The sequence below is a fragment of the Ochlerotatus camptorhynchus genome, unplaced genomic scaffold (assembly GCF_037179485.1).
Source record: "Ochlerotatus camptorhynchus isolate MF236.1 unplaced genomic scaffold, CSIRO-AGI_Acam_v1.1 ptg000171l, whole genome shotgun sequence".
Lineage (NCBI taxonomy): Eukaryota > Metazoa > Arthropoda > Insecta > Diptera > Culicidae > Ochlerotatus > Ochlerotatus camptorhynchus.
The window spans coordinates 1,067,359-1,208,350 of NW_027040661.1; the positions used below are offsets into that span (position 1 = coordinate 1,067,359).

Genomic DNA, 140,992 nt, shown 5'->3' on the forward strand with positions numbered 1-140,992 from the left:
TTATATCCGATATATTGGTTTCCATCGCTTAGTTTTCATTCGACATTCATACTCGCATTCATAACAACTTTCACATTAAAGCTCTCCTGAGACTCCAACCATAAGCAACACGATAGTTTATCCAAGATCGTCCAATACTATATATTCGCAGTAAGCTGTGTGAGAAGCGATAAACGTCAGTTTGTTTATTTGCTTCTGTTTTGATCTGTACCAGATCAAAATATTCAGTTTCGGTCATTGCGTCATGCAATAAATCAATCCTCAATTGGTGAGTTATTTTGTTCATTATAATTTTATTCTTTTTATTTATAGGTATCATCTACATTACTACATTGTTCTGGATTCCTTCACACTTAATTTTTTTCCCCCAATATTCCAAGTAGTTCTCCTATTTATACTGCTGAGATTCAGTAAAACAATTGCCAGGACTCAGCTAACAAATCAGGCGTAACATTTGATAATAACACAAAAGCTTTTGAAAATAAACTTTGTAAAGCCCTTTGCACGCGAACTGAAGTACGCCCATGCAAACCAACAATGTCGTCGGGTAGGAGCAACTCTCACCTTTCCGAAAGTGGTATTGGTTTGCGTGAGCGTACTTTGGTTCACGTGCAAAGTAAAGTCGGTGTATAATGAGTCAGGCCAAGAGTGAAGCCGAGTCTACCTATCGAACTGTCAAACCAGCTACCTATCGTGCAAAGTTAACAAACATTACGATGCTATGAAAAGTCCACGAAAGGTATTGCAATAAATTATAAAATATAATCGAAGAACTGATAATAAACACGCAGTGAGCATTCAATTGTCATGGGATACGTTTGGTAATGATCAGTAATGCGAATTTCTACTATTTTTTTGTTAAGATAACTTGACAAAATCACTGATATAATGATTTACTACAGCCGCTATTATTTTTTCTCGCTAGAAGTCATTTGAAGTAGATGTAGAAGTCCTCTGTTGCCAAGTTAAATGAAAGGGAATCTTTCGAAAACCGTGATGGGAGTTCAACTGTTTTTCTCTTGGCGTGACTGATTATACACCGACTCTAGTGCAAAGGACCTTACAACCTGGCTTACAAAGTTTGTTTTCAAAAGCTTTTGTCCCGTTATCAAATGTTACGCCTGAAATAACATTTTGCTGATATCTCGGCTGAGATATCTGCTAACAAACAGATATTTTGCAGAGGTCTCAAAAAAGTGAATGCCGAGGTAATCCGAGGGGGACGACTCTATCTACGATGCAGAAAAAATTGTTTTATGCTGTGGCTAGCTGCGACCATGCTGAGTAGATAGAAAGAAGATTGATGACGATTCTAAAGATTTCCTGCAAAAAGATGATGCGCGATGCAAGTAGATGCGACAAATGAAAGAAGATTTTTCGAAGATTGATTCGCTAGTGTGAGATTTGTTGAGCATCTAAACTTGAGATTTAGATGTGTCGCCCCCCTCGAGGTAATCGGATGTTGGAGATTTTACCAAGCTGTGTTGAAACCTGATTTTTAACCAGATTCCATGTGTGGTGAGTATTATTACCACCGGCGGTGTCGGTGTTATTACAACCGATGATCAGGAAGCTTGGAATTGGGATAAAGAAATACCGGCTTAAACTCTATACACAAACAGCGATACATCTCTGTATATATTTATCAGGTGATATTTTTCTGCTACTTAAATACTTAGTTAAAATCACACAATAGAAATGAGTTTGCTTTAACGATTCCTTTCCTAGTAAAAAAAATATAGCATACCTGTACGATTACTCAAATAATAGAATTATTCCACAAATGGTTTGGGTAGATACCCTGTTAAGCAAAATAATCATACAAATTGTATTGCTGATTGCATCTGAAACTGGACTGTCCCAAAAATGCAAAAAGTGTGATAGAAGTGCACATTTCCGTCAAATCGGTTTGATGTCTTGGGAGCACTTATTGCTTGCATCATACACACTTAGATTTTTTCGCTGAGATGGGCACCACCCAACAAACATTGAAAGCTGAATAAGAACTTGTTCGTGCAAAATGTAGCTTCTTCAGCAATTTTTTAGCTTATTCAGCTTTTAATCAGTTCAAATTGTTTGTTGGGCACCGAGCAGTTCGGCATTTTATTTTGCTGGATCTCAGTGAAAAACTTGCCGAGATTCAGCTAACAAACGGGAATTTTGCCGAGATCTGAGCTAACAAACATATTTTTTGCTTAATTTCCAGCAAAATAAAATGCCGAGCTGCTCGGTGGTGCCCATCTCGGCAAAAAAATCTTATTGTGTAAGGAATAAGCAACCGGTGAACACTCGTGTTTATTTCAGTTACCGTGGGGACGTAATTTGTGATTAGACCCGGTCCCTTTCAAATTGTATCATTATTTATGTACGGTCCTTATATTTAAAATGAAGTTTCACATTCATCTAGTGATGGCCGATTTTCATTCGGATAATCGATTAGTCGATTAACGAACCGAACAGTAAAATATTTGTAATCGGTTATATCAACAATCAATACGAAACTAACGATTTTAAATTGGCTCACCACTTTAGTAGCCTATTGGTCCCAAGCAAACGATTAACGTACCCTATTCTAGTTGAAATTCTATTACTACACTATGTTTGTTTTGATTCGCTATGAAAGTTTGACAGATAACATCAGGGGTGTGTGGATACATGCAGAACATGCAGGGGTGAGTGAAATAGCTTGGGACTGCTTGGGACCGTTGTTCTGGTACTGAGTGAGCCAAAAATAATAATGATTTTCTTCGGGACCCAGTGGTCTTAGAGTTACCTCTATGGTTATATCATGCCGATATAAGCATTAACTTCTGCAGAGGATCATCACCGATCGTTTCAAACAAGTTTTGCACTCTCATTGATGAAAAAATGACAGCTTAGCGAACAAAAAATAATCGATTAGTTGTTAATCGAGTAATTAAAAAATGGGACATCTCTGATTTTGGTGTGATTATTTTGATAAAAAAGCGCGCAAAATTTCATCTCTACCGAGGGGGCAGCAACACCATAAAATTACCTTGCATACTGGGGGTATTCATTGGATGAAAGGGACCGTTAAAAAGGACACTAAAATTGAAAGTCTTTCTTCCGACAGTTTCATCTTAGCATTCATCTTTGGAATAGGTGCTCCGAAAACACCAAGACGATTAGATGTAAACCTCGATGTAAACTTGCAATTTTATCACACTTTTTAATAAGTGAAAACGCGCTTATTAGTCCAATTTGGTGTGAAATGCAGAATATTATAGGGTTATGGGCGCTGCACAGCAAAAAAAAAATGTAATATCGATCAATGTAATTCAAGCTGATGTATGAAATAATGATGTAATAGCAAAAAGTAAATACAATATTACATCAATGGATGTAATTTTGTTCGCAAAATCAATGTACATCGTACAACGTTATATTACACAACCGATGGATTGACCTGGTTGCAGCATTTTGGATGTAATATTCAACAACTTTTTGTCTGTGTGGAGAGTTAAAAAAGAGACTCATGTCGTTTTCGTTTTTGCGGTGTAGCACTGATGTAGTGTAAGCAGGAATAAGCGCGAGTCTTTAACAGCTCAACATCATATGTTTGTAAACAAAGGTGCATCCTATATCTACGCCCTAAAATATTTCGGTGTACGGCAGTGTTAGCACCGGTGTAGCTACACCGCAAAAACGAAAACGACATCAGTTTCTTTATAGAGATTGCTAAAGTATGATTGTGTCAGTGATTTGTTTTCATCGGGAAAATTTTCTGCTATGAAGTTTTTTTTTCCCGATGAAAACATTTTGCGTATACGTATACGTGACGTAGTGTGCGTACGATAAACGTCAGCAATCTCTATTGTGCGTGGAGACTTTTTTTTCCGTGTGAAAAAGCTTGAAACAATCGCTTTTTTGCACGCAGCCTTTTCAGCTTTTTCCGGCATCGTACTCAGGAGGGCAGCTTCTGTCTCTTTTCCTCTACAGTAGAATTGTTGCCGCTGCACCTCGGCTTCAACTTCGAGAGCATTGCAAAAGTTTAAATGTTTCTGTCCGAAAGTGAGCGTAGTCGAGTGAAGATGGTCGTCGCCGTCGCGCTGTAAAATTTGTGCCGTGTGTGTGAAGAAAAATATTTGAAAACCAGCAAGTGGAAATTTATGTGCAGAAAATTGTAGGAAAAACTGCATTTCCCGAACGAAATTGTGTCGTAAAAGGTGAAACGGTAGTGCGAGTACAGTTTGCGATCGCGTAGACGAACGAAAAGTACAGTTTAATTCACGAAATCGATTGATTGGGATGTGAGTAATTTTTTCTTCCCTTTGCGCCTGGCTGATGAAAAAAGTTTTCTCCTTCATTCACACTCGCTCTATTCTTGTTGGATATTGAAAAGAGGCGAATGGGAAAAAAATTGGATCTCGACCTCTACTGTAATTTGAGTGTGGCAGAGGAGCCGCCGTAGCAGTACTGGCAGTGTAGCATCAGCATAATATTTAGGGGAAAAGTGAGTGCGGTGCAGAGAAAAAGCGGCGACGACAACGCCCATAGCGCAGATAATTTGGACATGGGAGCAAAACGAGGATAGCGTATTCGAAAGGAATGAGAGAGAAACATTTTAATTGAATCGATGACATCATCGGCCATCATTTTTTATTTTTCATAAAGTCATCGAAGTCAGCGAAACCGATGCATCTTTCGTTACTTTAATCTAGTTATTTTACTATTTTCAGTAATATGCTTTGCACGTTGCAAAATACTACAATGTTCATATAAAAGATTAAATTAAATGTTCCGTTTTTTTCGGCATAGGGCGAGTGTTTTTATTAGTTTGACCTCGCAACCGCTTGCCGAGCTAAAGAAAGAAAGAGATGGGTAGAGGAGAACGTGAAATTTTTGGCTTTCTACAGTTGCAGAGAGAGTGCTATTGAACACGTCACACACACAGTCCTTTCTGTCATACACACGCGTGCCCTCGCTCCCGTTCAATGTTGGAACGAAACACATAATGTTGTAAGTTTATGCTTAAGCGTGCACACGCATACTGGCACATAGGGGAGCATAAACTGCTTTCCTCTGCAAAAGCTGACACCGTGATGTCTTTGCTTTTGGCCTTTTGGATTTTGGTCTTTCTCTTTGTATTATGTTTTCTCTGTAAGTATATCGCCGGACAGGGTAGAAAGATAAGTGATCCAGCAAAACGTAAGTAGTAAAATTGTTTTTCCTTGTGCCTAAATTGAATTGTGTTTGTTATGTACTACATTATTCAATGTAAGAAAAGCATGTTATCATGTTTTATAACTTGTTTTTTTTATCAGCACAATCGTACTATTTGTTGAATCTAATGTCGTTTGCGTTTTTGCGGTGTAGCTATACCGGTGCTACACTGCCGTACACCGAAATAATTTAAGGTGTAGATATAGGATGCACCTTTGTTTACAAACAAATGATGTTGAGCTGTCAAAGACTCACGCTTATTCCTGCTTACGCTACACCGTTGCTACACCGCAAAAACGATTTACGATTTTTAAATCAATGTTGTATTACAGTTATCTATCCAAACCTAGACCCCATCGTCATCGTCGGTACCGGGTTTCAATGGTTAATGGATTCTTCTCACTACATCGTGAAAGGGACGAACGGGAAAGGATTTGCCTTGGTATGGCTCGATTGCCTTAGAAAAATTGTTTTTGCTTACTAAGTAGAACATCATGTGTTCAATCTCCCTTTCACATTCAATATTCGTTAATCGCTTTCTTTATCAATTTAAACCCATGACTTTAACTTTAATTCAGCGTATCGGATGCCAAAACCAGATATTTATGAGGATTTCTCGGCTTCCAACAAAGCGAGTATCACGTCCACAAATTCGTAGCCATTCCTTGATTGACCTGGACGTGGTTGGAGCTGGTTTTGCCTATTATAAAGTTTGAGATCTCATAGCTAGTCCCAAGCGTCATCTGTGCTTTTCTGTGTAATTACAGGTGATGTAGCAATAACAGAGTAGCAACCGCGGACGGCCAATCATGCTAATGCTAGTATCATGTTGTGTAACACTTAACTTTCGTTAGATAAAAGTAAGAAGTCTATTTCCACGAAAAAAAAAACAGGAATATCAAGAATAAATTACTGTATAACTTGCATACGATTATTATATAGGGTAATTCTTGAGAGCTTTTTGAATAGGTAAAAAAAATGAGATTTTAAATCCGATTGCAGTAACTCTGCCTACACGTAAATTTGGGCCCGCTACCTTATTTCTGTTTAATTTGCTCATCAAAATACTACTTGTCGTATGTCCCAACCGAGCACAATGTTATATACGACACCTAATGTCGATTCGATAGATGCGTAACAATTGTACGTACAACCTGTTGATTTTTTTTTCCCAAGAATAGTGCAAATTTTGTAAATCATCAATGTAAAACTGCTGTAGGTTGTCTATAAAATGATAACTTCGCTGTCCGTGATAGCACATTTTTTTAAACCGCTAAAATGCAGGAAAAAGGGCTTATATCTGTTCAATACTTTACTCAAACGATAGCAGCACTCCTGAGATGCTAATAGTTGGTTTATTTTGGTGAGCATAACATTATTTTTATTTTCAATGATCCTTGATTTTCTTCTAGAACACTTTGAGAAAACTGGATCTTATTTATGCTAGCATCAAAAATCTTGAATTGATTGCATCATTTTCTTAAAATCGCTGGTAGGAGGTCGTCGTAAAGCTGCTCAACTATATGATTAATATATGTCGGCCCAAATGTCCCCAATTTGGGCCCATACATTAATTCAGCAATCGACTCAATTTTCAATAGTGACCAAAAATATTCATTAGTACTGTCTCAATGACGCGTTCATCTAGATAAAATTGATAAATAGCAGCTTTTTAGCGATGGGCCCAATATTAGATCCAAAGGCCAACATTAGAACCATTTCCCCTTTGAATTTTGAAAAATCTTTAAAGCTCGGTAGCTTTAGTATTCGTCCAAACATCAAGCAAAAATCATGTCGCAGAATCGTGAATTATTTTCTTAGTCCATTAAATTGTTTTGTTTTTTGCTGGACTTGTTACATGCAATATAAAAAAAAAACCAAGACCAGATTTTAGAAAAATATCTATGTCCAAGATCATAAAATGTCATTTATGTTTCAAAAGCATTTACATTTTTCTAGGACTGTGAACTTACTTTAATTACTTTCAATATATAATAATTGTTCCAAGCCGCACAATTGTCTTAATTTGTTTGTCTTAGAGATCTAGAATGTTTAAGTCCCAGCATTGATTAATTGGTTTAAAATCTCTAAAATTTGTCCCAGATCGATATTTTTAGTCCTAGAAACATGCAATTTTCTATGTCCGCGATCTTTCCATGTTGGCAAATTTTCCTTGTTCTAAATTTGGTCTTAGACTGCTATCTAGAAAAGTTGCGTAGGTCCCATAGTTATGCTTTAAAATTTAATGAAAATAGTCCGTGACTTTGAACATTTTTCTATGTGCCTATTTTTTCGCCAATTTGACCGATCTGACGCGAATTATCTGAATCTAAAATCATCTTAATAAATTGTTTGTTGTTCGAGTCAGAAAAATGAATATAGAGTGAGGAAATGGGCAATGCATTAATGCAATTAATTATTATATGATTACCTAATAATAATTATACAAATAATAACCAAATTTATAAGATCATTAAACAATTATTTGTTTTATTTTGAAGGAGCATGAACAATGCTCATATGGGTTGTGATTGTGAGTTTGTAAAAATTCTGGAAGTGGGTCGCAGTCAACGAAAGATTGGAACAATAATTCTTTTCGTTCAATAAAAGACACTATTAGTCACTTGTTATTGTTTTAAAGTCACTATTTTCATTAATTCAGTCACTTAAGTCACTACCATTATATTTATATATATTTTCATAAGCTTTCAGAGAAAAATATCCATCCAAACACAGAGTAACCAACAATAAATACAAAAGGCTTGCGACGACTTTCACGACAAATTTTCTGCGTTTATTATCTCCTGCGTATGTTGCGAATAAGCTTGTAAACAACTTTTCCTGCCACCGTTCCTATCAATCCCTACTGGAAAGGGAGTTTTTCATGAAAAAAGGCACGTGGATTTTGTCGTTATTACTATACTTGCCGTTACTGACAATGCATTATCATTTGGATCGTTGGTCGCATGTCATTTTGAGATATTTTTGATTCTCTGGTTAGAAGAAATCAATCAGTTTTAACTTGTTAAAACAATAGCAAAAAAGGTTATCTTCCATTTAATTCCACTTAATTAATTTTGGTATTCATGACAGATACGTATTTCGACTACTTAATGCTTAATAAAGTGGAATTAAATGGAAGATAACTTTTTTGCTGTTTTATTTAAAGTATTCCGCTAGCAATCCAATTTCATTACTTCATTGCTAAACAAGCTTGTCTACCGACTCGACAAACATTCAAATCCAAAAATTGAATTAACAATCACATCAATGACATGACATGTGACATGACCAATAAAAAAAAAAGAACTAAATACTATTTAGTAAATAGTGAAAAAGTGATTTTGGTTTGGATCTTGAAGAGTTATGAATGGGAGGTGAAGAAAGCGGTCCTATCTGTTGGATACTCAGTAAGTTTGATTAGCATGAAATAAATAATGTGAAATGCAGGTGCAGGTGCTTTTGAACATTCTGTGTTAATTTTACCAAAGGAGAGAATTAAATCGGGTAAAAAGATAATGCAGCACAACTTGATCAGATCATTCTTATTTTGTAGTGTTCGAATTAAACGAAAGCATAAAACGTTGAAACGCTATCTACAGAGCAGAACAGCAAAGTGTCAGGTGTCACTGACATTTTTCAAACACCATCTAGAAAATGCTATATGCTGATAATCTTATCGTATTTTCATATTTCTATTTAATCAATTTCTTTCCATCCATCCGTTCGTCGTCAGCAAGCACCATATAGTGCAAGATTCACAAGACGGCTCACTGGAGCCTAGCATTTTTGGATTGTTGCCACCGTTTCGTGCCAGTAAAGATTTCCTCGCTGTCAAAGTATGCGCTTCTCCTGTTACGTTACGGATGTTGATTACGCGAGAGCGAGAGCTATTCGTCACACCAGAACGCGATCTCCTCATAATAATAATAACAACAACAACCACAACTGAGCAGAAAAGTCAAAATACAGCGAGAAGTGCGAGAGCATCCGTCTATCAGTCCATGTTAGTTCGGTAGCTTTATGCCTAGCGTGGAGGCGACGAAGCAGCGATTGCGCAATCGCAGCCCGTGGTCACTCTTGAATCTACCTACTGCTGTTTGTGAGCGTGTGTACATCTATAACGTACATGCAGTGTAGCAGAGTTCTGTATGCTTCCATGTCACACGGTCACAGGAACGCGAGAGAAGTGGCGATTTTCGTACAGGCAAAAAGAGTCACTTTGCTAATATCGAGCGAGTGTGCTGAAAATGGTAAAAGATTTTTCTTCCTCATGTGAAGGCATCGTTTGATCGGAAAATTTGTCTGCTCTACTCACGGAAAACTGTCGCAAAAGTTTAGGTTTATTGGAAATTTAAGCCTACGGATTACTTGTGATATTTCCTGGAAACACGTAACGTCCGGGTGAGTAACATATTTTTGGTGTTAAACTGTGTCGTCCGACCTAGTGACAAACATGAACCGAAAAAACAGCAAGGAAGAGACAGTGTAACGGTGCCTAAAATAAAGTTTGCTTGTGGTTTTTCTTGATTTGTTCACGGCCTCGAGTCATTAATTTATAACTGGATGTCGTCATCGATCACATTGGAAAATGTAAAAATGCTGAAATAATGTATTCAGGTCGAAATAAGAAGGTCAGAATTGCACTGATTTAGTTATTTGATGGAAACATCTACATTGACATTAACAGATTAGCATTAATGTAGGCTGATTCCATGTGCCATAAAATCGACAGTAAGCTAAGAGTGGAAAGATCTATTTTTGGACATATGTAATCGGTATCTTTCGCTCACCAAGAATTCCATTTTTACGCTATACCGACGACCAAGGCGACTGAGATCTGTAGCTTTGTTCGATACACTGGCTGGCTTACTCGCTTGCTTCCTTCTGTCATCCCTAGACAGGCAAGAAATTTTCACATATACCTACCTAGTTGTTAATACTACTTTTTCTTTCGATATGGCTACCATCCGCAGTGTAGTTTTGCAATAGCCGAAATCTGAAGTGGCATGGAGGATATGAATTTTCCACTTGAACACAACAATCGCGGTCGAGGCGAAAAATCACGATCAAAGTTTTGTTTTTTTTTGGCACAGCCGTTTTCCTTGTAGGAAGCGTAATATTGATTTTCCGAATTTTTTTTCTCCATCCTATTCAGCGGTAGCAACAGCTTCGACGACGACGACGACGTCTGATTGCCGCAAGAGTGAGTAAGCGAACTAATGCCTTTTCGGCATGTCTCATACTGCTCAAAATTGGTGAAAACGGATGCTTATCTCTGTACCTTGTCGCATTTCATTTGTCGCGATTGAACGGATTTAGTATAAATCATCACATGATTCCTTTCTTTTTGGAGTTAACATGGTGTTGTGATGAGTGCTTCTTTAGGTATGGTTTCTTTTGGCTTAATTACAGACTATTTTCTTGGTTCGTCAAATTCGGGACAAATGCATATACAAAAAAGACTTACCCCTAACTGCACATATTCCAACAACGTATCACTAACGCAAGTAAGGTTGGGTAGATTGAGCTATTTTTAGTAATCAGTCGACAAATTCCGTACTGATTGATTCTCAATGAGAACTTAATAAGCACAGGGACCCCCGTTGAACGCCCGAAGGACCCTGAATGTAAGTCTAAAGGATCGTGAGGCAAGTCCACAATAATCTGAAGGTAAATTCAAAAGACTCGCATGATTAGTCAGAAGAACTTCATTAGCAAACCTAGGTAACGATAGCTTCTCTAGAGGACCTCAGGTTAACAATTCTTGCCAGTTGGGACGTAATAGTCAAAAAGAAGAAGATTAAACTCGTATCTTCTCAACTTTTTGAAAATCTTTCAAACCCTTACGTTTTTTTTTCAGTGGTTCGTTGCACCAAAGTATGCCTACAAGATCTATCTTAATGATGAATGATCGGACGAATGTGAAGAATTTGAAAGCAGACGTAGCATATTTTTTAGACACCCCCTTCCACCTCGTAATGTATTTTTTTATACCTAATACATAGTAAGATTGAGAACTTTCACATGTAAAGTATTGTTCAATGTTTGGACACTATCCGTAATATGAGCATGGTATGGTCCAGTTGTGATTTTTTTTTAAATATACGATTTGATTATCGACTCAAAACTAACTATCATCTATATCAGGCGTAACATTTGATAACGGCACAAAAGTTTTTGTAAACAAACTTTGTAAGGCCCTTTGCACGCGAGCCGAAGTACGCCCACGCAAACCAACAACATTATCGGGTATGGGCAACTCTCACCTTTCCGAAAGTGGTATTGGTTTGCGTGGGCGTACTTTGGTTATCTTCTTTAGGTATGGTTTCTTTTGGCTTAATTACAGACTATTTTCTTGGTTCGTCAAATTCGGGACAAATGCATATACAAAAAAGACTTACCTAACTGCACATATTCCAACAACGTATCACTAACGCAAGTAAGGTTGGGTAGATTGAGCTCCGTCCGTTGTAGTTTTTTTTTTATAAAAAATTGTATTAATCTGATTGGAACTAGTTCCGATAAGTTCGATGAAAACGTACCGTTTAAATTGCGGCTGAGTGGCTCAAACGCGTAGAAAAACGTATTTGTTTCGTACATGCTTACGCAGTGCCAAAATCAAAATTTCCTTCAAGTATCTTCAAAAACATCCCCTAGCAGAATTGTATATTTTGATAAGACAAGTAATCTTAAAGGTACTTTATGATTTGAAATCTACAGAACAAGTAGTGTATTCAGCTAAGTTGTTTCCGATAATATTTTCTACAACTCGAGTAACACATGTCATAAAAAGTTGTATCAACTTGTGAATGGGTATAATCAGTTGTGTAGAAGTTTACTGACCATACCAATTCTTACAATAAGACAAAATGTTGCCGTAAAAACATTATACAGCGGCGAAACACTAGGTATGTATGTTAGGCTAATTCATTTGTTCTTATTTGTTTCATGTTGAGAATATCTAAGGAGCTGATAGGATAATTTCAAAGGCATTCGGAGGAGAATTCTAAAGAAGTTCTGGAAAGAAATGTGCGTAAAACTTCAAGTCAAATCTGAGGATTGCTTTCAAGGTAGTTTTGAGGAACTTCAGATTCAAGGTGAAAGAGAATTCCAAGGTAATTTTAAGTATCATTCCAAGGAATTGCCGGATTTTATTCAAAGGAAATTGTATAAATTTTGAAGAAGTTTCCTAGAGAAATCTGAAGATAATTTCATAATAATTCCATGGCGATTGAAATGGGAATTCCAAAACAATTCTTATGAGGAAGAATTTCAAGAAATGTATTGTGTTATACTAAGGATAATTAGGATTAAATGTGAGGAAAATTCCAGAAGAACTGCAGATGAATTCAAAGGAGAATACAATGAGAGTTTTAACTAGATGTACAAAGTAATTGCAATAAGATTTCTATAGGATTTGTGAAAAAACTGCTAGTGAATTATAAAAAGTCCAAAGTACTTGGTTATAGAATTCAAAGGGAATTATGTAAAGAATTCAATTACAAATTATAAGGATGCTTCCAAAAGAATGCCAAAGAAAACTCAAATGAAATTGAATTCCGAGGAGAGTTCCAACGAAATTTTGACGGAAATTTTAAGAGTATGCTTACGATAATTTTAATTCTTTCCTTCTCAGAAGATTTTGTTGTTGTTGGTGTGCAATTCCTAAGTTTCAGGGCTAGTAGCAGGTCATTTTTTAGTGACTTGGTCACTATTTTGAAGCCAGTCACTAAAAAGTAACTTTTTACACCAAAAAGTCACTAAAGTCACTATTTCCCTAGAAATAGTCACTAAAGTCACTTTTTCACTACTAAAATAGAGTTAAATTTAAAAATATCAACAAAATGTTTAAACTGTGTATTTGGCACTAAGAAAGTCTACAGTAGTTTTAACAAAGTATTCATATCTGTTAAAAAATTGATAATTTTAACCAGGGTGACCAGTAAATCTTAAAACTTTAGAACACCAGGAAAGTTATTGAAAAATGCCTTCAATTTCGATTAAAAATCGGGGAAAATATACCTCCTTTCCCAGAAAATAAATTGTAAACCTTGGAAACTTTCCACAAGTATTTGTCTGTGATAGATTTTCAAAAGATTTTCAAGAACTTTAAAAAATCCAAAGTAAATTTAAAAGAATTTTAAATGATTCTAGGGATGACAGCAAGACATATCAGAGAAGAATACCAAAGTACAGAGTACGAAAGTCTCATGTAAAATTAAATGCTCTGAGGACCGATTTCTTCATCTCCGCTTAAATCTTAAGCCAGGTTTACCTACATAGTGGAACTTGGCTTAACACATACATGCGTCGCTTTTGATTATTTTTTAAATTATAACAGACGCAAAATTCAGCTCGGAAACAATTTTGAAAATATTTCCAATTTAATTGAGAGTGAATTTTAACGACAGTTCTGAGGAGATTTATTGGATGAGGATTCTAGGTCCAATTATAAAGAGAACAAAGATGGTCTCTGCGGATTGTTCTAAAAGAATTCTGGGGTGACTTGGTAGCCATCATAATGAAGTAATGAAATTGGGTTGTTAGTGGAATGCTGAAATAAAACAGCAAAAAAAGGGTTATCCTATTTCCGTAATTTTAGTCACTAAAGTCACTACTATTATATTGCATCAGCACTACCAGCCCTGAAGGTTGTAAAACACCAAAACAATAAAATGCTTACAACACTGTTTTCTATCATGTTCCTAGTTCACTTCCAGATTTTTAAATTTTACGTTCGCAAATAGAACCGTTGTGAATAGTTTACCATCGGGGCAAGACGAGCAATGTCAATAATTCATAACAAAAAAAAATAAAAAATAAATGTCCGAATTTACTTAATGTTATAAGATGATGCTAGAATAGATCCACTGTGACCACTAATGATCTTATTTTTGAATGATAATGTGACTTGTAGAATCATTAAATTTTCAAGTCTTATCCCCAGGACAGGTGGTTTCACTCACAACTAAAAAATATAGTGATTTTTTTTGAACATTTTTGGATTTTCTTAAAAGTAGTAAGTGTTAAGATTTTAAATAAACTGGTATACGTAGCTTCCTTTAGCGTGAGGTTAACTTACAGAATACTGATTATGCTAATAATTAATGCTTTATTTATTGACGATAAAACAATAACAATTCTTAAGGTGTCCGTTTTACCCCGATCTCCCCTAAATATGAAGTTGATTATAGTCACACTGTTTTTTAAGCCATATTATCAAGCCAATGCTTACCTACCAGCTGCCGGTTTTTTGGCACCACTCCAGCTACTATTGCACTTTTGTTTATTGCCTTTTCTTGCGGCACTGCGACGAACTGTGTGACTCATCACACTGCTGGCTGAATGGTTGCTCCATTTCACTGTGATTTAAACCTTTACATGGGCATGTCAATTTGAAGAAGGAAAAATAACAAACGTTCTCTTTTTGACTGAGCAAAAAGTTATCGAAATGATAAAATGTTGTTTCATCTCTTATATTAAAAGTGGGTCATGTTCCAAGAATGGTATCCAAGTTGTCAACCAAACGGTTTTAGGAAAAGGAAAATGCTTTATTTTCTTTTCTCTTTATTCTTTTTCGTACACACATCTAATTGGATCGAATCCAATTTCCTTTTCAACGCCGCACATAAGCATTTGATCATAGTAAAAACTAGAAAAGCACCCAAGTTTAGTACGGAAACATGCGAATGCACACACATTGCTAGGTATTGATTACATAAATCAGTTCGGTAATGTTCTTTGCTTACATTTCGGTCCAAAGTACAATCATTATGTAGGACATTATCGCACACTTAAAATGTATACTAGTCGATGATTTAGAGACATATGTAGCTCTTTTTTTTTTAAATAGTGATCTTGGGAGGGCTGAATAACTGCAGGAAATTCCTAATAAACTTTCAGAGGATGGTGACGAACATTTTCGGACGAAAACAAAAATGAGAATCACAAGAACTCGTGATTTGCATTCTCGCGCCCTATGGATGCTGTGTGGGTATAGCGGTTGTGCACACTAGTAGTGGTCTGCTCGCGCCGAGTACTGCCGTATTTGCGCTTTGGAAACCTCAATGGATGAGTAATTTTATATTTTTAAACTCTGAACTCAGAGAACGGACCGACTGATGCCTGAGCGCAGTTGCTCTTCGGTGCGGCCGGCATGATACACCGATCGGTCACCCCTCGTGTTCAGCTTAGTTTCGTATACACATCTCAACTCAACCCTCAATCTATTAGTGATGGTAGATGAGACAACGTACCGCATTTGTAGCTGCATTTTTAATGTCGGGGAGTGAACCTGTTGGCGTAAGGTTGGAATCGGTGGAGAAATATCTCTACACCATAGAACCGCTTCATCATCATCATCATCTTCTTTGCTGCCAGTTTTATGTTGTGATGAGAAATGATAAATATATTGCTCAATTCAACGAATATTGTGAAATTGTTCTTGAGTTAATTTAATAGGGTGATTTGGTGATGCACAATACAACAAGTAGTACTAACAGTACCGGAATCCGCCAGGATAGTTTATAGGAATTATATTAAGGCTTGTCGATTTTTGAATATCTCCACCATAATGATTTCACTTTTCTATAGGGTAAATGACAACTTCGGCACCCATTGTCTGTTTTCGGCAACAACAATTTAAAAATTAATTTCACTATATGTTTACAACAAAACAATCCGCTGAATGTATTTGAACGATTCCCTAGTGTTTCAGCTTCAATCTGACTACATTTATACGACCGAGCAAACCTGTAAGGTTTTTTTTTAATGAAATATACGCACTACAAAATGCCGCTGATTTCGATAATAGAGGAGCAAACACGCAGGTCAAATGTGAAAATATCAATGCTGTAATATTGTAGCGCATTTTGGTCACCTACCAGTTACAGTTACCTCTATGGTAGAACTCTACTCTAATTTTTACATACCCTCCCGGCAACTACGAAATCTAAATATATTTATTACAAGCCACCATCGTACAAATTATGACAAATTTAAAACTTTAAATCAGAGGATGGCAACATGCAGTAAGTATTGCGAAACTATTTAGTTTGCAATGTCAAAACCAAATTGTAGCAATACTTCAATTCTATTATTTAGCCGCACATACTGTTTACTATAGTCTTTTCGAATATCACATTTTTTAGAGGTAAAACATAAAATGTCTTCACTTGATTGACGACAAATACATAATGGGAAGGTTGCCGAAGAAAAATGATAGTAGAAGCGAGGACGCTGCTTAGATTGTCGAGAATACGTAAATTCGCCTATCTAATATATAGCGTGTAAAACCCGTGCTTGCGTTCCGCAAGATTAAAAAAAAAACTTTGACTGCACAACATTCGCTAATTTAAATCATTATTTTTTAAATTAAATGTAAAAAAATGTTGACCCCTGTCATACTGTCATGCTTATTTAAAAAAAAGAAGAAGAAGGAAGTACGGCTAAGATGAAAGCTTCAATGTAAACAAATAAAGTTTCTTTTTGTTATCAGACGTTGATTGTATGGGGTGTGATGATTCTCTTAGAACTTACACCTGTCAAAACATAAAGTCCACTTTGAGCACTTGAGCATAGCCACATTATTTTAGTAGGAACGTCCAACGTTCACTAGGTTATAAACGGCTCCAATGTGAGCCCCCTTTAATATTGCAGCTATTTATTTACAATGTATTCGTAGCCAGCAGGACGCGTTTATTTTTTTCGCCTTTTTTGTGGCTGAAATCGGATAGTTTTCTTCAAATAAATAGTAGTGAGGCTTCGTGCGACAACATTGCAGCAGCCCATCAATTGCCGTCAGGGTGGTGGCGTCCCGATGTCGACCTAAAGGCATTTCACCTTTTCACCCTTGTTCCTTTTTGAATGGTCGACGTACTAAACCTGCACATCAAAGGACACCCTGCTAGTGCAGTTCAAACTAGCAACATACACTACCGTGCAAAGGTCTGGAAATGTCATTCCTATATTAGTGATAAAGCTTGCTTCAGATAGAATTGGAACAAAAACAATTGCCTGTATTTCAGTTATTTATTATTGAATTCAAGATCTTTTTTTATACAAATGTAGCGTTTTCTTCATACTTTTAAGAAAAAATACGGATAAAATTATTCGTCACGGTTTCGAAGGAATTCTCGAATTTTTCCTGTAACACGGCTCATTAGGCGGCGCACACCTTCTTCGTCCATCGTTTTAGCTATCTTATTCCACCAGGTCTTCATCTGATTGATGTCTTTGACAACCTTTCCCTTTGCCTTGAGTCTCCTCTTCATGATTGCCCAGTATTTCTCAATAGGGCGGAACTGGGGGCAGTCGGGTGGGTTAAGGTTTTTCGGAACAAACTGGACCCCTTTCTCTGCATACCATTCTTGAACGACTTTGCTGTAATGACAGCTTGCCAAATCTGGCCAAAACATTACGGGATGGTCGTGGGATCGAATGAACGGCAAAATTCGTTTTTGGAGACACTCTTTTTGGTATAGTTCCGACGTCATTGTCTTATTTGTAACGAAAACTTTCGTTTTTTTGCCACAGCTGCAAATGCCATGCCAAATCATAAATTTTCGTGCAAATTTGTCGGCAAAAACAAATTTAAATTTGGCTGGACATCCCCCCGAGCCGTTGCCAAGTAAAATTTTTGACCTGGGATTTGCCTGACATAGGTTTCATCGTCCATCAGAAGACACCCGTCGAACTTGGTCAGCACCTGGTCGTATAGCTTCCGCGCACGGATTTTGGCCACACTATTCTGTTTTATGGTCCGATTTGGCTGTTTGCTAGCTCGATACGACTTGATTCCTTCCCGGAGTCGAGTTCTCCTCAAGGTACTATGGGCAGCACCGAAATTTCTGGCCAAATCACGGTCCGACAGATTGGGATTCCTCTTAATCGTCTTCAAAATCTTACCACGCAGTTTCCGATCGACAGTTCCACTCCGACGATTGGCTTGAGGCTTCCGAATCGTCTTCAATGTTTCCTTATACCGTTTGATAACGCGCCATACGGTATTTCTGGGCAATTTCAGCTGTTTAGCTAGCCTAGATGCAGACCACAATGGATTTTCCAAATAACTGTGCATAATTTTTTCCCTTCTTTCGGCTTCCAAGTTGATTGTTTACAAAGTACAGTCGATTTGCGGAATGTCAAAAATACATACGTGAAGCTGACAAAATTCCCGACACGTGGGCGCCAAGAACTTCCAAATCCGTCCACCAGGAGCACCACAATATGAGCAAAAGTTTGTTCCAATTCTAAATGAAGCAAGCTTTATAACAATGGATTAATGAGATCATGTTTTAAGGAATGTATTTACCGCGATTGTTTTTTTTTACAACATCATAAAACACCTTTGTAAAATTCTTAAGTATCTTCCCGATGCAAGTTCTTTGAAATCTTACGCCAAGTGTTGTATCAATAATGGCATGCCTTTCTATGGGTGTCATGAAACTTTTGCACGGCAGTGTATGGAAACTTTTAGCGAATTCGTTTATTATTCAGTTCCAACCTGAATCGGGTATCAAGATTGGGTCTGCTTGTTTTCTGACAAACGTCAGTTTGCTCTTTTGTTTTTAAAACCTAGCTCAGGTTGAGGTTCGCACTGACAAAAAGTTCGGTTTCGCACTGGGTTGGAACTGGTTCCAACCCCGATAATAAACGAATTCGCTATTTGTCATTCAAATACACTTGATTTCTCTTGGCTGTTCTCAGTACTGCAGTTAGCAAAAACATACCACAAAGAGAGTGAGAAGAACGAGGGACGCAGTGCATAGCAAGCGTGAAGAATGTTTGTTTAGGTGGCAAGAGTGGCGGGGAAGCGCTTTCCACCGCCGAGTTGAGAAAGAAATTGTATACAACTGAGTTTACAGTTTATTCGAAGTCTTGACGTAGATACGTTAGCCACATTACAATATTCGGTACAAGGAAACAGAAAAGCTAGCAAAATAGTAAAAGCAAAGCAACGGTACCTAGTTCTGAAGTTCAACGGGTGTGTTGGTATTAGTAGTTCTTCTGCGAATGCCCGTAAGGTTCATATGGGTTTTAAACCTTCTGATGATCGTCTACCCGTTGGATGAAGATAGGCTACGGCGATGAAAACTGCTACTCTAAAAACATTAATGCGGGTGGGTTTGGAAAATAGGTAGGGTGTAATTTTTGTTGAATTATTCAAACGTATTTGCAAAAGAAGGAAAATCTTTTATAGAACGCATTATGTTTATTGAACATGCAAGTCGTTTTTTAACTTGAATGTGAATATTTTTTCGTTCACTGTTATTTGCTTTCAAAATTGGTGATGCACGCTTATCACATCGTCTTTCATTGAATTCTACTCTACTGTAGTTTCACAACCGTACTAGCGACATTTTGTCCATGGAACTGGAACGAGTCCATTAATGGAAGAATCACTTCAACGTGTCAGATAATCTTGGTTCTTGTCTTCTTTTATGTTTGTTTTCATTTCCCAAAAATTAACTTTCCTGTTTATTGATATGGGTTGCTCCGCACACCTATCGCTATTTTGCTACGCCTTGAGTGTATTTATGCGGGGACTTTTAATGTATTTAGTTCGTAGTGCTAGGGCAAAGAAAGTTAATAATGTAGCAGAAAGCAGACCGCGACTGTTTTATTTTATTTTTTCTACCGTCTGACGGTATCGGTAGCAAAAACCAGTCTTTGGGTCCGGCGTAACCGGCATATCGAAAGCATTTGTATGCGTATTTACCTACTTGCCGGCGAACGTATACCGCACCATGTGTAAAACATCATTACTGAACTAGTTGTTGTTGTTTGTATTGCGCATGATAAACTGTTCGAAACAACAGGCTATATTGAATGCACGTGTTTTATTAAATGCTTCTAAATTATTTCGTGATCGATCGTCGAACGTGATCACGGCAAGCGACGATCTGAAAACGAGCGAATTATCACGCCCGGTTTGAGAAACTTTATGGATGTTTACTCACATTGTGCCGCCCTTCGTGCTCTCCTCGATGACGGAGATTATGACAATTTTTATGTTCCAAAAAATGCGGACAATTAATGATGCTTTATTATTATAGTCGTTTCTTTCACTTGTTAAGTGCAGTTCATAGGTTTTGCTGTTAATGAATAACATACGATGAAAATAGTTTTTCTTGCAATCACAGTTGTCAAAACATTGATGTTGATTTAAGTTGTTTCCGCAATGTATATACTGAACTAAAATGGCCTATTTACATTGCATTAATATAAATTCCAATGATTGAAAATGTGTCGGTTAAATAATAGATACATTTACATTATCGATGTGTTGATAACTTCTATATGACTTCTTCTTCTTCCAATTTCATGCTTACTTCTTGTCGTTTATTGCCCATTTAAGGACAAAATGAACTATTTTCCACTGACCCTCTAGATGGCTTGGTTGACGGCTTCGAACGTGTTGCTGGATCGCTCAAGGACCGCTGTAAAAACTTGCCTAATTTAACTAGATTGCAGGCTAGAATGCAGGATGAATTTTCGGTATATTTTTAGTCATGATTGGGTTGAACGGTGGCTGGATTGGCAGCTCGATTATCGACTGCATCACTTTGTACATACAATATTTTAAAGCTTTATTTTCTTCTATCTAAATGATGCATCGGGGATGTAACGCTATAAATCCGCACACAATCTTCATTTATCTTAGATTTTTAATCCGAACTTTCGTTTGTTTTATTGATGTCTTCACGCAGAGAAATGGTTTTTAAGTTCAAATGGATATATTTTTGACTCAGGGCCTAATATATTTTTGATATTGTTTCAAATATATTATTCCGTTAATTCAAAGAAAAATATTTTTGAATCAACAAACCTGTTGTAGAGTCAATAATCTGTTTGTTGATTCTAAAAACCATTTTGTTGATTCAAAAACATGTTTTGTTGAAATAGTGATACAATATGTTTGAATCAATAACAAAATACATTAGGCCCTGAAACAAAAACCCATTTTTCTGCGTGTTGTGATGCTTTTCGCGTTGTTATGAGGACATAGCATTCTGCGAATAGTTTTGGTCCAGTGCTTCAAAGTTTAATTGGCATTGGCTGTCAGTGACGATTGTCAATTTCGGTTGTCAAATCAGAAGCCAAATGCTAATTTTTCTCTGAATTGACAATAAGTAAACTAAATACTGCTGAACTGGGCCCGGTGCTAGTCGATCTAGTCGATCTAGTCATCCAGACACAGGAACATTGAGCGGTAGGTGATGGACTTGAGATCTTATTTCTGCAGCAGAGCGGATTCTAGATCTATCAGTATTAGCATAGAGGTAACTCTAAGACCACTGGGTCCCGAAGAAAATCATTATTATTTTTGGCTCACTCAGTACCAGAACAACGGTCCCAAGCAGTCCCAAGCTATTTCACTCACCCCTGCATGTTCTACATGAATCCACACACCCCTGATGTTATCTGTCAAACTTTCATAGCGAATCAAAACAAACATAGTGTAGTAATAGAATTTCAACTAGAATAGGGTACGTTAATCGTTTGCTTGGGACCAATAGGCTACTAAAGTGGTGAGCCAATTTAAAATCGTTAGTTTCGTATTGATTGTTGGTATTAGGTCGTTTTCTGTAGTTTGTCCTTGTAGCCAGCTCACTGGGATCTCGAGGGACACCGGGGACAGGATATTGATAGAAGTGCTGCTTATAAAGTTCGGTTGTTATTTTCAATGGGTTTAAGGTTACCCTAAAGAGTTGTCATAGTAGTGATAAGGCAGCAATGACATACAGGTACAGTAGTTGTCAAACAGCTGCTCGGGACTGTGCTGGCTGTCAAGTTTCAAAGATTACGAAGCCCCTTTAAATGCAGCCCCCTAAAAAATCCTCCCGATTTTCCTTTGGACTAAATCGGTTCTCGTCGGTAAGATCGACCGACTATGAAACCGACGGATTTATAAATTGTTGCATCGACTCTTATGGGACTGCTTAAGGGGACGTTGCCGACGCGTCAGCACACGAAATCGGAAGTCGAAATCATAGGAAATCAGTCAACCAGAAGCGACCAAATCGAACGATTAGTAGGATGACAGAGTTGTAGCAGGGATTCTATGAAACCAGACGAAATATACTGATTGATCAGTTTATTAATTGTTTCTACGATGGAAAAAGATTAAGTCGATAAATAAATCAGCATACGAAATTGATTGAACCAAACAAAATAGAGTGGTTAATCGATTCATTCAGTTGTTTGTACTATGGAAAATATTAAGTCAACTGTTAAATCGGCTTATGAAATTGATGAAACCAGATGAAATACACTAATTTATCGGGTAATTAAATTGGGTTCTTTAGGGGTATTGAGGTAATTACATATTCGTAATCTGCATTACAAATGGAATCGAAATCCAAAATTTCATCAATTTTGGAGCACTGGAACTATTTTAAATAAGTGTGATTACATTAGCAAAAATCACCATCTTAACTGCCCTCGATCTTTCTTCGTATGGGAACAAGCTGTCCGTTTGTTAGTTTTGTGTCAAACAGTGAAGAGATTATTTTGCTTTAAATCTTGATTTAAAAATTGAGATGGAAGTGCTCAGAAAACGACGCCCATTCAGATGATGTATGAAAACCGACATATTTTTCAAAATTAAAGAACCCAATTGTTTCTAAAAAAAACATACTACATCTACATACTTATTACGCCAAGTACTCCACCTGCTTGCCATTGTAAGATTTCCTAAAAAAAAACAAAAATATTAATACTTATTATATATACCAGGTTGTAATGACATTCAATAATAAAATTGCACTCACTTAGTCTAACTGCCACTATTGTATAATCACTACGTAAACCGACTTCGTATGTACGTAAACACCAATAAAAAACATACAATTGCCAGATTTTACAATAGATATCCTCTTTAATACATATTTTTTTCCTCTGTTCGAGACCTAACACTACTGCGACCAGTAAATTGATCTATTGAAGTATATCGCGTGTCATTAGTTTAGTGCATGTCGTATTACTCCATCACTATAGAGGAATGATGAAGTATTCGATTTTTTTTTTACAATTGCCGCTCTTGCATTTATCGAAAGGATACGACTCTAATTGAAAGGTCCCACTATTTATACCCTTCGGAGTGTTGAAACACCCTCCAAAGGCGCGTCCCTTTGTCAGTCAAAATTGGATTCCTTAGTAACAAAATTAAGGTATGACACCGATAATGACCATGCATCAGAACCCTAGTCTTAACCACTTCAAACTAGGGAACAACGAATAGAAGATTAGGAATCACATAGATGAAGACAACTAACTCATTTTTTTTCCTTGTTTCAAGATCATTCTCGGTAGACAAAGCCGAGTCTTGTCACTATCAACAAGGCATAAAAAGTAACAAGGACTAAGATGTGTTCCTTGAATTACTGAAAAATCCTGTTCCCCTAGTTTGAAGTAGTCAGGACTAGGAATCGGTGGTAGATCTTACATACCGTAACGAACCACGAAAAAGTGATCTACCCACGTTACGAGGCAAAACAAAACATAACAAAAATAACTAGTGTACTAAAGGGTGATACGGTCAAAATTTGGTCAATATCAACTTGACGTATTTCTTTCAATTTTGCATTTAAAAAACCTGAACACCCCTCATTTTGAAGGTGTGTGTGTGTAGAATGTTGCTCCTATTTTGATTTTGGAATTCACTCTTCAGTTGTCAAAATGCCGTCCAAGCAAGAAGAGCAGCGTATCAAAATTTTGCTCGCGCATCGCGAAAATCCGAGCTACTCGCACGCAAGGTTGCAAAATCGCTAAAAGTTGCCAAATCAACCGTTACAAATGTAATTAAAGTGTTTGGGGAACGTTTGTCGACAGCAAGGAAGTCTGGATCGGGGGGAAATCGAAAACCGGAAGCCGCTGAGACGACAAAGAGAGTTGCCGGTAGTTTCAAGCGAAACCCTAACCTCTCTCTCCGAGATGCCGCAAATAAGCTGGGTGTATCGTCTACAACCGTGCATCGAGCCAAAAAACGAGCCGGACTATCGACTTACAAGAAGGTAGTGACTCTAAATCGCGATGATAAACAAAATACGACGGCCAAAGCGCGATCCCGGAGACTGTACACGACGATGCTGACGAAGTTTGACTGCGTGGTAATGGACGACGAAACCTACGTCAAAGCCGACTACAAGCAGCTTCCGGGACAGGAGTTGTATACGGCAAAAGGAAGGGGAAAGGTAGCAGATGTTTTCAAGCACATGAAACTGTCAAAGTTCGCAAAGAAATATCTGGTTTGGCAAGCCATCTGTACCTGTGGCTTGAAAAGCAGCATTTTCATAGCTTCCGGGACTGTCAACCAAGAAATTTACGTGAAAGAGTGTTTGAATAAACGTCTGCTGCCTTTCCTGAAGAAACACGGTTGTTCCGTACTGTTTTGGCCGGATTTGGCATCTTGCCATTACGGTAAAAAGGGCATGGAGTGGTACGCCGCCAACAACGTGCAGGTGGTTCCCAAGGACAAGAACCCTCCCAACACGCCAGAGCTCCGCCCAATTGAGAAATACTGGGCTATTGTCAAGCGGAACCTAAAGAAGACCAAAAAACTGCTAAGGGCGAGCAGCAGTTCAAGGCAAACTGGCTTTCTGCGGCGAAGAAGGTGGACAAGGTGGCTGTACAAAATCTGATGGCAGGGGTCAAGCGTAAGGCCCGGCAATTCGGATTTGGAAAAGCGGAAGCCTAACTGAATATTTTTCCTGAATTTTATACTAATTGAACTTGAAAAAGAAATTTAATTTGATTTTTTAAATAAACGATTTCACCGATTTACACGCGTTTTCCCTTGACCAAATTTTGACCGTATCACCCTTTAATCCCGACGTTGTCGGTTTATTAATAGGTCTATTTAGTATACAATCGATTTCGCCGGTCGACAGTGAAATTCCCCATCTGTCAAATTTTTTATGGGGAGGCTTAACATTTGAAAACGGCTTAAAAGCTTTGGTAAGCAAAAATTGTAACAACATGTAACACATTAAATCAACAACATCATTTGGTAGGAGAAATTCTCCCCTTTCCAATAGTGGTATTGATTTGCGTGGGCGTATTGGGCGTTAAAAATAGTGGAAGGTCGAGGTGTACGGTTTTTAAAACGGTAATCTTAGCCTATATTATCAAACACCCTAGATAACAGAATTAAAACCTCCTGAAAACGCTTTATCATATGATGCATCCCATGATGCGTACATGTCGATTTGTTTTAGTGTAAGATGTATATAGCATATGCATTAATTAACGCAAATTCATTTTTAAATCACAGATTTTTATAACTTCATTAGGTACAGCGAAGTGACAGTTTTTTGATCAAGCATAAAACCACGGGTGAATCGTCTGAAAGTCCTTATAACAAAGAATATAAAATACCCTTTCAGTTCAATAGTTAATACCGTCAGCGTCAATTTCGTATTTATTGCACGTATAGTCGTAGCATTAGAAAAACAATCTTCAAAAATTCTTCAGCATGCTTACGATTCAGGGGCCTCAGATAGCCTAGTAGGGAAGGCACGATATTTCCAAGGCGGAGGTGGCGAGTTTGATTATATTATCTTCACTTCAATACTCTTGGGTCATTCGTGACCTGTCCGGGGATGAGATTTTAACTCGGACGGGTGTAAAAAAATGGTATATTGAGTTGATTTATTTTGTAAGTTTGTAATTAATTATATTTTTTAAAAACCTTAATAAATTAAAACATTATTTTCTCTTCAAAACAAATAAATTGCTATTTAAACGAAAATATTCCTACGTTTTTTAGGTGATTCGTTACTGTCAATTATAGAAATAAAATCCCAATTGCATCTCCTTTTTCTGTATCACAGTTTACCCCCCTTGCAATCAATTAGCGTTCGTGCAAATATTTGTCGAACGTTTTCAACAAACTCTGAGTTGTATAAGTTCATTTACCAGGCGCAGTATTTCTCAACGTTGCGAGCTCCCCGAACGCCGTACGCTATTCACCTACCGTAGGTTCAGACTGAGGTACCAGCTAGGAGCCAATTTAATTTTATAGCAAAATCGATAATCTGAGCTCGTCCGGGGTTTCACCGTGTAGCGCACCGGCAGCAGAAAAAGTTTATCTCACACTGCCAATTTTTTTTTCTCTTCGTAGACGTCTATTTGCTTCGATTAATTTCATGGGCGAGTCAGCGACCTTATATATCTATTGTTCACCGTTTACTTCCTGTGCGTCCGATCGGTCAACATATATGTACGTTTACGGGATTCCGGTTTTGGAAATATGTCTCAATCATGTTTTTTCAAGACCGCTCTTGGACCCAATCCACACGTCGCCTTGTGGATCCTATGTGGTGAAGGTGACGGCGCGAATGATTGGCTATAGTCTTATACATAATAGCAAACAATCATCGTCATCGCCGGCAACATCTTTCACCCTCTGCATCGCACTGACCTACATATCCGTCGGTTTGTTTTCCTCCCTTTCCGTTGGACCAATCTGGCGAAGGCGATTTTACTTGGCGCATCGCTACAACGAAGGATAGGAGCGAGGACAGTCCTGATAGGTTTCTCTTTACATATATGTATTCTCTTGCCAGAAGGTTTGCCGCTGTGTTAGTTCCGACCAATCTTATTTCGAGTAACATGATTTGCGTTGTTTCTTCTTACTGCGGCACAGACCGAAAATTCGCATGTTGTCCTTTAACCCTTTCCTTCCCAGAAGGTTTTGAGATGAAACGTTGTGGTTTTGAAAAAAGTGCCAGAACAAAAGATGTTCCATACAGTCTAAAATTATCGAATCCATCAAAGCATTTAATTTTAAATCAATAGTATTTTAATTGTTTTTAAATAGTTCCTCAGTTGAATTCTCAAGAAAACATATAGACGAGAGTAACTTAGTTAACTACTGATTATTTAATGGTAGATTGACAAACATGAGACGGACCGAAAAGTGGTGGATCACCTGTGCTACAATGGGTAGAAGAGGGTTAAGATTGTCGTGCGGTTCTGATGTAAAAAGGGGACAAGTTCATCATACGCTTGCACAGTGGTTCAAACGGAGAAAAACGTGATTGAGTTAGATTCCATCAAAATTTAAGGTGGTCCTTAAGTAGTTAAGTTGGAGTACCTTAAGTAAATCTATGTTGGACTTTAAGTGAGTTAAGCATATAGTGTCTTAGGAGTTAGTTTTTAACACATGCAAAGCGCAATCTTTTGATGGTAGCCGTTGTTTTATTAAATATTAGATTTATCATTATTATTAAGTCAGTCTTCGCACAATCAAGCTATGAACCTTTATTAGTGGCCAATAATGAATATTCCTCTAATCCTCTAATCGTTTTTTGGCTATAAGTTTTTCTGTATATTTTGTGCAGGTTAGAGATTCATAAGCGATACTAGACTATTTTATAAAATACATTCAACCGCTATTAATTATATTATTTATTGAAAATATTATATTTTAATCAATTTTTTTTTATCTATCATAAGACTGATGCACATTTTTATTTTATTTTTTTTTAACTCCTCCGCTCTTAAAAAATTATAAAATTGGAAGGGGCAAAAAATCAGCCCTTTTGAAAACCGTTACTGTGCCTTATCTTAAAACTTCACAATTTTTTTATTACTGCTTTTGCACACCTATTTTCTATTTAGACATCGAGGCTCACTTTTAAGGGGATTAATCGTCAAAGATGGAATTTTGCATGCTTAAAAGTGTATCCGGAGACACTATAAGATGCTTTGGTGTAATCTTACACGGCCATGTTTTTCGTCGTTTGTACCACTGTGTTATGCCGTGAATTCATTTCCGAAAGCTATTTGTATCGTTTTAGGTTCTGTGACCTGAATGTAACCTTCAAGTTAAGGAGATTGAATGCCATGATTGATCTGAGGACAAATTGTTAATTTTTTTATGATTCCGCGCTACTTCGTCTTATAGGAGCCCATTTCCGTCGTATGCCATGATTGTTTAATCAAAACACAACGCTTCATCTTTTTGCAATTTCGATAGTTGTAAATATCATTGAACTAGATCATAAATTTCCCTATTTAAAGTGGTAGCGAAGCGACGGCAAAGTTGCAAAATATCAAATGATATGTTTTTTAATCTTTCTCAAGTGCCTCATTTTTTAATATAAATATGTTTAAATTATTTGTTAGCAGGTAAATTTTTCTTTCAAATGATTCTTAAAAGGTTGAAATCGTTAATAAATATTTGTTTGTATTTTTTTATCTTATTTCCGTCCTACTATGCACAACCCGCGCTTTACTTATGTTTTTTGAATATTTATGTCAAGGATGACTTCTAAATGTATTCACCTTTCCATACGTACCGTTGGACTTGATAAAGAGTCAAAAATTGTTGAGATATTGTTTAAAATCTAATACTGCTTCTTGATTCTAAATTCGTTCTACGAGTTTCAATTCCGTCCTAACGCATTGAAACGCCATTAGATTTTATTCGTTCTACGGATAAACGTAGAAAAACTGGATTCGCTAGGAGCGCTTCTTATGTTTTGAGAACAACGATATTAAATTTTCATACAATGCGCTCTAATAGGATTTATGTTGTAGCTAATGAACTAGCGCATCGGAACAAATCTATTATTGTGTTGTGCATAGTGAAATCATTGATATTATTGATCTTTTCTGATCGATAGAACGGAAATGGGTGATTACGACGAAGTAGCTTTCTACCCTATGTTATATTTTTCAATTCAGATTGATATCAGTGTGAATTCAATAAGAATTTGTTATAACTTTGTTGCGTGCTAATTTTTCGTTCTTAGATGCGTGATCAATGAGGAACACGAAAAATAACGGCAAGTTCATTGTTCGAGGTAACGAAGGATATGAATGTTACAGACATGCGCACTGATATCCTGTTATAGGTATCCTTTTTGTTCCCCTTTTTCCAAGCACGATAAAAGTATATCGACAGACAGACGGTACACGGTGTCTGAAATCGGTTGCAAAACAATGCTGACTCTCGGGGCAGAACGCAACAAACATTTGGTGGGCTGTAGTGTCTCGTTCCTAGCTAAAGAAATTGAAATCATAGATAAATTATTGATTTTTAAATTTTACTGTTTCTAGTAGTTCGTCTTCGGCAGTTGCTTTTTATGGAAGGCTGTTTTTCTTTAATATAATGAATACATTGAGGCGAAAACATACCCTCAAATGTGAAATATACTGATGCGCGAACAGAATTTACTCCCCTGACGAAGACGTATGACACGCAATTTAAATGCAAATGTAGTCATTCCTAATTTTTCCAATGTATGAACAAAAAAAAAAACATTCAACACGTTATCATGCCACCGATGCAAAGAGCTAATTATGCAATCACTGTGTGTCAAAGTGTGCGAACGTTATTAGCGTGCCACGGTAAATAAATAAAATAAACACAAATCCGAGAAAACAAACTGTCTCAGAATAAAAAAGCACCCGTGCTGAATATAATTATCGTTACGGTTTCGCTGGTTTTAATTTCCATCTCGAAACAAGAGAATCATACCTAGCTATCATGCACCCCCAATATGATAGAAAAAGGAATGACAAAGCGGCTTTTGCATCGCCAGATTCAGATTACGAGGTTGTAACTTTGAGCAACTATTGCAGTTAAGGACAAAATGTTATGCCTATTATTTTATTAACCCTCCAGCCCCCAAAGTCTGATACTGAAAAATGATAAAACTACCATAAATTCAATCCGTCACTTCTGACTTCTATTCATCTAAAAAAAGCCTCAAACTCCTCAAGTTTTGATGTGTTTTAAAGAATTTTGAAAAAAAAAACTTTTTATTCTGCACATATTTCGAATTCAAATGGGGTAGTTTTTTCACGTAGAGGTTTGAGAGTTAATATTGGATTTTTTCACATACAACACACACCTTTTGAATAGCTTTTCTTTCAAAATATCGCCATGAAACTCTCTGACGACATCTCGCAAGCTATTCGTGGAAAATAAGTTTGATTGTGAATTAGCAGAAAATTATCAACACAAGTTTAATAGATTGTATAGAAACGTAAAAGTGATCCGATTCAAGTGATCTGTGATAGGTAGGTAATCCGCAAAGCTAATACAGTTTAAATTAAACGTTGGGTACTGAACCAGCAAGGGGTTAACATCCATATCTAATCATGCCAAAGTCACTAGTTCATATCTCATCCCGGCCAAATCACGAATGACCCAAAAATGTTAAGTGACTATAATAACGTGTACGATGATTGAGAATAAAGAGTCTTTTTGTCTGTTAAATTTTAATACCGGCTCTGCTTCGAGTATCCGCCAAATGTTTATTTAAGATCGACATTAAAGCAGCCCGATATTCGTGATCGGGATTCAATCCGATAGTAATACCGGTTGGAGCTTACCAGGGTTGACGTGTGCCGGGTGCTTCAAAATCGACCCTTGAATTTGGTATATCCGTTTATTGGATTTTGTGTTACCTTATTGTATTTTTTTATCATCTTGTGATCATTTTGGTAACCCGACGACAAAACAGCTTTCCAAACGCGCACATATGTTGGAATACAAACGGATTGCATTAGCAACTTTAATATAAAACATTCACTTTCAACTTCCGAATGACCGCGTCTCTTACGTTGATTTCGTATCGGCTCAGCTTGTTGCAAGCGATTTTTTTTCTCTCCGAATTGAACCACTTTCCATTGTTGTTTTTTCGTCTCCGTTTTTCCGTATTGCAAATTACTTCCCATTAAAAACAGAAAGAGAGTGACCGAAACAAGCGCAAGCTTTTGCGCGGTGTAGATTCGATGTGTCTATTGGATGCAGCTTTTTCACAAAATGTTTATTTTTGTTTTTTTTCTCCTCATCACTCGCCCATTCATTGTACTCTATAGTCTCTTTGTATACGTACACACACTATCGTCATCTATCGTCTCTTGCCGGGAAGGAAAATTTTAGGTGCAATTTCGCATCTACTCAATTTGTAGACCAATGATGACGTCGATGGCACCCCTGGCGATTGGTGATGAGGGGGGCCACGAACCATGACGCATACTAAGTCTTATTTATTTTTTGTTATTGTGTTCATATCGTACTGCACAGACTTACGTTGATTCGTATTTTAATTTCATTCTGTATGTTTTGAGGCAACGTTGCTTTTGCTCGATCCCGTTATCCCAGTTGTAGGTTTCATTAACATTAATTTTCAATGTTTTCGTTTTGCGCTCGGAGTTTTATGTTGGGAGTAATTTCTGTATGTGCTCAATAGGTAATTTTCATCGACTAGACAATTAACCGATGGAAATTGCTTTCGTCGGTAGTCACATGTAGGTGGCCATGAAATGTATGGGCTTTTTAGTTATAAATCTAAGAATGTATAGAAATTTTTCGTTTTTGCTCGATTTCTCAAAAATTACGCCACTTATCCCAATGATTTTGTACTGGCAAAAGCGGATAATTTTAGCGCATCTGCTAGTAGTACCCGTTTTGCAGATAAGTGCGTGGTTGCTGAAAATTTCACGTATTTAAGATTTTTTCCATATTGGAAAAACTGTTTCACTATCACTGTGGTAGTTGCCATCTGTGAGAGAATAGCAAGAACTAGCAGCTTTGGCAATGGTTAATTGAACATCTATCATATCATGTAATCTATCATAATCATCATAGAACACGTTGGTACATAAATCGATCATGCTTAGAGCAATGATCGGAAATCAACTTAAGTTGTATGTCGTTACTAAGTATGAACATTTACAGGGTGTACATCCAACCGAAAAAAGGGAATTCTGATTTGCTGGGAAAAATACGGGAAAACCCAAATCACACCGGGAAAGATCATATATGTATAGTCATCCCAAGTACAATTGTAATCCCTTAGCTCAGACGGTAAAGGCGCAGCTACAAAGCAAGACCATGCTGGAGGTGGTTGAGTTCGATTTCCGGTACGGTCTAGAAATTTTTCGGGTTGGAAAATTTCTCGACTTCCCTGCCCGAGTAGCACACATTCATAAAAACAAGTTAGAGCAACTTGTTTATGACTGATATAAGTCGTATATAAGTTTCTACAATTGATTTGTTACAAGCGTGCTACTAGGGTGGGCATAGAAGTATAACTTGCCACACAATTATACCAATACAAAAATGGTACAGGCATCGAAAACTCTCAATTAATAACTGTGGAAGTGCATCTAGAACACTATGTTGAGAGTACACAATAAGCTTATTATCATAGACTTGAAGGCCATAATTTGGTCTTTAAGAATCCTTTCAACCTTTATAAAACTTGCAATGTTAATGTTAATCAATTAATTTTATATCATATAGGTTGCCGGAGACGAACCAACCCAGGGCTGAAACTCTCCTTAATAAAGATATAAAAAATATCACTTAGGGTAAATGTCGGCTTCGGCAACCAACATTTAAACGTTAATTTCACTGTATTCTATCATCACATACACTAAGATTATTTTACCGAAATCTCAACAGCCGAACGTTCGGTGAACAGTTCGGTGATTTTTCACAGTTTTCCTGTAATTTTTCAACGAATATCACAGAAAATCTGTGAAAAAAATTACCGAACGTTCAGCTGTTGAGATTTCGGTAAAATTTCACAGATTTCGTTAAAATAATCTTAATGTGCACACTTACATTTTTACGACAGAGTAATGCGGTTATGCCAGATTTTTCTTTAAAGGAAATATACGCTCTACTAAATGCGTCTGATTTTGAGTTGCCGATAATAGAACAGCTGGTTAACACGCAGTTCAAATGGAAAGGTTGACGAAGACAAAGTGGCTGCCGACAATAGTCACCCTCACCTGAGTAGTTTGGAGCGTTGTAAAAATGCTTTCAAACAGTTTTGAACAAATCTGTCGATTGGAATGGATAGAGAAGCAAGATGTAGATAAATGTAAACAAACACTTCATATGTGTGCGTAACGGTGAGAAAATGCGGGTGTCCATCCAACCGGGAAATCCGGGAAAAAAACGGGAATTCGGATTTACCGGGAAAAATGCGGGAAAACCCAACTTGCACCGTGAAAATCGTATATACTCATCCCAAGTAACAATTTTGATTTTATTTTAGTCTTGTAGGCCATAATTTGGTCTTGAAGAATCCTTTAATCCTTTAAACTTGTAATGTTACTTGGAATCAATCAACTTTATAGCACATTCATCATTATATTCTCTTGCTTAACTTTCATATTATTCTTTTCTCTCACTCACAATCTGTTCGCGCCCGGATCAAGCGGTGATTTTGCCGTTGTTCCTACTACGATAGCTAAATTTAAAGAATTTCATATGGTGTTAGTCATTAGAATGCATATGGTGTCATTGCTCGAATTCTTTTGCTACAGTTTTCCGAGTGAATTAGTTCTAGTATAAAGGCTGAGCGAGACATATCCGGTTACGAAGCTACTTTAAGATAGAGAAGCAGATTTATGCCGTCTCAAACTCCTTGCAAACTCCGATCATGCTTGGCATGCACATGTTCGACACCGGACATAGAGATAAATTAAACATTACTGCACTTTTTGCTAACCAGATACCAAGATTAGGACATCTTTGAATACCGAGGTTAGTCTGTAAAACATAAAGATCTGAACCCATACCTCTCACTCCAAAATCATGCGATCAAATCTCACCCGGATAAAGCACGAATGATCCGAGAGTGTGTAAATTACTATAAATAAAAAAAACACTTTCCTTGAAAGGAATGTTTTCATCAAAAATAACTTCTAAATTTATCCACCTTTCCATACGTACCATTGGATTTGATAAAGAGTCAAACAATGTTGAGATATTATTAAAAATCTAACACTGCTTTTTGCTTCTAAATTCGTCCTACGCGTTTCAATTCCGTCCAAACGCATTGAAACGCCGTTAGATTTTCTTCGTCCTACGGATAAACGGAGAAAAAGAGGATGCGCTAGGAGCGCTTCTTTTTTGTATTGAGAACAATGAGCGTAAATATGCATACAATGCGCTCTAATAGGATTTATGTTGTAGCTAATGAACTAACGCATCGGAACAAACGTATTATTGTTTTGTGCATTGTGAAATCATTGATATTATTGATGATTTCTGCTCGATAGAACGGAAATGGGCGATTACGACGAAGTAGCGCTCTTCCCTATCACAAATTTTCTGAGGTTTCGTAAAAAATAAACTCTGGTTCCGATATCTTTAGTTTAGTTTTCCAAGCCTAATATGTTGAAACATGGTCTAGGAAACTTTCCAAGCGCTAGAGATTTTTTTCAAAGACATGAATTTCGATAAATCTTTGAAAGCCGGAAGCATTAGTATCGGCAAACATCAGAAAATCATGTAGTAGAATCTTCTTTTTTTTTTTCTTAAGTTCTTTTTCAAGCCCAACAAATTGTATTTTCTACAAGTTCGGAATCAGCTAATTTCCAATCCCAGATTTCAAATAAATTCTTTGTTTAAAATCACGAAATATTTTCTATATTTTAGAAACATTAAATTTTTCTCGGACTATGAACTTACATTCTAACACATCGTAAGTTATTCTACGCTTTCTTAATTTGTTTGAATTCAAGATCGCGAATTACTAAGTACAAGCATTAAACAAAAAAAAATCCAATACCTCTACAATGTATACCAGAATCTTACAACTTTTTTGAAAATCGAAATTTTTCGAGAAAATTTTCCTCGTTCCAGAATAATGATAATTATTGATACGATCCAGAACACTTGCCTAGGTTCCAGAGATATGAAATGTTTTCTATGTTTGAAGTTTTACAGAAGTCTCTATATTCGAAATCTTAAAAATTACTTGTATAAAAATTGATGAATTTGTTCAAGACGTTGAACATTTTTCTCTGCGCCTCAATTTTTTTCAATTTCAAGATTTCCTAATACATTTCTATGTTCAATCTTTCACATCCTGAAGATCAACCAGTTCGCGATCTGAATCTAAATTCAACTTATTCAACGGTTGATTTCCAAAAAAATCGTGGCAGAAATTTGAGGAAATGGAGGTTACAAATTAACCTATTGATTATCTAATTAATACTGATTTTACGAAAACAAATTAATAAGATCCTTCAACCATTTGTTTTATTTTTAAAAAAATATTGTAAAATGCTCTTGGGAATTTATAATATTTGTCAAAAAGGATCGCATTCAACGACAGATTAGATCCATATATTTAATATCTTTCCGATCAATAAATGTAACTATTGGTTACTTTTTTATTGTTTTAAAAGTCACTATTTGGTCACTTTTTTCGTTATTGTGGTCAATACTATTGTTTAAAATACCCACTATCAGCCCTGCATATTGTAGAGGAATTCTGCTGACAAAATTTTATCATTATCTCTAAAGGGTTATTTTTGAACGCCTTTTTTGTTGAGTTTTTTTAATAACCGGGAAAAACCGGGAATTGAAAAATGGAATTTGAATGGACACCCTGAAAATGCTAATAGAATTGCGGACACTTCTTAGATTGACGAGAATACGTTAATTCCCCTATACCATTACATTATCTTGTTTCCACATCTGTTTACAACTTTCATATTATGAATTTCACTGTGGTAAAGTATAAAAAAATCCACAACATTACAAAAACTCAATTCTTTTCTCTCACTTGCAATCTGTTCGTGCACGGGGCAAACGGCGATTTTGGTTCCTATCACGATAGCTAGAGTAATTTTTTGGAATTTCTTTTGGTGTCATTTAAAGAAAAGTGTTTGAATTATTTTGCATTGGCACGTTATTATACAGCTGAACAACGGCTATACCAGTGTTTGCAAGTTCTGATGAGGCCCGTGTATAGCCAAAAAGGTGAAATAACGTACCTATGGTTACTTGGGTAGTACTAGCCTGAGCGTGACATATCCTGTTACAATCCAATCTTACAGACCTCCTAAAATACTGTGGTTAGTCTGTAAAACATAAAAATCTGAATCCATACATCTTTTACGCCAAAGTCATGAGTTCAAATCTCTCCCGGATAGAATGATGAAGTGATCAATAAAAAAATAAAGATATGAACTCCAGGAATTTTGGAAATCCTAATAAACCAAATCAATGATATATTATGGGACTTCACGAAGATGTACCCATTCTATAATTAAGTCGAATCATCGTATAGCTTGTTGAGTATGCAGAACCCAAAGATCAAATATCCGGGATGATTTGGATAATCCAACAATGTTATTTTTACACACAATTAATAATTTTAAATGATGTTATGAGTTTCCATGCTCAAAATAAGTGAACATCGAACAGAATTTCGATTAACCTGTAAAATATCTCCAAGAGAATTTTAAGAATGATAAATATTTTGGTACACATCTTTGTATTCCAAGCTCTAAACTCCTGTAAGATTTGTAGAACTTTTATTACTGCGTTTCTCCTGCTCTTGTATTGATATTTGCTTTTTCCGACATAACAAAATAAAGTTTAGGCTTATTTTTTGGAGTTACACTCTTTGATTTGGTACAAATTCACGACTCATGACATTTTAGAGATCTAGATCATAAACATGTTAATGTAAATGTCATCTCATCTCACAAAACAACGAGACCTTTTTCCAGTCTGAAGTGATGATTTTAAGTGACGAAAAGTGGTCTGTTTTGTATTTTTCAGCAAATATCGTGAAAATACCAAAAATCCGGAAATATTTTACAAAACATACCGAAAAACGCGATTTAGACCTTATTTACCGAGGTAAACGCAATTAAAGATCGTAAACAAGCAAAGATTTTTATTTTCCTCGGAAGATATTTTTGAATTTTACATGACGCCTTGATTTTTTTAAAACTTCTCCAAAAAGTGTTTTTCGACTACACTAAAAAGGCACGAATTCTCCAGAATTTTTCTTTGCTTCTTTTGATTTTTTCCCATTTCCCCTCCAACATTCCCCAAACTTCCCCTTCCCAACTTCCCAAAGTTTTTTTCTGACTTCCCCTAGAAGTTTCGACAACTCCCGGACGTTTCTTTCGGCTTTTCCTGGAACGGCATTTAAATTTTCCCTAGAAGTTTCTTAAACTTTCCCGGGAAGCTTCTTCCGTGTTTCCACGGAAGCAAGTTACTAAGACAGTTTTTTAAATACTACTAATAAAGTAAGTTTCTCTGAATTTTCCTGGAAGTTTTTCCGACATCCTCTGGAAGTTTTTCCAGACTGAAATTTTCTTTTGACTTTCTCTTGTTTCTTCTGAGTTTTTTTTTGAAAATTTCTTCCGGCGGTGCTTCCGCCATCTCCCAGAAGTGTCTTCTACAGTTCCTTGGAAGTGTCTTTCAAAGTTCCTTGGAACTGTTTTCAGATTTCCAACGGAAGTTTCTTCTGACTTCAACCGGAAGATCATTCCGACTTTCCACAGAAATACTTCTGCACCATATGCAAAACTCATGTAAATTTCCGCGATATACAAGCATAGGTGCTAGATTTGGCGTAAATTTACACGCTAACTCATGTACATTTAAGCGCACAATCGCAGTGACCAGCAATATTGTATCCATGCTTGTAAACAATTGTGCTGTTTATGCCAAGTATGTCGCAACATATCACTGGAGAGATTTTACGTGACGATTTAAATTCAGATTTTTTTTTTATGTTTCCAGCTTCTCCGCAAGTGTTTTCGGTGTTTTTCAACTTCATCCACACGATTCTGTCGCCAGCTCTGAACAATTTTCACCATCAGGAAGTTTCTATCAGGTTTTTAGGAAGTTTATTTTAATTTATTTGTGGTTCTAACGTAACGTGGGTAAAGGTACGGAATTACCAAGCTGGAGGCGGCGGGTTAGGTTCCCGGCCCGGGCGAGGAAATCTTTTGGGTTGGAAATTTTCTCGATTTCCCTGGGCATATAGTATCATTGTGCATATAGTATCATAGCTTTAAATTAATGTTTCACCGGATGTATTGGGTGGCACCCCCTTTCTCCACCACTTGAGATTTTTATTATTTATGGTCAATATAACTACATTGACTTTTTTTATCAATATCTAAAACAAACATGTCACATAATCACTCTTCGAACCTGCTTCTAAGTGTACCAAATTATCGTCTGACTATTTCGAAATCAATCTTGGTAACTTGAGTAAAACATTTTATTCCAAAACAAATAACATGCGGATAATTTTCGAACAAAACATGTCAGTCCGTCTTCAATGGCCGTACAAATTCCTTCAGTTGAATTCATTCAAATGCCTTTTAATAACATCAATATATTTTTGATGAGTGCCGAGTTCTCTTTCAAACTTATCGATGAATCCGTGGGATTCATTTCCTCTTGTAGAGTAAGAGTAGCTCAATTTTGTTTCCATTTCCTCACCCAACACCACTACAGTGCGGTCTGTTTTTAGTGTTATGTGTAGGGTTTGTTTCGTCTGTGTTTAATTTGAATTTAACGGTGACTCCAACGTTCCAAATAAATACTGAGCGAACTGCGGATTAAAATTAAAATACCACAAATCTCAATACAAAAACAGAAATCCATTTAAAATTGGCGAACATATTTCAAAAATAGGGTTAAATGTCAAATCCACGTAAATGCAACGTATCCATTATTATAATTTTTCAAGTGTGAAGCAAAATTAGGAATAGTTAGAATTTCTAATACACAGCGTTATTATGAAGCATAATTTTGAATGTACCATGTTTCGGCGGTCTATTAGTCGATGTTCTCTTACTGGAAGATTCCTTTATTTTTGAGTTATTGAGATTGAACAGCAATAGAATCATCATTCTACATTAATTTACAGGTCAATCATTTCATTATGCATTGCTGACCCTTCTAGCGGTATCTCGCTTTCACTAAACGTTGCTAGAATTAATAAGTTCATGAACGATGTCAACCACCACAATGAGTTTCTGCTTTTCTTTTCGAATTGGTAATAATAATAACACATGAACGTGCCTGTCTCATAACCATATCAACAATCGTATCTCGGAAATGCAATCGCCTCTCTCATGTGGGTCGTCAAATAACCGTAGCCATGAGAATGAACGATACTCGCTTCGCACTTATTAAGTAACACCGGCAACAATCACCATTTGGGCGTTGGCCGGCTGCTAGACTTACGTATGAAAAATAAAACAAACGGAATCGAGTGAACTTACGATGGAAAGTAAATATCTCTTCAAAGCGGTTTGGCTTCACTGACACCGACACCCTAGCAGTGTGAGTATTGTTTTCTTCTTAGTTATTCCCACATTGGAATTATTGTCTATACCCATATCGCAGTTCGACCTGTTTCCATACTCATGGTATGGGGCGATGGGTTTGACACAGTCACATACATTCTACTTGGTGCGCTTATTTGGTTTTCCTTCAACGGCTGGTGATAATTCGACTGTCTATACTCGAGGACTGATAAGTGGGTAAGCATGTGCATCGTTATCTGGCTCTCTATGTTGGTATGCCAGTGACGGTTTCTTGATTTATTTATAGTAAAGGTATGTAGTAAGTAGACCGAAATTAGCTGAAACAAAACAAATTTCCAAATGAAAACTATGAATACGTTATATTTCAAAAGAACACTACTGTGCTAAATACCTGACTCATAAATATACGTTGTATCCGCGGGATCGTATACCTCGTCTAATTTAACATAGCATAATGAACGTAGAATTAGACGAGGTATATGATCACGCGGATACAAAGTATATCACATCAGTAGTAGTAGCAGTAGAAACGTGTTAAGCTATTGACGCATTGACCCATTTTTATTGTTGCGTAACGGAGATTTTCAGCCCTTCGTTTAAAACTTATTGTAAATATCATAATAAAGCAAAGCTAGATTGCTGCGTATACCAATAGAAAGTAGACATCATTTTATATGTTGATCTACCTATATTTATAAATACTTACAAACAAATGCTGCTAGAAGTCATACATAAACAGCCTAAAAATGGCATTGTTCCAACATAAACTCTTTTAAACAAACATTTTTTTGATGAAAAAATTGTTTGCTTTTTCTAAAGATAATCTTAAACATGTTATATACATGCTAAATTAATGCTCGTAGTTTTTTTTTACAAATCGATAGATTAAAACAGTATGTGCACCCACTCGGAGAATGCAAGAATTTTTCACCGTTTCGTGTCTAAAATATGCGAAATCTGTAATAAATCACCACATAGGAGAAGACGGGGTTAGACGGTCAACCTAAGTTTAACGTATAATGCAACTAAATCTATACAAAATTGCAGCATTAAATTAAGTCAATATTGATATTTAGAGTGTTTTCCATAATTACACTGATTTTCTGAAAAATTTACTGTTTATTCGATGATGTTTTATTATGAAACAAAAAAAAATCCAAAGATAATAATAAATTCCTGCGGGATAAGGGTGGCCTCCCCACCGGGTAAAACGGCCACATACAACATTAATATCGCGTCATCCTGGCCATATATATGGCTACTGTCGTCGGCAAAATTGAACAGTGGGTCAAGGCCTTTTTATTATAGGACAGAAATTCAGAATTTTGTGCTTGTAAATTTTCTGGATATAAGCTACCGTCGTGGCGGGCTTCTTTGGACACTGTTATGGTGCAAGCGAACTTGAACATTTCCGTATGAATTCAACAAAGATGTTATCTACATTCAATAGGGATACCTTTATGGTGTGTAATGATAAGTATATAAACGACCAAGATTGATTTGATGAGTTTTAAGAGATTTTAGACAGCATTGGTTTAACAGAACTTCCAAATGGAGAGCAAATCAGTTCAGAATTTTATCACTACTGCCCATGTGGACTTCATGTATTTATATGTTATACGTTGACATCCTGATTATCTAGGAAGTTTCTGTTTTCGGAAAAGTTGTCCAGGTGATTGAAACCTTCCGGACAACCCGTGCACGAAATTCTAAGATATTTCATATTCTGTCAGGGTTTTCATTATCATGCTATACGCGAACAGTAACAAGATTAGATATTTAATCGAAAACCTAATTGATTACACCTGTTGTGATGGCGTAAGCGTTCATATATAAATAATAATAAGCCTACCCTTGTTTTTTTTTCAACAGTAAAGTAGTGGAGCCTCCCTTAGCTCAGTCGGTAAAGGCGCAGCTACAAAGTAAGTCCATGCTGGAGGTGACTGGGTTCAATTCCCGGTTCGGTCTAGGAATTTTTCGGGTTGGAAAATTTCTCGACTTCCATGGGCAATAGAGTATAATTGTACTTGCCACACAATTATACTGATGCAAAAAATGGTACCGGAATCGAAAGCTCTCAATTAATAACTGTGGAAGTGCATCTAGAGCACTATGTAAGTTGAGGGCACACAATAAGCTATAAGCTTGAAATGCGAAGCAGAAGAAAGTAGTGTCGATGAAAACCAACCAGTTTATTTGTTATAAGAAGATGACAACATCAACAGTGTTTCCAAAAATAATGTTTGCCTATACACCACTGTAATAACCTTGCATAAAGTGTCATGGAGGTTTTATTCAAACGAGCAAATCTGATGTCATCTCTCTTCGCTTCAAGCACCATCAATACCAAATCACCATTCAGCTGACCATCGTTATTCTAATATGCTCCATAGATTGTTGTTTGTGTCAAACGGCTTGTGAACGTATTAGAATCTAGGTATATATGTACACACATACACTTAACATCCTCTAATCAATCGACACGAAACAGTTCAAGTGTGTTTTTATCATATCAAACATGTATACATAGACGAGAAGTTCCGAACGGGTGTGTTTCATCTCTGTTGACGGTAGACATAAACAAGCTCGTCATATGGTAGCAAAGTTTACTCTGTCAATTAGCTGGAAAAAAAACACGCTCATTCAGCATCCGATTTTTTAAGCACCATTACAGGTTCTTCTGGGTACCTGCATTGGAATGTTTTGATGAAGACATCAACGGTTTATATAGTGAGCTGGATTGATTTCAAATTGACACGTGATTGGAAATATACATCAGTATGTCTTCTGGTGCTAGGTTCGGCGGAATTACTTTTTTTTGCTTCATTTTGGTCGCTGAATCTGATTTTTAAATCGCAGTTTTGCGAAATAAACGTTTTTGTATATTAAAAATGATTGTGATTAAAGTTGCCCACATTAAGGCGTATTTTAAACTATTTATCCGCAAAACGTGCGATTTTTTTCGAAAATTAAAATTTTTGTGGAAATTTGAACACCGAATTCTTTTTCAGACCTATTCCTTAAAAAATAGCTTCACCAAATTAAAAAAAAAAAAAAACACAACGAAATAAATAAAACATTTAAAAACTAATCACATACAAAAAACAAGTCCGAAAACATGCTACCGAGGTTTTTGTTAGTGTATCGTGTTGGAAAAATATTCAGATATATTAGTAAAAAGTCCCCCTATTATTCGTCGACCTCCTTCGTGGCTTATCTCCGCAGATCGCAATGCAGATTTCCAAAATTGGAAATTGATTAACAGCACTTTGACTAATAAACTGGATGCCGAGTCCAATCGTCACGGCGTTTCAAGGTTTTCTGTATGTGCGCGTGCGATGATGATGTCTAAGCAGACGTTTATTTTTAGGGCATGACCATGTATGTTTTAAATATTTATTTATCTTCTGCTGTTTCATTTTCGCTCGACATCCTATGGCTCAGATTTCTTCCCGGGTTCTTGTTTTCTGCAAGCAGTGTCCTTTTCTCTGTTTACCATCATTTTTATTTATTTGTTTACTTAATTCCGATTCTCTCCTGTGTGCTATCCTCTCACTGATGATGATCGTTTGCTCTTCTCGTGCTGTCGTCGGTATAGTTCTAGATATGTGCAAATCTGCCGCCCGCGTCGGGCTCTTATGCATGATGTGTTCATCTCTATGGATTTGATGAATGTTATATAACATTTATACATGTACTTTTGTTCAATGCTGCCTCTACTAGTCGTGCTGGATGTCGCCTTGGAGAATGTGTGAACGATGACATTATACCTACAGAGAACTGAACGTGTTGTAGCTCATCACTACCTCGTTAGGTACGGTTATTGATGGCCACCGTCCACTTGTGCAAAGAGATATAAATCCAATCGATGGGTGTGGCACACATCCTTCTTTATTCCGATTAGTAGTACTTACAACTAATGAGTTGATGGTGTTTGTTTGTTTTACTTCACTTTCTTATTTCCTGCAACAGGAAATTGTATAGAGATGACATTTATGTTGCAGAGTGCAAGCAATTTTATAGATTGGCCTGCATATAAAAGCCTCGATACACAGTTCTGCAACGCTCGATATTATCCTGCCAGCTCAACAAGTTATGTTCTGTATAGTGTCTCTTTTTCTTATTTCGAAGTTAAAATTATGCTATGTGTTAGAGCAATGCATATCGCAGTGGCGTCGCGTAACCTAATTTTTTACCTGTGTACCAACTTTAAAAAACCGTGATATCTTGCAATAATTGCATTCAAATCGATTGCAAAATGCAGATAACCGTCTAGTTTAACTGATATTTATCCAATGCAAGTAATATTTTGACATTTGTGAACGATTTGAGAGCTGGTGCACAGGTAGATTGAGGTTAGGGCGACGCCGTTGAAATAGTTATTTTACAGTTTAGAGAAAAAAAAACAATTACTGTTGTCATATAAAATGGTTGATTCAAATCTTATCGTACATTTACTGATCACACAATGTATCAAATTTAGTTAGTTATACTTATTTAAATTCAATATCTGGGACTCTAAAGTCTATCTGTAGCAAGCTGTCTCTCAAATGACAAGGCTTAATTTGAGAATATTTTTATAAAGAAACATACGACATTTAAAAAAGCTTACTTTGATTAATGATGCGACATACCCTTGATTGCCAAGTTTCCAAGTTAGTAGAATGCAAGATTTCAAAACTGTATGAAAATCTCAGAATCTTGATTTTTTTTTGCCTCGGATCACAATGTTAGGATGGTATGCACAAGCCTTCCTTGAGTGTTAAGACTAAATAAATTACGCTGATAGAGATTTTTATTTCAAACGTTATCTGTATTCGTCTTATTCCCCATAATATGGAATCTTTCATTGTTTGTTCCTGAGATTGCATGCGAAATCCAAACAGTATCTTGTCAGGTATCTTGTAAAGGGCGATATGCATTACAGGGAACGACCTCCCTTTCGGCGGGTCGAATCTGATGGTAACGTCTTCAATGCTACCAATCTTTATCGAATAACGGGCCAGGGCTAGCAATGGGCGATCTCGGATCGAAACACAAAAGATCGATTCTTTTGGTTCGATTAATCGATTTTTTGGATCGTTCTCAAATCGACTGGATCAATCCTTTGCATTCGATTTTTATGTCGACCCAAAAAAAAGTTTAGTTCATTTGCAATTTAATATTGATTGTTTTTTGTCTTCACCTTTGCACCTCACTTGCCTTGAACATGGATTCTGAAAACTACCAGTGTGACAGTTCAGTAGCAACATTCACTTCTTATGACATATTTCAGGTTCATCAGTCCTCTGCTATGTCAGAACTGGATCGCCATGGGGGGACAGAATTACAAAATGTCGCATCAGCCTGTTTTCCCACGTTCTGTCGATCCTTTTCAAGAAAAATGAAAAAAAAATCCGTAGTGAATATCCCCATGTATACCCCGTTGCTAGAGACTTTATCAAGAATGGCAACAAGTGTTCCGTCAGAGAGGCTATTCTCTAAAACTGGTGAAATCACACAGAATCGATATCGGCTCAATGCAAAACGCATGGCTCAATTAGCTTTTTTTAGCCCTCTCGGATGAGTTTTGAGATATCTGAATTAAGTACTTTCCGTGCTTCTGCTTTTATACTCCGATCATCTAATCGTTTTGTTTCATATGTTAATCTTTCGTTTTTTAAACCCTCTTCTCGGACATGGAAGTTGACGGTACTGAAACGAAGGGCTATGTTTAATATCTTTATATTTGAAACGATAATGATTTCCCCTAGTGACACATATCACCTTCATAATGCTTCAGTATGCCTCAAACGATTAATTCTTGGTTGTTAATAGAACTTCCTTCTGCTGCAACAAATGTTGGATAGTAAGCTAGACATGTTATGGTATGAGCTTTTTCTATCATTGTTAAGAGGTAAATATTCATTTTATTAAATTACTATATTATACTGTCATTACTGTTAACACTATCATTGCAACTAATTCAATTAGGCATATTCAATTGACCTACATTGGGTTATTATTTTGCATGCAATGATATGGGAAAAGGGGGGACTCACGGAGCAGTGGAGCATGGAGAGTGTATGGGAGCCGTTCTAGGGGTTGGTTGGGGCATGTGGTTCATTTTAAACATTATAGTTTGACGTGATAACCATGTTCCACTCACGTTCTGGAATGTGGCCTTGAGACCATGCATGGCATGCACAGTTGTACACACCAACTGCTCATTTGTTAATAACTTTTCACTCTGCTGTTGAAATTTGTTTGTCTTTAAAGTAACTGATAGATAAGGATCATAGTTAACTATAGATATGCAAAGAGTAGGTAAATCTTAACATTTTAATCAACGCCAATGATTTTTTATACGTAAAGTAAGAGATGTGCAGCGAGCATTTCTCACTTCATTCTTACAACGCAAAAACAAATACAGTTTATTACTAACATTAAAATCTATTTGTTTTTACGTATCTATACCACGCTTAACTTCTATTCTATCTACTGCTTCAAAAAGAACTATGTTACGTCAACTGTGTGCGAAGTTATTAGCAAATTAGCAGTTGGTGAGTACAACTGTGTATACCAAGCATGCCAATAGGAAAAAAAATCGAATTTTTTAAACGGCCCATCGATTTTCGATAAAACATTTTTTTAATACAGTAGATCGTTTCATGCATTTTTAAGACATTTTGCATCAAAACAAAGTTTCGATTTCCAAAATTCATGTATCCCTCCCTACCTTGGGATGTTTTTCGGATGAAAAAAGTTCAAACTTTGACCGCTTGCGGCACCCCTAAATCATGTCCGATTGAGCCCAAATTTTGCATAGGGCAGAGTAACCAGTGAACCGTGAAAACCGGGAAAAATTCGGAAATTCTCAGTCAGAGGGAAAACCCGTGAATTTCGATGACAAATTACTTAATCTATTTTACAGAAAAAGAAAATTTGGATCGTTGAAAAAAAATCAAAATCAGGCCAATTTCTCGCGAACCGAAACCTACATTCGCAAACCTAACACACAATCGGGTAAAGGAGAATTTTCCCTACCTGTTCATTTTGTTGGTTTACTTTGGGGCCTTTGGTTTGCGATAAAATGGCCTTTCAATGTTTGTTTACAAAATGTGTTGCGGCCATTTCAATGGTTGGTCTTGGTATAGAAAAGAATTGTTTATTTTTGACCTATCATAAATCTTCATAAGAACAGAATATTCGTACCGGTACACTCATACCAACTCGATAGGGTGCTCATTTTCCCCCAACGCTTGTATTTCGGACTTCGGTTACGAACAAACACTTTTTAATCTTTTTTTACTACGAGTCAAAAATTTACTTTTAAAATTCAAAAGTGTATTCATGATGAAACTATCCATTAGGTTGAAAATCATTCGAATTGTTCACTAAATTTGGTATCATTAGTGATGTTTTTCTTAAGGTGGCCGAACTGTCACATGTTCCACTACATCTAAATTTTAGATAGTCAAAGAATTATTCATTTCAGAGAGACGCAATAAAAAGTATAGGTAATAATGATTCGAACGGTTTTCATTTCAAGGTTATATGAAATAATTGGAATATGATAATGTTTTATAAAATGAATAAAGGATTGCAATGAACAGAAGAATCATGTGTCATCTGTCAAAGTTTAGATTTACATTCAGCGTCATCTGTTAGAAAACAACACTAGTGAATAGCTTTCGCAAGTAGATATTCTATTACAAGATTTGCTCTGTCGACTTGTGTGAATACCAGGATCACTAAGCAGAACAACTATTCATATTACGCTAGAAATAAAAAAAAGTGTGATTCAAAACCGCATTAAAGTCATCAGAACGATAAGCACAATACCTGTTTCATTTCTTTGCGCTTGAAAGAGCCGCAGAATTTATTTTTTCCTTTTCAAAATTTATTCTGCATTCCTAAATGTACGTGCCGTTTTCGTCATCATTTGCCAACTTACTCGTCCTCGTCGATTTTTATGTTCTCTCTTATTCCTGCTGAACGGTGCCTAGTAGTCTACCCAGACTCTATGACGGCGGATGTAATTACGCTCTAGTAGATTGTGGCATTCTCCGTTTTTGCCTATACACAGTTGTCGTCGGCGCCGGTACCGCATGTACCTATATGCACTGCTCACACTCCATCATATACTGCAGTCGTTGCACTGCTGCTGCTGCTGTCGCTATTACGAATGAAGAAAAATATGCAACTATTGTAGCCCACCTATAATCGCTCTGTGTGTTTTATTTGCAGACTTCCTTTTACATCGTGCTAGGAGCTCGCTCTCCTGGACAGTAAGCTTCTAGCCATGACGACTGACATTTCAGTAGTGCGATGGGATCCCAGTCAGGGCCCAGGGCAGGAGTATATTGACGAATACGAATACGACGGAGGCAACTCCAGTTCACGCCTTTTCGAGCGATCACGAATCAAAGCTTTAGCGGGTTAGTATTGATTTTGTTTTTCACTCGTATATAGATCATAGTTATAGACATCAATTTATCTTGCAGAGGAACGTGAAAGTGTCCAGAAAAAGACATTCACAAAATGGGTTAATTCGCATTTAGTGCGAGTCAATAGCCGAATAGGTGATTTGTACGTCGACATGCGAGATGGTAAAAACCTCATCAAACTATTGGAAGTATTATCTGGCGAACGGTTGCCGCGCCCCACAAAGGGCAAGATGCGAATTCACTGCCTCGAGAATGTAGATAAGGCTCTGCAGTTCCTCCGGGACCAACGGGTCCATCTGGAGAACATTGGTTCTCACGATATCGTAGATGGCAATGCCAGTCTAAACTTGGGTCTGATATGGACTATCATTCTGCGATTCCAGGTAAATATAGCTATGCAAAACATGCTAAACAAAGTTAGTGAATATTCCGCAATCTTGTTTTTTTTTTCTAGATCCAAGACATAACAATCGAAGAAACCGACAACAAAGAGACAAAATCCGCCAAGGACGCATTGTTGTTATGGTGTCAGATGAAGACCGCCGGCTACCATAATGTCAATGTGCGTAATTTTACTACCTCCTGGCGAGATGGTCTTGCCTTTAACGCAATCATTCACAAACATCGTCCGGATTTAATCCAGTTCGACAAACTGACGAAGATCAACTCCATTCAGAACTTGAACAATGCGTTCAACGTAGCTGAGGAAAAGCTTGGTCTGACCAAGCTGCTGGATGCCGAAGATGTTTTCGTAGATCATCCGGATGAAAAGTCTATAATCACCTACGTTGTAACGTACTATCACTACTTCAGCAAACTGAAGCAAGAGACTGTACAAGGTAAGCGTATCGGAAAGGTGGTTGGTATTGCCATGGACAACGATCGAATGATCAACGAGTACGAATCGTTGACGAGTGAGTTACTGAAGTGGATTGAAGTGACGATCGTTCAACTTGGTGATCGGCAATTTGCCAACTCCCTGGTCGGTGTCCAACAGCAGTTGGGGCAGTTCTCCAACTACCGTACGGTTGAAAAGCCACCTAAATTTGTGGAAAAAGGTAACCTGGAAGTTCTTCTGTTTACGTTGCAATCAAAGATGAGAGCAAACAATCAAAAGCCCTATACACCTAAGGAAGGTAAAATGATTTCCGATATTAACAAAGCATGGGAGCGCCTCGAGAAAGCAGAACACGAACGAGAACTAGCGCTTCGCGAAGAGTTGATCCGTCAGGAGAAGCTTGAACAACTTGCCGCACGATTCAACCGTAAAGCAACGATGAGAGAAACTTGGCTTTCGGAGAATCAACGCTTGGTTAGCACGGATAACTTCGGGTTTGATTTGGCCGCCGTGGAAGCTGCTGCTAAGAAACATGAAGCAATCGAGACCGATATCTTTGCGTACGAAGAACGTGTGCAAGCCGTAGTTGCTGTTTGCAATGAGCTAGAGGCTGAAAAGTACCACGATATTGAAAGAATTGCAGCCCGCAAAGAAAATGTTTTGCGTCTGTGGAATTATCTACTGGAGTTGCTAAGAGCCAGACGAATGCGGCTGGAATTCTCCATTCAACTACAGCAGAACTTCCAGGAGATGATCTACATCCTCGATTCCATGGAAGAAATCAAACAACGCTTGTTGACCGACGATTATGGCAAGCACTTGATGGGCGTAGAAGATTTGCTGCAGAAACATTCACTCGTGGAAGCCGATATCAACGTGTTGGGTGAGCGCGTTAAGCAAGTTGTACAAAATTCGCAGAAATTCCTTGGTGATGAGGAAGGTGGGTACAAACCTTGCGATCCAGCCATCATTGTTGACCGCGTACAGCGTCTAGAAGATGCCTATGCTGAGCTATGTAAACTGGCTGTTGAGCGTCGTTCTCGATTGGAGGAAAGCCGCAAACTGTGGCAGTTCTATTGGGATATGGCCGATGAGGAGAACTGGATCAAGGAAAAGGAACAAATTGTGTCTGTTGACGAGATTGGTCACGATTTGACAACAGTTAACTTGTTGCTGTCTAAGCATAATGCTTTGGAGAAGGAAATCAATAACCACGAACAGCAGTTGATGTCCGTCAGCACCGTTGGAGATGAGTTGGTCCGACAGGGACATTTCGGAGCAGACCGTATCGATGAACGTCTGAAGGAAATCTTAGCGATGTGGAATAACCTTCTGGATTTGACCGTGTCTCGGCGTAAGCGTCTCGAGAATGCCGTCGATTACTTCCAACTGTTTGCCGATGCTGATGATATTGACAACTTGATGCTTGATGCATTGCGTCTTGTTTCTTCCGAAGATGTCGGTCGTGACGAAGCAAACGTTCAAAGCTTGTTGAAGAAACACAAGGATGTTGCGGATGAGCTGAAGAACTATGCTGAGAATATTGAACAACTGCATGGCCAGGCCAAGAATCTAATTCTGACCGAAGCGGAACAACAGAAAGTTCAGGAACGTCTTGCCGCGATTGATGCCCGCTACAAAGAACTCATGGAACTGGCGAAACTGCGGAAGCAGCGTTTGCTGGATGCTCTCAGCCTGTACAAACTCATCTCCGAGAGCGATGGCGTAGAGCAATGGATAAGCGAGAAGGAGCGCATGCTGCAGACGATGGTACCTGGAAAGGACATCGAAGATGTGGAAATCATGAAGCACCGTTACGATGGATTCGACAAGGAGATGAATGCCAACGCTTCTCGAGTAGCAGTTGTCAATCAGCTCGCTCGGCAGTTGCTGCACGTTGAACACCCCAACTCGGAAGAAATCATCGAAAAGCAGAACCATTTGAACCATAGCTGGTCCAAACTACGTGAACAAGCTGAAAGCAAGCGTGATGATCTCAAGTCTGCCCATGGCGTGCAAACGTTCTACATTGAATGTCGTGAGACAATCTCCTGGATCGAAGACAAGAAACGCATTCTTACAGACACTGATAGTCTTCAAATGGATCTGACAGGTGTTATGACATTACAGCGTCGTCTGAGTGGCATGGAGCGTGATCTTGCCGCTATTCAAGCTAAATTGACTGCTCTGGAGAGTGAAGCAGATGCCATCGAAGGCGAACATCCGGAGGAGGCTGCATTGATTCGTGAAAGGATTTCCCAGATTCAGGTCATTTGGGAGCAGCTCACACAGATGTTGAAGGAGCGTGACTCAAAACTTGAGGAAGCCGGAGATCTTCATCGCTTCCTACGAGATTTGGATCACTTCCAGGCTTGGTTGACCAAAACACAGACTGATGTTGCTTCTGAAGATACGCCGACATCACTCCCAGAAGCTGAGAAACTGTTGAACCAACACCAGAGCATCCGCGAAGAAATTGACAACTATACCGAGGACTATACAAAGATGATGGAGTATGGCGAGGGATTAACATCGGAACCAACTCAAACCGAAGATCCACAGTATATGTTCTTACGTGAACGTCTGAAGGCATTGAAAGATGGCTGGGAAGATTTGCACCAAATGTGGGAGAACCGTCAGGTACTGTTGTCTCAAAGTTTGGATCAACAGTTGTTCAACCGTGATGCACGTCAAGCTGAAGTTTTGCTTAGTCAACAAGAGCATGTCCTTAGCAAGGATGACACTCCAGTTAATCTAGAACAAGCGGAAAATCAGCTGAAGCGCCATGAGGCATTCCTCACTACTATGGAAGCTAATGACGAAAAAATCAATACGATCGTTCAAGTTGCCGAACAGCTCGCTGAAAAACAACACTTTGATTCAGAGAAGATCGGAAAACGTGCTGAAAGCATTGCCCATCGTCGCGATGATAACCGCAACCGCGCGATTGAACTGCATGAGAAGCTGAAGAACCAAGTCAAGCTGCATGAGTTCTTACAGGACATTGAAGAGTTGACAGAGTGGGTGCAAGAAAAGTACATTACCGCTCAAGATGATACATACCGTAGCGCCAAGACTGTCCACAGCAAGTGGACTCGCCATCAAGCATTTGAAGCGGAAATTGCTGCCAATAAGGAACGACTCCATGAAGCCCAGAAAGCCGCCCAAGAACTTATGGTTGAAAAGCCAGAGTTCAAAGAAATCATCGAACCAAAACTGCAAGACTTGGCTAAGAACTTTGACGAACTTGAAACCAGTACGAAAGAGAAGGGAGCTCTTCTGTTCGATGCTAAGCGTGAAGTTATTGTTCAGCAAAGTGTTGATGATATTGATTCATGGATGGACGATTTGGAGAAACAAATCATCAACACTGATACGGGTAATGATCTAACCTCGGTGAATATATTGATGCAGAAACAACAGGTCATTCAAACACAAATGGCAGTTAAGGCTCGTCAAGTCGAGGAACTTGAAAAACAAACCGAAGTTCTTACAAAGACCGCTCCTCAGGACGTTGTTGAGCCGATTGTAGAGAAGAAGACAGCAGTAAATGCACGTTTCGAAAAGATCAAGGCACCTCTGCTCGAACGGCAGCGTCAACTTGAGAAAAAGAAGGAAGCCTTCCAGTTCCGTCGCGATGTCGAGGAAGAGAAGCTGTGGATCGATGAAAAGATGCCACTGGCCAATTCTGAGGAATATGGAAATTCACTGTTCAACGTGCATGTGTTGAAAAAGAAACATCAGTCGCTGAATACCGAAATCGATAATCACGAGCCAAGAATTATGACCATTTGTAACAATGGTCAAAAGCTGATTGACGAAGGACATGAAGATGCTTCGCAATATGCCGATTTGATCAGCCAGTTGACTCAGAAATGGCAGGAATTGAAAGATGCCATTGATAATCGTCACAAGCAATTGGATCAATCAGAGAAGGTACAGCAGTACTTCTTCGATGCGGCTGAAGCTGAATCATGGATGAGTGAACAGGAACTATACATGATGGTGGAGGATCGCGGAAAGGATGAAATTTCAGCACAAAATCTGATGAAGAAACATGAAACATTGGAACAATCAGTGGAAGATTATGCCGACACTATCAGACAGTTGGGAGAAACTGCACGACAGTTGACCGCAGAACAGCATGCTTACAGCGATCAGGTGTCGGTTAAGCAGTCTCAGTTGGACAAATTGTATGCCGGATTGAAGGATTTGGCCGGAGAACGCCGCGCTCGTTTGGATGAAGCACTACAGCTGTTCATGCTGAATCGTGAAGTCGATGATCTTGAGCAATGGATTGCCGAGCGTGAATTGGTTGCTGGATCGCACGAACTTGGTCAAGATTATGATCATATTACACTGCTGTGGGAACGATTTAACGAATTTGCCCAAGACACCGCTGCCGTTGGAAGCGAACGAGTGGCTAAGGCGAATGGTATTGCTGACGATTTAATTCATGCTGGACATTCGGATAGCGCAACGATAGCCGAATGGAAGGATGGTCTCAACGAGTCTTGGCAAGATTTGCTGGAACTGATCGAAACCAGGAAAGCAATGCTGGCTGCATCTCGTGAGCTGCACAAATTCTTCCACGATTGTAAGGACGTTTTGGGACGTATCATCGAAAAACAACATGGCGTGTCAGATGAACTTGGACGTGATGCTGGATCGGTCTCCGCGCTACAACGTAAGCACCAGAACTTCATTCAGGACCTCATGACGCTGCACTCGCAAGTTCAACAGATTCAGGAGGAATCCTCCAAACTCCAGGCAGCTTACGCAGGCGAAAAGGCACGTGAAATTACTAACCGTGAGCATGAGGTACTCGCTGCCTGGGCCAACCTGCAGGGAATGTGTGATGCTCGTAAGAACAAACTGGCGGACACCGGAGATTTGTTCAAGTTCTTCAATATGGTCCGTACGCTAATGCTCTGGATGGAAGATGTAGTACGACAAATGAACACCTCGGAAAAACCTCGTGATGTATCCGGAGTGGAGCTCCTAATGAACAATCATCAAAGTCTAAAGGCAGAAATTGACACCCGCGAAGATAACTTCTCTGTATGTTTGGCACTTGGCAAGGAACTTTTGGCGAGAAATCACTACGCCTCGGCAGATATCAAGGAGCGCCTGCTACAGTTAACCAATAGTAGAAATGCTCTTCTGCATCGGTGGGAGGAACGTTGGGAGAACCTACAGCTAAGTAAGTAGTTTGAAATGGAAATGATAAGGCTTCTCCTATTTACTAATGTTTAACTTCACTCTAAATAGTCTTGGAGGTATACCAATTCGCCCGCGATGCGGCTGTCGCTGAGGCCTGGTTGATAGCACAAGAACCATATCTGATGTCAACGGAACTCGGACACACGATTGACGAGGTCGAAAACCTAATCAAGAAGCATGAGGCATTCGAAAAATCTGCTGCAGCACAGGAAGAACGTTTCAGCGCTTTGGAGCGATTGACAACGGTCAGTAGATGATTCAATATAAGGCAACATCTATCTCAGTATTGTAAACCTGTATATGTTTTTTTTTTACTATGTTGCATTCAGTTTGAGCTCAAGGAAATGAAACGTCGCCAGGAGGCTGCAGAAGAGGCAGAACGTCAGCGTCTACAAGCAGAAGCTGAAGCTAGGGCCGCAGCGGAAGCCGAAGCCGAAGCAGCACGCCAAGCCGAGGCAGCATCACGTGATGCAGCCGATGCACCAGGCTCTCCACATTCCACAAAGGAGCAAGAATCAGGTAAATTAAGTTAACTTAATCGAGCATTTAGTGTATGTTATGCATTTCATTCTAATTGCTCTCACTATTACTAACACGTACAACAAAATATCCTGTCGAAAGTAATATCCACTTATTGCGCTTCTGTTCGTGACCTTGTGTACAAGTAACTCAGTCTAGAGACACACCTCGACATTCAATTGTCTTTGCTGTACAACAAAGTCCTTAAATTACTAACCCTACACCCAGCTACATATTTATATACTCACACTAACTCACCTCTTTCGTATACACGCTGCCCAACTTGTCACAAATGATAACCAAAATTGTAACTGACCAAATATTGACGAAATCCCTATCATATAACTGTTATCAGTCACTATGCGAGCAACTTCACCTGTAGAAAAAGAAAGACCTATTTCCCAACCAGGTACTTATCGACCTTACCATTAACAAAAAACTTTTGGCCATCGTAGAAATGCTTCTTCGTTTCTTGCTTTGTTTTGTGATTTACTTTCTTCCTAGTGGACATCTCACCATGCTTTTTAAAGTTCAGGAATTGTCTTCTGCCTGCCCGTTAAGCTATCCCCTACCCCTAAACACAAAGAAATTACATTTTTCCTTTAGGATGTGGTGTTTGCCTACTTTCCGCGTACAATCTGTTTCCTGCTATTGCTATTGCTTCGAATTAACTAAATAATTAAATCGGATCGGAAACTGCTATTGCTTCAAGTTTGCGTAAAGAAGCTTGATTTGGTGGTTGGATCTGACAGGTAAGCTAGTGGTGGAGGTTGCAATTTCTACAATTTCATTTCGTATTTCACACGGTAAAGTAGCAAGCCTTAGTTAACGTTGACTAATACTGCATGTTTATTTCTCTAACTTGATTCAATACCAAAACAAATGGTTGTACAGTGCATGCAAAATCTAAAATGGGCACAGAAGTTTGGAGAGGTGCTAAGGTAGAACAAACTCAGAGACCCTCAAGCTCAAGGACTGGTACATTGCCCAAGTACCCATCTAGTAAGTATCGTTTGCTTTGATATTTTCTGGTTTTTCTGTGGCTAACAAGACAACTTGCGCTCAATTGGGTAGAATGCTAACGGCTTTATAAAACTCAAAAAAAAAAAAAACGGTGCTGGGTCCAATTTGGCTGAAATGTCACCAAATTATAATGAAGTTCGATTTTTGTTTTTCCGTGTCTGCGTTTGTATCACGTTTTCATTTTTGCCTGCCTTGAACCATCACCAATCCCATCAATGTTGCTATAAATGCAATCAAATTTAAACGACCAAAAAAGCCGGCACCGATACACCCAGCACCAGCACAAGGAGGCACTCAGCGACACCCAAAGAGCGTTCCGCCAGCACAGCCAGTGCCTCAGCATCCAAAGTTAGCCGAAGATCTCGTTCCAAGAGTCCATTCCGGAGTTTCCGCTGGAAACGGGGAACCTCCAAGGCAGAAGTATCGGATGATGAAGGAGGTATAGAAATGCGATTATCTAATACTTTTGATTTTTACAGGTCGCGTTCATCCGCTAAATCAGTCTATGTTCTGCTCATGCTAGGCTTTCCGTAGATTTCGTAGAATAAGATGTGTTTTGTGCATGATTCGTTCATTTAGATTTTGTTCCAGTATGTGCCCATTTAGCTCTAACATCTTGCAATTGAACTGTTTTATCCGTCAGCGGAAAGTAGAGAAACACCAGAATCCATCAAATCGAAAAAGGATATGAGCCTTTTGGCTGATTGCCTCATAAATTCCAAATTTTATCGATTATTTCCTATGTTTTTAGAGATTAGAATCCTATTGGCCTTTTGAATATATTTAGTATGCACGTTATTTACACTTGAAAACTGATCGTTCATCGTTTAATTGTATCTAGATCGCCCGAGCCCAGGAGGAGCCGACGAAGGCGCACAAGAAGGTATTCTTACCCGGAAACACGAATGGGAAAGCACCACCAAGAAGGCCTCCAATCGATCGTGGGATAAGGTAGCTTTCAAACCATCTTATCAATGAGTTCTCCATTGCAATGTTTGCATCTTTTCAGGTTTACTCCGTTGCTCGGAATGGTCGTTTGACGTTCTTCAAGGACCAGAAAACATCAAAGGCTGTTCCAGAACAAACGTTCCGTGGGGATCCATCACTAGAGCTGAAGGGAGCTCAAATTGAAGTCGCCACTGATTACACCAAGAAGAAGCATGTGTTCAGAATAAAGTATGCCGTAAAATAACATTATTCGCATCGGATCGAAAGCTAAAACGTATGCCATTTCCCACAGGTTGTCCAACGGAGGAGAATTCCTGCTGCAGTGTCACGATGACGCCGACATGAACCAATGGGTAACTGCTTTGAAAGCCCAATGCGAGCTTGACGCTAGCGGTGAAGGCCGTTCCTTAACGTTGCCAGCTTCATCACAGAAAGATGAACAAAAGAGACGGTCATTCTTTACACTGAAGAAAAAGTAAATTGAATTTTACTACTTCTTCCTACAACAAATCAAACATTACACCTCCTACTTCTACACACAAGCACATCAAGACTATGCCAATATCTTTACACGTACTATTATACTGCTATACAAAGTCGCAACGAATTCGTTCGTTTGCAATGACCGCTCATTTTTACCACTTTCTCCTTGAATCATCCCAAGCTACAATACGTGTGCAAATTTTGTAAAACTTTATGCATACTTCATCTACAACACACCGCTCTAGCTTTACTGCTTGAGCTTACTGCAAAGTGCAAAAAAAACGATTGTTTTCTATTTATTACCCTATAAAGTTTGTGTACGTTTGGAGATGGTTTTCAGTGCTCTGTCATATAAAAAAAATACCTACTTGTGTGTGTGTGGTGATGGTCATGGGATACAACACTTTTATATTTTCATTCATCATTCTTCCATTCACACACCACCACATCAAAATTATTGTCATCGTATTTCGAGAATTCATCATACATCGCTAATCAGTATTGTGTTCCACGGACTGTTTGTGGGCTACACTTATGGATCCTACAGTGCTGTTCGATATAATAGCAGCGCATGCCGATTTTCATACAAAATTGACAACTTTGACATATTGTTACTTTTTTCTCTTAAGAGCTGAAACGTTCGCCACAGAACTATAGGAATATGTTCAATGTTACGATTACAAAATACCAAATTTTTTGAAGTACCAGAAGAAAGGTGAGATACTAGGTAAAATTGTTCGAAATAATGGCCGTTTTTTATTTGAAAATTTATGTACAGGAAACTAGGGGCATTTTGGACACCTTTGACATGATAGGAATCAAAATATCGCTATGTGTTATTTACACTAATTTAGCAACAGTGAAGCAAATATATAAAAAAAAACTTTTTTCTTTAAAAAAAAAACAATTTGTTACATTACATTGACATCGTAAAGCTAGCGGGGTAAAATGGACACCTTCAGTGTACCCCAACGGAAGAAGATATTGTATCGTTAGTTTTTGATTATTTTAATGTACCTACCGAAAACGATAATCAACGATATATCCAGAACAACATGTGAAAAGGGCATACAAGCTTTTTGTAAACAAACATTCTTATGCCCTTTTCTCGCCACCCATATGACACCAACGCAAACCTTTAACATCACCGGGTAGGGGACACTTCCCCCTTCCCGATGATATTGCTGGTTTGCGTGGGCAACCCGCGGTTGGTGAGAAAAGGGCCTACAAAGGTTTGTTTACAAAAAGCTTGTATGCCCTTTTCACATGTTGTTCTGGATATGTGGGAACAGTTAAAACAATCTAGTATTCCGCAACAGATGATAATTGCAGTCTAATTTCCGTCATCTGCCCGCTATACCTTATTTGGTGATATGTGATAATTATAATTTTCAGTACACATCAATCCTGTGCGTTTTTTTTTTCAAGAATTTACGCTGATTAGGAACATATTGAAATTAGTTCACTTGTTAAATTATTCATTCAGAAGAGGAATGAAATATCTGTTGCATCTAAATTGAAAAACAAAGTTGATATTTTAGAAAATATAGGGGGTATCCAATCTGCTCCGGGTCTAATGCCCCTAATCTAATGCCCCTAGTTTCCCGACTGCAAATTTTTTAAATATTTTTAACTATTGTTTGAATTTTGAGAAAGGTAAAATTTAAAATTTCAAAATAGTGCTGAAATGCAAACTACTAAAACGAACAATTTTACCTAGTATCTCACTTTCTAGCAGGTGCTTCCAAAATTTTGAATTTTGTAATCGTTTAATTGAACAAATTTGTAGTTCTGTGCCTAAGGTTTCAGCTTAATTGATCATAAGACAACAAAGTTACATCATGTCACTGTTGACCATAAGGCTTTTTATAGTTTTTCAGTTCCCAAGGTCCTATTTCAGCTTTTATTTAGTCTTTCGCGATGATTTCTAGTCAGAATCAGGGTTATTAATGACGTTAACGTTTTGAATAAGAATTTTCATTGCACACGTTGACGCTGACGTTAACGTCATCAACAACACTGGTAACACACTTTCTCACTGTCACCATATTCAGCACCTTCATTTTGTTACACATTTCCATCATTTTCAGTCGTTCTCTAAGATACCAATCTTTAGTGTATGATAGAGTCTTGTGTTTTATTTATTTATTTATTTTTGTTTCGTTTTATTGCATGTTATTTTAGTATGTGTTCCAGGGTTGTTAATAGATAACGACGTTATCGACAGTTATCAATTAACAACCCTGATCTATTCAGTTTTTCGTAACTAGATGCTTATTATAGGATTGGTAATACTTTGCTAAGATGACATAATTTTGGATAAACTAATCTTTAAAGCACAAATGTATTCCATAAGTATCAGGCTCTGTGTGTAAACGTAGGGTGACAGCATAAGCTCTAGGGTCTAGACTAATTGATGACTCTAATTATTAGGACCATTTCGCGTTTTCTGCATTGGGCAATTTTTATGTACTAATTACACTTCTCGACTGTTCAAAATAGTCTGCAAATTATTTTCAATGCTAAAGTTATGCACAAATTCGTTTTGGCGCAGGCGGTTTAGGATTTGTAACAGCAGCGAACCAAAACCATGGCGGTGAAAACAATTACGGGTTGATGTCCCTAATATTGGGCCTGCATAAATTCCGAAACACAGCATTTTTTGATCAATTTATCATAAGCAACCAACAGTAGCTGATATGTATTTGTAGATTATGCTACATTTCCCCAAATGTCGTTTCCCCGAATGTCACTTCCCCGAACGTCATTTCCCCGAATCCCAGACAAACATATACCCCATTTCCCCGAATGCCATTTCCCCGAATTCCATTTCCCGAATGTAATTTCCTCGAATGAAATCCAAAAATACTTTGACTGTATTACATTTCTAAGGTTGGTTTCGCGAGCATTAAGAAGACATCTTTGAATATTGCAACAATTAACCTTAAAAGAACAGGTTCATGATTAAAAGAAGGGAAAATCTCTGTTCAAAGTAAATCAATGGGGTGAGAGTTTTAGTGAGGCGGCGGCAGTACCAGAAGTGGAAGTGTAAAAATTGGTAACATATTTTTAGGACATTTTCCCTTATTTTATACAAGAGCAGTTCTTTCGAGAACTTTGGCAAAACTAATATCGATGATTTGACAGATTGGTAATAAATTTTTAGGAGATTTTCACTTCTTTTTAAATTTATTTAGGAGATTTTCAGCCGTAGACGTATTTTATCCTTCTTTTATAAATGTTTTTTCGAAAACTTTCTCAAAACTTGTGAGATTGACGGTTTGAAAAATTGGTAATGTATTTTGACGAAATTTTTCCCTCTTTTATAAACGAGCAGTCTTCCGAGAACTTAGACAATATGTGAGGTCGAAAATTGATAACATAGTTTTACGAGATTTTTTTCTTTTATAAATTCAAATCGAGGAATTTGGCAAAACTTGTGAGATATATGATTTGGCAAATGAATCGAGGAATGCTGTGAGTTTTACACTCACAACTACTGACAGCATAGCGCCACCTTCTATGGACGAAAAGTTAAACCGAAAAATAATGTATGCAGATTTTAACATTTTTATTAAATTTTCGTTTGTGGAGGCGAAACGAGAAAAATATTTGGTAGGGGTGTTGCGTCATAATATAAGCCACCTTCTGCACAAATATTTTTTTGACGTAGAACTACGTCTTTGTCGACTATACTGGGGTGCAAATCAAAAAATATGTGTGGTGAAGGAGTGTTAGGTTTTGAACGCTTGTAACTCTGTCATTTATAGATGAAATTAAAATCCAAATACGCCAATCGATAGGATATTACATTACGAACCTGTTGAAATAAATATTTTTCCAATTTTTCTGTAATCAAACTATTGAAAATGTACAAATGATAATTTTATCACTGATTTCATGAAATAAGCCTTTTTCCCAAACCCAGTCATCATAAACGAATACCACTTGGTTGCACATCATTCTTCTTGAACCTGAAAAGATATAAATAAGTGCTGCTCTCATGCCTCTGCTCATTACCGCTTCGGACGGCGTGGCACTACGTCCTGCATCAAGCAGGACTAGGTCAGCGGCTAAAGGTGGATCACGGCGTGTCCACCACAATGAGGAATGAGACTTGAAAAAACGTGCATGTATAACCCCCTCCCGCTTAACAACGCCCTCCCCCTCCCCCTTAATAATAACCCGATAAAGACATGGACTTTGACGATCATTTTTTTTTCGGGAAATAAATTTTAAGCAAACCCTAATAATGTATGAACAATTAATTTTTTACATGCTGAGCCAACATCTTCAAAAAAAAAATATTGCTTAATAGGAGACATTCACTCGATGAATTACCAACAACTGACTGTAAAACATATCTGGTACCTCTATATATGCAATTATATTAACATCCAAAGTCTATCCTTTTTTACATATTCTGCACAAAAGAAACTTTCTGCTCCGCCCCTTTCATAAAAAACTGCGGGAAATCCTATCAGGTTCTGAACCTGAAAAGATATAAAACAGCGCTGCTGTCATGCGTTTGCTCATTGTCGCTTCAGACGGCGTGGCACTTGGTCCTGCAGTAAGCAGGACCAAATCAGCGGCTAAAGGTGGATCACGGCGTGACCACAATGAAATTAGTGATGTAAACCCCCTCCCCCTTCACAACACTCCCCCCCCTCAACAACCTCTCCTAACCCCCCCCCCCCCACTCATCAACAACCGCTTCTAACCCCCTCCCCCCACTCATCAACAAACTTTCCTACCCCCCCCCCCACTCATCAACAACCTCTCCTAAACACACCCCCCCCCCCACCCCTCAAATCCCACACATGAGTTGTTGCAACGTGATCAACAAATCAATATCTATGTGTCGGCCACATACTTAATATATGTACATATTAAAACCATGCGTGACCACACATACTATTCATTAGCGTATAAATTTCATGTGTACTTCTGAGTGGATTCTGTTTATGTGTGGTCGAATGAAAATCATGTGGAATTTCACATGGATATTTGTCAAGAAAAATGTGTAAATTGTTTTCAGTCAACCATAACCGAAACATTGAAATACTTGAAAATTTTAAGATAAAGTATAATAGTCAAAAATGCATGAAAAACATCAATTTTGTGTGGTTCTACGTCATACTGCGGTCGTGTCTAGGACACAACCCTTTAATTTTTTTTTTGCAGGGCCAAGGCTCTAATTTAATAAAATAAACATTTTCCGGTTTTCTCCGTACAAAACAAATCGCCATAACTTCTGTTTAACTGTCACCTGTTAAAATTTGGTTGCAATAATTTTCGAAACAAGTTTTGCTAAATTTCCCGAGAGAACTGCTTATGTAAAAATGTAGGAATAAAAATATTTTACCATTTTGTCAAACCATCGGTCTCTCATGTTTTTCCAAAGTTCTCGAAAGAATTGCTCGTAAATAAAAGATGGCAAAATCTCCTTAAAATTTATAACCAACTTGTCAAACCGACGATATTTTGCCAAATTTTTTGTGCTCTTTGGTTTTGGTCTGTCTTTTTGGTTTTGGATTATTATTCTATACATAAAAATGAAAATGCTTTAACGGCTCAATACATTAATATAGGGGAAAGAGGGGCATAGTGAGCATCATGTGCTTTGGCAATGCGTTTCTAGCTACTCGAAGCAAATTTATTGGTAGTTGGGTTAATCTCATAAACCTTCCATTTGCATGGCTTGAAATTTAATCTGGTTTGCAATCTGCTCACTATGCTCAAAATATAGTAAGAAAATTGCCAGCAATAACGGTTGGAAATTTTCTAACTATTTACTATATTTTCGGGGAAATGGCGTTCGGGGAAGTGACATTCGGGGAAATGTAGCACCATCGTATTTGTACTGTCTAGATTTGACCTGTGCGCCGGTTATTTATCGGAGACGGCGGTGTAGAAGCTGTTTTAGCCTCGGCGGCGTGACGCCGTTGACTTTAGTTGGCGGCGGCGCCGTGCATCGGCGTATCACTTTGGTGGCCGTAAAAATATCGCATTTTCAACTTGAATTAACATAAATGAAAAAAAAAATATTATGCTGATATTCGTGACATGTTTATTTTGAAATTTGCTACCGAAAACATCATCGTATCTTCCCGGAACAGTATCAGGAAATTATTTCTAAGGTTGTTTGGATGAAGGCTCGATGTTTGTGAAGATATTGAACAAACAATATGACCATAGTTGTCACATGATGGGTTTTGGTTTGAGACTGGCCATTTCCCGGAGGAACTTCAGGGTGTCCATCCAACCGGGAAATCCGGACAAAAACGGGAATTCGGATTTGCCGGGAAAGCTCATAAATACTCGTCCCAAGTAACAATTTTGGTTTTATCATAGTCATGATTTAGTCTTGAAGATTCCTTTAAACCTTTATAAAACATACAATATTATTACCATCACGATAGCTTATAGAGTAATTCTTTTAAATTTCTTTTGGTGTGACTATAATAAAAAAAATTAAGATTTGAACTCCAGGCATTTTGGAAAACCTAATAAAACAAATCAATGACATTATGGGGCTTCACAAAGGTTTAACCATTCTATCATTAAGTCGAATCTGAGTATGCAGAACTTCAAGATCAGATATCCGGGATGATTTGGATAATCCAACAGTGTTATTTTTAAGCACAATTCTAGATAGAGCTAGCATTAGGGCATAACAGCTTTTGTAAACAATGACTTCTTTTGTAAACAATAAACAATGATGATTTCTAGGAATTCAAGGCACGCCTACGCAAACTAACATAACCTTCGGGTAGAGGAAGTCGTCCCCTACCCTATGGTGATGTTGATTTGCGTTGGCGAGCCTTGATTTTCTAGAAATCATCGAAAGAAGTAATTGTTTATAAAAGCTGTTACGCCCTGATTCCAGCTCTATCTAGAATTAATAATATTAAATCTAGACTAACATTTTATAAGGGCGGAATTGCAAAATCACCATATCGAGAAAATCGCTTCCATATTTTTAAGACCTAAAAATTAATCCTATTTCCCGACTTTCCATTTTCTGGATGATTTTATTAGCCTGACATATAGTAAATAGTGTAATCTATCATCGTGCATCATTAAAAACTAAAAAAAAAGTTTTTTTGCCGTGAAATTGAGAAGAAAACATCATACGACGCCCTGATAATTTCTTACATATTGTTACCCCCCGGATCTTCCACCCTTTGAACTGCCAACACTGGTGATACGCCGTGGAAATAAACCATCGGGATTTTTTGTTTGTTGTTCCGCCTTGGTTCTTCGTTCGCAAATTTTGTGAGAGTGGAATAACGCACGGAGATTTTTCTTTGGTCTTCTTTTTCTTCGTTATTTACGTGTGAAATATCAATCGGATGCATTTCAAATTAATCGGGCGTGACTAGTTAGTACAGCATCAGTACGTTTTGTATATTAAAACAAAATAATTCGTAGTTTAGGTGCAAGGCGTAACAACCAGATGTATCATAGAGTTGAAAATTGGAAATTCGCCATGTAACGGGTGTTCAATAAAAAATGAGAATTATTTCAGTCACAGCCAGTAAAAAAAAAATTTTTTTTCAACGTTCAGAATTTTTTATTAAAAACATAATGTTTATTCTTTAAAAAAAAACGGCACTGAAATCATTCTCATTTTTTATTGAACACCCGTTAAAAGAAAACGTTTTTGATGATTTAAAATGATTTTTTCTTCTACTTTTTCGTGTTTATCTTCTACTTTTCTCTCTATATATGGCAAAATATGGTTTGTTTACATTTTGGCACTTCCGCCCCTTTCAAATATTAGTCTAGAAATGATGTTATGAGTCTCCGTAATGTACAAAATGCTCAAAAATTCGGAGTGGACATCGAACAAGATTTCGATTGATCTGTAAAATATCGCCATGACAATTTGGAAAATGTTAAATATTTTGATAACACATATTTGTATTCCACAAAATGTAATTTGGCTTATAGAACTTCAAGATCTAAACTCCAGGAAGATTTGAAGAACTTTTAATACTGTTTCTCCTGCTTATTTCTCTTGTATTGATATATGCTTTTCCCGACATACCAAAAGAAGATTTAGGCTCATTTTTTGCAGTGAAACGCTTTATTTTATACGAATACATGATTCCATGAGATTTTGGAGATCTAGATCATCTGCAAATCTCATCTCATTTGTTTTTCTATAAAGTAGATTGTAGAGCAATTCTGCTCAAAAAATCATATGATTATCTCTAAACGGTTATTTTTAACGCCTTTTTTGTTTAAAGCGGGTGATGTTTGAGTCGGGTTTATTATTAAATAACCGGGAAAAACCCGGGAATTGAAAAATTTGCTTTGAATAGACACCCTAGAACTTGTAACGCGCACAGAGGTGGCCAATGTGGTTCTGGGTTGTTGTAACATCCATGGGTCGTATTGTTTTTCGCATTCTCATGTGATTTGAAGTGTTTCTTGAAGTGTTCATGTTTAAGTCCAGATTGTTGTACTTGCCGGTGGAATCCGGAATATATTTGGTATAATGTGGGTCTTGGCTAAAACTTGGAGGTTAACTGCAGGGAGCACGCATTTTAAACCAGCATAAAATGGAATAGGGTTAACTACCCCATTCCCGACCTATTAAGCACAGCCCGCACTCAGTCTTTCTTAATTTAGCGTAGTTTAGCACTGAACGGAATGTTATTATTACAGATGGCTTCCAAATTTAATTACCTTTCCATATGTACCGTTAGTTCTGATAAGGGGTCGTGAAATATTCGTTTATTGTTGAAAATGCAAAACTGCTTCTGGCGGCACAATTTGGTCTACGGGTTTTCTTGGGCCTATTAGCCATTGAAACGCCACGTGTCATGTGATGACTTTTTAGACATATTGGAATTCTTGAAATATTCTTCAAGAATTGGGCACAACAATTTATTCTATTACGAAGAAATCATAACAATGCTTTAGGAATACCTTTGTGCTCATTAAAGATTACTAAATTTTACAAATATCTACTACTTTTAGGCACACAAATATCAAAATTTCATAATGAACAATTTTATCTATTTTATCTTCTTCATTTTCTTTCATTTTATTTCCAGTTAAAATCTTTACAAAAACATACATGATCCGATATCGACACATCTAAGCAAAAACGATTGCGATAAAACAAAAAAAAAAAAACGTTCTAAACCCAATTGGACAACCTTCTTCTGTTTTAATTAGTTGTTAGTGATTTTAAGTACGTACTGTCAACTAAAAGTGAAAAATAAAATTGAAACGGAAATTAACTATGTTCAATGTAGAAACGAAAACAGAAATGGCTATAAACGCAACACCAGTGTGGTGGGGTTACTCATTGTTGACTAACATTCTTCAGTTTCGATACTCTGTCTGTCAGGAAGAACTAATGTTTAGCCACGTTTAATATATCTCAGCTTAGTCCAGTGAATAACAACAGCAGCGCACGTAGCAAATAGATACACAGAGGGAGAAAATGGCATTGTGTACAATCCAGGTGATTCTGGTTTTTGGGAGATTCATCTACTACAAGTTTCATCAACAATCATCACAACTCATTATCGAGAGCAAACAACACAATTTTTATCGTAAGATTTTCGCAACAAATGGCAGCGTCTTCGCAATAACAGCTAGAGAAAAAATAACTATAAATCAAGTAAGAAGTGTATTGTTTAAATAGGAAATCAACGTTGTCGAATTAAGACCATTTAAACAAGGTAAAACGCTCCGCTAAAGCTGATTTGGAACCAAATTGAGAAATCCTACACATTTAAGAACCTGACGACGGATAATTTTAACAACAATGTGTATAGAAAAAGTATCTATATAATAAATATTTATTTATTTTATCCTAGCCGATGAATACCGTGAAATCAGCGACAAAACTCTTTAAACCCTACAAAGTCTTCGATTTCGTTTCGTGAGAAAAGAAATTGCAAGAACAAACCAGCGTGGAAAGGAAATATGGTGAGGCCAGTCGATGAAGCACATAGTGTAGAAAACCTGATTTCTTTATTTTCGTAAACAAAGTTCAAGAAATGAGGATTTAGTGTAGTATTCCAGTCAGCAATGGCCAAAAGTATAATAAACGCAAAATTTAAATTCTAGCTTTCTTTTTTGTTTGTATTTTGGATTACACCAATATCGAAATACCAGATGTTTTGCGATGAACTCTTTTAATACCTACTACCTTACCTATATCGTGTTTTTATTTCATTACGCTTGCCGAAATACAAATATAGTGTGAAAGAATTCGCTTTATCGTGAGGGCTAGGTGTGTGTGCTTTCCATTATAATGATAATAATGCAGCACAAAGATTACAACTATGTGACAAAGAAAAGGTACCACGAAACAACCGGTTAGAACAGAACCGTTTTCAACCATTGGAGGAGTTTGATTGGGTTTTCAGAGGCGAAAAGGCAAAAACCTTCCTATTTTTTTTTATCAATTAAAGAAGATAAACGTTATAAAGAAGCTACAGAATTTTATTCAAACTTTCGAATTTTATTTCGTCTAGTTTGTAAGCTTACCATGAAGGGGAAATAGTTGATAGCTGTTTATAGCGATAAAAATAAACCGGCCGATGGCATTCTTTTGAAGCGCAGAGCAGCTGAACGACGAAGTACTGAAAAGTTCTTGTTGAAACTTGAATATCGGCCGTTTATTCGTTAATATAAGAGCATTATTATATGGAAAAATTGTCATTGCAATATTATACAAAATAAAAACAATTTCAACGTTTCGACAGAAAGATACAATTATTTTAATGAAAAATGGTAAGAATAAAATAATCATCGTTTTGTTTATTTTTAGGCCTTACATTATTTATTTTTTCTTTTTTATTAAGAATGTTCTAAAGGCAAATGGAAACCGCGTTAGAGAGAAAGAAAAGCAAAACAAAATATTAGAGCGCTATGTAAAAGCAAATTTGTTTATACAAAAAGTATATAAATCAATCAAGTATATTTTTAAACTGCCAGCTTGTGAGTAAACAACAAAAAAATAAACGTATAAAATAACTATTATTATCTTTTGTTTTACTTCAGCGTAAAAGAAAGCGATTAAGGCATTCAAAATACACACATGCTAAATAAAATCTTGTGAAACACCTATAACTGCTAGTAATTAAAAAAAAACACACACACGAAGGACCGCGAACATCGTAACAAGTTGAAAGTGCACTTGGAATGGAAAATTGGATGGGCTGGAGCATTTCGGAGAAGAAAAAAAAATTAACGTTTTTTGACTAACAAATTATTAAGTGAGTCGTTGTGATTGTCTTGGTACAAATGCCTAATTGCGATTGGCTAGTACAAATATTTTCTAAACATGAAATCAATCGATTTTATTTGGTAGGTATACCGTGAATCGTTTTGGGAAATTTGCCATTCTCGATTTCAACGAAGCTTATAGTACATCCGATTTTCGCTATTTGCATTTTTCCTTGGTGAACAACAGTGAATAAATATAATGTAATAGAAATAAAGATATATTTACATCTATGATTCTACTTTATTTTCTAGAACCAAGTAAGGCGAACAAAAAATGTAAAAAAAATCTGGAAGTCAGGCAAAAAATTCCCTTGATATTAAAAAGCAACATCAATATTTAATTGTTATCAAAGTAATCAAACAAAGATCGCTACTATAAAATTTCAAAATAAAATAAAAATAAAAAATCTGTAAATCACAATTTTTATCACATCCCTTTTGGTTAAATACTCACGCAATAATTAATTAATGCTGTTTAAATTTAAATGTCTTTCGAAAATAGATATTGCGAAACATCCATATCGTGTATGAATCTTAGGCGAAAGCGGGGCATGATGTCCATAAAGGGCAAGATGGAGAATCTTCTCTAAACCATCATTTTTGACAAGTAAATTGTTAAAAAAGTATATAAGAGCCCATGCATTAATTATGACACGCTAAATCGAGGAGAAATTACCCCCCCCCCCCCCCCTATCGTGACGTTTTTCCTATACCTAATGCATTGCTTGTCACAAAATCTTAGTGTAAAGAGGTGAGGCCCAGAGAACTTATCGTCTCTTTTGTTCCTCTGCTGTTTAAATGGTTGACGGAGTTTGCTGTTTACAACTCTGGGGGGGGGGGGGGGGACGTGCTGTCAAATCAGCCTACTGATCATTCTTGTATGAAACTGGCTCCAGACGTAAACAATCGCTGTAGGTTTCTTATGGCTTGTTTACCTTTGGAACCAGTTATGCGAGGCATGCGAGGTAGGCGACGATTGTTCGTATTTGACAGCCACCTCCCCCCCCTTGTTTACAACTCATTTGATAATGCGGCCATTCTTTTTTCAACTAGCTCTACAGGGTCTTTTCAAAGGAAATTTTCACTAGTATTTTCAAATCGATCAGAAGTCAATCAAAAGCGTTGTTATTGGATTGATTACGGATATTATGTTAATTGAATCCAAACAATTCGAAGATTTCGCTGCTGCTCTCTGGACTTAAAAATGTATGTAACGGCCCAAATATCCACAGTCGTATTTTTTTTCTCATGCGAAATCTTATGAAATCAAAAATTAACAACAACAAAAATGTCCAAAGAAAAAATAGTACATACATTTTTATTTTAAGCCTTTAATTTTGCAGTTAAGTCTTTAAGTTTTAATTTTATGCAATGCAGTATTATATGGTAACTAGTTTCTGGTTCATCACATAGATCACAATTTTCGTCTTGCACAAGTTTCATTTTAGCTTTTCAATAGGTAGAGTAATTAGCATGTTTAAAAGTCTAGTCTGTTCATTATTTAGCTGTTTATTAAAAACCATGCTTCCGCGTCTAGGGAATTTTGAAATTTATAAAAATATTTTCCTTTATCTTGTGCGTATTGGTGGTACACAGCAAAAAAAAAATGTAATATCGATCAACGTAATTCAAGCTGATGTATGAAATAATGATGTAATAGCAAAAAGCAGATACAATATTACATCAATAGATGTAATTTTGTTCGCAAAATCGATGTACATCGTACAACGTAATATCGGCGGATTTATTGATTTAAAAAAAATAACAGTGTACTTTAGAGTGTATGTGTTGGCTTGACAGATCTACTTTACCGACTTTAAAAATAAATCGAAAAAATAAAACATCGCCCCGGGAAGGGAAGGGGTTGGTGGTGATATGTCTGTTACGGATGAGTCCTTTTTTTACTGGTTATGGATTGAGATTCGATCCGAAACTTGTGAGAAATGCAGGTCAACTCCCCTGCACTCAAACTCCCTAGGTCACGTCTTCTTGCTGGTTGAGCGTCGTTGATAAGTTAATGCATTCGACTGGATAGAATAGAATCGCCCATGAAATATGCTTCCACCTGAGAATTGAACCATCTTAACCTAGCTTTAGAGAGGGTCTAGGATAAGAAATGAGCGGACGCGGACTGGCTGGTTTTGAGCTTAGATAATTAAAACATATATTGCTCAGTCGGGCATCCCTGCTTTTACTCGAAAAGTAACATTGATAGCGCGCTGTCTGTCGGCCAACGGGTGAACTAAAAGTTTAGCAGCCGAAATGGGTGCGCATTTCGAATCAAAACTGCCCTGCGTACATTAATGTTTTGGATGGCGCATTCCACGTCTGACCTTGAAAATTGACATTTTTCAACATCGGTTTTGTTTTGCTTTTTATTAGCAGTGTTCAATCTTAAGTGGTGGAGAAATATTGTCAATAATATTGATAATGTGCAACTATATATTGTCAATCTCTATACATTCCTATTCCGACTCGCTAAATTGAAAGTCAACATCCATCGAACTTGTGTGGCATATATTAGCGCTAGTGTAAGCAGGTCTTAACTTGACGCTTAACGAGTCAGCAAGCCATGTGTGCAGCCCTGCGTTGTAAGCGCAGCAGTTCAATGCTGGTAAACAGAGGTATCTATGGCAACGCTTCATAAACACACACGGGCAACTCTCCACTCACTTTCGGACCAGCTCTTCACAAGGTAAGTTGCACAGAACTAATGCCATTTAAACGTGAAATTTGGCTCGCAACGTTCCGATTTGAAGACGGAACAGCTCTTGGTAGCAGCAACAATCAATACGAAACTAACGATTTTAAATTGGCTCACCACTTAAGTAGCCTATTGGTCCCAAGCAAACGATTAACGTACCCTATTCTAGTTGAAATTCTATTACTACACTATGTTTGTTTTGATTCGCTATGAAAGTTTGACAGATAACATCAGGGGTGTGTGGATTCATGCAGAACATGCAGGGGTGAGTGAAATAGCTTGGGACTGCTTGGGACCGTTGTTCTGGTACTGAGTGAGCCAAAAATAATAATGATTTTCTTCGGGACCCAGTGGTCTTAGAGTTACCTCTATGGTAGCAGTCTGCAGATAAGAAAAGTTTATAATATATTATTGATAATTAGACATCAATTAACGCTAATTCCAGAGTTTTGCAAAGCGGAATAATGATGTCGTCATCCTGATAGCTGCAAATAACCGACTCTTTCGAGAATTTCATGACACCCCAGACGTTAATCCATTTCTCTAAGTCTCTTGAGCTGAAACCCAAGAAAATATCATTCAAATGTTCATCAAAAAACAACAGCTAGGGAAACATCTTTTTTCCACTAGAAGCTTGTGAAACGTGTTTGAACTTGGGCTGGAAGGAGCTCTTGTACAATTTTGAAACTCTTACTGTTGAAATCCTATTTTGGTTTCTGGTATGAATCACTGTTGTTTCAGACAGGAATCGGTACTCAAAGTGTTTGTTCCAGGGGTTTGACATATAGCTGCATACACGTACTCAACATCAAAACAACAAAACATATCAGGGTACCGCTAACAACGTTGCAGATGTTCGGTACGCAGCAAACTTAAGCGATATGACAGCCATATCCATCCCCTGGTTTGTTCACGCAAATGCAGATATACAGTTTACTCAAATTGGGCGTAAACATGGGAAAATTTATGACAATTTTGCATAAAAATAAATCATATATGAACACCATTTGGGTTTGTTCATTATGCACCCAATCAAGATAATTTCTTTGTGCAATCTAAGTAAATTAATCTTAGCGTGCAAAGTTATGAATGCGCAGGGAGAAAAAATAGTTCACCCGTTGACCGCCTTTCTCAGTTAGGCGCCACATTTTTGTTGTCAGTTTATTTTCCGAAGTGGCAAATCTATGTTTTAATTGGCAAATCAAAGTTGGCACTCGTGGAGAATAGAAGAACTATGAAAGTGATGATGGTTTCAAAATTTTCCACGGGGAAGTATAGGAGTGCAATCTTAAAATGCTTTTATTTTGAAAATGAAGCATTTTATTTAAATCTGTGCAATCTTAAAATGCTTTTATTTTGTGAATGGAGCATTTTATTTAAATCTGGTTAGTACTACGTTAGTAGAAAACTTCAGGACTACTCAATAGACATATAATACAGAAAACTTAATTTCTTTTCAGATTTTTAGGTGTAAACATAGACTTCCGCTTTTCTACCACTGTAGCAGTAACCAGATTTAAATAAAATGCTCCATTTTCAAAATAAAAGCATTTTAAGATTGCACTCGTATACTTCCCCGTGCAAAATTTTGAAACCATCATCACTTTCATAGTTCTTCTATTCTCCACGAATGCCAACTTTGATTTTTTTTTTTTTTCTTTGTGTTGTCCTTATTTTGGACGGCTAAGACCGCTCACGGTCCATCTCGCCACTGTGGTTGTCGTGTTTCGTGTTTGGTGGTTTCTTCGATGTTGTATCGTCGGTTTCAGTTTATGTTTGGATTTTTGTTCGTTTAATGAAAGCTACAATTTCTTTCAGGTCCGTCTCGTTGTTCTCTTTTAGGATGGTGGTCAGCGATTTGCAGTATTCTAGCACGATATGCTCTGATCTTTCGATGTTGAACTTGGGGCAGTAGTATAGTAAAGGGTGATACGGTCAAAATTTGGTCAATATCAACTTGACGTATTTCTTTCAATTTTGCATTTAAAAAACCTGAACACCCCTCATTTTGAAGGTGTGTGTGTGTAGAATGTTGCTCCTATTTTGATTTTGGAATTCACTCTTCAGTTGTCAAAATGCCGTCCAAGCAAGAAGAGCAGCGTATCAAAATTTTGCTCGCGCATCGCGAAAATCTGAGCTACTCGCACGCAAAGTTGGCAAAATCGCTAAAAGTTGCCAAATCAACCGTTACAAATGTAATTAAAGTGTTTGGGGAACGTTTGTCGACAGCCAGGAAGTCTGGATCGGGGGGAAATCGAAAACCCGAAGCCGCTGAGACGACAAAGAGAGTTGCCGGTAGTTTCAAGCGAAACCCTAACCTCTCTCTCCGAGATGCCGCAAATAAGCTGGGTGTATCGTCTACAACCGTGCATCAAGCCAAAAAACGAGCCGGACTATCGACTTACAAGAAGATAGTGACTCCAAATCGCGATGATAAACAAAATACGACGGCCAAAGCGCGATCCCGGAGGCTGTACACGACGATGCTGACGAAGTTTAACTGCGTGGTAATGGACGACGAAACCTACGTCAAAGCCGACTACAAGCAGCTTCCGGGACAGGAGTTTTATACGGCAAAAGGAAGGGGAAAGGTAGCAGATGTTTTCAAGCACATGAAACTGTCAAAGTTCGCAAAGAAATATCTGGTTTGGCAAGCCATCTGTACCTGTGGCTTGAAAAGCAGCATTTTCATAGCTTCCGGGACTGTCAACCAAGAAATTTACGTGAAAGAGTGTTTGAATAAACGTCTGCTGCCTTTCCTGAAGAAACACGGTTGTTCCGTACTGTTTTGGCCGGATTTGGCATCTTGCCATTACGGTAAAAAGGCCATGGAGTGGTACGCCGCCAACAACGTGCAGGTGGTTCCCAAGGACAAGAACCCTCCCAACACGCCAGAGCTCCGCCCAATTGAGAAATACTGGGCTATTGTCAAGCGGAACCTAAAGAAGACCAAAAAAAACTGCTAAGGGCGAGCAGCAGTTCAAGGCAAACTGGCTTTCTGCGGCGAAGAAGGTGGACAAGGTGGCTGTACAAAATCTGATGGCAGGGGTCAAGCGTAAGGCCCGGCAATTCGGATTTGGAAAAGCGGAAGCCTAACTGAATATTTTTCCTGAATTTTATACTAATTGAACTTGAAAAAGAAATTTAATTTGATTTTTTAAATAAACGATTTCACCGATTTACACGCGTTTTCCCTTGACCAAATTTTGACCGTATCACCCTTTAGGTGCTGTAGGTCTTCCGTTTCGTCGCACAATTCGCAACTATCGTTTATTTCCCACCCCCACTTGTATCTGCGCTCCTTTTTGTTTGTGTGTCCTGTGCGTATCCGCCCGATGATAGTTTTCTCTTCTGTGTTCAGGTTTAATCCATGGAACCAGATTTTTTCCCCCGGCGTTTCCATTATTTCCAGGTGCCATATTCCTTTCTCCTCGGAAATTTTTCTGTACGATGTTATCCAGTCGTCCCAGATGTCAGCTTTCGCCAGCAGGATGGCATCGGGTAGTGTCAGGGAGTTGTAATTTGTTTGTGGTCCTTGAGTGGCTCGAACCGCTTCTTCATCAGCCTTTTCGTTACCCGGAATCCCTTGGTGGCTGGGAATCCATTGCAGCTTGATCTTGTAGTTCCTGTCTTGTTTCAGCAGTTTGACAATTTCCCACGCCAGGAAGTTTTCATTCTGCTTGCTTCTGTTTCGGATGGTTTGACAGCCCGAAAAAAAATAACAACAAAAATACATTAAAAAACAATGTAACAATAAGACAAAAATTATTGTCTTAACAATGATTTATATTGTTACGTCTACAATAAATTTACCTTGATTTATGTTGTACAAAACAATAAATTTCATGGTAAATGGAAAATTTACAATAAAAAAGGGGGGTTGTTAAGTATCTTAACAATGAAATTTTCGTGATTTTCCCATATAATTTTTTTTCAATAACATTATATATTATTGTTATTTTACTGTTGGTTGGCGAATTTATTGATTAATAAAAATAACAGTGTACTTTAGAGTGTATGTGTTGGCTTGACAGATCTACTTTATCGACTTTAAAAATAAATCGAGAAAATAAAACATTGCCCCGGGAAGGGAAGGGGGTGGTATGTCTGTTACGGGTGGTCCTTTTTTTACTGGTTATGGATCGAGATTCGATCCGGAACTTGTGAGAAATGCAGGCCAACTCCCCTGCGCTCGATATCCCTAGGTCACGTCTCCTTGGTGGTTGAGCGTCGTTGATAAGTTAATGCATTCGACTGGAGAGAATCGCCCATGAAATATGCTTCCACCTGAGAGTTCCTTCCTGACATCTTCAAGTGGTGGAATTTTTTATTATTATTGTATGATTATTGACTGCACGGAAAAGATCTCCATTAAGCTTTAGAGAGGGTCTAGCATAAGATATGAGCGGACGCGGACTGCCTGGTTTTGAGCCAAACGAACTGTCAAAGCCAGAGCCATACGAGCAGCGCCTATCTTGATTACATTGGCAGTGTTGCTGACCCTCTCATAGTCTGCATGCTTCAATCAGATTTATTTTTATTGTTCGTGAAGTAACCCACAATGAAAATACACCAATATTTAATGTAACAACAATTTTTACTGTAATAGAGTTGTTCATTATTCCCCCTAATTCTGCGAGTCACGTGACTCTCTGTCACCGATGAGGTGACAATTGTCACCTCGTGTGAGGTGACTTTCCGTGCAAATCAAATGGAGAGTCACCTCACACGAGGTGACTATTGTCACCTCACCGGTGACAGAGAGTCACGTGACTCGCAGAATAGGGGGGATTGTTCATGATCGAATCATGTTAACAATAAAATGAATGAAAAATACGATAAAAATCATTGTAACAACATTTTATTATGTACATTCATTGTACAGCTAGGTAGCAGTTTTGCCGTTTTCGGAAGAGTACAACATTATAACAATCATTTTTATTGTCGACAATAAATATTAATGTTAGAGCATTGTTTCCACTGAAAATTTCACTGTAATTTTTTTTTCGGGAGGCTCCCTTGGAGTCGGTGAAAATCACTGCTTTGTGATATTTTTTCTCCTTTGCGAGTTCAATGGCCGAGCGAATAGCCAGTAGTTCGGCGTTGGTGATGGTGTAATTAGGGTTGATTTTCTGCGTCAAAACTTGCTGGTCTGTGTGGTCGTACACCGCCAGTGCCGTTCCCGTCGTCGTTTTGGATGCATCCGTATAGAGGTGGTGAAAGTCTTCATAGTAGAGATTCTTTATTTCCAGGAATTTTAGGTTCCAGAACTGCTGGCTGTAGTTTTCCTTTTTGTTTTGGTGCTCAAACATGTCCTCTTTGATGTTCCTCTCCAGTGTGTAGTCCGAGTACTGCCGTCTATTCAAGAAGGCTATTTCGCTGTCTTTCGGGTTCATTTGGCATATGATGTAGTTGAATTTGACGGCCGTTTCCGTCCAGTAGGATCCGTTTCCCAAGTTGTTCCTGATTGAACGATCGGAGAAAGGCTGTAGCTGATTGGTGTGGTAGGTGCTTTTCAGGAGCTCCTTCAGAGTGAGCAGCTCCCTTCTGATGTCCAGCGGCGTCTGTCCGGTTTCGGCGTGGATCACATGGATTGGTGTGGTTTTTAGGTAACGCATAGCACTGCGAAGGTACGAGTTGTGTACAGTTTGTAGCTTCTGAAGGTTTGTTTTGGCCGCATTTCCGTATATTTGAGCTCCATACTCTAGTCGGCTGCGGATGATGGCGTTCCCAATCTTGACTAGTGTGTTCGGGTTGGCACTGCTGCTGCGCTTCCCGAGCATCTTTATTATTTTTACTTTTGCGGCTGCTTTGTCTCGGATGTCCTCGATGTGTTTTCTGTGTGTGAGAGTCCTGTCGACTGTATATCCCAAGTATCGATGAGTGTTGTTCAGGTCCACGTTCTCTCGTCCTATCCTGATCCTTACTACGCTGGTGTCTTTTCTCGTGAAAGCGACTGCAGCGCTTTTGGAAACGTTGATTTTGAGTTCCAGTCTGGTGAGCTCAGTTTGGAGCTGGGATAGATAGTTGTTGGCTTTTGTTGCTGCATCTTCTGGACTGCTGCCGGTTGCCACCATCGCAAAGTCATCCGCGAACTGGACGAGTTCACATCCTTCGTGTTCTATCCGGTGCAGACCACTGGTGTAGAGGTTGAAGAGGATGGGTGACAGTGGGCATTCTTGGGGGAGGCCTTCGCTAACCTCTCTGTGAGCGTCTCCTTCGTTTGTTTTGAGGACAAGATGTCGGTCGCTGAGGTAAGTGTGAAGCCAGGAGATGATCTTGTTTGGGATGCTTAAGGTTTTTAGGGTGTTGAGCAGTGTTTGCAGGTTCACGCAGTCGAAAGCCTGTGATAGATCGAGGAATACGACGACGGTGTCCTTCTTTGCCAGCTGGGCGTCCTTCACCTTGTTGACGACGTAGTTGACGCAGCTCTTTGCCGAACGGTGTTTCCGAAAGCCAAACGATCGAGGAGGGTGTATATTCTCTATTTCTGCTATATCAGCCAGTCTGCTGTTGATCACCGAGTTGATCAGCTTGAGATTGATGTTCATGAGAGCGATGGGTCGGTTCGATCCTGGGTTGAGCGGGTCACCTTTGTTTTTTGGAATTGGCTTTATTTGGGTGGACCTCCACCTTTCCGGAATTACTTCCGAAACGAAGACTTCGTTGAGCATCTCACATACCTTAACTTGCATGTCTAGCCTGAGGTTCTTCAGGATGCCGTAAGACATGCCGTCTTCTCCTGGGGCCGAGTGGGACTTTTTCTTTTTTAGGGCTTCCAAGATTTCCTCGACCTGGAGCGCCATTTCGTAGCCCTTTAAGTGGGAGGGGGTTACGGATGTGGGTTTCCCAACCGGTTTTAACTTCCCATCGTAGTAGTATGCGAGGAACTGTACTGCGTCATCCAGCGTGGTTTCCGGTTTTCTGCTTACCGGCTGGGTTAGCGCGGTATCCAAACCCTTGATGATGTTCCACAGCTGTCTGGGGGGAGTGTCCTCGTCAACTGTTTCAGCGAGTTCCTGGCAATAAGCCCGTTTTGCCTTCCGAATGAGCCTCTTGAGGATAGCCCGTGCTTTTTGGAGTTCTAGGTGGTTGGTTATGCTCTTGTTTCGGTTGTAGATTTGGAGCTTCTCTCGTTTGGTCTTATAGCATTCGTTGATGTCCTCGGACCACCAGCGCTTCAGGTAATTTCCTTTTTTATCTTTGATTATGAAGCTGGCTTGTTCTATGCTATCCTCGAATATTGTCTGCATTTCGTCGGGGTTATAGATGTATTGAGGCTTCAACTGGTTGATCAATTCCGCTGCTTTGTCCTTGTTGACCCGTTTCATTTTTCCTAGTGCCACCGGAATCTCACTTGCGATTTCGATGACTATCGATAGATGGTTGCTTCCGAATTCTTGTGGGACCACTTCCCAAGAAGCCTTGGTTGCTAGACCGGCGGTTGCCAGAGAGAGGTCGATCGCTGTGCTGCTTCTGTTGACCGTGGACATACATGTTGTCGTACCGTCGTTCAGGAGGATAAACTTGGAGGGTTCCAAGATGCTGTTGAGCAAGTTTCCTTTGTAGCAGTTGGTCGCACCGGGGTCCCAGCTTCGATGGTGACTGTTGAAGTCGCCTCCGATAAGAATTTCACCATCCATGTTGTCCAGCTTCTCGAAGAGTTCCAGTATCTTGCTTCTGATTTCACTGAGAGGACTATATCCAGAGGGAACGTATACGGAAACCAGTGTGAGCGGAAAAAACCCTTTGGTTATTTTGACCCCTACAACTTCGACCGGTAGAAGGTCCTCGAACTGTACCGTTTCGTAGTCCAGGGTCTCGTGTACTAGAATTCCGACTCCCCCGTATCCTTGATTTCGCCTGGCAGATTCCAGTCTAAAGTGAGCCAATCTAAAATTTTCTTCCTTCCTGAGCCAAATTTCCTGCAACAGTGCCACGCCCACCGAGTTTTCCGAAAGGAACTGGCTGAGCTCTTCGCGGGTATCGACAGGGCGAAGGCTTTGGACGTTGTGCTGCAAGATTATCAGCTTTTTACACTCCACTGTGAAAGCTTGTGTTGGTTCTCGTGGTTTCTCCTTGGAGCGGTTGCCCCTCGATGATTGATTGGATGTCTTGTCCGATGTCGACGAGTAGTTGGACCCTGTCCAACTCTGACTCCGCGTGTTGTACCCTTAAGCCGATCTTTTGTTGCAGGTCTCTCAGTGCTCCTACCCAGCGTTTGTGTCGCACCTCTGCGAAGAATTGTTGCCGCAGCCACGTGATGAAGCGTTCAAAGTCCGTTGCCTTGAAAGGGTTCTCCTGGCATATGGGACAGGTCGAAGCGAGTTTCCTTAGCCCCCCACGCTCACCTTCCTCGTTGGGTGTGGTGGGTTCCTGCCTTTCCCGACTCATGTCTCGGGAGCGAGAAGACTGTCTTCTCTGGGGCCTAGGTCCTGCGAACGGCCAGTTGGGTTGATCACTTCCTCCGAGCCTTGGGAAATCACCTTCATTTCCCTCGTCTCCCAGCTGGTCCAGGAGATTGAATCGATTTTGTAGCTTCGGGAAGTGGGTTTCTGCCTGGGTGAAAGTGATCTGCCTCTCCCTCATAGTTTCTCGAATCTTCACGTGTCTTTTCCTTTCTAGGCACTCGATATCGCTTGCTCCATGTCTGAGTTTGCAGTTTGGGCATTTAACGTCCATGTTGCAGTCTGCCGTTGAGTGCGTGCCTCCACAGTTGGCGCATCTTGCACGAGAGGTGCAGAACTTGGCTCCATGTCCGAATCTCCAGCAGTTCCTGCACTGGCGGATGGGAAAAATGTACAATTCGGGCCTGAAGTTACAACCGAAGATCTTTACCCATTTTGGCACTTGCGCACCCTCAACTGTTACCTTGATGTTCGTTGTGTCCAGAAGCTCTCCATTCCTGCTCCGTCGCTTGATGCGTTGAACTTTGGTCGCTCGGTGTTCTGCTTCTATGTTCTCCAACATCTCTTCCTCATTGAAGCTGGTGGGGACTCCCCTGATGAAGGTGATGGTATGATCCCTGCTCTTGGGTTCGCACAGTCTCAAGTTGGCATCTGCCAGCTTTAACTGTCTCAGCTGGGTTTCGAACTCGGTGTCAACCTTGAACCTGAATTTCCCTAGCTTGGAGATTTCAGAGAAATCGTGGAACCCTTTGTCCCTTAGGTATTTTCCAAGGAGGGTAGGATGACTTGGGAAGTCTTTTCCAATGTCGATCATCTCGAGGACTACGGTTTTGCGTTGGGCTTCCTCGTTGTGTGCCCCGTCTTGCGTTTGCTGTTCCAGTGTGTTACTTGCAGCTTCCTGGTCCTTTTTTTTCGTCTGTCTGGTGACCCGTCCAGCCCCGGTCTTCCTGCTGTCAGCAATACGCTTGATCCTTGCTGCGGCCTCCGCACTTGATCCTGCCATGGTAGGTCCGGAGAGAGCTTGCTATGTCGATAGGTTTCACTCCCAGATTCAACGGCTTACGTATTTCCGTCTTCCCGAATTTCCCCGGAAAATTCCCGTATCGGGCAGTCGATGGCCTACACCAACTATAATTTCTCTTCTGTTACTACTTACAACCCTGCACCCTCGAGCCGACGAGTTGAGGTTAGGTTTGAAATTCCCTTGGTTCTCCTCAGACGATTCTTGCCTTCCTTCCGGTATCCCCCTTCTTCACTGAATTCAAGAAAATTGACGGAAAAATTGGTCCGATTCGGGTACGATTACTAGCTGGAAATCGCACTTGTAGCCTGATACGCCGCAGGCTTATAAATCGAACACCACGGGACACTTCCAGCAAACACAAATGGCTGCCATAGATTTTTCCCGAAATCGATTTCACTCAATGTCACAACAGCAAATTTTATGCGCAAAACACCCGAAACAAATCGATGCTTCAATTAAGCCACTTTTCAAACACTTTTGCAGTTGCACAATCACTCTCTTATTTCAAGCTGTGAAAATCGTAGAACCGGTAGAACCCAAACCGTCGCGAAACCAATCAAAAACATTGATGTGTGTGTGAGTGGGTGTGAAGATAACCCCAACTTTGATTTGCCAATTATCTAAGTTTTGAGCCAAACGAACTGTCAAAGCCAGAGCCATACACGCTATTTCAAAACTACCTAAATTTTAGTAGAATCCACCCAGATCGGTCAAAACTGAACCTACCCAAAAATGGGTAAACTATGTTCGGATTGACAAATGGACAACATCGACATGAATCCGATCGACTTTGTTCATTTGTCAACTTGTCACTCCGAACATAGTAAACCCATTTTTGGGTAGGTTCAGTTTTGACCGATCTGGGTGGATTGTACCCAAATTTGGGTAGTTTTGAAATAGCACCTATCTTGATTACATTGGCAGTGTGGCTGACCCTCTCATAAGGCACGCTTATTCTGGTCAACTCAAAATTGAGTCGAATGTACTCATCTCAGCGGCAAGTATGGCTACTCAAAATTGAGTAGTATTATGTTGACTCACTTTTGAGTAAACTACGTTCTCACGTAGACTGAGTCAAATCCACTCACCGGTATTTTCAGTTGCAGGGAGAATTTTTGTTTTGATTTTTATTAAAGGAAATGGAAATTGCCTGCTCCGGATTCATTCTCCCGGAGCAAAAACCGGTCCAACACCGTTTCCCTAAGCAATTCGTACTTACTTGAAGGCATTTCAGCAAGTTTTGAGTAACATTTTCTATGAGGTTTCCTCCGACATGACTGGCATTTTTTCCAAGTCCAGGATTTTGCTGACTGAGTGGTCTTTACTCAGTTTGACATTTCTCGTTTACTCAATTTTTGACAACTCGAACATCGGACGAAAGTGAGTACGATCGACACCTGGTGAGTAAGCAGAAGTTAGCGTGTATACATCAATCTAAAATACAAAAAACCTGGCATCCCTGCTGTTGTTGTCATTCCATTTCATTCCTTTTTTCTAGTAACATCATTTCTTTTCCGTTCGTTCCGTTCTTTTTCGGTGGTCTCCTACCGTCAGATTTTCAGTTTCTGTCAGTCACTATCAAGTTTTCGTCGTGGATACATCGTCGCTGTAGAGTGTTTTCAACGTGTGACGCGGAATGCAAAAAGAAAAAATGTAGCTTTTATTCCGTTTTTACTAAATTTGTTATCATAAGTCGGACATTTACAACTCGGGAGGACAGGGAGCTGTGTTTTCCCTAATAGAAAAACGACAAAATTTACTGCGTCGTAGAAGTGAATGAAGTGTATTTTGCAAAAGTTCTGCGTTCTGCTAGAAGAGAACGAAAATTTTATCCGGATGTGCTAGTGCAAATAAATGCAGTGAGTGATTTATATTGAAAAAAATTGCTCTGGAAAAGCAAATTACAGTGGTTCCTGTTGTATCAGCTACATTATCTCCGACAAATTCCGTTCTGTTCTTGAGACTGTTGTTTGACGGCAGGAAAAGAGAAAAAGAAATCAAAATGGCGCGTCATCGTACGTGTTTTATCGTTTTGACAATGATGCTGGTGTGTCTTCAAGGGTCAGATGCTCATGCCGTTAGACATGGATTTCCACCTGATATTCTGCATGTGGATTATGACGAAAATGCTGCGGAACGTTATTTTGTAATAAACAGATTTAGCAAAGAAACCGGAGCCGAGGAACACACTTTGAACCGATTAAAACGCAGCCCTGCTAGTACCGGTTCAATCAGTGGTTCAACAACTTCTTCGCTGCCAACGACCGGAGCCTCGGGAAAGGATAGCAAAAATTCTGTCCAGCCAGTGATCGAGGCAAAGGTAAGTCAATGTGTTGATGTTTTTTTTTGTTTGTCTTATTTTATTTTATTATCTTTCCTATGAAGCTAATGGTTGGTAATCTGAAGGTTTTAAATATAACGAACTACAACACGTTTTTATTCAACAGTGAAAATCAATGCTAAGTTAAAAAAAAAAACTATTTGCGAATGTTCTATTTTTTTTTTGATAAATTCAGATTAATTCCTTATATTGCGCATTTCACACTAAACTGGACAAATAAGTACATTGTCGTTTATTATAAAGTGTGATAAAAGGGCGAGTTTCAATCTAATCGTATTGACGACTTAGGTGCACTTATTCATCATGATGCAATCAATAAGTGCTCCGAAGACACCAAAACGATTTGACGGAATCGTGCACTTTTATTACACTTTTTGCATTTTTGGAGAAGTCCAGTTTCAGATGCAATCAGCAATAACCAAAACATTTTATTATTTAGATAGTTTTTGCTGTGTTGCTGTTTTAGTCTTAAGCCTTGCTAAATGCATAAATACAATTACGACACACACGTAAACACCCATATCGATATGTTCTAGAAACATCTTGGGCATTCGACCTAGTAGTCTCCTGAACTGTGTTTACAGGATATTTACCAACATAATTTTTAATAATTATTCTTGCAATCCGCATTAGGTCATTAGGAAAAGTAGTACCGTAAACCGGGGGCAAATTGATCACTGTTTTGCGTACATATTGAAATAAATTTCTACAAAAAAGGACACTCTTCAATGCACGACATATACATTTTTGCATCATTGAAAAATCTCAGGAATCATGACATTTTAATCTTTGAAAACAACGCAAATGAAAAAAAAGAGACATTTTTTTAATCTTCATTATGGCAAAAAAAAGCCTACTGCGTAAGGATCTGTTATTATAGTAAATATGCTTTATGGATTTGGGTTCCCTGAATACGAAATAGACGTTAAATTCAGTGGCGGACGTTGTAACCTCACTTTTCACCTGTGCAACAACTTTCAAAACCAGATTTAATGCCATATTCATACTCGAATCGGTTGAAATATACACTTAATCTTCTAGTTTACTCAATATCTATCCATTGCAAGTAATATTTTGATAATTGTTTATGTTTTGAGAGTTGGTGCACTACAGGTAGATTGGGGTTAAGGAAACGCCATTGGTTAAATCCGAAGTGTATGTTAAGTAAAAATGCCAAAATAGATTTCTTAAAATACACAGTTGCGCCCAAATGTAGGTTATTTCTTTAACCCTTAAACACATGATTTTTTTTTTATTTTGCGGTGAATTTTTTTTTTATTAAGGGTAGAGCTCTACTTCGTCGTAATCGCCCATTTCCATTCTATCGATCAGAAAAGATCAATAATATCAATGATTTCACCGTGCACAAATCAATAATAAGTTTGTTCCGATGCATTAGCTTAGCTTAGTTCATTAGCTACAACATAAATCCTATTAGAGCGCATTGTATGAATATTTACGCTCATTGTTCTCAAAACAAAAGAAGCGCTCCTACCGAATTCCTTTTTTCTACGTTTATCCGTAGGACGAAGAAAATCTAATGGTGTTTCAATGCATTTGGACGGAATTGAAACTCGTAGGACGAATTTAGAATCAAGAATCAGTGTTAGATTTTAAACAATATCTCAACAATTTGTCACTCTTTATCAAATCCAACAGTACGTATGGAAAGGTGAATAAATTTAGAAGTCGTCTTTGAAAGAAATATTACATTTTTTGTTCAAACCCGTTCAAAAAAGAAAGGTAAAGCGCGGGTTGTGTTTAGTAGGACGGAAATTAGATAAAAAGCCCTATGTTGCGCTTACTATTAAAATGTTGTTTCACCATATTTAAAGACAAACATAGGTATGTTGCCAAATGGCAGCAACATGCTTTTAAGGATTAAAAATCGTTACAAAGTTAACGATTTCTAATCCTTATCTTCTAATTTCTTGACATAGGGGAAATGGATGCAATGTCGGCCTAAATGCCCCTAATTTCGGCTCATACATAAATTTAGCAATCGACTAAATTTTCAATAGCGCCCAAAAATATCCATAAGTACCGTCCCAATGACGCGTGCATCTAGATAAAATTGATAAATATCAGATTTTTAGCGATGGGCCCAATCTTAGATCCATAGGCCAATATTAGAGCCATTTCCCCTACGAATTTTTTACGTAAAATTTCAAATACTGCGAATTTAGTGACATTAGAGGGTTGTATAGATTTTTCTCCTTTAGTTTACTTAAATCTTTGGTTTTTTTAGATAGGTAGGTAGTTTCATTTTTATAACTGTGATCTTGACATTATTACCTAGGGGATGAGTACTTAAGGGGGTTAGATTTTGATAATCCTTTAGTGGGAATGACCCTGATGAAGATTGCCCATTGTAGACGAAATACGTATATGTCATGGTTACCAAAATTAATGAAGTTGAATTAAATGGCTTTTTTTTGCTGTTTTATTTAAGCATTCCTCTAACAACCCAATTTCGTTACTTCAATAGAAGACTATGTGCATTTTGCAATCGATTTGAATATAAATATTGGTAGATATTACGTTTTTAAAGTTGGTGCAAAGGTAAAAAGTGTAATAATGTAGTAATAGGGGAAATGGCTCTAATGTTGGCCTATGTATCTAAGATCGGGCCCATCGCTAAAAATCTGCTATTTATCAATTTTATCTAGATGCACGCGTCATTGGGACGGTATTTATGGATATTTTTGGGCGCTATTGAAAATTTAGTCGATTGCTGAATTTATGTATGGGCCCAAATTAGGGGCGTTTATGCCGACATTACATCCATTTTCCCTACTCACCCACTTTTCTCAGTGATATCTGAAACGTTTTTAGTGAAACTGGTTCCATTAATTTTTTTCTATTTGTTTCTTTTGTTACTGAATTTAACCACGATCGGACTTTGGTTCCGGAGATATGACTAAAAAAGTGATATTTTGTTACAAAACAGTGCTACTCACTTATTTTTCTCGGAAATGGCTTAACCGATTTTGCTGTGCACCAGTGCTACTTGATCACTTTCTCGGTTATGGTTAAACTGATTTATGTGCATTCGGTTCAAATTATTATTGTATCTTACTCCTCCCTAAAGATCCTGCGTTTTATTCCGAAAATATGGCCAAAAAGATTTTTTTTTTGTAAAACGATATTCATCACTCACTTTTTTCGACAATATCCGAACCTATTTGAGTGCAACAGGCTCTAAAAGCCGGGTTCCCTCCCCTTGGCTAGTTTTTTAACCTGGACGTTGGACGCCTAATCTTATGCTTCATAGTGGAGCGTTGGAGACGGTTGGTTTAGGTCCGGCATCGTTGGCTCATGCCGTAACAGAATAGCGTCATGAGCATGCGATGAGGATTACTGAGCTTCCCCTCTCCGATGAACCATTGCATAAGAGAACCAAAGTTCTAGCCTGAAGTGATAGTATCACACTTGTTACTCCTTTATTTGAAAGCCGTGTTGTAGTACGCTTACGTATAGGCACTGACGTTGGGTGCGATACTGGCGGGTTTTGCCGCAAATCACTCTTATTTTATTTATTTTTACGCAGATAGATTTATTTGGGTTTGCAAGGGAATTATACTATTGAAATATTTCAGAAAGTGCCCAACAGTGCTCCTTCTACTTGCGTGACAAGCTTTCGTTGTTGTTTTCATTGAGGTATTACTCAGGGAACAATGTTAAACACCATTTTTGTACATGGTTTTGCAACTTATCTTATATGTGCTTCATTTTGATTTGGGATAAGTGTTTGAACTATGGCTCGGGATTTCTACTGTTGCGTGCTTCTATTGTGACATAACCATACGTTTTTTTGTGGTGCGACATAGTGGAAACGTGTTGAAGCATATACCCTATGTAATTTAAAAATCAGCTAGGAAACTAACTTCAAAGTGAAGCATTTTAGTCACTTGAAGGTGTCACCTGAGACGAACTAATATATATTAAATATAGGTCAAAGTCAAACACAACTTGAAACACGTTAAATTTTAGATTACATTCACAAGTGTAGGTACTTAATAAAGCATGGTATTTATTAAATTAGACTAGAGATATCATAATCATCAAACGAACTTAAATAAGAAAATTAAGACAGCCTAGTAGCATTAAGTGGATTAACAGAAGAGTTAGGATGCGGAGGGTCCGCTTAGGGAGGCAACTAGCCTTTAAAGCAACTGGAAACTAGCCTTTTCATGCATTGTCTATTTATTTTGATTGTTGCTTTAAAATATCAATTTGGTATATATGTGAAAGGATGAATCAGTGGGAGATGGATTTTCGGTTTCTTTACATTTAGCATCACTATGTGTCATTTCCTCAAAACCCCCCAATAACCGGCCTCTTCAATCCCTTCCTTTTCCCATGGCGTTCAAGTGGTCCGCATAGACTATTCAGCCATTACCTGTCCTTTATCCTCGGCTTTGGATTGACTTGCGCTCCCATTGCCCCACCAAACGCTGCAAAATGAAAATGAAAATGAAACAGGCTCTAAAAGCCGGGTTTTACATGTTTCAAGTTTTTTTTTTTTTCTTTATTTTTGTGATTTTTAGCCGTAGGCTAGTTCATCACATTTGATAGTAGAAGGTCAGGCTTAGGGCCTGTCTCTAAGGAAACGTTTCAGTCTAACATTAACGTAACGTAAAACTGGCTCTGGAACAACATAAAAAAAAAAAAACTTAATGTAAAATGGGAGTTACATCGGGACTGTGGTAGAGTTCCACCGTAAGAGACAAGACTAAGGTAGAGCTCCACCGTAAGAGACAGTGCCCCAGTCCGGCAGAGATACCCCGACGGCAGGAAAATAGGAAGGTGGAAGAACACGGACAGCGCAGCCAACGACGAGAGTGCTAGATTTGGTTGTACAGGTGGGCGTCCTTCAAGAAAGCAATCAGCGCGAGCAATCAAGTGAGTTGATTCAGAATGTGCCTTCTTCTTCTGCTTCTTAGCATTTCAAGCTTATTGCATATCGCATATTAGCTTATTGCGTGCTCTCAACTTAGTGTTCTAAATGCACTTCCACAGTTATTAATTTAGAGCTTTCGATGCTTGTACCATTCGTATAATTGTGTGGCAAGTACAAACAACAACAATTTTCGAACCCGAAAAATTCCTAGACCAGACCGGGAATCGTACCCAGCCACCTCCAGTATGGTATTGCTTTGTAGCTGCGCCTTTACCAACTGAGCTAAGGAAGGCCTCAACTGGATGTGCCTGGGTTTTCAATGAAAAGTTCCAAAAGAAAGTTGTGTATGTTTGCAATCGAAAGTCTTGGGAAATGCTACGGAATGTTATGGGAACTTTTAATGGAATATTCTAGAAACTGCCATCGGGAAGATCAGATGACTTTCCATAAATTTTGAGCACTGCTGTTTTACTGTTAATATTTCTAAAAATTTCGACTGTAGTTCAAGACAATCTCGACTGAGATTCCAGACAATTTTTAACTGCACACGGCGTAAATATTTACATTTTTTGACAAAACTCAGGTAATCATGACAGTAGGTCTCTTTTTTTCATTCGCGTTGTTTTCAAAGATCAAAATGTCATGATTATCTGAGATTTGTCAATGATGTAAATATTTACACGTCGTGCATTGAAGAATGCCAACTGAGATTGTGTTAAATCTTGACTGGGAGTTCGCAGAAAAAAGCCCTGATTTTTCGACCTACCCATGACAACTGCCTTTCTTGTGTGATATTGAAAAGCGTCATTTAATATTCTGATTACATTCAGAATACGCCAATTGTTGCCGTTCGACACACAATGTTAGTTTTCAAGAGGTACCTAAGACATGTTTGAGTGAAAAGTTATGAATAAATATAAAATTGAATTTGTAATTTGGAGGCGAATTAGTTCAAAAGTAAACGTCAAATAGCCGTAACTGATTTTTTAACCAATAACTTTAAAAGTAAAATTTTTGAAACAAACAAGCTGCGCTAACATCACCATAAGAAAAAAAAAAATCAGGTTGCGTGCAGGGCGTTCAGATCTATACATAGTTATAATTCGCCAACATATAAACAATGCACAAATTTTTGAGTTGAGTTTCACCCAATCTTTTCTGTAAACTATTTAACTTTAAGTTCTGGTTCCTTCACACTCAGGCATGTTCCGGGTGGCCATGCGATAATGAACAATGAAATGCAGCTATTTAATAGTACACGAAATGGAAAAATACCGAAATTATTTCGATTGATCCGGGCTGTACGCGGACAACACGGGAGTCAATTCGTTTTTCTTTCATTTCAACCAAAACAGCTGATCCCAAATAAGCGATTTATATGTTCGTCGAAGTCAAGTGTTACTGATGGCATTTAATCAGGAAATGGTCAATAAACACATTATCAATCGCTTTGTTTATGTTTGATTCCATTCACCGCACGTACCAGACAACGTAAACGTATAGCTTGCGGATGGATCTGTGCGGCTGCAAAGTGCATCAACATCGACGGCTATATAACATACCGTATCGTGCATTCAGGCCAGTGGATTTGGATTTGGTCGGCGCACTTTCTGTCACTAAATTGTGTTTATTGAAAAGTGGTGAGAGGATCAGGAATCAGGAATTTGGGACCCCCCTCGTAGCGTATTTTGGTTTACCTAATACAAGGCCGGTCACAACTTATGAATAACCCCTCCCCTCCCTTGAATGCAACGTCATTTAAGCATGTTCCCTAGAATTATTTTATCTTATATCTGGTGTTTATTATAGCGAGACTGTAATTAATATATAAGCAAAAGCATATTTGGAAATATCTTTTAACTTACCGTACTAACAACTCCAGAAAATTCTATGACAAGCCGAGAGTAAGTATACGAACCAATGTCTATTTGGGTTGGAAAACGCCGATCATCAACCCCATTTTCATCTTCGAGACGTAATAAGGGGCAATTCAAAGTTTGATAACCTGTTTTGTTTTGAAAGCTACCAAGTGAGCATATCCTTCCTCTCTCGGTTAATTTCAGGACATTTGAGTGTTTACATATTATTACGGTCTTTACTCCTTACTTTCGTTTTGATTTTCTGTTCGCCTATACAGGAGGTACCGTTGTTTGCGGATGGAGTTTTAGCCGGTACTCTTTTTAATGGATTCCTGCCCTAATGAAAAATTACGATTAACGAACGAATGAACTATTCCATAAATGGTTTGGATGATATAGGTATATTCCATAAATGGTTTGGATGATATAAGCAAAATAACCATAACAATTTTATAAGGGTGGTTTTGGTAATAAAGGTACCATTTGTGGTCAGTATCCTTACTGCCTTGGGGCCTCAGATGACCAAGTCAGTAAAGGCACGGTGTTACCATGTCGACTTTCGTCTTCCCTGGGCATATAGTATCATTGTGCTTGCCACTCAATATACAAAGTTATGCATTGGTTGGCATAGAATGCTCTCAATGAATAACTATGGAAGTGCTTCAAGAACACTAAGTTGATAGAAGGCGAAAGCTCGTGTTAGAGCGTCAAAGAAGATTCTTACTACCAAAAATCAGGCGGCTAGTTTAGTTACGCAGTTGTGATTATTTAAAATAGTTCCAATACAGATTATGAATATGTTGCTATCTCAATATCCCTAAACATCCCAATTGAGAAAAAATGATACCGGCTAAAACTCCATCCGCAAGCAACGGTACCACTCTGTACGACCTGTACCCGTGTACTCATTTTTACTCTAGCGTCTGAGATTTCATCTCCCCTGCGCAGAAACAAGGAAATCGAGTACAAAAAGTTACATATCAAAATTGCGACGTAGATATGGCATTGTGTCGATTTGGCTTCTCAGATGGGATCCCAAATTCGCACCACGGCCGAGTGCAATGCCTTTTCATTGTTTGCTATGTAGAGAATAACCTGTCTCCTGTCTGTGTATGTGGATACAACAGGTGGAGGAAAACAAGAGATGAGGAAAGGTGCTAAAAGAGTAATCGATAAGCCGTTATCAGCTCAGCGAGAGATGTCTCTTTGTTCTATTACTGCTGTGGAAGGCAGTGACGACTGCGACGTAAATATTGGATCAGTTGTTTACCACCTGGTGTTGATAGGAATATTGGCCGTTATTCTCGAGTAAAACAAATTTATTGAAACGTACTCATAATTTAATCTTTTATTGCTACTACACTTTTTATGCATCGCCGTTATATTTTAATTGAAAATAGAAGAAAGACCTCTTATTTTAGTTCAAGGTAGTTAAAATACCTCTTTTTTTTACTACAGTAACTTACCAATCTTATTTCGTACGTTATATCTAAGTGTGTTTACATTGTTGTTGCCAAAGCAGTTCAGTATTTTAAACAGGTTTATTTTGTTATTCCTTCGTGTCAGCATAACAATTTATGTCAACCAAAAACATATTCTATGTCTGATCTAATTATGTAGGGAATTGATTTTTTTTTGCCTGAAATGATTAATTATTTTTCGACTAAAAGTCACTACCCTAGCAGAGAATGAAGACAGCATTGATTCAAAATGTAATATTTTGATATAGGGTAATTTGCCAACTGTTGCACAGCTTAGCAAGTACTTTTTGTAATTCTACATTTTTAAGAGATTGAAATCGTTTTTGAAGCAGGAATTCCTCGATATACCTGTGATTGCTGAAGCATTTGCAGCTTTCATCAACAATTTATATTGGTAAAATAATTCTGTATAGCAAAACTTTTGAATACCGCTCAGGGTCCAATTGTTGCACGCATCATTTGCTATGAAATTATATTATTGCACACCCATAAAACATGGCTAAATGCATCTTGGAATGGCATTTTTCAGCAAGAATAATCATGGAGTGATCTTTTTTTTTTGCTTTATTAGAGAGATTTTCATCCTTGGGCTGATTCGTCTCTTAAAACCAGAGGTGGGGACTTCAGATGGGAGTCCCCCTAATTACAGAGTTAATAGGAGAAGGAGGATGTGAGGTTCCAGAAGAGAGTTAGGAATAGGCTGAGCGTTTTCCATGCTACCGATGTTACTGTCGTTTTGGTCATATGGGCAAGTTCGTTGGCCTGTTACTTTGTACTCGATGTGTTTAATTTTAGTGTCGTAATTCGTCCATTTCCGTGGCCTTGTACGTGTTTGCTTGGTTCGATATATTCGTTCATCCGTTTTCGTGTTAGTATTCGTTGACGAGGTATAGTTTTGAGTCCTGATATTGGTCCGAGTCATTGTCCGTTGTCGTTGCGTGTTGATAGATCAAATTTGATTAATCAGACCTGCTTCCTGAAGGAAAGCGCAGCGATGCATCCCTTAGGGTATTCCTGACGCTACCTGAGATCCCGTATAGGGAACGGGGCCCGTAGTACTGGGGGCATAAGAAATGCTCCACTATAAGTATATTGGACTGTCTTCGACTGTCTTCTAAATCTGCCTCTGTCTCCCATATTGTGGGAGACTTTGGTATGGCCAGTTCTCAACCGGGATAGAATGACTTGGAGTCGGTGTTCAGGTGGATCCCCCCATTTCCTGGTATCCCCTTTTACCTTCCATATAAAGAAGTCTCGAGATCGCATCCATTCGTTAGTCCAGCAGTTCCATATCGTTATTGTGAACCACCGCTTTATGTCTTGGGCCGGGACCTTTTGGGTGTATTAGTTGGACTGTCTTCCGGATGCCGTCAAGATGGTCGGCTTACTCATTACCTAAGATCCCACAGTGTCCGGGGACCCAGACAAAGGTTGTTTCCTTAGGAGCGAACTGCTGGGTGCCCTGAATTTAGGGGTTTTTAGCTGTTTCAGACTGAAGAGCTGCTAAAACACTGGCAGAATCGGAGAATACGACGATCGGTTTTGTTGGAGAGCAGGGTGGCAGCTACGAGAATGGCAAATGCTTCAGCAGTGAAGACGCTGCAGGGGTCTGGTAGTCGATAAAAGGTATACAGCTCCGAATCGGAAATTCCAATACCGACTCTACCACCGCTTCGGGATCCGTCGGTGTATCGGGAGTTTGTTCCTGCCCGGAAGCAGCTCTTTATCGCCGGATCGATGGAAAGACCGGGTGAGCTCCAACCTCTGGCTGGGTAAAGAAGAATTGCATTATAACACACCATCGACTGGAAATGCTCTCGCAACGTGGGGCTTTAGGTAGTGATGCAAACGTCGCTAGAACTATTCCACAGCCGCAGTCAGCTTATGAGCAAAAGAGGGACGCACATTTTTTGCCTGTAGACTTGGAGAAATACTTCAAGTCTCCGCGTACATCGTACGGGTTAGGCAAAAGATGTGCGTCTATCTTTAAAAACTGTCGCATCAATGGCCCTTCGCTCATTTTCAACTTCTATTCAATTTTCATACTGCCGTACTCTAACGGAACTATCCACCTACCCTCTTCTAAAGATCATTCTCTAGCTAATAAATTATCACACTAAAGCTTCATGTTAGCATTTCCAACCAACTCTGGAAATATCTGTTAAATAATGTTATGAATGGTTTTGGTATTGTAGGTTTAGATATTTTCTTGTAGGGTTACTCCAGAAATTTTCCAAACTTAGTTTTAATTGATAAACAAATGCCTAAACTAATGATAGAAATAGTATAAACTTCCAGCTTCCAAAATTAATTAATTTTAAACCATTTGTGCTATAACGTTTTTGGAAACATCTTCCTACCAAAAGTGATTGTCATTTTCATTTTGCAAACAAAAACTCTCAGCTGGTGCTACGACGCACCGGTAAACACATTTTCGAAAGTGGATCATCGTTTCTTTTGCTGTAAGAGTAAGAGGCTACGCTACGATCGTCGTACAAACACAAAAAAAAAACACGTTCGTCACAAATCACGATGCTTCACTGTTGAGAATGAAAACACAGCTGTTGAGAATGTTTTCATTTTTTCATCGTTGCTTCACCTTTATTCGTGCTCCAACATACTGTGGATTATTTTTAATTTGCAATCATATCCACATCGTTGGCGATGTTTTGAATAATTTACACTCGGCGCAGTTTGATACAGCCCAGAGAATCGGTGGAGGGTGTTGATGACCTTTTTTGCCGTCATACAATGTATATGATACGATGGCTGTTTGGTTTGATACTGTCAAAAGTAGCAGTGTACAATTATAGCTTGTTTCAAGACTGAAACTGAGCGCTATGTTGCTATTTAGGATTTCCCGCTGGACATGGGGGTTGACGTAGCTCATGTGAAGGATTGTAGGTTTTATAATGTTTTCATTAATATTGTGATCTGCCTTAGTGGAACATTTCACATATCCAGAACAACATGTGAAAAGGGCATACAAGCTTTTTGTAAACAAACCTTTGTAGGCCCTTTTCTCACCAACCGAGGGTCGCCCACGCAAAAAAGCAATATCATCGGGAAGGGGAAAGTGTCCCCTACCCGGTGATGTTAAAGGTTTGCGTTGGTATCATATGGGTGGCGAGAAAAGGGCATAAGAAGGTTTGTTTACAAAAAGCTTGTATGCCCTTTTCACATGTTGTTCTGGATATAGAAGTCTTTAAAATGTTAAACCCTGTATTACTTAAACTTTTACTTTGCTTTGCTTGGGGGTGATACGTATCCCATGTAAGAAGCGGTTTCAGACTCAAATTATTTCAGTCTTGAAATTATGAACATCGTGAAATTTTAGTGTTATTTTCCAGCATATTTGTCAACCTGTAAGCCACCAACCACCCGCCTTAATCTATCCTCATCCTCATCCTCATGGCGAACATCTAATCTGCATGTGACGAGTCAGCCATTACCCCTCCTGTATAATCATTATTATTTTTACTAAGCACACACTATGACAAATTCATGTACATTTCGGTCATTTTTTTTGGGTATTTCATGCTTTAAATCACTCCTTATCAAGATTGATGCAATGAAAAAGTCCTCAACAACTTTCAAACCATAACTTTCTCTACTCACTGAAAACTTTACGAACAAGGTATGGAGTTTTATTATTATTTTGTTAAAATTCAATTAATGGATTATATCATTTGAGCAGTTTAAAATGACGTTTCCTACCACTGGAACTTTACTACGAAGTAATATTATGAGATTCTTTCTTCTGGAACCTCGAGGAAATAGGATTTTATTTGTGATGGCTGAATCAATTTTAAATTTATTACCTCATTTTCTTAAAATCACTGGTAGAACGTCGTCCCAAAACTGCTCGATTATATGATTTACTATCGTTGCTGAAGGTGCTCAAAAATATGTGAATTTGGTAAGGTTTTGTTCTATGACCATTCCACTGACACATAGCTCGGTAAAATCTTGAACAGAAGATAAGCTCACCATTAACTTTTGCTGGGATCTCGGCAAAATATCTATTTGTTAGCGGAGTCTCAGCAAAATTAATTGCAGAACTCATCGGTTGTTGAAAATATTATCATAATATACTTTTTTGTCAATTTATCGAATTTCATCGAAAAAATTATATTATCAGAGTGTACCTGAATTGAATTACGAATTGAGCGTCCAGATTGTTGGTTGGCGGCGATTCACGGTCCGGTCTAGGAATTTTTCAGTTTGACACATTTCTCGACTTCTCTGTGCATTGAGTATGATTGTGCTTATCACACAATTATACTAATGCAACAATGGTAAATCCCTGGAAAGCTCTCAATCAACAACTGTGGATGATCTCAATGACCACTAAGATGAGGTCCGGCATGAAGTTCTAGTAGACCAGTTCCAGGCCAAATGGGATACAAACATAAAAAAAATGACCCGGATTTCTCCGATTAGCATGAAACTTTGCATAATTGTGTGTGCCCATAAATCAATCACATATTTGCAAAAGTACGACCATTTTGGATCTTGATTTTTTTTTTTCAAAATGGCGTCATTGACATTTTTCAATAAATTGTTTCACGAAAACGTAATTTCTGATCGAAATGGCGCCTGCACCTTCTGACGCCTGCACCTTCTTTGAAAAATATGCTCGGTATTTTTTTTTATTGTAATTTTGTGTAAAAATTAAAAAAAAATTAAAAACTGAATTCCCTCAAAAAGTATATTTTTAATATCAAGTCTTGAACATACAATCAGAGATCTTTGGTCATGAGTCATGAGCAGTGTTGGGAAAATATAAAAAAAAAATCAAAGCTCACCAATGCCCAAAATCACGCTTGATTTTCGTAAACAAAAATCAACAAGCAAACAACTGCGGTTGATTTTGCAAGCTGTAATATCGCAGCTCGGAATATCAAGCTAACAAAACTCACCAACTGTAAATCTCACCAAACTGTGGTGAGATTGAGTTTAATGATTTTTGCTTTACACCCGAATGCAAGCGAAACTTCCATAACGGCTTTAAGCAGTTTCTTCGCATCTGCCATCAGTGAAGATAACAAAGAGATAGCAAACTATGCTTTCTCTTTCTAAGAAAACGATGTGCAATGGAATCATTTTTGTGTCGAGTCAACTCTCTGCTTGATTTTTGCACGTTGTGAATAGACTCGCAATATCAAAGGAGCTTGTAAAATCAATATCAAGCATGATATTTTGTTCCAATATCACGCGTGATATTGCGAGCGCATGAGAGCGGAAAAATATCAATTGATTTCTGATTTTGCCAACACTGGTCATGAGTGAATGTTTTTTGAATTGATTTTATATCGGAGATCTTCAGAAAAATATCTTATTAGTCTTTAATAATTTCTTATTGCTAGGTATTATGAAACAATACCTGACAGATGTTATTTGTATTCCTGAACATAAAAATACCTGGTGCACCAGAAGTCTTGAACAATCATCTAGAGAGCTTGATAGAAATCACCTTTTCCTAATTCGATATTGAAGGGACCATGGAGTTAGGCTGGATATCGAGTTAGGGAGATAAATTTGGGAAATTTGTATGGGAGAGTGGTTCAAGTAGCCTGGATTTCCATCGAGTTGGGAAGAAATCGAGTAAAGGTGAGTTCACTGTATATTCAGAGGATTTACTGATTTTGACTTGTTGAACAATTTCAGATGTTCAGAATAAAACCCGATCAGAAATCTTAAATACAATTTTTTTAAATCCAGAGGACCTGAAAAAGTATATGAGAATTCTAGTAACATGTGAGCATCGAGATTTTAATTTTCATGTAGTTAGAGATCTTCAGAATAATTCCTGATACTAATAAAGCCTTGAAAACAACCATAAAAAGGATTTGATGAAGAAATTTGGCACTTCCTCCAACGTGGCATTATGAGAGAAGTGATTTAATTTTCTAGTTCGTTTATTTGTAAGGCACAATCGCGTTAGCTTTACGGAGCCGTTAATTCATTGTTCATTGTTTGTAACAAAGTTAACTTATTTCTATGTCTAGTAGGAGTTGGGCCAAATACTCGCGGCTTACCCGAGGTTAGAAGGGTACATTATCGAACGATAGGATCAGGGGAGGAGCTTTGGGGTGGGGTTTCGTTGTATCATCAGACCGTTGTCGACAGTATGAACGGAAGTGCGGTTCTAAAAGCGTCTGGAGTTCGACCGACCAAGTACCCATAGGCACGTTATTTCGCCTTTATAGCTATATACGGGCCTCATCAGAACTTGCAAACACTGGTAGCCGTTGTTCAGCTGTATATAGCAAAAAAGTGAAATAACGTGCTTATGGTTATGGGACAATACAAACAAAAACTGATAAAAAGAAACAAAAGACAAAGGAATTGGTTGGTTGGTTGTCTTTATTAAGGAGATTTTCAGCCAGACGCTGGTTCATCTCCGGAACCCAAAGGAATTAAATTCTTATATTAGACATTTGCAGATAAACATAAATCGACTGCATATAGCACATTGATGAACAGTTAAAAATCTTCAGAAAAAATTCGGACTAACCTGTCCAATAATTTAAATCACATTTCGAGTTATTCTTTCAAACACCAGGTTGCTCAGAAATTATTCCAATCATCGATCTCCAAAAACTCCTCAGAATATTCGTTCAAGACTTCAGCTTGATCATGTATTATTTTAAAGATCTTCATCTGGCCAGCAATTCAAATTAAATCTTTCAGATATTCTCTCATCCCAGGTTGATCAACAAGTATTGCGCAGACCTCCAAGTGATCAAAGATCTCTAAAATTCCACTGTCCAACAATTCAAATCATAGCTTCTATGCATTCTTCAAGATTCCAGGTTGCTCAGAAATAATTCTAAAGATCTCCAAAATATCCTCAAGATATCAAGACTTCAGCTTGATCAGGTATCATTCTGAAGATTTTCAACCGCCCAACAATTCAAATCATATTTCCAAGATATTCTCAAAGATTCCAGGTTGCTTAGAAATTATTTAAAATAACACCAAGTGAAAAGAGATCACCTTGCAAACCTCAGGATATTTTTTCAAGATTTCAGATTGATCAGGCATCATTCTAAAGATATTCAAGTTTTCCATAATCTTTATCGCATTTCTCAGATCTTCTCTCATATGAAACACGGCAGCTTAGAAATTATTCCACAGCCCTCATGTGTTTTAAAATCTCCATACAGATATAATCTCCATACTGGATATTTTTTCAAGACTTCAGGATGATCAGGTACTATTGTACTGAATATGCAAGGTTTCTCCGAAAATATTCCACAGACCATCAGGTGATCACAGAACTATATTTCATGTGCTTCTAGTTGAACAAGTGTTGTTCTGAAAATCTTCAACTGCAACAATTCAAGTCAATTTTTCAACTATGCAATGCGTTCTGGTATGCTCATGGCTTCGTCATCTCATCTCATCACACAAATTGGCTCAAAATGGTAAAACTGTCAACGATCAATGGTTGTTGCATTTACCCCAATGCTACAGAAAAAAATATGGCTCCGGATAATCGAGTCACACCTTTATAGTAACATACGAGTTTAACCGTGATTCATATCAATTTTGCACGTTGTAACAATGTCATGGTTTTGAGTTTTATCGAATGATTTCATCGTTCCTGTTCAACAACGATTATCTTCAAATTACACTCAAATAATACGATCCAATGCAACAGTATTAATTCAAGCCCATATAGCACAGATCTTTTTTTTTTTGTCCCTGCAAGTGTTTGGTTGCCTTCGGTATTTTGATCGCCACGTCAACCTATACAGAACGATTCACACAAATCTGTTGCCCTGCTTTGTCATTGTTCTACTCGGCAAAAAGAAGAGATTTATTTAAATTGAAAAATAACACGTTCAACACATTTTCTCCTCGTTATGGGGCTAATGCATAAATAAACAAATTCGTGTTGAGAGAAGAATCAGCTTAATTCTCGACCTTCTTCTTGTTTAGTTTTTTCACGTCACTGTTTTGTGCACTGCTTGCAGATGCCAAAGTGTGCCAAGCGAACGAAATGTCTGAGAACGGAACGGAATGTCTCTCTAGGTGCAGGAAGGTCGCCGCCATTATGTAACCTGGAAAAAAGAATAAATATAGGGTTGTAACACCTATTTAGGGTCTACGTTTTTTTTAGTCCTAACACTAAAAGCAACTTGTCTATAAATTGCCCATATTGTATCATTAACCCTAAAACGGAAGGCAAGCACAACAGTTCAAGCACCCAGCCATCATCCGTAAGCAGAGCATCACCTCTATGGAGACATGAATGTTAACAGCATCCGTTCGTCATCTATCCCCAGCGTAAGCACAGTAGTAGTGACAGTGATTGCTTTCCTTTCTTGAGCGCTTCGTCTTTTCTACTCTCAAAGTACGCATTTTTCTTTCATCTTGGTTACACCGTTTGCTGTGCTTGGGGACGATATTGTTGATGTCGTCGCTCATGTGTTATTTATTTACCATATTTCCTTAGGGTGGTTGCATTTTATGCGTCAGCCAGAACATTTATTTCCCTGAGCTTTATTAAACGTTTATTTTAAACAATTAATGTTTGTGATTAATGAAATTCTCATAATACTATAGTGGTTATTTCCTACCAACCCTCAAGTGCTGATTTCATTGCGCAATGAAAGTAACAATGACTGTTCAAAATGATACATGATTCATGAACCTTCTTCCCTAGTGCGGGGGATGATAATTCGCCTCCTCCGGTCAAGAATGTGTCGACGTAAATGGAAAATTCTAAGTAACGTCTCGGATCCCGGGATGACTTGGGTGTGTGATGATAACATACAGCTGAGAACTGATGTTGCAGTCTCAGATAAGTGACAATCGTACTGTTCAACTTGTTTCAAAGTTCTTTAATTGAACAAATCCACCAGGTATGCGGGATTAATAGAAAATATCATAATTTGAGAATTAAGGAATGTGACGAATGATAGCCGAATTGGTAAATGTATATTTTTATTGCAGAAATATCGCCACTAAACTATATGGGGAAAATGTTCCGACAATTTTTATCCTATCATTTTCCTGAAATGTATCTCCTCTGTCTGCATATATTTAGCCATTAGTATGTTTCCCAATGTAAACCGGAATTGAAATATTATTTATCCTGATCTACATTGTACGAAATGCAATAATACTGTGTTTTATCATGCTGGCTCGTGTGAAACGAAGCCTCCATCCAATGCGGTATGGGTCATGTTGTCATAATTTGTTTATAAATTTCCCATTGTGCTTCAAATTATTAGGCTTCTAGTATTTCATTTTTATAAGTAAATTAAATGATAATAGGGTTATTTAGAAAAAACAAATTTGTATGTAACATTTGAACTCATCATACTGCATAACCGAGCTGTCGTACATTGACAACCAACAGTCGTAAAAATAAAGCGTAATTAGTACTGTTGATAGTTTAAAAAATGTCTATTTAAGAAAAGGTTCTTATACTGATGATTACATATACTGATTTAACTTTGAACTAAACAAATCAAAGAACACAATCTTTGGATAGACAAACTATGGCTCTACCTCGGTTTTACATATTTTTTTAGTTTTTTTTTTACTTTATTAAATGCCGTTTGGCATAAACGAATGAAAGAACACGTTCAAAACCCACTGGGAAAAGTAAAGTAAAAAAATATATTTCCCTTCTTTTTATTATGTGTTGTACTTTCTTATTCCGTTAAAGTACAGCCCAGATGGTAAAATAACTATTTATTGATATAAGTAAAAAAAATTCACATTTATTCCAAATGGATATTATGCTAAACGGCATTTATGCCAAAAGAGGTCGAGCCCAACATACATTCAAACAGTATATATAGCGCCGCTATATCGATTCAGAATTGAACTAACTGCCATCTAGGCAGTCTGACTCAAATGAACAACTTTGTTCAATAAAAACTGTATCGAAAAGTAAGTTCAAACTTTCAAAAATAAAATAAAGGCGTGAAAATTCCCAAATTATTTGCCTCGCTGTTAATTTATATAGTTTTTATAATACCCCACAGAAAAAAATATATATTGTTGATTTCCGCTGTGTAATCGCGATATAAATTTAACTGCTTCCGGCAACAGTTCATTAACATGGTCTATGTTGGTTGGTCTCCTTTATTTAACGTCGGTCTCTGTTCCGCAATCTAGTGCCAATCACCGACGGACATCGATTGCCATCCATTGACGGCAACCGAATGTGCAGAAAGGCAGCTTCACACCTGCGTAGGATATCGCACCCATTCACAACACACATGGGCCGGGACCAACGGCTTTACTTCCCTTCGGAAGGAAGACGTGACCAGAGATTTTATGCCTCAGAAAAATCCCACCGACCTCGGCTGGGATTCAACCCAAACCCATTGGGGTGTTAGAAAGCAGTTACGCTTACCACTACACCACCGGCGCCGGCAAAATGATCTTTGTGTACGACTGGATACTACCAGCTACTAATTTCACATACCAAGACATGTTTTGGAATACCCAACCATCTGTTTTGAAAGTTCACTTGACAATTTTCTTGCAACATTTAATTCGTCGTATTTAGCGACAGTTTTATCGATTGATATCAACAGGAGTTTGACCATCAGTTTTAGAATACCAGACCAAAGACGGGAGCTCGTATTTTCGTTACAGTAGACAGTGGAAGTAAACTCTTTTCCGATAATTTATTGTTGATGTATCAGTTTATGTACCGCCTATTTGTGGAAAAATAGAAGAGCAACTGTGCACACTTTTAAGTAATTGATTCCAAGTATAAAATACACTGGAGTCGCTTTTTACGCGTTTTTTTTACGCGGTTTTTTTTTACACGGTTTTTTTTTTACGCGGTTAGTGCCGCTGAGTCGCAATTTACGCGGTACGTTTTTAACGATTTCTCAACAACGATACAACCTATCGACTTGATTCCAATCACATTATCCGTTTCAAGCTATAGGTAATCGAATGGCATACTTTTAAAAAAAAAATCACAATGTTTGGTGTAAATACAGAAATTTTCAAAATATGTCTATATGGACCATGGCATGCTATAATGACGAATGGCATCAACATCCGATTTATAAAAAATATTTAAGCATGTGAAAAATCAAAATCTCGGTAGTTTTTTTACGCGGTTTTTTTTTTTACGCGGCACGTATCCTCCGCGTAAAAAGCGACTCCAGTGTATGACGATCGTGATAGGATCAATTGGATCATATGTGGTGTGTTGTAAAGTGACGGGCTCGGCTGCCGTTTTTGTTTATTGAGCAGGAAGTCGTGTAATAAATCCCAGTCCCCTTTGTAATATATACATATTTTAGAGCCGCATTACTTCCTCGTTGTGTGTTGTGTGACACTTGCCTTGTTGTCAGCACCGTTGCTGGGTTTGAATGGTTACAACAACAACTCGATCAAAAATAATTTGTTGTCATCTAAGGGGTGTGGTGGCCATAGAGCGACCGGTTTTGCTTACTGAGCAAAAGATTGAGTTTAATCTCAGGCCCCTTCATATTCAAGAGTCGTTAAGAGCTGTTCATAAACTACGTAGTCACTTTCCTTCATAACATGCATACATCACTTCAGTTCAGCTTCAGTTCGAGTTAACACATTCCTTAATTGACCTGCATTTGAACGTGTTGTTTATTAATTTATTTTATAAGGCTCAACCGAATTAACTTTACAGAGCCGAGGATTCTTGGTCACTATACAATGCATCTTAAAACTATAGTCAAAAGGTACAACACAATAAACACTTTATCTTCCGCTATCCAAAAAGCCTCCTCCATCAGAACTGGAGCCGCTTCCAGTAGTTTCATTGTATGGCAAATTGTTGTACGCCAACGAGGGTCAGAGTGCGTCCATTGCAGCAATGGACGCAAAACGTGGTCAGCACTCACACACTCATCACGAAACGGTTGCTTTCCAAAGTCGACGACGCATCGACCGAAAGAACTTCTGATGAAGAACAACGAGGAGGACCACACAATGGTTGCTGCCGAGAAAACAGACGATCGCGTAGCACACATCGAGAGTGGCCTGCTTTTGTCGACAGCCGAGTGAACACTGCATTTGAACGTGGCTGGTGCTAGTATCACCCATTACAAAGTTTTAGATTACCAGATTTACACATTGAGGATCATCGCTAAACACAAGTATCATCATTTTTTGGTTCTCTGTGTAACTGGCAATAACGGAGTAGCAACCGCATGCGGTCAATCATGCTCATGTAATATTTCCGAATATTCTTGGATCAGATCTCCAGATTCCCACAACTTCAAAAACTGCTGGAACTCAAAGAACGTGAAACATTCAACATTACAATAACTTCCAAAATTCTTCTACATGTACAATAGGTGGATGACCCCGGCATAGTGGTTAGCATCCATGCTTTTCATGCCAAAGGTCACAAGTTCAAATTTCATCCCCATACAAAACACGATTGATCTAAAATGTGTTAAAGTTTTGACAGTTCTGAAGGCTCCTTAAGTTCCGGATTTAAATCCTCATGTTACTACAATAGATCAAATTCTCGAAGGCTCCATTCCGATCATTTCATGGACAACATATCAAATAGACATAAGCCCTCCTCTTGGCTAGTTTTTAACCTGGACGTTGGTGGGCGGGTTTAATCTTATGCTTCATAGTGGAGCGTTGGAGATGGTTGGTTTAGGTTCGGCATCGTTGGCTCATGCCGTGACAGAATAGCGTCATGAGCATGCGATGAGGATTACTGAGCTTCCTCTCTCTGATGAACCATTGCATGAGAGAACCAAAGTTCTAGCCTGAAGTGATAGTATCACACTTGTTACTTCTTTGTTTGAGAGCTGCGTTGTAGTACGCTTACGTATAGGCACTGACGTTGGGTGCGATACTGGCGGGTTTTTCCGCAAATCACTCTTATTTTATTTATTTTTACGGAGATAGATTTATTTGGGCTTGCAAGGGAATTATACTATTGGAATATTTCAGAAAGTGCCCAACAGTGCTCCTTCTACTTGCGTGACAAGCTTTCATTGTTGTTTGCATTGAAGCATTACTCAGGGAACAATGTTAAACACCATTTTTGTACATGGTATACAGCTAGGAAACTAATTTCAAAGTGAAGCATTTTAGTCACTTGAAGGTGTCACCTGGGTCGATCTAAGATATAATAAATATAAATCAAAATCAAAATTACTTGAAACACGTTAAATTTTAGATTACATAGCAGTTTAGGTACTTAATAAAGCATGAGTTATGATTGATTAGGTAAATTAGAGATTTCAATTATTTATTAGATTAGGCTAATGTAAGATATGATAATCATCAAATGAACTAAAATAAGAAAATTCAGACAGTAATGTTATTATTAAATTTCCTATTTAGCTCAATAAGAAAACGCAAGCAGACCAATAGCATTAAGCAGATTAACAAGGAGAGGAATAGTTTAGGAAATAAGTAAAATTAGAAGTAGGGGTAAGAGGGGCATAGTCAACAGGTGAGGCATAGTGAGCATCCCGTGCACCAGCTTGGACTTCCTGCCGTTCGGAACAAATTGGTTGGTTAATGATATTGAACCTACTGCCAGTTGATTTGTTTCATGCAGCTAGAGATCCAGAGCCAAACTACGGGATGCTCACCAAGCCCCACCTGTTCACTTACGCGATTTTCGTTACTTACGTAATTAAGATCTTTAGCTCTAAACGGTTTTACTGATTCGAGGTCGTTCCTTAAGCGGTTTCGGTACATGTTAAACCTTTGGCGGCTTACGCAAACGCTTTTGAGCTTATGTAGTATAGAATTTGTTCGGTACGGTCGCGAAATCTTTAAACGATTGATACGTTCTTTAAATTAAATAATTTGATAAAGCTCAGTAGTAAATAAGCAGAATATCTAGGGAGGAAACCAAAATTAATCAACCACCAGGCTATCACATTTATTTTGGTAACACTCTTCAAATGATTTTTTTCTCTCGCTTCGTTTGTTTCGCACGGCGTTCGGAATTCGCGCGGTTTTCGTAACTTACATAATTTAGATATTTCGTTCGAAACGAATTTACTAATTCAATCGGTTTACTACGCGGATGTATCTACGCGCACACGTCACATCATATTTTTCTATAACTATCTTTAAAAAATACACACGGAATCCAGTGTTCAAGCGGCCAACATAGGCTAGTCCTTCTGCTGTATTGTCAAAGATAAAAGCAAAATTTATTCAAATGGGTCAAGTCTTGAAAAAAAAGCTGTCACGCAGCTCCAGCTTAATACCCAACAAAAATATATTTATATATTAGTTCATAAAACTAAACTTCCATTAATAGGCACGATGCTGATATAGTTGTGGTATTTTCTAACTTTTGTTCCTATTACAGTGGAATCCATTGGTTTCTTATGGATTTCAATATTACAGGAACACCACCTAACTTTCCGTTGGAGCATCATCGAATAAAAGTACATATATCTGCATTCCCTAAATTATTCAGCAAAAATCCGCATACCGTAATTAAAGGAAGTACGCTTATATTTTGAGAGATTTTAAAACTAACCATCTCCCCATTCCCCCTGCTAGTCAGTCGTTCAAACTCTTTTCATAACCAGCTTTAGCTGTAGAAATCTGATCTAAAAAAAATACAAAGCAGTTCAGTTGACATCGTAAAACAATACTACCTATTTTAAATTCATTGCAATCTTCCAACATAAGGTGACTTCATTTCAATTTAAATTGACAATTGTAGGTCGACTTTCTTCTTTCGTCCGCTTTAAAACAAAGAAGCGCACCGATGACTATAATAGCACAGAATGTGCTGTTCGCTGTTCTTTATGCACGAAATAGAAGCAAACAAATCAAAATTCTTTATGCCGGTATTCTGTTTGTTTTTGAGTCAGTGTAATTATTTCGCATTGTCAGCAAGTCAGTTGACTTGACGCAATTTATTAAGCGTAGAATAACAGTTCTGTTATGCGCTCACCGAACGAGAAATTTATACAAATATTGATGACGATAATATTGAAAACAAAAGTTTGATTTCGTGTTTCAATATTTCCCTTCATTGTTCCGTTTTGTTTGACTGCAACAGTAGATGGGGTAAATCCTGAGCATCTTTTGTCAGGAAAGTTCTGGACAAACATGTGAAAAGGGTCAATGAGCACCATGTAAACAATGACTTTAAACGTTGATGTCTCGCGGATAGAGCCTCATCTAGGCAAACCAACAACAGAGGAAGTGGTAGAGCATGTTTACTCTATCAGAGTAAACGGCGCCGGTGGTGTAGTGGTAAGCGTGATTACCTCTCACCCCAGCAGGCCTGAGTTCAATCCCAGTCGGCGCCACCGGGATATTCTGAGGCATAACATCTCTGATTTTTTGCTAGGATCAATTTATTGTTCTTCCAAATGCAGCATCAAGTCTTTGATATTGATAAAAAGAAAATCCTTGCTGGTCTCGGGATAAAGTCACCAGTATTGCTTAGTGTCACTATGAACTTCCGGATGTTAGTCCACTTGACTCACAATCCCTTTCAGTTCCTCGTTTACGATCAGCTCAAACATCTCTCGACGAAGTGCACTTTTAATCCACTCTCAGAACTAATACGCATAAACGCATATTCTATACCAGGCCTTCGCTAGGTTCGGAGAAACCGAAGTGTAGTAAAAAATACATAAACTGGCACTGTCAAAACCACTACTCAACATTAGTGACAATATCGCACACTATGATTAGCTGCATCAGTTATTGGCCACACTATAAAACCATGAAATAAAGCGAAGAATTATATTATTTCGTAATTCGTAATTATAATTGAACATTTTACTTCACATTTAAGCATACATTTGACATACTTTGGTTAAAATATCGCGAAACAGAATGTCCGATTTTTAGCCGTACGGCCATATATTTGAAGCTACGGAATTGAAGAATTATGAACTGAAATGTTGTCTCCTAACTCAATACATGTTGCTCTATTGAAATACATAAGCTCAGAGCCAAATATATCCATGTTATCTTATTATTTTCTACAATCCCCACTAGAGCCAAATACTAGATCTAGGGTCAAAATTGGCGCTTTTAAAATTTAAATTGCTTGTTCAGATTTATTCAATCACAATGAAATCACGTATTTTCATGAATCCGCTTTTCTCAAATACTGTGAGTGTCACATAGGTAAAATCTGATATAACATCAGGATTGAGCGATGCAAAACCTTAACTCATACTGAGGTCCTTGACAATGTTATTCTCAGTAAAAAAAAATCACATAGAAGTGCAGATGCTGCTTATATTGTCAAGAATAAGGAACTGCAAGTTTCGGCAATAGCTTTAATAATTATTGTTAAGTGGTCAACAATGTTTTTGATGGGTCCTCAAACAGGGCTGCTCCTCATTAAATTTGTTCTATCCGATCGACTATTCCAAGACACATGACAACATTCCTGACAAAAGATGCTTGGGGTCAGCCCTCATCTGCTGCTGTAGTCAATGAAAAGGAGAACTATTGAAACCCGTTATATTTTTATTTTTTTTTGGGTCAATATTATTGATAATACTTTTGAGTATTGACAATATTGCCCATGTGGTGTCCGCTTCAGGGGGTAATTCAAGTTCTTGAGTGCTGGGTTTTGGCCAAACAATGTTCTGATCAACGGTGCTTCTGCATGCAAAAAATGAGCGCTCAAGGACTTCATTTACCCCTTAATGGTAAAGGTATTGCCGAAGTCGGCATCTCTCCTATGTAAGATCCCCTTAGCTTTATACATTTTACGCTCCTCGTAGAACTAAGCTCTAAAATGTATACTAGCAACACCCTGTTCCCCATTGCTCTTCCGATGTGTATTGAGGTTCCCAACAATGGTGCTAAATTTGAACGAATTTGGTTATGCTCTGGATTTGCGGGATATGGGAAACGAAACGAATCTAATCATTTGCTTGCCACGATTTTCAAATATTGCTCAAATTTCACCAAATCTCGATTGGGAATACTTTACAGAATAACTTCCTAATTTGGCCACCATTTGAGGATATTTCACGTTGTTTACAATTGTGAGGTGTTCAGTTGCGATCAGTTTGTTGGTACAAATCGTATTCATCGGTGTACATAAATATTTCGACCACACAATGCAGGAATATTGAAATTTAATCGATTTTCTGAGGTGTGGCCGAAATAGGAACCTATGGCCAATACTGGTGCACTTCCCCTATTAATTATATTAATATAATAATATAATATCATATTTCCATCCTTCACAAAAGGGAAGGAAACGAGCTGCCGATAACTGTCGAGGAATTACATCGTGAAGTCAGTCTTTTCGAAGCTATTCGTGCTAGTGATTATGGAACCGTTGCTGTTCCATTGCTAGCAGTATTTGAGTGCTGATCAACATGGGTTTACTGTCGACAGTCTTGTAAGCGGTCACGGTAGTCGACACATTTTCTGTGATAATCGACTGTCTTTGCCTCCGACACTTACAAAACGAGCTATCATAGTACAGTACCAAACTCAAATGTCATTTAACATGCTCTGTCATACGACACTGTCGCCGAATACCGTCACGAATGTATGTATTTTAGTTTTTCTCAGAATAAGAGCTGCTGATGTTGTGCTTGTGTGAATTCTGAAAATAGCAAGCAATGATGTCCTAGGAATAACATTTCTGATCATAAATGGTTTAATTTACACCAAATTGAGGAATTAGATCCAAATCACACATGTCACATGATAGTTATTTGAAAATTTTCTTTTTGCTCGAATGTTATTCTACCGGTTGTGTTGTGTGAGAGAGACGACGGTAGAGCATGAGTGTACGATTTCAAACAGACTGTCGCGCACGACAAAGAAGCGAGTGTCGTAAAAAACGTCAACTGTTTCAACCCCTGACTGTCGACCGCTCTACGACCACCAATCAAGAGCCACATGTGAAAAGGGCATACAAGCTTTTTGTAAACAAACCTTTGTAGGCCCTCTTCTCGCCAACCGAGGGTCGCCCACGCAAACTAACAACATCATCGGGAAGGGGAAACCTTCCCCTATCCGGCGATGTTGATGGTTTGCGTTGGTGTCATATGGGTGGCGAGAAAAGAGCATAAGCATGTTTGTTTACAAAAAGCTTGTATGCCCTTTTCACATGTTGTTCTTGCAATCTGCTGTGTCTCACATCGTATATTACCGAAAGCACGTTATTAATTCAGGCCTATCCGCAAAATTCGAGAAGTTGAATCATGCTATTGCCATTTGCTAAACTCGGCAGGCACGGTGTATGCGGTAATCTTCTGATTTGGTTTCGATCGTATCTTATCAGTCGCCAACTAAAGGTTGCTATGGGAGATACCTAGATACCGGAGGGAAGTCACCTGTGACCGTTTATTTTTCAACTGTACTTCAACGACGTACATCTGGTAATCGAAGCTCCTCGGTTATCATATGCAGATGACCTCAAAATCTTCCTACGAATCCGCTCGATTGTTGACTGTCACTTTCTTCAACGTCAACTGAATGTTTTCGCTAGTTGGTGCAGTTTAAACAAAATGGTAGTGAACCCAGCCACGTTCTCACGAAAATAACAACCGATAATATTTAGCTATCACCTGCTTGGCTCGACAATCGAACGCGTGAATCAGGTGAAACACCTGGGTGTGACGTTGGATTCACAACTTTCATTCAAGCAACACATTGCGTCGATAAGGCGTCAAGAACTTTAGGGTTCATTTTTAGGATAGCTAAACACTTCAGTGATATCTACTGTCTAAAATCTCTCAATACTCAAGCTTCGATCGAACAAGCGAACAATTGTTCGATCGACGCTTGAGTATTGTTCAGCGGCTTGGAACCCAAACTACAACAACAGAGCTTAGAGAATCGAATATGTTCAACGTCGTTTTCTTCGTTTTGCGCTACGTAGATTGCCTTGGAATGATCCGTTTCTATTACCCAGTTACGAAAGCCGTTGTCAACTTGTCGACCTAGAACCTCTTCGGACTAGAAGGGAAGGGGCCCACATCCTGCAGGGAAGAACAAATTGCGAGGCTATCCTGTCGCAAATTGATCAGAATGTTCAACCCCGGCTTCGTAACAACCTTATGCTAAGACTGCTGTTACGTCGCACAAATTATGGAGCATACGGTGTGATTTCCGGACTGCAGAGAGTATTCAACAGAGTTGCATCTGTCTTTGACTTTCATCTCACCCGTGATGCGCTTAGTCGAATGTTTTGCTCCGTTTTTTACCCGGAAGGAGTAACTGACTGTAAGATATATGTTTTTTATGTTATGAGTCATAACATAAAAAAACATTTAAAAAAACATATATCTTACAGTCAGTTACTCCTGCCGGCGAAAAACGGAGCAAAACTTTCGACGTCATAACTTATGACCATGCATCCAGCCTGTTGATGTAAAACAACAATAAACAATAAACAATTAGCTTTCTCATGCATTCTTACACGCCTACCTTGACTTCATGACATTATACTATGTTCAGACTATTACGTGATATCAACGTAAATATAATATCAAGATAGCCTTTATTACGTGGTATCAGCTACAGTCTGAACGTACTATCAGTTTAAAGGCAGATTATGATACATGTGAACCCAGTGCTGAGTAGCTGACATTTTTAGAAATTACTCATGCAACTGAGTAGAAGTGACTCTCTGTCTGAGCTATTCTCTTTGGTCGTATACACACAGATTTGAGTTCACAAGAACGTTCTCGAACAACATGTGAAAAAGGCATACAAGCCAAACGTAAACAATGCATTTAAACTCGATGTCGATTGTTCACGAATTGCAACACGCCCACATAAAATAACTATACCATAAGCTTTCTCTCAGATGCTGCGCACTTAGTTTTTTTTTTCTACCAAGCTCGGCTGTGCAAATCTCGGCAAAAAAGTTTTACTGAGATATCAGCAAACATTTCATTTCAAATGTCACTTTTGCTGAGATCTCAGTGAAACTTATTTTTGCCGATATTTGCACAGCTGAGCTCGATAGAAAAAAAAACTAAGTGCGTGGTGTCGGTTTGCCAGAATGAGTCTATATTCACGAGAAATCGACGTTTAAAGTAATTGTTTACATTTGGCACACATACCCTTTTCAAATATTGCTCTAGATACTAGCTTCCTCCATCATACGTTAAAACAAAAACGAAAAGGTGATTGTTGTGAACTGGACTATAGAGCATTCGTGTATGTGCAATCGATGGAAAAAAGTCGTGCATGATGAGTAGTTTATAGTCTAATTTTTCACAATACTGAGTACAACTTTACTCAATTGTGAGTTGTTTTCGATAGCCTTGTTGCTATTGGTTGTCAACTGCTATGCGCTCAATTTACGGTGTACTAGTCACTTTCGTGTCATAAGTGGCGCTAGTGTCGGGGAAAACCGTGTCTTAATAGAAGAGTGGACCATATATTGCGCATTTCTCACCAAATTGGACTAATAAGCGCGTTTTCACTTATTAAAAAGTGTGATAAAATTGCAAATTTACGTCTAATCGTCTTGGTGTCTTCGGTGCATCAAAACGATTTGACGGAAACGTGCACTTTTATCACACTTTTTGCATTTTTGGGACTATCCAGTTTCAGATGCAATCAGCAATAGCTAATTTGTAATATTTGGTGTGTTGATACCATGATCTCAACCATGATAACAATGAAATCTAGAGTAACATTTGAAATGGGCCTATGTCCAAAACGTAAACAAACCAGAAAATGAATTTTAAATTTTGACCGCCACTATTCAATTCATATTTAAGAAAATTGAAGTATTTTAGGCATTTATATTGTTCACAATAACAATAGTAACTGTATCTCAGTATACAACATCCCAAATATGCGAAAAGGTTTCAAAAATATATGAACATCGATAACAATATAATTTCATAAATTAATAAGCCTTTTTTGTGAATCTTTCAATGGATAGGCCCTTTTTGTTAAGCCGTTGTGCTTGTCATCCGAAATGGTAGGCCCGTTGCTAAGCCTTTTCGCAACGTCAAATAAATTCAAAACAAATCATCGGCCCTGCCTCAAGCAGTAGGGCCTAGCATTGGTTTGATATTTTTCAATCATCAGCCCTTCTACGTCACTAGGCTTATCAATGAAATGAAATAAATGAATGGTTGGCCGTTTTAGCGTTCCGGCCTATTAATGAATCTAAAATTTTCGTTGATCGGCCGTTTCGAAAATTGAGTTATTTTCTCGATTATGCGGAACTTTTCTACACGATTAGTAGCTATCAAGCGGTACTGAAGAATGGTATCAAAATCCGATTTGTTTATGTTTTGGACATATGCCCATTTCAAATGATACTCGAGAAATATGACATAAAGACATTTTCCCATTCTTCGTTACAAAATTGCAATGAGAACAGAACTGCAGAAAATCATGACTCCTAAATTATAACCTACTTCAACAGGTTTTCGGTAGCGCAAGATGAAAAAACCTGCCTGTATTAGCATTTTCGAAGAATGTGCGTTTACTTATGCAATGGAACCAGATGCCGGCTGTGTTGTGGCGCCTCGTTTTTTTTTGCCTTCAATCCATGTTTGGGCTCAATGATTTTGTATTCTCCGTTTTCCTTTCCTGTTCTTCATCTTCGGATGACCATGAAAAGTATTGATGGGAAATGAATGTTGTGGTTTCATTTAAGTCGTCAGTCTAGGCTTTATAACGGTAACACATATTTTTAATGTCATCCCTACTACTGCTCTTTTTCTTTAAGAGAAGATGAAAGTATGATGCGCTCACTGTTTTCAAGATATGATAGCATTTTCCTTTTGTCTCCGTGTCTTTCCAGGTGAATATGCTAAACGATTCACATGCTCAGCTGATTGTGCACTGGCTTGGCGAAGGTACGAGCGTGATGATTTGCTTGGCACGAGAACCACCAGCTGACAACGATGCCAAAGCACCGCCTCCGCAGCCATCGAAGATATTCGTTTCAAAAGACTATGGCGACACCTTTGATGACCAAACGGCCATGTTTACACTCGACATCAATGGGACAGCTGTGAGCTCAACAGTGGAGCAATTTTTCACACATCCTAAATTTAACACGGTAACATGAAAAAAAATATGGTCGGATTCAATCATGATTGCGTTATGAAATTCTAATTTACAGATAGTTTTCACCGATCCGAGGAATAAGGCAATTTTTACCTCGGAAGACTATGGAAAATCGGTTATGGTTCGGTTGCTAAACTTCACTCCTTCCGACGTAACTTTCTACGAAGCGGATACGAAAATGATGCTTATCCTCGATAAGAAGGATCCCGAGCGTAAGGTAAGTGTTTAATAGTTGATTTTATAAATTTATAATTAAGTGAAACATTTTCCCGGACATGTAAAATTGTCAGGACTTTCTTGGATTTTGAGAAATTTCAAAAACTTTTTCGGACTTAATCACTTTACCAAATTAAGTAAACTTGCTAAGGACTTTCCATTTTCGCCTCTATTTTTGATCTTGTAAAAAAATCACAAGATAAATCAATAAAAATATATTAAATTATTTATTATTATATTGTGGTCCTAACAAATTTCCCAAGTCCAGATTTGGATTGTTTAGTTTAAAAAAACACCAGTTTTATATATCAGCTGAAAGAGCGTCGTTTTCTGTGCCCAACAATATTGTTATCATTCACATAGACAATATTAAATTTTGCAGAGTTACAAAGTTATGAACTATTTTTTTGGAAGTGACAAAGTCGAACGCTGTGATTAGTGAAGAATTAGTATCAAAATTGTTTCAAAATTTTAAACATGAAAACATTTAACTGAGCGCTCGCGAGTCGTAAAATCGCTGATTGTGACTATCTGAAAGCAAATTAATGTATGTAACACTTGTCTTTCAACCGATTCTTGTATTTAACAAGTACAAAATATCATTATTAACATCTAATAATTCCAAAATTCTGAACATATTATTTTTATAGCATATGAGTGGAAGCAAGCCTGTCTTGGACAAAGAAAAATTTTTTAACATTGCTAGGTAACTAACAAAAATCTTCATGATTTGGGGACTCCCAATTTTTTTTTTAAGACTTTTGAGGCATGTACATTATTTTTAGAGTCGAACATTCCCACGCCTAGGAGCGGGCCCATGCGTCAATATTTCATGAATCATCTAGAATGTTGAAAGTAGTCGGTTAGGGTGATATTTTTAAGTTTTTTTTCTTAGTTTATCAAAATAAAATACCACCACGAAGTTGAAACATTGATTAAAAGTTGTAACAAACGAAACAAAAAAGGTATATTGATTATAGCAAATTCTTATTACAAAGAGAGGCTTTTTTTTCGATCGGCATATTTTCATCAATGTTTCGGTAGTTATTGAATATTTCTAAATCATTTTTGGAACGTTGTATCTTAGGATCATTGTTTAAGGGTACGTATGCGCAGTTTTCAAAAATATAGCTTTTTATAAACCAATATATTGTCCCGGGTGGCGATCTTGTTCCGTTTTATCCTAATGTGATTCTGATTGACTGTCGATTTGAACTGGAAGTTGTCGATAGTCTGCTCTAATATACTTCTGCCAAGCCGAACCCAAATACAAATACACACCAATAAATGGTTGCTAATTTGTAACTGCCGCTTTTCTCAAGGCACAATCAAAACATCAAGCAGTGCCTAAAATGATGATCGAGGCAAAGTGTTTCCTTGTTTGTTTATTTTTTGCAACTTGAAACTTTCCATTATCGCTTTGATTGTAATTCTGAGCATTCTGAGCGCAGCGAAATTGTGAGTCATCATCGAGAATGAGCCATTCATACTTTGGGTTCCAAGAATTATGTTTATTGAACAAACACCAACGTATACATAACTGTGCTGAAAAAATAAAATAAAATATGCTTACAAAAGAATACTCAATCTTTTCTTGCTAAATCCTTATCTTTTGATGATTAAATGCGCCGTTACGTCGTATTCCATGCATTTGTTGATGAATATTCTTGTTTTTCAGCTCTACTACTCAACGGATTTCGGTGCATCTTTCACACTTTTACAAAGCTATGTCAAATCCTACATCTGGTCGTCTGGCGAGGGAGTACCGATTCATCTCTATGTGGAAAGAAAGGAGCCAACCAGTAAGTAAATATTTAACTATCTCTGCTTTGAGTTCGCGCAGCACCTTGTACCGTGGTTTTGATAACAAACTTGAACATTTTGTATGTATCGAGAAGAGTGGGGCAATTTCGCCACCCGCTTAAAAATCAACTTATTGAACATATTTTACATAATGGTTAGTTCTTGAACCCTACTTGAACTATCAATTTACTTTTAGTCTAAAAAAATACTTTTCTCTAGTGTGATGTTAGGAAAAAATGTTAGAATGCAAAAAAATAAATAAAATAAGATATCTGAGTCAGAAAATAAGGTCTATCGGTAGTTTCTAAAAAGTTATCGTTAATATTCCTTCAGCGGCTACATAAATGGTTATTGATTTCTTATATGACACAATGTTATTTTTTTATTAAATATATTACATATTACTTAGGTCCATTCGGGGCAATCTGAGCTACTTAAATTCAAAACAAGCATGTTCTACTTAAATTCTTCAATTTTGCATTATTCCTTTTATGAATATGACTGTATCATATGAAATCACGTTTTGATGCAGCTGCTTCGGTAAAAAATAAAATAATTCACAAGACTGAAAATATAAAGCCTTAAATATGCAGTACTTCTTAAATTTAATTTATTCTACTGAAAATAATGCTTTCTTTTGAATTTTTTTATGCTGCATTTGTTGATCCTGCATAAAGCCTCAAGAGAACAGAATAGTCTTACCGGTTGTTTACAAGGGCGCTCATACCACCCCGATAAGGGTGCTCATTTTACCCCAATCAGTTTTATTTCGGTTTCAAAACGAACATTTTTTAAATCTTCTTTCATAAGATTCAAAATTTTACTTTTAATATTCAATTTGTATTCATGATGTAATTAGGGCTTGAATCCAACAATTTGATTAGAAATCATTCGAATTTTCCACTGAATTTGGTATCATTAGTGATGATTTTCTTAAGGACTGTCCAACTTTCGCCTTTTTTTTTCTAAATACTTATCGCAAACGTTAGTATATCGAGTCATCTTTACTAATGCATAACACCGCCGTACTGTTAGTTCCGAATACCGTGGTTTGATTGCAGCAACAAAATGGCTTAATAAAACGCCTGGTTCATATTCTGAATCAATCGAACAAGGCTCTGGACCACGTTAGAAACAGAAGTTAGAAACAGAAGTTAGAAACAGAAGTGCCACTCTTCAAGTGCTCGCACACAAATCCAGCTTATAGTTGCCCAGTTATTTTTGAATTGCGGAACTGGTCGGCAAAAGTTTAAAAATCTGTTGGAAATTCAAAAATCTGACAATTTATTCCAAACTTCTACAGACTATGTTATGTATACCCTAATTAATGATAAAACATTAAATTTGCCGATTTCATTGATTTCTTACGGATAACGTTCATTTAAATTTTTACCGACTTTTTCAGCAATCCGAAAACCCAGTAAAATTGATTCTGATTGCCGGGTGTTTATTCGGTCACCATAGACTAATCCGTCCGACATACACTGTACCAACCAAACCACCGTCCTCTGTTCGGATGAAACCTCAGACAATTCAAATCAAAACATCGAAATCGCCTTTTCGAATGATAGCTGCAACCAGATGACGGTTATTTTGAAACCAGAGCGTTTTCTTCTCGAATACAGGATGCATATTGTTATGAGAAAAGATAGGGTCTTCAGTTGGAATGCATAATGCTCTCTGTAGGAAGGCCTTATAGCCTAGTCAGTAAAGACACGGTATTACCAAGGCGGAGGCGGCGAGTTCGATTCCCGGTCCGGTCGAGGGAATCTTTCGGGTTGGAAATTTTCTCGACTTCCCTGGGCATAAAGGTATCATTGTGCTTGCCACACAATATACAAATTCATGCATTGGTAATTGGCATCGAAAGCTGTCAATTAATAACTATGGAAGTGCATTTATAGAACACTAAGTTGAGAGCATGCAATAAGCTAATATGCGCTAAGCAATAAGCTTGAAATGCGAATAAGAAGAAGAAGGAAGATAGTCATCTTCAATTGAAATGCATTTGGTATTGGTTCAGCCCCTTAACACAAATCATTCAAAACGATGATGTAAATAATTCTATCGAACGTCATTTGGTACTCTGAGTAGACAAACGAGGTGGAAGCATAGCCATCGCTAACAGAGGTGGTACGAACATTGCAGAGGCGTCGCGTGCCTCATTTGTTTACCTGTGCACCAAGCTTTGTTCGTTATTGTTTACCACCACATGTTAGATTTTGTTTTATTTTTCAATGCTCCATGAATTCGAGGGACATATTCTCCATCACTATATTAATCACTACCTAACGTAACATTTGAAGAACCTATCATCTTGTATAAACAAAACTTGTATGCCGCGTTTCAAGAGGTGATAGAAGGTCTGCTTGGCTTACATCCAATTTTCAAATAAAAAATATCCTTTATTTGGTCATGGACAGTGATGATCATCAGTTGATGACGAATTCAACCATAAGGAAATCATCTGAAATTCGACAGCATATTGTTTAAGAGCTCGAGCAATACAATAATCAGTTGAAGCATTGCGGATGTTTTTCAGTGTAGTCACTTAAACATTCTGGGGACACTTGGGGACAAACAAAAAGCTATCTCTGTTCTGAGTAACCTTTCAACTGTGACGTTGTGATTATTTTTTGTTTTCTTCTAGATACATCCTCCGTTATTTTCTACAACGCAGTCACTTTGCGCAACAACACCAATCAGTTCAATGTTTTAATTGAAAAGGTAGAGGATTTCCATATCAAAAAGGATTTCATGTTTGCGTCCCAACGGTTGCCAAATAGCACGCAACTACTCATTTCCTACAAACGTGGTAAGTTTGTGAAAGCAGACTTCCAGACCGAACTGGATATGAAAGGTTATCATGTGGCCGACGTTGATGGGCGCCGAATCATGATTTCTGTGGTGCACACGGAACGAATAGCGCATTTGTATGTGTCCGAATCAAATGCGGATATGACGGATATAAAGTTTGTTCCCAGTTTGGAAAACATCTTTACCTATGTGCCGGAGATGAATTGGCGGACGAGTTGGCTAGTGTAAGTATTGGATCAGCCCCACAAGCGGCATTGTGTTGGATGAACTATAGTTGAGAGATCTTTCGTTTGTAGTCAATCGTCGGACGGTGCGTTCACGGACTTGTACAAGGTTGAAGGATTACGCGGAATCTACATTGCATCAAAAATTAATCGTATTCCATTGAGCGAAACCATTTCTCCGGATGCATTAATATCGCTTATTACTTTCGATCACGGGGCATCGTGGAGCCCAATAACCGCTCCAAAGACAGACGATGATGGATTGCCTATCCAAAACTGCCAAAAAGATTGCAGTTTGCATCTGTCTCAGAAGTTTAGCTCGCTCTATCCGGTGACCAGGTAGGTTAATAATCTATCTGTAATTAGTAATCGAAAATAAATACTTCTCATTCCTTAGATCGGTAAGCATCATGAGTTCCAAATCGGCACCTGGTGTAATTATGGCATCTGGGGTGGTAGGAAAATCACTCAAGGGGCACCCCGGTGTGTATATTTCCCGGGATGCTGGTCTAACGTGGAAACAGATACTTAAGGATTACCACTTTTTCAACATGGGCGACCACGGTGGAATTCTGGTGGCAGTGAAGTATTTCAAATCGAAGGGTGAAACAAATGAAATTTTATATTCAACCGATGAAGGCGAAAAGTGGATGTCAACCGACTTTCATTCGACTAATTTAAAAGTATATGGACTGATGACCGAGCCGGACACAAACACGACCATTTTCACTCTGTTTGGATCGGAGCAAGACGAGCACAGATGGTTGATTATCAAAGTTGATCTGAAGAAAGCCTTCACGTCCAATTGTACGGAAGACGATTACAAGTTCTGGACACCAGGACCCAATGCGACCATGCCGTGCGTTTTGGGTTTACAAGATACATATCAACGAAGAAAGCCACATGCCAACTGTTACAATGGAATCGACTACGAACGGCCAATCAGACAGGAAATATGCAAATGCCATCACTGGGATTTCGACTGTGATTTTGGATTTAGCCGAACTGCCACGAAGCACAACCCTTGCATTCGAAACAAGACAGTGACAAATTATGATCCGTACGCAATTCCGAGCACTTGCATGCCTGGCCAGTATTATAAACGTACCAAAGGATATCGTAAGATTGAAGGAGATGTTTGTATTGACGGATATTCCACACAGTATCTACCGCAGTCGATTCCCTGCCCGATGGAAGAACCGAATGCTTTTCTCGTAATCGCCCAAAGGGATAAGATCTCGCGCATCAACTTAAGCAATAGAACTAAGGAAGTGCTCCCTGTTTCTGGATTGAAAAATGTAATTGCGATTGAATTTGACATAAAACACAACTGCGTATTTTGGGCTGATATTATGACCGACGTGATCGGTCGGCAGTGTCTGAATGGCGATCAACCACCGGAGCTGTTGGTGGATACTGGACTGTCTTCGGTGGAAGGAATGTCATATGATTGGGTATCGGAATTGTTGTATTTTGTAGATGGAATGCGTCTGAAAATTGAAGCGGTCAAAACGACATCACCACATCTAGGAAGAATGAGGAGAACAATTATCGATGCACCAAATTTGAACAAACCTCGAGGAATCGTTGTACATCCGTTGCAGGGCTACCTGTTCTGGACGGATTGGAATGCGCTGAGACCGTCGGTATCGCGAGCAGATTTGGACGGAACCGACATAAAGGTTTTGTTCTCGAAGCCTGAAGTCGTTTGGCCGAATGGGGTCACGATTGATTACATCGCCGAGCGATTGTATTGGGTTGATGCGAGCAAGGATTACATTGCCAGTAGTGATTTGAATGGAAAGAATTTTATCAAAATTCTACAGCAAGATTCTCGCGTAGCGCATCCATTTGCGGTGGCTGTGATGAAAGATCTCATGTATTGGGACGATTGGAAAATGAACTCCGTGTATTCCGCCGATAAGGATCATGGCATTATGATTAACATTATCGCGGAGGAAATGATGAATTCGATGGATCTGAAAATCTATGGTCATGCTATTCAGGAAGGAACAAACGCTTGTTCAAGTGGAAATAAATGCTCGCATATTTGTGTCGGTGCGCCGAGAGAAGGCTACAGTTGCTTGTGCCCAGATGGCATGGAAAAGAATGCACAAGGACAGTGCCTTTGTCCAGGTGGTCTGACACCGTTTACCAACAATACCTGTGCTCGTTCAGGAACCACCTGTGGTTCTAAGTTTTTCGATTGTAAAAATAGCATTTGCGTACCATTGATCTATAAATGCGACGGAGATGATGATTGTGGAGATCGATCGGACGAAGAGGGCTGTCCATCGGACAAGCCTCCATGTCCACCGTACATGTTCACGTGTAAATCAGACAGACAGTGTGTGCCGAAGTACTTCGTTTGTGATTATGATCGGGATTGTCTGGATGGGTCCGATGAACAGAACTGCAGGGGTTCCACATGCAAATCGGACGAATATACATGTGGCAATGGACGATGCATTAATAAAAGTTGGCTCTGCGACGGAGAGGACGACTGTCGAGATGGGACCGATGAAGCAAATTGTAACAAAAATAGCACAACTTTCGTGGACTGTAAACCGGACGAGTTTCGATGCAATGGAACAAATACCTGTGTCCCGAAGCAGTGGCGTTGTGACGCAGAACAAGATTGTCATGATGGATCAGATGAAATTAACTGCAGCAAGAAGGAGTGTGAACCATGGATGTTCATGTGTGTAAGCGACAATCGCTGTATCTACAAGACATGGCAATGCGACGGAGAGAAGGACTGCAAGGATGGCAGTGATGAGAAGAACTGTAGCTTATCTACAGAGGTGCCAAAGAAGCCTGGAATTAACTTCCTTCCGGGCGATTCATGTCACGATTGGATGTTTAAATGTGCCAATGATAAATGTGTGCCATACTGGTGGAAATGTGATGGAGTGAATGATTGTGGAGACGGATCGGATGAAGCGGGATGTAATTCAACGCAACCTGCAATAAGTACTACCGCGAAGCCAATGCCAACCAGAAAGAAGGAACACAATTGTGGACTGCATGAATTCCGCTGCGACTCTGGAGAATGTATTTCGAAACGGTTTGTTTGCGATGGGTATAAAGATTGCAACAAAGGCGAAGATGAAGACAACTGTCCAACGCAGAAGCAGTGTAGCAATAAGCATTTCAGATGTAACAGCGACGGCATGTGTCTGCCGATGGAAAAGTACTGCAATAATGTTATAGATTGTGCCGATGGAAGTGATGAAGATTGCAAGTTTAAGCCAAGCCCGTAAGTATTGACAGCTTAGTGAAACTTTCAGTAGCTCAAATTGTATATCACCTTAGGTCCTCCACACCTGGTAACAATTGCACCAGCAGCCCTGGTGTGTTTGCTTGCGATAACACATGCTTTGCATTGACCGCGCTTTGCGATGGAAAACCCGATTGTTATGATGGAAAAGATGAGGAAAACTGCGACAAAACGAAGACCAGGCATTATCAGGTTTGATCATAATAATAATTACTAGTGTACCTATACAGTTTATGTAACATCTATCATTATTGACAGGTTACACAAATTGGTGTTGACGAGCGCTCGCTCAATTCCACCAGCTTCCTCATCTTTTGGTGGATTCCCCTGCCGCGGGACGTTACCTTCGAATACTTGCCTTCCATCTATAACAATGGAGAGTGGAAAAATGTCAGCAACTGGATCAACGAGACAGACTACCGATTTACGAATTTGAAGCCATATACTCCCTACAACGTAACCACGTATGTGAGAGTTAAAAACCAAACCAAAATCACACCTCCGTATATTTACTACCAAATAGCAACCAGCGAAGGGAGTAAGTGCTTTCAACCTATGAATTTAAGTGTTAATGCTAATAAATTTATTTTTCTCTAGTTCCCAGTGCTCCTCTGAATGTTTCTGTCGTTCAGCTAAATGGTTCTAGCATTCAATTGACCTGGCAAGCACCAAACGAAGTGAATGGCCAACTTCAAGGTTACACGATATACTATAGTTGGCAGCCGCAGATTGTTCGTGAACCGGAGCACGTGAAGGTAGGGGCATCAGAAACCAGTTTCATAATCGAAACGGAATTCAAGCTAGACATGGTCTATGCATTTTGGGTGAGGGCACGCAATGGGAAACATGAATCCGTTTCATCAAAAATGGTGCAGATCAAATTTGATGGTACTTCTAAAATAGAGAAAATTAGCAAAATTAATGTGGTAAACATTACGAAGAAGTCAGTCACACTGGAATGGAAACAGGTCAACAATGCTGATGGTTATATGATTCAACCAATCTTACCTCAATCGTATCCACTTCTAAACTCAATTTGGGTTAAAAATTCTACGGTGACGTTAGATAACATGGTTCCCGGAACGCAGTATGTCATTAGGGTTGCTGCGTGCGTTAAGCAATACGTTGGTCAGCATGAAACAACTCTCGTTCAGTTCGGTGGAGATCCACTGCCTGCTATCAATATTAATTTGAAGGAGCAGACCCAAGATCATTCTCTGCTTGAATGGGACGAACCACATGGCAGCTACGGTAAATTGGTTTATGGAATCTACTATGGTACCAATATGGATCAACTTTTTGAAGGTAATTGAGCATCGGTAAATCTTCGGCCTTCCCCTGGTTTTAAATGTAACCGTTTTATTTTTCCTAAATAGCATCCAGAATCAATACTACCGCTACCAGCTACAAATTGACAAACTTGCGACCGTGTGAATCATATGTGGTTAGCGTTGGAATTGTAGGCCCAATCGGCCCCGGTCCTTTGGGACGAAATCCTCTCAAGCTGGAAACCCCCTATAATAATACATTGCCACCAAAGGAACTAACCGTTGATATTACTGGAACTAGTCACAACTCATCTGAAATGATTATCCAGTGGAAGCATAGCTGCGCACTGGAATCAACCAACCATCCACAGTACATTGTAAGTATGAATCTATATTATGAATGGTACGATTCTCCGAGATCAATTTTCCCGAACACCGTTATTATTTTCACTAGGATCTATTTAGAGTGATTCCTCTGTTTTTTTTTATAGCGAGGGTTGGCCAATTATCAGTTATTTTCAAACCTATATTCCAGAAAAGAGTGGTAGCTCACCTAAAGCAAAGATTCTCAACGCATGTTCGTGGTTGGTTTTAAGGACGATGGCCCAAAAAGAGAGTCTTCCAACTCAACGACTTCTTTCAAGCAAATTTCAATAACAAGAAATCATTTTATGACAATTTGTATAAGTAGATCTAATTTCCGTCCTACTAAGCACAACCCGCGCTTTACCTCTCTTTTCTGAATGAGTTTAAACAAAAAAAGGAATATTTCTGTCAAAGATGATTTCTAAATTTATTCACCTTTCCATAATTCTTGTTTTCTCCATACATTTTCGGTAAAGGAATTATATTACAACCTTTTTGTTTATGATTTGAGAACTTTAATGGTAATGGTTAGGGTAGTCAGTAAGGTCCATGGATGGTTTTGTAACATCGATCAACTTTATGTGGAATAAATCGCGAATTTGTTGCCTGTAAATTAAAGATTACCAATTCGTGATATATTCCACGTAAATTTGACCGATAATACAAAACCATCGATGGACCTTACTGACTACCATTAAAGTTCTCAAACCATAAGTAAAAAGGTTCTAATATAGTTCTATTTCCGAAAATGTAAGGAGAAAACAATTATTTTGAATGGTAATGGTTCTTAACAACCAAGGTAAGGTTGTCTTCCAAAAAAACCATTAAGGTTAAAACTTTATCACCCAAACGTTCATGTAAAGTTCCATAACGAATTCAGTGAAAGTTTAGCAGGGATTATAAACGATTTTTAACCATTTTAGGCAAATGTCAAGTTATGGTTCGCGTTTATGCGGGAAGTACTACCAGTCAAAACTTCGCATCGGTTTTCAGTCGAACGGGCAATGTTGATCTTTTGGAGGTTACAGAGTAACTAATTCATAATGTGTGTGTGTGTTTATAGTCATTTTAACGCTCTTGGGTCATTTGTTAATTGTCCGAGGGTGAGATTTGAACTCGTGACGTGGTCGCCCCCTAATGTGTGGTTGTAGAATCCTCTCTATTTGGGGTTTTGATATGTCATCGTTATTATTTTGGTTTCATTCTTATTTTGAGTTTGTTTTTTGGCGTTTTAAGGCGTGTTTAGTAATTTGTTTTCAGTGGAGGCGAACCAGCCCCAGGCTGAAAGCCTCCCTAATAAAGATAAATTAATTAATTAATTAATTTGTTTTCATATTGATAATCTACCTACTCAATCTAACATAACCTACCGTGCCAGATCCCTGATCGGATCGCCCACAGCAACCTCTGAACATTTCCTGGGAGAGTTTTCTTAGCTCCTCCAGTGTCTGAAGACCAATCAGGAGATGGAGCTCAGAATTTCAAGTCTGCGGAGGACTGGGACCTATATATGTGATAGCAATAAGCTTGGAATGCGAAGAAGAAGAAGAAGTAGGACTGTTCAGGATCATCCTTAGGATCTTGTTTAGGATCCTTTGCAGTTGAAATGGCATTTAGCACAGTTCTCCCAGCTCGGCATACCGTATTCGATTAAGGATAATTTGTTTTTAGACAGTAATCCTGTTTTTCAGGGACAGGGTGAACTTCCTGTTGATAAGTGGATACAGTGATCTTATTAAGGTGTTGCATTTGGTATTTGTAAGTGAACATCCGTTCGCTTGATGGCGACTGATTGACATAATGCAATTCCAATTCAATCATTCACTTCCAAAACGCCTTAGCACGTTCTGGGAGAGCGTGGATTCGACTATCAAAATCATTGTTTCTGAGGTTCACTATCCTGGCCTAGATGATTTAAGTTAGACGGTTACAGTTACTCCTTCCTCCCGAAGCTGGTTCCATGATTTATCTCGGGCGGCAGGTGATGTTCGGTTATGTCGATGTTTCGTTCGTTGAAGAACTCCACGAAATCGATGTCCTTAAGCGAACCAGCGTTCCAGTTAACTATCTTTAACACTTCAGAGGCTATATTCAATGACGAAAAAATCTACACACTTAAACAGAAACCATGAGTTCAGTAAAAAAAATTATCGTCTTAGATCGGTAATGCTAAAAATTACAGATGTTTCGGTATTTTCTCGCTGTATTACTGAAAACTGTAAACGAAACCGGCAGATCTATAAATCAGTTTCATCACTGACTTCGGTGAAATATTTAACTGATGTTTCGGTAAACAAAGCGTTCCATTACTGAGTTCGGTAACGGTCTTGGTAAACGTCAAATCCACCATATTGTGATTTTCGATCGACTTTAAAAATGTTCGTGCTTGTGAAAAATAAAAAGGTGAAATTATGGAGGCTGTTATGCAACACCAACATGAGCGAATCGTAGATATTTTCCGTAAGTAAATTAATTTCCGTTATCTAAATACCGATTACAGATGGCCGATGTTGTTGTCTGTTTTTTTTTTCTGTCGGTCCAAGTTCCATTCCCGTTGGCGACGATCTGAAAACAGCATTTGGAATCTTCATCCAATGCTTCTCTGTTTTCAGTGTAGCGCCGAATCCTTCCTGCAAAAACTTCAAACAATTTGCAACACTAATAGCGAAACCGAACTTTTTGTCAGTGCGAACCTCAACCTGAGCTAGGTTTTAAAAACAAACGAGCAAACTGACGTTTGTCAGAAAACAAGCAGACCCAATCCTGATACCCGATCCAGGTTGGAACTGAATAATAAACGAATTCGCTATAACACATTGATCACGACTGCAGCCAAAATTTTGCATGGGTTGCAGTGACCGCCACATTGAAACAATATTAAAGCAAATTACATACAGTTGAGTCGGTTACCTTTTTAAAAAATTACAGATCTCTCGGTAATTTTCGATTTGCATATCGTTCTCAAAATTACACTTCTCCGGTAAAGTCGACTACAAATCAAGCAATGCACATTGGTAAACGTTACCGATCGTTCGGTAAATTTGACAGCTAATTTTGCTGATCCAGTTTACAGATTTTTTGGTAATGTTCTCGATTAGTTCAGCTGTTGAGAATTCAGTAAATGAATTACCGAAGTCGGTGATTTTTTCTAAGTGTATAGAGTGTAAATCTGGTCGTATCGGGTTTTACAGGTACGCAAACGATGGCAAGCTGGGTAGTACAACGCTGTGATCAGAGCAGTAGTGTTTTAGTTCGGTGGTGATTGTGACGCCAGAATAGCCCCGGAGGCGAGGGAGGTACTTCGGTGGTTGCCCTAAAAGTTTGCTGACTCGAGTTTATCGGAGGAGTGACCACCCCAGCAGATGACGGACCCCATGCAGCCTGTCGGTTGTTAATCGGAAGCGGAACGCCGTTCGACGATGGCAGGAAAGTTCTTCTCCGGGATCTTTTTTTCGGATTGCAATAAATTCCGCTCGTTTCTAACAGGTCTTTCTTGTATGTAGTCCGGTGTGTTGCCCTACAGTTGGCGCATTTGGGATCTGCGAGAGTTGTGTTTTTTTTGTCACATTTGTAGCACCAACTGTCCATGTGAAATTTTTTAGTTCTGCTTCCGAACAGCAAGCACTTCGTGCATTGGGTGACGTTACAGTGGACCTAGTGGCTAGCGTTCCCATTTCACCACAATGTGGAACTGGGTCCGAATGTTCTGGAGATCCTTCAGGCATGTTGATTTTTTCTCCAAATTTCCCATATATAGCTGTTTACGCTACTTACGAGAGGTGTCATGACGAGCCATCTTGTAGAGCTGTACCGGTTTGAGTTCATTTGTCTTCAGTTCTTCCGACAAAGGGTTGTTTTCCGTGTCGAAAGTTCACGTTAAACGACCTTGTGCGGCTTGTTGGCCTCGATGTCATGAGAGAAGTACTCCACGTTTTCTTGCTTTAGCAACGTCTCAGTCTCAACGGCCTTGTAGTGGTTCATCACCGGAACCATCAGCTTGTAGCCTTCCTTGCACAGGCGGATGGTGTATTGGAGACGTTTATCGATGTAACAGTAAATTTCCCATCACAAAGAACAGCGGTAATTTCTCCTTTTTAATTTTCGATACGTCGCCCTGCTCCAGGACGGCATAGCGATTGTTCGCCAACAGCAAGTTTCCTTGCTGCCGATTGGTTTTCGGCGGCGTTGTTTTCTGACAGGCACTCTCGATTTTTTCCCCATGTCAGGGTCAAATGAAGCGTCACTACTACTTAACGCAAAAAAAAGAGCGAACACTAGCGAAAGCGAGCGAGTGAAGAAATCGGACTGTACTGGCAGTCTGACTGCCAGTGAATGATGTTACTATTGGTAAACAATTATAATATTAATACTAAACAAATTTTACATCCAATCTTATTCAAATGGTACATTAATGGTAGTAAGCGCCAACCGGTATTTTTATTACTCCCGTATTAAATCTCGATCAAGATGTCCGGCTGCTTTGATATCGACATCAGAGTTAATCAACACGACTCTAAGCAAATATTTTGCAGATCATCCAAACAGGGTCGGTATTAAAAGTCAATCCAAGTTGGAGCTTACCCCCATAGAGATTTTCACGTCCGATTGTATTGTTGCGATATGTGAGAGCGTATTATTGAAAAACCGATGAAAATACATAACCAATCGTTGTCGTAGCCGGCGCCGGTGGTGTAGTGGTAAGCGTAACTGCTTTCTCACCCCAATGGGTCTGGGTTCAATCTCAGCCGAGTTCGGTGGGATTTTTCTGAGACAGGAAGTAAAGCCGTTGGTCCCGATTCATGTGTGTTTGAATGGGTGCGATATCCTTCACAGGTGTGGAAGCTGCCTTCCTACACATTCGATTGCCGTCAATGGATGGCAATCGATGTCCGTCGGTGATTGGCACTAGATTGCGGAACAGAGACCGACGTTAAATAAAAGAAGATCATTTGATATACGCCAGTGGAGCATGGAAGAAACCCAGCAAAATGGTCCTGAACAGACAAGTCGATCCGATGTTGGATCAATGTAAGGCAAATTTAATGTCGGTGTCGACCCAATGTCGGGTCAATTTTGGGTTTATGTCGGGTCAATGTTGGGTCAATATCGGATTGGGGTTTAGTAGAAGTCAGGTTGGTGTCAGGTTAACTTAACTTTTTCGCTGGAATGTCGACCAGAGCTCTGTTTATGTGTAGTTACACTTAATTGAATGATATCAAGCATTTCTCAAATGAGAACGATCCATTAAGCAACTGATATCGCCCATTCGAAGAATGACCCTTTTGATAGCGGATAACTGTTTTTCTCATTTTCATCAAAAATGTACAATTGATTTTGATAATTTACAGCACTGTTTTCTTTATAACTTTTCCGTTCAGGGTAATATAATAGAGTGGTAAGCATCACATTGTTTAGAAGTAGTTGTCATTTTTTTTTTCATTGCTCAGATATGATACCAGGAAGACGTTTTGATTATTCTTAAGATAGTCCGTTAACGTAATCGAATGTTTTATTTACAGATCTCCGTTCGCGAACTTACGAAAAATATAACATCGTCGGTGAATGTGCCAGCGTCGGTTAATAAAACTCTGGAGCATGTGTTCCGTAGTATACCACTAGGTGCTACCTACGAGATTTCCGTTTCGACGAACGTTCCAAATGCCCAGCAGGTATCTACGTTTGCCTACTCGCATCCATTACCTGCACCTTCGCGATTGAAGGTATATCTAGGAATCAACGGGAGTTACGTTGTTAACTGGAAGCCAGTAAACGAATTTAAGGATGTTTCGTAAGAAATTGCATTGAAGATTTTTCGGAATTGCCTATTCTAAAGACTTAATTTTCCTCACAGATTCACCTATCAAGCAGTGGTATATGAAGGCAAAGGTGTTAATAAAACCATTCCACCTTTGGTGACGTTAGACAGCAAGGAACCACCAATACTCCTAAATCCAGAACGTCTAGCCGGGCTGTTAACGGATAGCATGTTCACCGTTGGAGTGAGATTGAAGACAGTCGATGTAATATTTTTTGTTTGTAGTTTAGGGTTCCTATAACTAAAACCATACATTTCTTTTCTATTCCCAGGGATACTATTCCGACATTGTCGAAATGGAATATTTAGCCAAGCATGATTTCCAAGGTCTAGTACAGGAGTCATCAATATCATCTGCCTGGTTGTGGATAGTGCCTACGATAATAGCGATGGTGCTAGCCGTGACCGTAGTGTATGTGGTGCAAAGGCATCGACGGTTGCAGACTTCGTTCAGTCGATTTGCTAATTCACATTACGACACACGGACGGGTGCTACACGTATTGGTGACAGCTTGGATGACGATGAACACGAACATCAGGAGGTGCCTCGAAGCTTCTCCGATGATGAACCGCTTGTTATCGCATAAGTAGAAAAACTTCCTGGGGCGGAAACTAGAGGAAAAAATTACTGAAACGCTTGTGCAACTTTCTGCTCATTTAGTTGAAGAAGGAAAGAAATTCGTAATAAGTTAAATAACTAGGAACGAACTATTAAACACGAGTCTGGTTAAGTTTAGGCTGGGCTCGTTTTGTCTGTGAACATTGCATATAACTTTTTAAATAGTAACGAAGTTTAAAGTCCTAAAAACAAAAGACTAGTAATTGTGTATTTATGTTGATTTTATTTTGATAGGTTTATTTAATTAGTTCTATTGTACATTTTTTGAAATTGTTTTTCTTGTATAAAAGATTTCTTGTAACATATACAGTAAATAATATTAACAAACTAAGACTATTTGCAACGCGAGATTGAGATCATATGAATGAAAGAGATAGGTACATAAAGTGACAGAGAGTAAAATAGTAAATAGTAAAATTTATATGTGTATGTATTAGTCGAGAAAAAAGAAGAAGATATTAACACTCAAAACATTTGTAGTGATTGTGTAGTTTGATACGATACAGCGCGATTGAAAGAAAAACAAATAACGACCATTGAAAACCAGCTTTACTGAAAACAGATACGCTGACAGGAGGCTTCTGTTGACAAGATAAGTAGGCACACATCCTCCATTCAGATGAGTGTAAAGTACATTTTACGATTTCCGATGGGTATTACATATGTCCGCAAATATTCCACGGCATTTGTATGGATGTACTTTGATCGACATTCACATATTCAAACCAAACATGTTTCAGGAACATCACAGAATAAGTTTTGTTCTTTATCTCAAGTAGCTTTAACAAGGGTAGCAATGTTTCCGAGGAAAAGCAATTCTGTTTAAAGTCGATAAATCGAACCTTTAGGGTTTCGTAAAAATGTGCTAAAATGGAAGAAAACAGTAAAGACAAAGATTAATGATAGTAAATAATGATAAAAAATAACAATAAGTTACTATAACATGATGAGCGAAATAAACAAATGAAGGGTATACGCAAATGTTTGGACTGTGTTTTTCCTCGTGATTTTTTGTGTATAATTGAGTGTGAAACAATGAAAGTATAAGATGTAAGAACTACGAGTGAAACATGGTAAAGAAAAAGTTCCATTTTGGTTTTCCTACGCAAATCTTCCTGCTATTTAATCTGGTTGTTTTCTTTAATTATAGTGAGTCGTTCCAAAAAGGGAGAAAGTAAAGATAAGTAGCGAAGGAATAACTTATAACATCATATTGATAGTAATGTAACAATACTTGATACATACTGATAGTTTGCATCAAAGAAGTGACGTGATCATAAACATGAAATTGAAACAAAAACCGCAAAAGGAATATTGTTATTTTTTGTATCATAGCCCTTTGAGTAAACTGAAAACTACGTGCTGAGGTGCTCTCGCATCAGTTCGCTCTCAGCTGTTGTCGAAACCGGCAAACGTTTGTACCACTCGCTATCGATCACATCAGAGGCTTTTTTTTCGGTGCGGTTTGTTCATTGCCTGCTGCTTGGTCGGTGTTATTGCCATCGCCGTTGGAAGCAACAATTTGGTGATCAAGCTTGGGAAAAATCGTTTCATTATGCATTTACTACTCACTCACACGCATGCAACATCAGAAACGAGCAGTAGCTTGTGCGAGTCACGCTGATTTCGTTCTTATTCTGATTACTTCTATGTTCTTCGATGAACGTAGAATTAAGCAAAACAGACAGCTGAGCGTTACATGAATGATTTTTAGTGTCACCTATTATTTTTCGCATGCTGAGCCATTTTCAATTGCATTCTGCTGAGTAAGCTGAGTGAGAATTTTGCAGAAAGAATCACTTATTATTTTCTAGCTTTGTACACGAGTGATGTCCGATTTTCCCAACTAATAGATTATTTACTAATCGATTACTTTTTTTTTATTGATAGTAATCGACATCGATTAATCTACATGAAATAGTCGATTAATCGAAATAATCGATTATTTTAATACTATCTGATAACAAAGAAAATCAACTTCTTTAAGAAGGTGTTTTAACTAGCTGCAGATTATTCATCCTTGGATCATGTGTTAATTATTGTTTCGAGATATAACAATTCAATAAAATACACTTTTAGTCTTTAACGCTTATTAACATTTTTATTAGAAATATAGTGAGAGAAAAGACAACTTGCATCTTTACGACGAATTAATCATATCGTCCGGCCATTTTCCACAGAGATGACGCTGTTCCACTGGTAGGATGTGATAAAAATCCCCATATAGAAATTGAGAGAAGTGAGAATAATTCACTTTCGATGCACAGCCTAAAGAAATAAATTAAATAAAAATGATTTTTCCCATACAGTTTTACCCGCTTTACTACCAGTCCCCAGAGAGCCAAAAAAAAAATCAAATTTAAGAGAGAAAATTTACTCTCACGTTCTCAATCTTTTAACACGCCATGTATTTATTAAGTATTACCATCTGCTATTATGTATTACCACCAAATCCCCACTTCGGATTATAGCTTTAAAAAAAACACGTCTATCACCTTTCACGATCCAAGACTAACAGACCGATTCGTACTCGATTTTATTTCAATCAACTCGTTTGCTATAAAACGATAACTCTCATCATGTTCTCTTACTCGAACTGTCACGGTGGATTCCGACATTTTTATCGAACACAACAATCCTTCCTCCTTTAGTCTTGACAATAATATTCATAATCTTTCTTACATAGAAGCAAAATGAAAATTCTATACTTATTACATTCGAACTCATTACACAACATTATTTCCTGTCCATATTTAAGTTAAATTCTGAACTCAGTTTTTCTGATAACATTTAACTAATAACATTTAATTAATTTATAAATCATTAAGCAAAAAACCTGATAAGTTGTAATTTTGCTAGCGAAGCATATTTGATTGTATCACTTTTCTCTTGTTATTCTCTTCTCTTATTTACGGCTATTGTAATTTTTGCTGGAATTTCCGTTGATCTTCTGCTGCTTGAACATCTTGTTTCTTTTCCCGCGAATAACTGCGCGTTGCTATCGGACTACGTCTCGCATACTTGAAACGCCTACTTTCAATATCTGAATTCTTGGGAGTCGTTGAAACCTCTGGAAATCCATAAAATTCCTCCTCATCAGACTCGGAGAATTCTCTTCTTCGCTTTTCTCTTTGTATAGGGATTTGAATCTTCGTGCTGGTTTGTTTCGGGATAATCCTTAGTTGGTTCCGGTGAGCATTACAATTGTATCTGAATTGGAGTAATCACGTTTTGTTTCTCAAGAGAATCCAGATGTTCAATCACTTTTTCTCTTAATTTAAACGGCACGTCATACGCTTTCCGAAATATTGGTTTTTCCTCCCTAAGCACCAAATCCGCTTCAAATCCCATGACTATCTGCTGCGCCGAATTTTGTTCCGGATCATTCCGCATTGCATTAATATTCATAGCATTCCCAAAAGTTTTTCGCCAGTTAGGATAGAATCTATCAAGCCAGTTTCTGCCTAGCAGAGGAACGAAATTTCTCGGACTGTCTAATATAATCAATTTAACTAGATCCTGAACATTATTCACAGACGCGTTAACCGTTATTTCGCCAAAAATATTAAGCTGTTGTCCATCAACTACAACCAAGCGACTGTTACAACTGGTGACTCCTAAACTCTTGAAATATTTTTTGTAGGTATCAAAACTGATGACTGTAATCGCTGCGCCGCAATCTATCTCCATATTTAAACTAATGCCCTCGACTAACACTTCTACAAGACATGGCTTACTGAAGCGACTACTCGCAATCATCATGCACGGGTAATCTTCTTCTTCGTTATCTGAATCTCTGATTTGTAAACGTTTAAAATCATAACTATTAATATCTTCAGGATCCGGTTCCACAAAGTTAACAACTTTTTGGTTTTTAAACTGATAACAGTTACGCTTTACATGGCCTCGCTTTCTACAGAAATTGCAAATCACGTTAAAGTGAGGATTTTCATCTCGGTATCTGCGGTTATATGGATAACTATTTCTGTGTGGCTGTGTTTCATAATAATTTTGTCGGTTATATCTATTATTTCCATATTGTACGTGCTGACGTTCTTGACTAGTACTTCTGTTGCGATAACCATTATTATACCCTCTTAAAATGGGCCTTGCACTTGAACTACCTCCTTTATTCGCATCATTCCAATGCATTTGATTCCCCAATCTATATCTCACTGAGTTTACTTCCCTAGGTTCTTCACTACGCTCTGCCAACTCTTTTGCACGACATTTAGCTAACTCACTCCTAATCACCATTTGTTCTACTTCTTCCAAGGTCATATCGTCTTTCATTAATAGCTTATGTTTTAAATCTTGATCCCTTAATCCAAAAACAATTTTGTCCTTAATGGCCTCATCCTTATGACCGCCAAAGCCACACTGACTTGCTAGAAGTTTCAAAGCTAACACATAATTTCCTGCAGGCTCATCCACCCCCTGCGCACGCGCATGAAATTTATGCCGATGCATCATATTGGGCTGTGCTTTGTCTAACCTTTCCTTTAACTTAGCTATCATTTCCGCATAAACAATCGTCGAAATTTCTTGTCCCGGATAAATAAGCTCAATTTCATTGAAAATCACGGGTCCGCTCAATGTTATAAATAGATTTTTCCTGTTATTAACCGCAATATTATTTAACTGATACAAAATGTCAATTCTTTTCATGTAACTAGCAAAGCTTGTGCCACGTACATAGTGGTCAACACTTCCAATCAACGAAGACATGTTAACGGTGAAAATACCAAATAACACCCTACAATAAAACCAAGAAAGAAAGAGAAAAAAAAAGTGTGCAACGACTTACTTGATTTTTAGGTTCTTACTGTTTCTGGCGTTACACTTCTTCGGGCGGCAGTGTTGTTATTACCGCCGCGCACCGATGTTATGATTCTCTTCTGCTGCGTTACAGAACGCTTCTCGCCGATGTTACTATATTTCCTTCTGAAACTCTCTGGAACTCGCACCACTAACGCTATTATATACTCTCCCTCAACTTTGGCTATAGAACACTCACTCTCCGAACTACGGACTTTGATTACAACTCTCACTGCGCTGCTGAACTCTCACGCTGATAAATGTTCACCCATTTGCCACTCTGCTCAAACAAATCACGATGCAATCACACTACCGCTGCCGATATATCTCACTCTCACAGTGCAGTAACCTCTGTCTATTCTCTTTTTCTGTTTGCCGCTCCTTGCTTTGTTCAATTTAGTCCATGCTTCTCAGATGCTTTGTTCAACTATTTTTCCACACTTCTGTTCAGCTTTACAAAATGGCGAACTACACTGGGAACCCAGCTAGACTTTGCAAATTACAATGGCTACGATTCTGCTGACAAACCACGTGCCCACACTGGCCGCTTTTGCTATCTTTTAGGTTTTTTTTTTTCACTTTCTTAAACTGATTTATTTTAATTAATATACTTTGAATATGTCAGCTGCCTTTATTCAAACTAGCTCACTGACTATCTGTATATGAACCTTTTTCAAACACATGCAGTATTAGCATCACAAAAAAAAAACTTCTAATTGCTTCACGGCCTTACATGCACGCTTCCACGAACCGCTGCAAAACTAAAATTTAACAATATCTACTGCTTATTTCACTTTTTAAATTGATATTAGTTTTCACTCGTCGCCACTATTAAGTATTACCATCTGCTATTATGTATTACCACCAAATCCCCACTTCGGATTATAGCTTTAAAAAAAACACGTCTATCACCTTTCACGATCCAAGACTAACAGACCGATTCGTACTCGATTTTATTTCAATCAACTCGTTTGCTATAAAACGATAACTCTCATCTCTCTCTTCATACATGTTCTCTTACTCGAACTGTTACGGTGGATTCCGACATTTTTATCGAACACAACAGTATTTTGATGACACTCGATTTGTGATTTCCCTTTCACAGACTACAAAACATGGTACTGAAATAACTATAAAAAGGGGTACCGAGTCGAGGTGATGTGAGTAAATTCTAAAGCACTTAATCCGTTGATGGTTGTACAAATTCTGAACCCATATATTATCGTCTTTTCCTTCTATACATTCGTTAGCGACAACTCACTTCTGGTTTTCTCGTTTATCTCTAAACCTAACCCGTAACTCAAATCTCTTCACTAAAATCACTACAACTCCTCCTTCCTTAAGTTTAAATGTAATCTTCTGGTAATCGATATTCTAATGAGAATTCAAAATATTTCAATAATAAACGAAATCCTTCTTCAGCTTCTTTTTCACATTTCGATTGGATTTTCTTATGTTTCGTGGTACTTCTGAATGTTGAATCTCTTCAACTTGCTGTTCACAGGGATGATCTCCAAAAATAAAAGAATCCGCCGGGAAACCATAAAACTCGGATTCAGAATCTGAGATCTCTCCGTCATCTTCAAAATCTCCCAAGTAACCATAGGCACGTTATTTCGCCTTTTTGGCTATATACAGCTGAACAACGGCTATACCAGTGTTTGCAAGTTCTCATAAGGCCCGTATATAGCTAAAAAGGCGAAATAACGTGCCTATGGTTACTTGGGCTTCCTCCCTTCTTCGTTTGGTACTGGTTTGTTGCTTGTTCTCTCCATGGAAAACTAAACGTCTGTTTGCTTTCCGGCGAGAACCTTCATAAACCTTAATCTGTTGTGCGCCGTGATGATTCTTCCGCTGAGCGAAATCTGGAAAACATTTTCAGAAACTTATGAATTTCATCCTTGACGTCTTCTTCGAATGAATTATGAATGCTATTGATGAATCTACGCAAAACTGCACCAGTGCATGCGATACCTAGGTTTGAAATCCAAAACCACAAAAGATGATGTACTAAAAAATATTCCATATACGATTTGACAGCTAGCAAAACGTCATTATCATTTTCACATCATTTCCATCTACTGGCCGACCGTAACGTAGATTAGATTCATCAATTGACAACTGCATTTGGTCTAGTAAAAATGTTTCTCCAACCGTAAAGCTGGGTTTAGATTAGGCAAGTCAAATGATCAACTCAGTTGAATTCAATTGACTTGAAAAGTTGAGCCTGGTTCAACTTTTTTCAATTCAAGTGAGTTGATCAAGTCAGTTGAATGACATGGTTTACACGTTCAATTTGCGTTCAAGTCAGTTGAATTCAACTGACTTGATCAATTGACTTGCCCTATCTAAACCCAGCTTAATAGAAAAAATCCATCCAAACTCGTCCCATCAGTGGTACAAAATCGTTATCGCATTTCAAAACAACCAAATAAAGCTGATGGTTTTTATTTCCTAGTTGTACACAAACATGAATCTTTCCAAGAACCTTCAACCTTTTATCATCAATCACTGCCAACTTCTTATTGCAAGGTAAAAGTTCAAACTTTTTAAAATATCTCGAAAACATTTGTTCTGAAATCACGCTTGCGCCAGACCCACAGTCTACTTCCATCGTAAATCTCCTATTTTCAATTAAAACTTCAACATAACATGGTTCATTAACACGATTAATTGAAGAAATCATTAAACAGGGTAGTTCTTCATCTTCATCTTCCGACTGGTTAGACCTTTTAAAATTTCCACCTGTTCTTCCTGGGGTGGGGGGTCTGGGTGACTTACTAGGTGATCCCAAAAATTTAACATTCGGCTGATCTTGGTCCTTACCATTCAAACGATAACAAAATTTTCTTGTATGACCTCTCTTTTTGCAGAAGGAACACACATAAGTGTTGTCTTTTTTGTTAAACCGACGATCGTAAAATCTGCTCTCCCTTCTGCCTGCCTGCTTCTGCTTTTAGATGGAGAAAAACTTCTATCACGGTTCCATCGCCTATATCGCTGCCTTGAACGAAAGTGATCATCTCTTCGTCCTAAACGCGCTACAACAGAAACTCTACTTTCATCATCCTCTTTAATGTACCAGGTGCGGCTCCTAGAAATTTAATGGTTAAGAATATTTTTTTCAGCTTTTTCAACAGATCATCTTCATCAAATAGTCTTTTCTGCAATTGGCGATCGTAAGCACCAATCACCAAAACATCTCTAATAGCTCTCTCTTTAAACGTACCAAAATTGCATTTTTCTGCCAGCAACTTAACCGCAATCACAAAGTCCTCCGATTTGTCATGCTTTGATTGCTTTCTTGTCCAAAACTTAAAGCTGTGTATTACGTCAGAGTCGCATTTATCAAACCTTTTTCGCAAGGTCTCCGTAATTTGCTGGTAAGATAGAGCATCAGATTTGAAATCTCTCCCCGGAAACATTTTTTTCAATTCCGTATACACTTCGTTTCCACAAACTGTCAAAAAAGAAGTCTTGTATTGTGCTACCTCCGATTTGTTATGTTGAAAAATAAATTCAAGCTGTTCTTGATATTGAGCAAAAGGGATTGATTCTGGCACATAAAGATCAACGGTTGTGGATAAAGACATGCTTTGTTTACGAATGAAATGTAAAAAAAGAACACCAAAAATATGTATATAAATTTAATGTATGTGCAGTAAAATTTAAAATGTATAAAATCAATTTAAAACTTCAATTCAATTTTTTTTATCACAAAGGGTTCCAAATCACATACCTGAATATTGTTGTTTGATTACACAATCGGTTACCCAAAATAAATAAAAGAAAACTTTACTCGGGTCACCAACAAAACAGCAAAGTAAATTCTCCATGGCAGCAATGGCAGCTTACACAGCAACAACAACGCACCCAGAACAACCTGCGCAGTAGAAACAGCAGCTCGACTTCCTTCAGGGTCAACGAACTTCAGGTAGCCTCCGTGTTGATCAAAAACAAAGCACTTTTAAAAAACCGACGGTATTGATTCCTTTTCGCCGTTTCCACACTATCACTGTCTACTGATCCACGTTGCTCAATTCGGTGCTCAAAAACTCTCCTCAGGACTCAGTGGCGTCGCTCTAACCTCAATCTACCTGTTCAACAACTCTCAAAACGTAAACAAACAAAACAATATTGGTTTCAATGGATACAAATCAGTGCAACTAGAAGATCCTATGCCTTTTGAAACTGATTTGAATGTAAACATGACCCTAAATAACGTTTTCAAAGTTGTTGAACAGTGAAAGCCCTCAATGAATAACTGTGGAAGTGCATCTAGAACATTAAGTTGAGAGCACGCAATAAGCTATTATGCGATTTGCAATAAGATTGAAATGCGAAGAAGAAGAAAAAGAAGACGTTAATCGATTTGCTTGGGACCAATAGGCTAGTCAAGCAGTGAGCCAATTTAAAATCGTTAGTTTCGTATTGGCTTAACGACGTGTTCGGGGTATCATCCACGCCATTTGTGGGATAGTTTACCCACCCAGGAAACAGTTTGGTATGGTATGGTATTTGTTTATTAGGGTTGCATTAGCTGCCGTGAGGGGTTCGTGGATTTTCCTATGTTTCGAGGGATGCATCGATTAGCTTGGGTCGGAAGATAGTACCAGAGCTGAGCCAAAAAGTTGAGCACGTTTCTTCGAGACCTTCTGGATCTAGAGTTACCTCTATGTTCATAGTCTAGCAGAGACAGTTTGACCTGTCATTTGCGGGAGCCTGCATGACACGCATAACTGTTTGTTTATTGAACAATGTAGTGAAAGTATTGTACTCGTGACGATAATTAAATCGAAAAAAAATGAAATCATTGTGGGTGATAACTAATCAATGCGGTCCAGAATGCAATTTTTTTTGCGTTTTTCGCGGGGAACATTGATGTGGCTAATGAATAAATGGCAAACAATATTTATTTTTATTTTATGGGGATAGAATCGCAATTTCGAGCATGCATTACAAGTAGTCTAGTCTAGTCTAGTCTACACATACACAGCCAGTACTTGAAAGAATCCTGGAAAATGATACATCTATCATTTTTCTTGTCATTATTAATGTCTGCTGCACATCAAGGATGTGAAACAAACAATAAAGCGGCCAGGCCTACTGTATAGCGTTTAGTTAATTTTTGTGGAAGTGAATGTTTACCATGTCTACTTAATAAGTATAGACAGTGGTTAACATTTAATCCACAGGTAATCAAAGAGCTGGGACATACCGTACCAACCGCTCTGTATGCAGGATTTGAAAATAGGCTATATAAATCGTTGGGAGTGACAGAGCTAAGAAAGTTAATGTACACTCCTTGGTTGTCCGATCTCCTGGGATGGAACATAGGTATTTACCCCTTGTGTTCGAGCGTACAGTCCTCCCTCCGTACAAGCGTGGACGGCACCGCCAACCCACTGCCATCCCTCAATCGATCCAGCCGACCTCAGTCGAAGGACAACAGAGAGCGGTGTGCGGACGTAACCTATACGGAGGGAATGCTGTATTCGCCTAGGTTATAGCGCCCTTGCTCGCTACCATTTTCTTCTAGCGGTTGGGACCTGAGCACTAACTCTTGTCCTAGCCCTATATGGCATATGGTTATAGCGCCATTACTCGCTTTCTGAAAAGAGAAGAAGGGAAGGGAAGGAGAGGAAAAGGACTTGGGAAAAGGAAATGCGGAATTCCTTTCCTCATTAGTATTTGTATCGTCAACTTTTATAAAAACTATATAAATCATTTTTCCTTGGTCAGAGGTATTATTACGACATTTGAATAAGATTGTCTTATCATTTGTTATTCAAAATTTAATGTTATAATGATCAACATAGCTTTGGATTATCCAATATAAATCGGTAACACTGTCCTGCAACCGATGATTTTTCTAATCCGAAAACTAAAAGTTACGAAAAAGCACTGATGCCTTCATTAAGTTCCACTTTCACGCGACGTTCAATGGTTAAACAAGTAAACAAGTTATTGAAATGAAATCACGTTCCCAAAAGCAGTCAACAATGTATCTTAAACCGGATCAAGCGTGCGCCCTATTTTTCTAAACATTCCGACGCGTTCCGCCCAATATCAATCAATTACGTTTTTCTACAATAGTAGCCTGGGATAAATCCTAATTCGACCGACACGTGTTTGTTGAAAAATTATATTCTGCCTAATATCAGTAGTCAGTACTCATTAGGAAACCTGTTAATATATTACCACATATGTATCCTTCTTTCATGAATTTGTTTTACGAACATGATCTAACACAACCTTTTTCTATGACAAAACTATATTCTGATAAAATTGGATCATTGCCTAGACCAACTATTGAAACTAAAGAACAAAACAATTGGCCACGTGTCTGGAATAATATTAACTTAAAGAACCTGAACTCAAATGAAAAATCTATTCTTTATTTACTTTATAATAGGAAAATTGATCACAGAGCTCATTTGTATCGCATAGGTATTGCTGACAACCCTAATTGCTTATCATGCGGATTCCTCGAAGATCTTGAGCATATCTTTTGTAAACGTTTTTCGGTCAATCAGTCATGGAACTATTTTATTAGACATTTACTAAACAGATTTGATCCTCGTTTAATGCGCTTCTTAACCTTTTCCAGTTTGATAGCTCCAACCTTAGAAGAGTTTAGCAGGGATGACAAAATTATGATTCTAAGAAAATTTGTTCAGTTTAGTCAATATATTTTGGAAACAGAACGACATATGATCTCCTTGCCTAGCTTCAAATTCTTCTTAGAAATAAATGCCTGTAATTAGTTTAGAATAGCTTAGCTTGTAAGACATGTTTATATGTTAGGAAGACAGAATAAAGATTTTATAAAAAAAAAACAGACTAATTTTGACACATTTGACTGATGCAATTTTTCATTCGTTCATTTATTGTATGTACTGTATGTATCTACAATCACACTCCTGTCTGGCAGTGGTCTGGCAGTGGTATTATTTATGTATAAAATCTACCTGTAACCATTTTTTTATGACTGCAAAAAGTTTGAACTCTGGAGTTCGAAGGTGATAGCTTTACCGTATACCCATTAG

General features: G+C 38.3%; 3 protein-coding genes across 10 annotated transcripts; 2 read left to right on the forward strand and 1 right to left on the reverse strand.

The window, feature by feature from the left end:
* The first annotated feature begins 4,019 nt into the window (after nt 1-4,019).
* beta-Spec (spectrin beta chain) lies at nt 4,020-67,740 on the forward strand. Of its 8 annotated transcripts, none has more exons than XM_065222513.1 (12): nt 4,020-4,271; nt 47,494-47,684; nt 47,751-48,076; nt 48,148-53,734; nt 53,803-53,999; nt 54,084-54,273; nt 55,168-55,275; nt 55,553-55,735; nt 56,138-56,247; nt 56,306-56,472; nt 56,537-56,719; nt 65,796-67,740. In XM_065222513.1, exons 2-12 carry the CDS (start codon nt 47,549-47,551, stop codon nt 65,797-65,799), a joined length of 7,191 nt encoding a protein of 2,396 aa, XP_065078585.1. In that variant the 5' UTR covers nt 4,020-4,271; nt 47,494-47,548; the 3' UTR covers nt 65,800-67,740. The 8 variants fall into 8 exon arrangements, with proteins under 8 accessions (XP_065078585.1, XP_065078588.1, XP_065078592.1 ...); XM_065222516.1 differs by having other exon boundaries at nt 56,537-56,597; XM_065222515.1 differs by lacking the exon at nt 4,020-4,271 and adding an exon at nt 4,456-4,474.
* Nucleotides 67,741-81,698: 13,958 nt separating this feature from the next.
* Nucleotides 81,699-130,425, forward strand: LOC135701664 (sortilin-related receptor-like). The gene is made up of 14 exons (XM_065222522.1): nt 81,699-82,442; nt 112,449-112,709; nt 112,773-112,934; nt 114,612-114,735; nt 117,387-117,777; nt 117,850-118,116; nt 118,175-121,036; nt 121,093-121,249; nt 121,316-121,595; nt 121,655-122,362; nt 122,434-122,702; nt 128,211-128,479; nt 128,543-128,711; nt 128,779-130,425. Exons 1-14 carry the CDS (start codon nt 82,125-82,127, stop codon nt 129,091-129,093), a joined length of 6,552 nt encoding a protein of 2,183 aa, XP_065078594.1. The 5' UTR covers nt 81,699-82,124; the 3' UTR covers nt 129,094-130,425.
* A 1,898-nt stretch (nt 130,426-132,323) lies between these two features.
* On the reverse strand, nt 132,324-132,815 carry LOC135701672 (uncharacterized). The gene has a single exon (XM_065222529.1). The coding sequence runs from the start codon at nt 132,813-132,815 to the stop codon at nt 132,324-132,326; it is 492 nt and encodes a 163-aa protein (XP_065078601.1).
* Nucleotides 132,816-140,992: the final 8,177 nt, after the last annotated feature.

Excerpts from the sequence above, each read along its gene's own strand:
- beta-Spec (XM_065222513.1), top strand. The coding sequence starts at position 47,549 with ATGACGACTGACATTTCAGTAGTGCGATGGGATCCCAGTCAGGGCCCA. Across the intron at positions 55,276-55,552 it reads ATTGCCCAAGTACCCATCTA|CCGGCACCGATACACCCAGC; the intron begins GTAAGTATCGTT and ends CGACCAAAAAAG. Across the intron at positions 55,736-56,137 it reads AGTATCGGATGATGAAGGAG|ATCGCCCGAGCCCAGGAGGA; the intron begins GTATAGAAATGC and ends AATTGTATCTAG.
- LOC135701664 (XM_065222522.1), top strand. The coding sequence starts at position 82,125 with ATGGCGCGTCATCGTACGTGTTTTATCGTTTTGACAATGATGCTGGTG. Across the intron at positions 118,117-118,174 it reads TCGCTCTATCCGGTGACCAG|ATCGGTAAGCATCATGAGTT; the intron begins GTAGGTTAATAA and ends CTCATTCCTTAG. Across the intron at positions 122,703-128,210 it reads CCAACCATCCACAGTACATT|ATCTCCGTTCGCGAACTTAC; the intron begins GTAAGTATGAAT and ends TTTTATTTACAG.
- LOC135701672 (XM_065222529.1), bottom strand. The coding sequence starts at position 132,815 with ATGGAGATAGATTGCGGCGCAGCGATTACAGTCATCAGTTTTGATACC.